This window comes from Coregonus lavaretus (genome assembly GCF_964263955.1).
Source record: "Coregonus lavaretus genome assembly, chromosome: 3".
Classification (NCBI taxonomy): domain Eukaryota; kingdom Metazoa; phylum Chordata; class Actinopteri; order Salmoniformes; family Salmonidae; genus Coregonus; species Coregonus lavaretus.
In genome coordinates, this window is record NC_139990.1 from 6,408,103 (window position 1) to 6,552,281 (window position 144,179).

Genomic DNA, 144,179 nt, shown 5'->3' on the forward strand with positions numbered 1-144,179 from the left:
TCTTTGTAGTTCTGTTTGCACTGTAAATTTGCATTAAAATTGAACTGCATTCCTCTACACTGCTGTTTGCTTTTCATCAAAAGAGTTACAACAGAAAAAATAATTGTCTTGGATTGTGTGTGGTTTGAACCACTCTGATTGATGTTAACGCTATAATAGCACTTTTATTAAAAGCTGTTGTTTAATGTAGAAGGGGCAAATTCATAGACAAGGCATGAGACTAGTATAATTATACTATACAGTCATGATTGATAGGCTACACATTACAAACTACTCTGAGACCAATAATGGCAACCTGAACATGTGGAAGAAGAATCCTAATCCTAATCCTCCTCTCCCCCACCCCCCGAGGGGCCTAAAAATGAGGGGCCTAAAAATGTGTCCCAAATGGCACCCTATTCACTTCAGTGCACTTCTTTAGACCAGGGCACATAGGGCTCTGAGCAAAAGTACTGCACTACATGGGGAATAGGGTGCCATTTGGGATGTATACAGAGTAGTTGCTTATTTCACACACCAGCTTCTCCCATTTCCACAGCAGCTGTTTAATGGCAGGCTGTACTGCTGTCTGATGACCCTCCATGTCCTCTCTCCTCGTGGATAATTACATTAAGTGTGGTTAATGAGCCATTTGATGCTGCTGAGTCATTGCTTGCCACAGATTGAACCGAGACACGAGGGCCGTGCACAGACCTTTCAGGGACTGCGCTCCACCTATCCTACAAGCGAAAAGTATTGGTCAATGCACATTGTGGTATCACGCGGAAAACGCTTGACAGGAGAGCAACTGAACTGAACCACAGAGTTCTATATCATCGTGGAGCTCTGCTCCTATTGGTTTACCCCGCTGTCTAGGCAGCAAACCGTCTGAGACAAAATTATGCACACACCTGCAGCCAATAGGAGTACAGGTGTCCCTATAAGAGGGGATGCCTCCCCTCAATCAGCCACCCTTTATCTTCAGCGACTGGACTAGACTGAAGACGGCTACGAAGAGACGAAGACTCAGAACTCAATGTCACTGTTCCGCTATGGCGGCTGCTGACCCCCACGACTTATGTTTCGTGTATCTAGGGTCACAGCACGCCAGGGACGGCGTCATAGATCCCACACTATGCGCCAGCTGCGCCCTCCTTTCATTGAAAGAGAGGAAGCAGTGTTGGGCATTTTTTAGGGAGGATATTCCTCTTGAGGATGTGCTATCAGTGTTAGCCTTAGCTTCTGAGGCATCATCTGAGGGCGCTGACTCAGGAGATGACAGGGATATTGGGGAAGAGATGGATATTCCAGTGGAATATCCATCCCTCTGACCCATGATTTTAAGACCCCATTTCCATTGGAAAGGGCGAGGTCTTTTTCATCCCTGGGCGATGACGACACGGGTTCTGAGAGATCAGTAGCCCTGTCCTACGCAGCAGCCTCTCTGACTCTGATTTTCCAGGGCTCATCGAGAGGGCTGCCGAGCACCTGCAGATTAAGCTGCACCCCATTCCCTCCAACCCGGAAGTGGATATGATGGAGGGCGGCCTCTGGCACCGACCATGCCCTCGCTTGGTAAGTATGTGGAGGGCTCATGGGAGGCACCTTTAGCGGCGCGTTCACCGGCTAAGGCGTACCTCCCATTCACCAGAGTGGAAGGCAGAAAGCAGGGCCTTTCAAGGGGAATCCCCAGGCTCGAGAGCGCCCTGGCTGCGTATCTCGTGCCGGGTTCGAGTCCCTGGCCCTTGTCCAAGAAAGACGTTCTACCCACACAGAAGGACCGACTCACAGCACAGCTGGTTGAGAAGTCCTTCGTGTTAGGAGCCCAGGCCGTAGCAGCGGCGAATAATATTGCCCTCCTAGCAGCCTCTCTGTCCCGCCTAACAACAGGTAAGTCTGAGCTCACTGGGGAGGAAGTGGAAGAGCCGTCCAGAATTTCTGGCGCTATTCTCCACTTAACGCAGGCATCAGCTGTGTGTCCATGGCCACTTCGGTGGTGGTCCATGGCCACTTCGGGGGGAGGTCCATGGCCACTTCGGTGGTGGTGGAACAACACCTTTGGCTGTCTATGACAGCCATGAAAGAGACAGACAGAGCTGCGTTACTGAACGCCCCCATCTCTGACGACGGCCTGTTTGGGGTCGCCATCAAGGATGCGACGGAGCGTTTTATGAGGCTTGATGAGGAGAGGAAGCAGCTGGCCAGACACCTGCCACTGGCAGGAAGACTCGGCCCTGCACCGAAACGACCGTCAAGTTCCACCGCCTCAAGTAGACAGGGGTCTACAGCGAGGCGTCATGCCCGGCGCCATGCAGCGACTTCCGGCAGCAGAGAAGCGGGCCCCGCGCCTCCTGCGGTGCCAGAGGTCCCAACCGTGCCGTTGACAAGAGAGGTCGTCAGAGCGTCTTCTTGGAAGCACTCGAGGGGTGGCAAGAAGAGACGGCGCCAATGACGTGGCGAGGGTGCGAGAATGGGAGACGGCGCAGTGGCTGGTCCGACTGTGCCCACTATTCCCCCCCACCCTTCTGTTGAGGGTATGGAGGGAACTGTTGTTGTTGATGTTTTGAATAAAGAGTTGGCTCCAATTGACTTTGTCACAAGAGAGCCCCTTTTCCATGATACATCCGAGAACGTTCAGACTCCTTCAGTCTCTCTCTCTCTCACCACTCTGAGTGTAGCTCAGCCCACCAAGGGTGCATAGCTGAGCACACACATGAGGCGAGTGTGATAAAGGTAACAAGGCGCCGCCTTGCTTTACCTCATAATGACCTCACATTGCAGACTCCTAGGAGTACTGCAGTGAAGGTCTCACATAGCAGACTGCAGTCACAGCCAGGTAATGGAATGATGACGCAATCGCTATTTGGGTACGGCGCTCTGTCTCAGGCTAATGCCTCAGTCAGTGCAGTTCAGACCCGTGCTGCGTTCACGGAGGGCCGGGATATCGAGGTTACGAGTTTAACCAACGTATCGGCGCCCCCGTTTCTCTCAGAACGCGCTGATGTTTCCTCTCCCTTTCTTGGGAGGCCCGCCTTGGGCTGTTCCACCACTTCAGTGCTGGGGAACAGCGGTGGCATGGGCCATAGAGGAATACAGGTCCTTCCTACTGAAAGTACCACAGCTTCGCGCTCTTCCGCTTTCTCTGCATTGCTGGGAGTGGCGGCGAAGCTGCACTCTCTCCCACTGGCTAGACCAGGTGCTGGAGAAGGGTTATGCTATCCAATTCCATCGGATCCCCCCGTTCAGTGGAGACGGTGATGAAAACGCCAGAAAAAGTGGCCGCTCTGGTTTCAGAGATTACGTAACTTTTGGCGAAGGAGCAAAGGAACAAAGGGCTATATTCGCCCTATTTCCTGGTGCCCAAAAAGACGGGGGGAATGAGGCTGATATTGGATATACGCATTCTCAACGAGAGCGTAGCCAAACGGCCCTTCCGAATGCTAATGACAAAACGTCTACTGGAATGTGTCCAGAAGGGAGACTTTTGTACGAGCATAGACCTAAAGGACGCGTACTTTCATGTGCCGGTGCAGCAGCGTCACAGAAAGTTTATGCGATTCGCCTTTCAAGGGGTGGCGTACGAGTTCACGAGGATGCCATTCGGGTACGCCCTGGCACCTCGCACGTTTTCCAAGTGTGTGGAGGCGGCATTGGAACCGTTTCGTCGTCAGGGAATAAGGCTATTAGCCTACCTAGACGACCTACTGGTTCTCGCCCCGTCAGCAGAGCTGGCGTTCACTCACACGACACAGACAGTGATTCATCTCACGCGTCTGGGGTTCGCTGTGAATTGGAAAAAGAGCGCGCCCTGGCCCAGTCATCAGATTGTCTACCTGGGGATACAGATGATGAGGGCTCGAATTTCGGACCCTCGAAGGGTAGCCCTTTTGCTAGCCCTGAGAATGTTTCGTCCGAATCACACGGTAACGGCGCTGTCAGTCATGTCACTCTTGGGTCTCATGTTGTCAGCCCATTTCGTGGTCCTGCTGGGACTCCTGCGCATGCGCAGGATGCAGCGATGGTTCGCCCAACTAAGACTAGACCCAGTGCGTCAACGTCGTCGGTTGGTGGTGGTTCCTCTCTCGCTCAGTGCAGATCTGAACTATTGGAGAGACCCGAGCGTTCTCACGCACGGAGTCCCAATAGGCAAAGTGTCCTCCTACATTCAAGTGTTTACAGATGCCTCTCTGACTGGATGGGGAGGGACATGTAAGACCCAAGCGATAGGAGGTGTGTGGCCTCTTTCGAGTCGCCACATCAACCTCTTGGAGTTGGAAACGGTTCGACTGGTTCTGACCCACTTCGCGTCTACCCTTCGGGGTCGCGATGTGTTGGTCTGGTCAGACAACCGGACCATAGTAGCCTACATAAATCGCCAGGGAGGAGTCAGGTCTCCTGCACTCCACCGGTCGGCGGAGGAATTGTGGCTGTGGGCTCACGAGCACCTTCGCTCGTTGAGAGGAGCACACATTCCGGGCTACTTGAACGTGGGAGCAGACCTCATGTCTCGAGGGGGTCCTCGAGACGACGAGGGGCGTCTGCACCCGGACATTGTTCTCCAAGTTTGGGAACAGTTCGGGAGAGCCGAGATGGATCTATTCGCGTCACGCGTGAACGCACATTGCCCTCTTTGGTTCTCTCTTCAAGCTCAGGACGAACCGCCACTGGGGAGGGACGCATTTGCGCACCGACCGTGGCCGAGAGTTCTCCTGTATGCTTTCCCACCGCTGTCCTGCATTCTCCCACTGTTAGCCAGGGTGAGATCAGGTGGGCTGTCAATCATATTGGTGGCTCCCGATCGCCCAGGGGCTCCATGGTTCGCGGAGATGATTCAGATGTTGATTGCGCCACCTTGGCCAATTCCACATCAACGGGACGCGTTGACTCAGGCGGGAGGTGCGATAGGGCAATTGCCCATAATCGGCCAACCACTGAAGGCTTGGCTCCTGAGAGGGACAGGCTAGAGCGCCGTGGGTTATCTGATGCAGTAATCAGGACCATACAGGGTTCACGTGCCAGTTCCACTTCCAGGGTGTATGCCAGTAAATGGAACGCGTTTTCACAGTGGTGTGCCACAGAGAATGTGGACCCTGTGTGCTGTCAGGTTGAGAGTGTTCTCTCGTTCCTACAGTTTTTATTTGATAAGCAACGTTCGCCCGCCACCATTAAGGTGTTTGCAGCGGCGATTTCGGCTTGTCATGAGGGGTTTGGCAGAGACACACGTCTTCAGTCACCCTCTAGTGAAACGTTTCTTATTAGGAACGCGGCGGCTTAGGCCAATGCCTAGAGCCACGCTTCCTCAATGGGATTTGGCTCTGGTACTCGAAGCGCTCTGTGAGTCGCTGTTCGAACCATTGAATCAAATTCCCCTCAAGATGTCTGTGAAGACGGCACTGTTACTCGCTTTGACTACTGCTAAGCATGTTAGTGATTTGTGTGCTCTTTCGACGAGACCCGACTGCCTTGCCATTAATGGCGATTTGAGCAGAGCGGTGTTACGCATTTATGCCAAAGGTTATTAAGAGCTCATATAGATCACAGACCGTGGAGTTGTGGGCTTTTTCTCCCCCTCCCCATGGGGAGAGGAGAGAGGAAAGGCTCCATTGCCTGTGCCCAGTGCGCGCTTTGGCGTGTTACGTTGATAGAGGAATTTGTATGTGTAGATTAATGACTAAAAGATTTCCACCCCGATACTGTATGACTGTGTAAACTGTGTTAAAGTTATAAGAAAATAAACCCGCTAACAGAGAAGGGGGTTAGAAACTGCTGAGACAGACATTCCAGGAGAAAGGAGACTTAGAAACTGTCCTATTTAAACATTCTATACTGTGGAAATGTACAGGCCGCCTAAAGGTGGGCGGAGCAAAGTCCTTTGTGTGGACGAGGGCATTGCGTTCATCCACCTCTGGCCTGCTGGCTCCCCTTCCTCTGCGGAAGCATAGTTCCCGCTCAGCCCAGTCAAAACTGTTCGCTGCTCTGGCACCCCAATGGTGGAACAAGCTCCCTCACGACGCCAGGACAGCGGAGTCACTCACCACCTTCCGGAGACATTTGAAACCCCACCTCTTTAAGGAATACCTGGGATAGGATAAAGTAATCCTTCTACCCCCCCCCAAAAAATTGTAAAGTGGTTATCCCACTGGCTATAGGGTGAATGCACCAATTTGTGAGTCGCTCTGGATAAGAGCGTCTGCTAAATGACGTAAATGTGCCCTTGAGCAAGGCACTTAACCCTAATTGCTCCTGTAAGTCGCTCTGGATAAGAGCGTCTGCTAAATGACTAAAATGTAAATGTAAATATATAAAAAGGCTGTGTGTGTTTTTGGCGCCAGAGCGCTCTCATTGAATAAAAATGCTGATCTCTTGCAGACTGGAGAATTTGTTTAATTCATTATCAAACCAGAGCCGTACACCCTCTGGGAATTATTCAGAGCTTGAGTATTAGAGATAGAAATTCTCGTGACATACGTTGAGCACACAGCAGCGATTAGGTCATCGCCTCAGCTGTTTGTGTGTCACGGTGTGGCTGCACTAGGTAGACCACTTTCGAAACAGCATCTGTCTCATTGGCTTTGCGAAGGCATTGAGACAGCTTATGAGGCAGCGGGCGACAATTGCCTCAGGGTATAAAAGCCCACTCCACTCATGGAGTAGCGGCTTCTACTGCCCTTTTCAGAGGAACAGGGGTAGAGGATATCTGTGCAGCGGCGTTGTGGTCGTCACCGTCTCCATTTATCAGTTTCTATCTCTTTCTATCAGATATGTCTTCTAATTATTTGGCTCGGTCTGTACTCAGCGTAGCTGATGGGAGGCCTTGAGCTAGGAGAAAGGAATGCAGGACTAAAAGAGGTAGGTCTCTTTCAGGTCCGCTGCTGTTAGTGGGAGACATATATGACATGACTCCTGACTGACATGTTCAGTACAGTAGAGGCCCACCAGTATTACTGGGTTGGGGCGGAATGATGAGGGAAATAGTTTTTGTAACTTTGTTACATTACTGTGGTCCTCTGTAGCTCAATTGGTAGAGCATGGCGCTTGTAACGCCAGGGTAGTGGGTTCGATCCCTGGGACCACCCATACGTAAAAATGTATGCGCACATGACTGTAAGTCGCTTTGGATAAAAGCGTCTGCTAAATGGCATATTATTATTATTATAAAATATTGACAGAATTGTGACATCATCTATCTGCTGCTTCAGATTAGTATGACTCATATTCCGGTTATCTGCCCACTAAACATTGGCAATACCATTGGACTAGGTGGGGCGGATTTGTACCGAGGACCGTATATTGTGACACAGTGTGTTACAGTACTGTGGGACTTGGTCGCAGCCATTGCTAGGCCCGACCTTTTCATTTAGGTGGGAAGTATTGGGCTCGGCAGGGAGTACATTTTGGAGCGTTGCGCTCCGCCTTAAACCAATAGGAGCAGAGCTCCCATATGGGGCGGAGCTCCACGATATAGAACGATAGTTACCGGAGTTGTAACTCCAGTTCTATGAGTGGAGCGGCGCCCCATAGGACTTAAGGCCCTGCCAACCCTCTAGTCTCACTGAAGATAATTTTCGGGAGGCCTCTTATAGGGACACCTGTACTCCTATTGGCTGCAGGTGTGTGCATCATTTTATCTCAGGCGGTTCGCTGCCTAGGCAGCGGGATAAACCTAGGAGCAGAGCTCCCCTATGGGGCTCCGCTCCACTCATAGAACTGGAGTTAAAACTCCGGTAACTATCGTTTCCAATCCCAGAGAGGCAACATCGCGAGACTTCTGAGAACGCTTGCGAAGCAGATTTAATCAGAGGTTTGAGAAAAATGATTCCTTAGTTAATTTTCTCGAAATGTAAAGGCAAAACCTAGATTCGATCCAATGTCGTCAGTATTTTAACATGTTACTACTCTAACCTAGTGAAAGTGACAAACTGACACGATTTTATTTTCGTCAAAAACGTATTTATATTGGAGTGCCTTTGAGTTGACGGCGGGCACATGCGCAGTTCGGCGCGAGACAATCCTTAGACCCGATGATGTGTTTCTGCGCATGGGCTTGCCTAGCCAACGTCGCAATGTTATCAGCTACAAGTGTGATTGGGGATTTCTATTGGAGAAGCAGTTTTAGCCTATCTTCATATTTGACTGTCTTTGTCTGAAAATCTTCTAAGATTAGTGAATTGTGTGATGATGACGTGATATGTTTATACGCTGTAACTTCATTCAAAAAGTGAGGCAAATTGTATTGACTTTATTCACCGTTTTTTTGTTTCGGTACGGTAGCAACACGCATCATACACGGAAGCACACACGCATTTGACCGTCTTCTCACGCTCTCACGGCACATTTTTTCGCATTGAAAAGTACTGCTTTTACTTTTCTAACTAGTCCATTCTTAACTTTTCAGCTTTGCTCCAAATCGTTTTGAAATCGGAGCATCTGCGCCTGCATTTTAACCTGACGAGCAGGACCTCTATTATTTGAAGCATATGATTGGTCTAGTTATGTTAGGGATCAAGGGGATTGGATGCATGTTTTAAAGAAACGCCCCTCAAGATTAGAGTGGAGCTGAATCGAGAGAGAGAGAACGTTCTCCGCTGAGTTTATAAAACTGTACAAATATTAGCACCGTATTGCTGTTTTATGTACAGTGTTGTCAACACAATTAGGTTGATTTAATCCACGCTTGCATTAGTCCCCTCGTTTGGTGATTGACATTTAGGCTGTGTCAACGAAAAGGCAGCAGACAGAGACCACCTACAGTATGTTTAAGCAGGGAAGTTTGGTAGGGTGACCTGATTTGTAACTATAAAAATGATTTTGTCCAACCGCTTGTGACCCCAAAAGTGTATGTTTAATTCTAGAGGGGGGACAATTAATAGACAAATTATATAGTTAGATTAATGTCATCAGGAGATTATTTATTTACTTTATTTAGTCTGATCAGTGGAATAATTCTCATTCTTAAAAATTGGCTAAAATATAGGGTAATTGGTGTGCTTGTCAGCAAGAACACTACTGTTATTCCCCACACTCATTTAATTATTCCACTTCTTCCCAATTTTGCCTCTGTAATCACATATTTAAAATCTGATATGCCTACTTTTGTCTTTGAAAATGTATTATTTTCATGGAAAGTTTTGAATAAGTCATACAAATAAGCACCGGATATTAAATGCTCCAGCAAACAAATATAATTATTGACATTTTAGTATTGTGTACATGCTAGGCAGAGATGGTAGGGAGACTCACAAGTCATAAACGCATCATAAACGCACATCTCCTGAGTGGCGCAGTGGTCTAAGGCACTGCATCGCAGTGCTAGCTGTGCCACTAGAGATCCTGGTTCGAATCCCGACCGGGAGACCCATGGGCGGCGCACAATTGGCCCAGCGTCGTCCAGGGTAGGGGAGGGAATGTAGCAGGGATGTAGCTCAGTTGGCGTTTGCAACGTCAAGGTTGTGGGTTCGATTCCCACGGGGGGCCAGTATGAAAAATAAAATTTTAAATAAAAATGTATGCACTCACTAACTGTAAGTCACTCTGGATAACAGCGTCTGCTAAATGACTAAAAATGTAAATATTTTATTTGGTTAGGGTGTAATTTAATGGTGTTCCGTTTGAAGTTGTAGGCACAAAGACGTATGAATGCCACCAGGGGAAAGACAGACAAACAAAAGCCAAAGAGAAATATGCTGCTGAAATGAACACAAGGAAGTAAATTCAAAGTCAGATCACTGTAATTTATACCATACATTTTTACAAGATTAATGTCATTTTAATAATGTTGAATTACTAACTAACAATGAAATGTCCTCAATAAAATTGAAGATGATGGGACTTCACTAAAGATCCCATGGAACTTATTGCAAGAGTATGTAATGATAAGTACCATTTTAGTTGTAATGTGTATATCAAACTGTATTCCTTTCATGTAATGCTATGTATAAAAGTACCATGTATGTGAAGTGTATGAATAATGTATACGTAACAAAATATCTGTAAAAAACAAACAAATGTAAAACAAAGTTACTTTTGCCCACTGAAGAGGGGGTGGATGGGCCAATAAAATAAATCAAAAGTGGGGTTATGGTGGTGATTTTCCCTTTACACTGTAAATAGCTTTGGGTGTCTAGAACAGGGTTCCCAAACTCGGTCCTGGGGCCCCCCCTGGGAGCACGTTTTGTTGTTTGCCCTAGCACTACACAACTGATTAAAAATAACCAACTCATCATCCAGCTTTGATTATTTGAATCAGCTTAGTAGCGCTAGGGCAAAAAACCAAACGTGCACACAGACCGAGTTTGGGAAACCCTGGTCTAGAAAAGTGCCATGTAAGTCGAGACAATTATTATTATTTAATGTTCTTCCATAGCTTGAAGACTATGCCTTTGTACCGAGACCGGAAACTGGTACAAATTACCAAAAAGGTGGACTGCAAGGCTATGTTAAGTTAAATAAATAAATTACTACAGTAAGTGCCTAGGTGCCAAATAAAGTAACAGGGTTGAAGTTTTCATCTTAAATCAGCCAGAAATCAGCCAATTTCTCAAATTGAAATTTCTGTGAACATTTTTGTGAAACTGTCTACGTTTTACTTGTGGATTTTGAACATAAAAATCTAAAATCAAGATGTCAGTTTGTTTGTCTATATTCCATTTTAAAAACAATGCAGATATTGGAGTAAACCCATTTTTTGTTAAGATAAGTAACTATGAAGTAAAGGCAATCATAATAAGCTTGCAAGCTGAGTTTGAATATAGGTGCCCTCATGCTTCCCATCCGAAACAGTTCGGGGGAAATAAATTGTGTGCATAAACAGATCAGCCGAAAAAACTCCTTGCCTAAGGCCAAAACATCGTCATAATATATGCACGAACTGTTCTGAACTGTTTCGGATGGGCAAACAATCATAAGTTTGCAAGCTGAGTTTGAATAAGCCATCCGAATACCTCATACAGGGCAGATTGGGAAAAAAGGCACAACCGGGCGCACTTGAGCTCCGTTCATGGGAGACCAACGGACAGGGTAAGGGGTAGGGGTAGGGGCGATCTTGACAATGACTTGGGGGCAGTGAATACAGAACAACGACCAAAACTGTATACAATTTTAAAATATATATATTTATACAGTATCTGTCAAAAGTTTGGACACACCTACTAATTCAAGGGTTTTTCTTTAATTTTACTATTTTCTACAGTGTAGAATAATAGTGAAGACATCAAAACTATGAAATAACACATATGTAGCAACCAAAAAAGTGTTAAAGAAATAAAAATATATTTTATATTTGAGATTCTTCAAAGTAGCCACCCTTTGCCTTGATGACAGCTTTGCACACTCTTAGGCTTGTTATGGCAAGTACACATTTGCTTAACAAGTCACATAATAAGTTGCATGGACTCACTCTGTGTGCAATAATAGTTTAACATAATTTTTTGAATGAATACCTCATCTCTGTACCCCACACATACTCTTTGAGCAGTGAATTTCAAACACAGATTCAACCACAAAGACCAGGGAGGTTGTCCAATGCCTCACAAAGAAGGGCACCTATTGGTAGATGGGTTTAAAAAAAAAACACTTTGGATGGTGTATCAATACATCCAGTCATTACAAAGATACAGCCATCCTTCCTAACTCAGTTGCCGGAGAGGAAGGAAACCACTCAAGGATTTCATCATGGTGACATTAAAACAGTTACAGAGTTTAATGGCTATGATAGGAGAAAACTGAGGATGGATCAACAACATTGTAGTTACTCCACAATACTAACCTAATTGACAGAGTGAAAAGAAGGAAGCCTGTACAGAATACAAATATTTCAAAACATGCATCCTGTTTGCAACAAGGCACTAAAGTAATGCTGCAAAAAATGTGGCAAAGCAATTCACTTTTTGTCCTGAATACAAAGTGTTATGTTTGGGGAAAATCCAATGCAACACATTACTAAGTACCACTCTCCATATTTTTCAAGCATAGTGGTGGCTGCATCATGTTATGGGTATGCTTATAATCGTTAAGGACTGGGGAGTTTTTCATGATAAAAAAAGAAACGGAATGGAGCTAAGCACAAGCAAAATCCTAGAGGAAAAGCTGGTTCAGTCTGCCTTCCACCAGACACTGGACGATGAATTCACCTTTCAGTAGGACAATAACCTAAAACACAAGGCCAAATCTACACTGGAGTTGCTTACCAAGAAGACAGTGAATGTTCCTGAGTGGCTGAGTTTCAGTTTTGAATTAAATCTGCTTGAGAATCTATGGAAATACCTGAAAATGGTTGTCTAGCAATGATCAACAACTAATTTGACAGAGCTTGAAGAATTTTGAAAAGAATATTGGGCAAATGTTACACAATCCAGGTGTGGAAAGCTCTTAGAGACTTACCCATAAAGACTCACAGCTGTAATCGCTGCCAAAGGGAATTCTAACACTTCGTTAGTGTTGTATTTTTTATGATTTTTTTACAAATGTTAGAATTTTTCTTCCACTTTGACATTAGAATATTTTGTGTAGATCGTTCACAAAAAAATGACAATTAAATCAATTTTTTAATCCCACTTTGTAACAGAACAAAATGTGGGAAAAGTAAAGGGTTGTGAATACTTTTTGAAGGCACTGTATATGATGGTGTGTATAGACAATATGGACAGTATATGAATAGAAAAGGTGTGTACATGTCACGATCGTTGAGAGACGGGTCAGACCAAGGTGCAGCGTGGTATGCGTACATATTTATTAATGAAGATAAGCACTTGACAAAAAAACAAAAGCAACGTAACGTGAAGTCCTATGGGCTATACTCACAACAAGCCTAACAGGAACACAAACAAGATCCCGCAACCAGGCTAATTATGTATGATCCCCAATCAGAGACAACGAGCGACAGCTGCCTCTGATTGGGAATCACACCCGGCCAAACATAGAAATGCAATGACATAGAATGTCCACATAGAAATTCCCACACATAGAATATTCACACCCTGACTCACCAACTAGCCAACTCTAAGTCAGGGCGTGACAGTACAGCAGTAGTTATATAGGATGAGCCTTGACTAGAATACAGTATATACATATTAAATGGATATAACAGTATGTAAACATTATTAAAGTTACAGATGTTCAATGACTATTGTCACGACTTCCTCCGTAGCTGCCTCCTCTGCTTGTTCGGGCAGGCTTCGGCGGTCGACGTCACCGGCCTTCTAGCCACTGCCGCTCCTCATCTCATCATTCTATTTGTTTTGTCTTGTTTATTACACATACCTGGTTCATATCCCCTCATCAGTACCTGTATAAGTGTTCCCTCTGCCCCCATGTCTTTGTGTGTGATTGTTTATTGTGAAGGATAGAGAAGCTCGGTGGAGCTCCGTGTATTTTGTATCGCAGGGATATTTTCCTGTGTGCCTTGTATTTTCCAGTGCGCAAAACACTGTGCGCACTGGAGTGTTTTTTACGCATTACTGCGTAACTTTGTATTTGCGGAATAAAGCGTGTTATTCTGTGAGTCTTTTGATTCTCTATGTCCCCTATCCTCCTGGCCGGCTCGGTCCTCCCCTCCTGCTCCGTGGCTTGACGACTCATTGTGTCACGACTTCCGCCGAGGCTGCCCCCCCTCCTGGTTCGGGCAGGCTTCGGCGTTCGTTGTCACCGGAGTACTAGCTACTGCCGATCCCATTCTCATCACTCCACTTGTCATGTCTTGTCAATCACACACACCTGGTGCTCATTGTTTGTTGTGAGAGCGTGTAGCTCGGTTGAGCTACTATTCACTGTGTTTATGCCAAGGTGGATGTTTTCCCTTGTAATAGTTTCGTTTGACGCTTTGGGCGTTTGATTTATGTAAATGGAATAAACTCTGGACTTCGGTATTTTACCTCCTGCGCCTGACTCCTTCATTCACACCTCGTCACACATTGCGAGCTCACAGAACAGGGCTCTGGGCAGCCGAGTGGAAATGGAGAAAAACTAGACTCCCTGCGGACCTGTCATCTTTTCACTCCCTCAAGCCTCTGCCTCTAACCCTAGGAAGCTCTTTGCCACCTTCTCCTCCCTGCTGAATCCTCCTCCTCCTCCCCCTCCCTCCTCCCTCTCTTTGGATGTCTTCGTCAACCATTTTGAAAAGAAGGTTGACGACATCCGATCCTCATTTATTAAGTCAAATGACACCGCTGGTCCTGCTCACACTGCCCTACCCTATGCTTTTACTTCTTTCTCCCCTCTCTCTCCAGATGAAATCTTGCGACTTCTGACGGCCGGCCGCCCAACAACTTGACCCTATCCCCTCCTCTCTTCTCCAGACCATTTCCGGAGACCTTCTCCCTTACCTCACCTTGCTCATCAACTCATTCTTGACCGCTGGCTATGTCCCTTCTGTCGTCAAGAGAGCGAGAGTTGCACCCCTCCTCAAAAAACCTACACTTGATCCCTCCGATGTCAACAACTACAGACTAGTATCCCTTCTTTATTTTCTCTCCAAAACTCTTGAGCGTGCCGTCTCTAGCCAACTCTCCTGCTATCTCTCTCAGAATGATCTTCTTGATCCAAACCAGTTGTGATGAGTGTGATAGAAGGAGTCAGGCGCAGCAGGGTAAATCACAGAATACAGAGTTTATTCCTTTCCGTCACAGTTGCGCTGGATAGCGACATACAAACATAGGCACAGGGGAAACTCTCTACCCTGGCAATCACGGTACGGAAATACTCCAAACGATATACAAGCATAGGGGAAAATAAATCTACCCCGGCAATACAATAAGAGAGTAACTGTCACGAATTCAGCCGAGGCTGCCCCTCCTCCTTGCTCAGGCAGGCTTCGGCGTTCGTCGTCACCGGAGTACTAGCTGCCACCGATCTATGTTTCTGTGTTCCACTTGTTTTGTCTTGATTGCACACACCTGATTCCCATCACGTTAATTTGTTTCCCTATTTTACCCTCTGGTTTCCTCATGGTGTTGTGCGTGATTGTTCGTTGTTTTGCTGTCTTTCTTGTGAGCTGGTATTTTTTCTTCCCTGCGTGGAAGTTATGCTCTGTTACTTTTGTTTAGTAAAGTACGTTGTTTACTAAGTTCTGTGTCCTGCGCCTGACTCCGTCCTACCGCTACACACTGACGCATGACAGAATCACGCACCCATAATGGAGTCAGCAGGCACATTCATTCCTCCAGTATCAGTGGAGGAACGCATCCAGCAGCACTCAACCATGCTACAGACTCTGGATCGAGTACTACAGTCGATGGAGCGTTGGGAGAGAGGGGGTTTGCCTACACCTCCTCCCACTACAAATCCCCCCACATCGCTGTCTACTTCTTCACCACCTAGATCCAGTGGGATTCTGCTCTCGCTCCCGAGGGCATATGATGGAACAGCTGCCGGGTGCCAGGGGTTTCTGCTCCAGGTGGAGCTTTATCGGGCAACCATCCACCCGGCTCCCTCGGGATACGAGAGCGTGTCCGCCCTCATCTCCTGTCTGTCGGGGAGAGCGCTCGAGTGGGCCAACGCTTAGTGGGGAGGTATAGACGCAGCATCGGTGTGCTATGAGGATTTCATCCGCCGCTTCTGGGCAGTTTTTGATCATCCACCGGAAGGGAGAGCGGCAGGGGAACGGTTGTTCCACCTCAGACGGGGGAGGAGGAGCGCACAGGACTTCACACTGGACTTCAGGACCTTGGCAGCCAGTGCGGGATGGAATGAGAGGGCCCTGATCGACCATTACAGATGCAGCCTACGGGAGGACGTTTGTCGAGAGCTGGCCTGCAGGGACACCACCCTCAACCTGGACCAGCTGGTGGACTTATCTATACGGCTGGATAACCTGTTGGCCACCCGCGGACGTTCAGATCAGGGTCCGTCCAGTCTATCACCCAGCACTTCCGACCCTACACCGATGGAGCTCGGAGGTGCTGATTTAAGGGTTACCGGAAGGGGGCTGTTTCCTGCACCAACTGTGGCCGCAGAGGACACACTGCTGGTCGGTGCTGGAAAGGGTCCTAAGGGAATCGAGGCAGCAGGCAGGGCACTGGAGGACCATCCCAGGGGAGTAGGCACCCGACTCACCCAGAGCTCCCTGTTGCTCACATGTGTGTTCACGTCGATGAGATTTTCAGGGACCTGCACGGACAGGGTGTAGTGGTGTATATAGATGATATTCTCCTCTACTCCGCTACACGGGCCGAACATGTGTCCCTGATGCGCAGGGTGCTTGGTCGACTGTTGGAAGATGACCTGTACGTCAAGGCTGAGAAATGTCTGTTCTTTCAACAGTCCGTCTCCTTCTTAGGATACCGCCTGTCCGTGTCAAGGGTGGAGATGGAAAATGACCGCATTTCAGCCGTGTGTAATTGGCCGACTCCAACCACGGTAAAGGAAGTGCAGCGATTCTTAGGGTTTGCCAACTACTACCGGAGGTTTATCCGGGGCTTTGGTCAGGTAGCGGCTCCCATTACCTCCTTGCTGAAGGGGGGACCGGTGCGCCTGCAGTGGTCAGCTGAGGCAGACAGGGCTTTTGGTCACCTGAAGGCTCTGTTCACCTCGGCTCCCGTGCTGGCTCATCCGGATCCTTCCTTGGCATTCATAGTCGAGGTGGACGCGTCTGAGGCTGGGATAGGAGCTGTACTGTCTCAGCGCTCGGGTACACCACCAAAGCTCCGCCCCTGTGCTTTTTTTTCGAAGAAGCTCAGCCCGGCGAAGCGAAACTATGATGTGGGGGACCGGGAGCTGTTAGCTGTTGTTAAGGCTCTGAAGGCGTGGAGACATTGGCTTGAGGGGGCAAAACACCCTTTTCTCATTTGGACTGACCACCGCAATCTGGAGAACATCTGGGCGGCGAGGAGACTGAACCCTCGCCAGGCAAGGTGGGCCTTGTTTTTCACACGTTTTGTTTTCACCCTCTCGTACAGATCAGGTTCCCAGAATGCTAAGGCAGACGCTCTGTCCCGACTTTATGACACAGAGGAGCAGTCCAGGGAGCCCACTCCCATACTTCCGGCTTCTTGTCTGGTGGTATGGGAGGTTGACACGGACATCAAGCGGGCATTACGCACGGAGCCCACTCCCCCCCAGTGTCCAGTGGGTTGTGTGTACGTTCTGTCTGATGTCCGCGATCGATTGATCTATTGGGCTCATACGTCACCCTCTTCTGATCATCCTGGCATCGGTCGGACAGTGCGCTGTCTTAGTGGGAAGTACTGGTGGCCTACTTTAGCTGAGGACGTGAGGGTTTATGTTACCCCCTGCTCGGTGTGCGCCCAGTGCAAGGCACCTAGACACCTGCCCAGAGGGAAATTACAACCTCTACCCGTTCCACAACGGCCGTGGTCACACCTATCGGTGGATTTTGTTACGGACCTCCCTCCGTCACAGGGGAATACCACGATCTTAGTCGCTGTGGATTGGTTTTCTAAGTCCTGCCGTCTCATTCCCTTGCCCGGTCTCCCTACGGCCCTACAGACTGCTGAGGCCCTGTTTACACACGTCTTCCGGCCATACGGGGTACCTGAGGATATAGTGTCTGATCGGGGTCCCCAGTTCACATCAAGGGTCTGGAGGGCGTTCATGGACCATCTGGGGTCTCGATCAGACTGACCTCAGGGTTTCTCTCCGAGAGTAATGGGCAGGTGGAGAGAGTAAACCAGGATGTGGGTAGGTTTCTGAGGTCATATTGCCAGGACCGGCCGGGGGATTGGTCGGTGTACATCCCCTGGTCAGAGATGGCCCAAAACTCCCTCCGCCACTCCTCTACTGACCTGTCTCCATTTCAGTGTGTACTAGGTTATCAGCCGGTCCTGGCACCATGGCATCAGAGCCAGATCGAGGCACCTGCGGTGGATGAATGGTTTCGGCGCTCGGAGGAGACCTGGAACGCTGTCCATGTACGCCTGCAACGGGCTATCAGGCGACAGAAGGCGAGCGCCACCGCAGTGAGGCCCCGGTGTATGCACCGGGGGACCGGGTCTGGATCTCGACCCGAAACCTGCCCCTTCGCCTTCCCTGCCGGAAGCTGGGTCGGCGGTTTGTGGGGCCATTTAAAGTCCTGAGGAGATTGAACGAGGTATGTTATAGGTTACAGCTCCCTCCTGATCCCTCCCTCCTCAGGCCGGTGGTAGCTGGTCCGCTCCAGGAGTCTGAGGTGCGGGAGGTTCCTCCACCCCCACTGGACATTGAGGGGGCACCGGCGTACTCGGTCCGGGCCATCCTGGATTCGAGGCGTCGGGTGGGGGGCCTGTAGTATCTCGTGGAGTGAGAGGGGTACGGTCCAGAGGAACGGTGCTGGGTTCCTAGGAGGGACATCCTCGATCCCTCCCGGAAATGGTCAATCAGGGCCCGCTCGTTCCAGCCGGACCCTGCTGCCAGAGTCTGAAACTCCAACGCGAAGTCCTGCGCGGTCCTCGTCACCTGCCTCAGGTGGACCAGCCGCTCACCCGCCTCTCGACGGGAAAAAAAAGGGAAAAAAAGAGGACTGAGCACGCCCCCATTCTCATCGACGGGGCTGTAGTGGAACAGGTTGAGAGCTTCAAGTTCCTTGGTGTCCACATCACCAACGAACTATCATGGTCCAAACACACCAAGACAGTCGTGAAGAGGGCACGACAAAGCCTATTCCCCCTCAGGAGACTGAAAATATTTGGCATGGGTCCTCAGATCCTCAAAAAATTATACAGCTGCACCATCGAGAGCATCCTGACTGGTTGCATCATCGCCTGGTATGGCAACTGCTTGGCCTCCGACCGCAAGGCACTACAGAGGGTAGTGTATACGGCCCAGTATATCACTGGGGCCAAGCTGCCTGCCATCCAGGACCTCTATACCAGGCGGTGTCAGAGTAAGGCCCTCAAAATTGTCAAAGACTCCAGCCACCCTAGTCATAGACTGTTCTCTCTGCTACCGCACGGCAAGCGGTACTGGAGTGCCAAGTCTAGGTCCAAATGACTTCTCAACAGCTTCTACCCCCAAGCCATAAGACTCCTGAACAGCTAATCATGGCTACCCGGACTATTTGCACTGCCCCCCACCCCCTCCCCCCACCCAATCTTTTTACACTGCTGCTACTCTGTTAATTATTTATGCATAGTCACTTTAACTCTACCCACATGTACATATTACTTCAACCACCGGTGCCCCCGCACATTGACTCTGCACCAGTACCCCCCTGTATATAGCCTCCCTACTGTTATTTTATTTGACTTATGCTCTTTTTTTCTCAACACTTTTTTGTTGTTGTTTTATTTTACTTTATTTTATAAAAAATTAATGCACTGTTGGTTAAGGGCTGTAAGTAAGCATTTCACTGTAATGTCTGCACCTGTTGTATTCGGCGCATGTGGCCAATAAAATTTGATTTGATTTGACCCTCGGGCGGGTGATCGAAGACCGCCCGAAAGAGGCGCGCGAACTCCCTGTAGTCCTCCAACGCGGCTCCTCCTTCGTTCCACACCGCGTTGGCCCATTCCAGGGCTTTCCCCGTGAGGCAGGAAACGAGGACGGACACCTTCTCCTGTTCCGATGGGGCCGGTCGGATGGTGGAGAAGTGGAGCACCAGTTGAAGGATAAATCCTTGGCAGAGCGCCGCCATCCCATCGAACTCCTGTGGTCGGGATATCTGGATCCCTCTGGGTGTTGGGGTGTAGGTGGCTGGATCTGATTGACCAGCTGGTCTCGACGGATCGGGTCCTCTCCTCTCCAGGCGTTGGATGACCTGAAGAACCCGATCCATCGCTTCTCCCAAGCTGGCCAGCATCATGGAATGTTCCTGGACCCGTGCCACGACTCCAGGCATGCTCTCTTCTCCCGCTGACTCCATAGCGGGTGGGTGATTCTGTGATGAGTGTGATAGAAGGAGTCAGGCGCAGGAGGGTAAATCACAGAATACAGAGTTTATTCCTTTCCGTCACAGTTGCGCTGGATAGCGACATACAAACATAGGCACAGGGGAAACTCTCTACCCTGGCAATCACGGTACGGAAATACTCCAAACAATATACAAGCATAGGGGAAAATAAATCTACTCTTATACAATAAGAGAGTAGCTCAACCGAGCTACTCTACTCTCACATGGAACAATCACCCACACAGACAAGGGAGCAGAGGGAACACTTATACACAGACTAATGAGGGGATGAGAACCAGGTGTGTGTGATTAACAAGACAAGACAAGTGGAGTGATGATAATGGGAGCGGCAGTGGTTAGTAAGCCGGTGACGACGAACGCCAAAGCCTGCCCGAACAAGGAGGGGAGGCAGCCTCGGTGGAAGTCGTGACACCAGTCAGGTTTCAAGACTGGTCATTCAACTGAGACTGCTCTTCTCTGTGTCACAGAGGCTCTCCGCACTGCTAAAGTTAACTCTCTCTCCTCTGCTCTTATCCTTCTAGACCTATCTGCTGCCTTTGATACTGTGAACCATCAGATCCTCCTGTCCACCCTCTCCGAGTTGGGCATCTCCGGCGCTGCTCACTCTTGGATTGCGTCCTACCTGATAGGTCGCTCCTACCAGGTGGCGTGGCGAGAATCTGTCTCCGTACCACGTGCTCTCACCACTGGTGTCCCCCAGGGCACAGTTCTAGGCCCTCTCCTATTCTCTCTATACACCAAGTCACTTGGCTCTGTCATATCCTCACATGGTCTCTCCTATCATTGCTACGCAGACGACACACAATTAATTTTCTCCTTTCCCCCTTCTGATAACCAGGTAGCGAATCGCATCTCTGCATGTCTGGCAGACATATCAGTGTGGATGTCGGATCACCACCTCAAGCTGAAACTCGGCAAGTCGGAGCTGCTCTTCCTCCCGGGGAAGGACTGCCCACTCCATGATCTCGCCATCACGGTTGACAACTCCATTGTGTCCTCCTCCCAGAGTGCAAAGAACCTTGGCGTGACCCTGGACAACACCCTGTCGTTCTCCCCTAACATCAAAGCGGTGACCCAATTCCTGCAGGTTCATGCGCTACAACATTCGCAGAGTACGACCCTACCTTACACAGAAAGTGGCACAGGTCCTAATCCAGGCACTTGTCATCTCCCGTCTGGATTACTGCAACTCGCTGTTGGCAGGGCTCCCTGCCTGTGCCATTAAACCCCTACAACTTATCCAGAACGCTGCAGCCCGTCTGGTGTTCGACCTTCCCAAGTTCTCTCATGTCACCCCGCTCCTCCGCACACTCCACTGGCTTCCAGTCGAAGCTCGCATCTACTACAAAACCATGGTGCTTGCCTACGTAGCTGTGAGGGGAACGGCACCTCCTTACCTTCAGGCTCTGATCAGACCCTACACCCAAACGAGGGCACTATGTTCATCAACCTCTGGCCTGCTAGCCCTCCTACCTCTATGGAAGCACAGTTCCCGCTCAGCCCAGTCAAAACTATTCGCTGCTCTGGCACCCCAATGGTGGAACAAGCTCCCCCACGACGCCAGGACAGCGGAGTCACTGACCACCTTCCGGAGACACTTGAAACCCTACCTCTTTAAGGAATACCTGGAATAGTATAAAAGTAATCTTTCTCCACTTGTATCACAGCAAGTGTTATTTTTCCCCCACAGCTGTTGGAATGCTACAATCAAATGTCTCTGCATGTATTTTTTATGATTGTTTTCTGTATGATCTCTTGATTTGGTCTTCTACACCCAAGTCTCTATCAAATCATGTTGCCATCCCCAATATTCAGCTTCAACTGTGACTATCTTTCCACATTGCAACATAATACCGTAAGAATCTAACACTGACCAGGACTCAGTGGTAGACATAACATAGTAAACTTAAATCTGAGACACTCCAGTTAGTATGATATGTTACGTTTTGTATGGTATGTATTAATTTGTGGATGTCCATCATCCATATCATTCTGATATGTTACAAATTAGAATTTAAATTCATACAATATGTTACGTATTGCAATTTGTACAAAATGTAACGAAATTGTAAAACATATGATATGTTACGAATTCAAATTTGTTGTGGCTAACGTTAGGTAGGTGGCTTGGTGGCTAACGCTATCATTAGCTAGGTGGCTAACGTTAGCTAGGCTAGCGGTTAGGGTTAGGGTGGGGTTAAGGTTAGGAGTTAGGTTAAAGGGGAAGGGTTAGCTAACATGTTAAGTAGTTGCAAAGTAGAAAAACATTTGTAAGTAGTTGCAAAGTTGCTAAAATGCTAATGTTGTCCGTGATGAGATTCGAACACGCAACCAACCACCACTCCGACCAACCACCCTACTTTCGTTTTTGCCTTAAAGCTGCAATATGTAACTTTTTGGGTGACCTGACCAAATTCACATAGAAATGTGAGATATATACACTGCTCAAAAAAATAAAGGGAACACTAAAATAACACATCCTAGATCTGAATGAATGAAATAATCTTATTAAATACTTTTTTCTTTACATAGTTGAATGTGCTGACAACAAAATCACACAAAAATTATCAATGGAAATCAAATTTATCAACCGATGGAGGTCTGGATTTAGAGTCACCCTCAAAATTAAAGTGGAAAACCACACTACAGGCTGATCCAACTTTGATGTAATGTCCTTAAAACAAGTCAAAATGAGGCTCAGTAGTGTGTGTGGCCTCCACGTGCCTGTATGACCTCCCTACAACGCCTGGGCATGCTCCTGATGAGGTGGCGGATGGTCTCCTGAGGGATCTCCTCCCAGACCTGGACTAAAGCATCCGCCAACTCCTGGACAGTCTGTGGTGCAACGTGGCGTTGGTGGATGGAGCGAGACATGATGTCCCAGATGTGCTCAATTGGATTCAGGTCTGGGGAACGGGCGGTCCATAGCATCAATGCCTTCCTCTTGCAGGAACTGCTGACACACTCCAGCCACATGAGGTCTAGCATTGTCTTGCATTAGGAGGAACCCAGGGCCAACCGCACCAGCATATGGTCTCACAAGGGGTCTGAGGATCTCATCTCGGTACCTAATGGCAGTCAGGCTACCTCTGGTCGAGCACATGGAGGGCTGTGCGGCCCCCCAAAGAAATGCCACCCTACACCATGACTGACCCACCGCCAAACCGGTCATGCTGGAGGATGTTGCAGGCAGCAGAACGTTCTCCACGGCGTCTCCAGACTCTGTCACGTCTGTCACATGTGCTCAGTGTGAACCTGCTTTCATCTGTGAAGAGCACAGGGCGCCAGTGGCGAATTTGCCAATCTTGGTGTTCTCTGGCAAATGCCAAACGTCCTGCACGGTGTTGGGCTGTAAGCACAACGCCCACCTGTGGACGTCGGGCCCTCATACCACCCTCATGGAGTCTGTTTCTGACCGTTTGAGCAGACACATGCACATTTGTGGCCTGCTGGAGGTCATTTTGCAGGGCTCTGGCAGTGCTCCTCCTGCTCCTCCTTGCACAAAGGCGGAGGTAGCAGTCCTGCTGCTGGGTTGTTGCCCTCCTACGGCCTCCTCCACGTCTCCTGATGTACTGGCCTGTCTCCTGGTAGCGCCTCCATGCTCTGGACACTACGCTGACAGACACAGCAAACCTTCTTGCCACAGCTCACATTGATGTGCCATCCTGGATGAGCTGCACTACCTGAGCCACTTGTGTGGGTTGTAGACTCCGTCTCATGCTACCACTAGAGTGAAAGCACCGCCAGCATTCAAAAGTGACCAAAACATCAGCCAGGAAGCATAGGAACTGAGAAGTGGTCTGTGGTCACCACCTGCAAAACCAGTCCTTTATTGGGGGTGTCTTGCTAATTGCCTATAATTTCCACCTGTTGTCTATTCCATTTGCACAACAGCATGTGAAATTTATTGTCAATCAGTGTTGCTTCCTAAGTGGACAGTTTGATTTCACAGAAGTGTGATTGACTTGGAGTTACATTGTGTTGTTTAAGTGTTCCCTTTATTTTTTTGAGCAGTGTATGTCATTCTCATTGAAAGTACATCTAAGAAGAGGTAGATCTGTTTTATGTGCGCTATTTCTATGCTTCCCGTTCTTAAGTTTAGTTTTTGCGTCTTTTACTTTTGGTTTTGTAAACCAGCTTCAAACAGCTGAAAATACAACATTTTTGGTTATTGAAAATATATTTCAGAGCGGTTTAGATCGTACATTGATTCTCTACACAATTTTTTTGTCACAAACTGAAATTATGTGAACTACTCGAATTTTTGCAACCAGGAAATGGCAAAGTGATTTCTGCCTATTGCACCTTTAAGTAACCTTCTGTCTTTTTTTATTTTAATTTAATTTTATCTTTTATAAAATATACAAAACATACACATACAAATGACAAAATCATTCAAACATCAACTACATCACACCTGCCTAGACCCACTAGCACACACCCCCATCTCAAACGCCAGCAACACTTTCCGCCACATGGCCTGAAACTGCACCATTTTGTTTCTCTCCGTAGCCCACACACTTTTAATATTTAAATAATACATCCAGAGTGGCACAGCGGTCTAAGGCACTGTATCTCAACGCTAGAGGTGTCACTACAGACCTTGGTTCGATCCCTGGCTGTATCACATCCGGCCGTGATCGGGAATCCCATAGGACGGCGCACAATTGGCCCAGAGTCCTCCAGGTTAGGGGAGGATTTGGCGGGGGTAGTCCATCATTGTAAATAAGAATTTGTTCTTAACTGACTTGCCTAGTTAAATACAAAATTAGATTTTTCCATTGTGTTAATTATGACAGATTGATTGATTCACAAGACGGATTAAAAATAAATGTATGTCTTATGTAACCATACCAAACATAACATTTCAGACTAATTAGAGTGTCCCGGAATTACGTTTACTATGAGACCAGGCTGCTAACACAGTTCATGAGAATGTAACAAGAATGCAACGTGGTATGTTTTACTAGCCAGATCCCGCCTTCATTCTAGAATGAACCAATGAAAATACAGAAACAGACGTGCGCCTAAATAAAGAGGGCAACGTGACCCTGCCTTCGTCCGTACACGCTTGCAGGGCTGCAGCTTTTTAAATACAGAAACAGACGTGCACGTAAATAAAGACGACAAAGTGACCCTGCCTCGGTCCGTACACACTTGCAGGGCTGCAGGTTTTGCACATAGCGTGCTAGCTAGCTAGGTAGATTGCTAACTTAGCTAGCTGTACGACCTAGCTAGCATCCAATATCTGTTTTCCCCCAAAAGTCGTCGACATGTCGGCATTTTCAGAGGCAGCGTTGGAGAAGAAACTATCGGAGCTTAGCAACTCCCAACAAAGTGTTCAGACACTGTCACTTTGGCTTATCCATCATAGAAAACACTCGAAGACCATCGTCAACGTTTGGTTCAACGAATTGAAAAAAGGTAATGTTAGCTAGCGCGAGTTAAAATATATTAATCAATATTAGCATTTATCTTCTATTTAGCTATGAATGACTACACAGTCATATCAAGTGTAGCTAGCTAACGTGTTAACGAAAACTTGCTACGGTTAGTTAGCAAGCTTTTTAGCTAGCTACTGTTAGCTGAACTAGCAATGTTAGCAACTTAGCTTCTTACCTAGGTAGATGGCTAACCTTTGCAAGTAAACAAACATAAAATGTCTTAATTTGACCACATCACAATCTACTAACCATGTCATTAACTTTTCTCTAATCTAAATAACGTCAGTTTGTTAGCTACTGACGGTTGGATACTTTACTAACTAGCTAACTTGTTTGTCAATTGTGTAACTAACTTACAGTAGTTAGTTAGCTAATTGATTGCAAATGCAGGCTTGCTAACAAGCTAGTTAACAAACTTAACATTAGTTCTAGCTCACTGTCTCCCCCCCTCTAGGGTGCTTGGGGATAGTCTGTTAACAATCACCCTGCTACGGTATTGCTTGTATGGACAACTAGACTGACACGAGGCCCCAGTCAAGCCAGCCAGCTGCTAGCTAGGTACCTCACAAGTCCTTAGGCCTTATAAAGTTGCAATTTAGTTAGAATGCCAAGTTAATACAGTGCCTTCAGAAAGTATTCATACCCCTTGACTTATTCCACGTTTTGTTGTGTTACGGCCTGAATTCCAAATAGATTTAAGCAAATTTATAGAAAATTGTATTCAGAAATATCTTATTTACATAAGTATTCAAAACCCCTTGTAGAAGAACCTTTGGCTGTGATTACAGCTTTGAGTCGTCTTGGGTAGGTTGATCAGCTTTGCACATCTGGATTCAAAGATTTTCTCCCATTCTTCCTTGCAGATGTACTCAAACTTTGTTAAGTTAGATGGGGAGCGGCGGTGAACGGCAATCTTCGTGTTTCCACAGTTTTTCAATGCGATTCTAGTCTGGGCTTTGGCTGGGCCACTCAAGGACTTTCACGTTCTTGTTCTGAAGCCATTGCAGCGTTGCTTTGGCTGTATGCGTGGGGTCATTGTCCTGTTGGAACGTAAATCTTTGCCCCAGTATGTTTGCACTCTGAAGCAGACTCTCATCAAGGATTTGCCTGCATTTGGCTCCATTTTATTGTTCGCTCTATCCTTACCAGTCCCTGCCGCTGAAAAGCATTCCCATAGCATGATGCTGCCATCACCATGCTTCACAGTAGGGATGTTAGACAGGTGATGAGCTTTGCCTGGTTTTCTCCAGACATGGCCAAAGAGAATCTTGTTTTCTCTGTCATTATGGGTTATTTTGTCTGTTTGTAGATGGGTGAGAATACAAATCCATATTGAATTTGGGCTGTAACACAACATTTGGAGTAAGTCAAGGGGAATGAGTACTTTCTGAATGCACTGTATGTATCTCAATAAAGTTGGGTCATTGGAGTGATTGCTCTGATAGTGTATGAGAATGCAGTAACTATTAGCTAGCTACTAATTTTAGTCCTAAAACCAGGTAGTCTTGTGACAGGTAGAGCCCCTCTCTTTGGGACCCCACTTCACTATCAGACATATCCTATTATGTTCTACTTAACATCAGGGTGAACAAGGGTCAGTATTGCTGCCCATAAAAATGTACACATGTAAGTAGCTTGTAGCTAGCCCAAGATGTTCTGTTAAGGAGTAATGGTAACGTTCGTCTCCTTAAGGTACTTATGTTACTTTCAGAGGTAGACTGGCTCTGGCAGCTAAAACAGCTGCCAGAGCCCTTCCCTTTTCCACATTTTGTTACATTACTGCCTTATTCTAAAATGTATTTAATTAATTTTTTCCTCATCAATCTACACACAATACCCCATAATGACAAATCGAAAACGTACATACCTTATTAGTATTCAGACCTTTTGCTATGAGACTCGAAATTGAGCTCCAGTGCATTCTGTTTTCATTGATCATCCTTGAGATGTTGCTACGACTTGATTGGAGTCCACCTGTGGTAAATTCAATTGATTGGACATGATTTGGAAAGGCACACATCTCTCTATATAAGGTCCCACAGTTGACAGGTAATGTCAGATCAAAAACCATGAGGTCGAAAGAGTTGTCCGTAGAGCTCCGAGACAGGATTGTGTCGAGGCACAGATCTGGGGAAGGGTACCAAAACATTTCTGCAGCATTGAATGTCTCCAAGAACACTCCATCATTCTTAAATGGAAGAACCACCAAAACTCTTCCTAGAGCTGGCCGCCCGGCCAAACTGAGCAATTGGGGGAGAAGGGCCTTGGTCAGGGAGGTGACCAAAAACCAGATGGTCACTCTGACAGAGCTCCAGAGTTCCTCTGTGGAGATGGGAGAACCTTCCAGAATAACAACCATCTCTGCAGCACTCCACCAATCAGGCCTTTATGGTAGTGGCCAGACGGAAGCCACTCCTCAGTAAAAGGCACACGACAGCCCGCTTGGAGTTTGCCAAAAGGCACCCAAAGGACTCTGACCATGAGAAACAAGATGCTCTGGTCTGATGAAACCAAGATTGAACTCTTTGGCCTGAATGCCAAGCGTCACGTCTGGCGGAAACCTGGCACCATCCCTACGGTGAAGCATGGTGATGGCAGCATCATGCTGTGGGGATCTTTTTCAGGGACTGGGAGACTAGGCAGGATCGAGGAAAAGCTGAACGGAGCAAAGTACAGAGAGATCCTTGATGAAAACCTGATCCAGAGCACTCAGGACCTCAGACTGGGGTGTAGGTACACCTTCCAACAGGACTACGACCCCACACAGCCAAGACGACGCAGGAGTGGCTTCGGGACAAGTCTCTGTCCTCGAGTGGCCCAGCCAGAGCCTGGACTTGAACCCGATCAGACATCTCTGGAGAGACCTGAAAATAGCTGTGCAGTGACACTCCCCATCCAACCTGACAGAGCTTGAGAGGATCTGCAGAGAAGAATGGGAGAAACTCCACAAATACTCCACAAATACAGGTGTGCCAAGCTTGTAGCGTCATACCCAAGAAGACTCAAGGCTATATTCACTGCCAAAGATGCTTCAACAAAGCACTGAGTAAAGGTTCTGAATACTTATGTAAATGTGATATTTCAGTTTATTTTTTATAAATTTCTACACCTGTTTTTGATTTGTCATGATGGGGTATTGTGTGTAGATTGAGGGGAAAATAAACTATTTAATCAATTTTAGAATAAGGCTGTAACGTCACAAAATGTGGGAAAGGTGAATGGGTTTGAATACTTTCTGAATGCACTGTAAATACGCCATCTAAACTTGAATCCCAGAAATGTTCCTTATCCACGAAAAGCTTATTTCCCTAATTTTGTTCACAAATGTGTTTACATCCTTGTTAGTGAGCATTTCTCATTTTCCAAGTTAATCCATCCACCTGACAGGGATATCAAGATGCTGATTAAATGGTATGATCATTACACAGGTGCACCTTGTGCTGGGACAATAAAAGGCCACTAAAATGTGCTGTTTTTTGTCGCACAACACAACGCGTGCACTTGGCATGCTGACTGCAAGAATGTCCACCAGCGCTGTTGCCAGAGAATTGAATGTTAATTTCTCTACCATAAGCTGCCTCCAACGTTGTTTTAGAGAATTTGGCAGTACGTCCAACCGGCCTCACAACTGCAGACCACGTATAACCACACCAGCCCAGGACCTCCACATCCGGCTTCTTCACCTGCGGGATCGTCTGAGACCAGCCACCCGGACGGCTAATGGAACTGTGGGTTTGCACAACTGAAGGATTTCTTTATAAACTGTCAGGAACCATCTCAGGGTAGCTCATCTCATTCTAATGGAACCTTTTTTATCGAAGGATTTCTCACACTTCACTGCCACCAGGTCTCAATGTGTGAAACATATTGTAATGAGTGCCATATTTATCTCTAGAAAGCTGTAGGGTGGCTGTTGAATAATAATACTTTAAAAACATTTTTTTTGCTGATTTGAACTCAGGTACTTTTGTTGTGTGAACTTGTGTCAGAAACCGTCTCGGGGAAGCTCATCTGCGTGCTCGTCGTCCTCACCAGGGTCTTGACCTGACTGCACTTTGGCGTCGTAACTGGCTTTAGTGGACAAATGCTCACCTTCGATAGAGAAGTGTGCTCTTCACGGCTGAATCTTGGTTTCAACAGTACATGGCAGATTGTGTCTTGTGGGCGAGCGGTTTGATGATGTCAACATTGTGAACAGAGTGCCCCATGGTGGCGGTGGGGTTATGGTAATGGAAGGCATAAGCTTACGAACAACAATTGCATTTTATCGATGGCAATTTGAATGCACCGAGAGAGATGAGATCCTGAGGCCCATTGTTGTGCCATTCATCTGCTGCCATCACCTCATGTTTCAGCATGATAATGCACAGCCCAATGTCGCAAGGATCTGTACACAATTCCAGGAAGCTGAAAATGTAATGTCTTCCATGGCCTGCATACTCACCAGAGGTCACCCATTTGAGCATGTTTGGGATGCTCTGGATTGCCGCGTATGACAGTGTTCCAGTTCCAGCCAATATCCAGCAATTTCGCACAGCCACTGAAGAGTGGGACAACATTCCACAGGCCACAATCAACAGCCTGATCAACTCTATGCGAAGGAAATGTGTTTCTCTGTGGTCCTCTGTAGCTCAGCTGGTAGAGCACAGCGCTTGTAACGCCAGGTTAGTGGGTTCGATCCCCGGGACCACCCATACACAAAAATGTATGCACGCATGACTGTAAATCGCTTTGGATAAAAGGGTCTGCCAAGTGGCATATTATTATTTGCGCTGCACGAGGCAAATGATGGTCACACCAGATACTGACTGGTTTTCTGATCCACACCCCTACTTTACATATTATTATTTTTTAAGGTGTCTGTGACCAACAGATGCATATCTGTATTCCCAGTCATGTGAAATCCATAGATTAGGGCCTAATGAATTTATTGCAATTGACTGATTTTCCTTATATGAACTGTAACTCAGTAAAATCTTTCAAATTGTTGCGTTTAGATTTTTGTTCAGTGTAAATCCCTTTTTACTTTCATCAAAATAATTGTACAAATGCAAAATATGCGTCTTAATGTTCAGACTGCGCATCGGGGCTCTTAACAAAACTCACCCGTACAGAAGACTCCTTTGTCCAATGACTTGTGTAATGGATTGGAATGAAGTAGGTTATAGCCTATGTGCTTCTTAAGAAATGTTTTCCAAAAACTTCTCTCTGCATCACGTCACTGCACATGAGTGATGGGCTATATCTGTGAAATAGGTTCACAGACCGACAATAGCCCACCTATTTGACTCATCTAGGCAGCCTACATTCCCTGCTTTGCCAATGACTGTTCACAAGAAAATCGTTACCTGGAAACACTAATGGAACCTTTTTTTGTATGGAAGGATTTCTCACTACACTGCCACAAGGTCTCAATGTGTGAATACCTGTTGTAATGACTGCAACATTCAGCTGTAGAACGCTGTAGTGTGGCTATTTCATTATTTTTGAGCTCAGATATTTTTGCTATATGAAATTGATGATCAGATGTTTCATTTTAATACTGAATGCTTAAAATGTGCCTGGGAAGAGGACAATCTGCATTGTGTATGACATTAGTCTACCAATACCTGTAGCTGTCTCTTATGTAGCCTACTGCCTAAATACAAATCTGAGCTTTTGTGCTAGTTGGAGCTAAGGAGTGGTATTTGATTCGGTCTGTGTTTTCCTTTGGGTAAAAGAGCACAATGATATCCCATTTGGGCCTCTATTTTGGGAGCTGCTGACTCTCTTCTGTGGACTGGGAATAGCATCTGATGTCTTAGCATTGGCCTGCCTGTAGCCTACTCATGGTTAGTTGTGCTCTCATTTTGTAGGTTTCTTACTTCCTATTTCTTTGTCATCACTGTCCTTGGTGTTTTGAATGAATTCACTAACCACAAGTCACAAATGGGGTTATCTCTGACTTTCTAATTTTGTGTCAGTCTGTGCCTAAAGCTTCAATGCCGCAAATTCACAGTCAGTGTTGGTAGATGAAAGCTGTAAGCCATAGCAAAGGCTACAAGTAGGTCCTCTTTCTAGTCACGAGCATTAATGCTTTAAATAGATAAGTGGTGTGCTTGCTTTGTGTAGTTTCACTCTGCTTTGACTGTTTCCCACAGTTGACTGTGATCTCTGTCTGCAGCCAAGGTATCCAGGAAGCTCACCTTCCTCTACCTCGCCAACGATGTCATCCAGAACAGCAAGAAGAAAGGACCCGAGTTCACCCAGGACTTTGCTCCTGTCATCGTTGATGCCTTCAAACACGTGTCCAGGTGAGGGGTGAAATGCAGTCAAACCTGGCTCCCGCTGTTTTCGCTATTGTCGTGATTGGAGCATGAGCCTGCTGATGGTAATTAGTTGTGTGTGCAGGGAAGGAGAGGACGGATGTAAGAAACAGCTGGGCCGGGTTCTGTCCATCTGGCAGGAGAGAGCTGTGTATGAGAACAACCTGCTGGACCAGCTCTCTCACGTCCTGCGTAAGTACCCTCCTAACCAACTTACACCTCGGGTGTGTATCAATAGTCTTAAGTGGCTTGCTTGTCCTGGTCTCCTCCATCTACTCTGATCTGAAAACATAGTATGCTTGAAAGGAGGTACGGGCATTCACTAGTCATTACTTCACATAAGTGAGTGGCCGTGTCCGACTAGCGTACTACAAACTTAAACTGTATACTATGTACTCATCGTTGCATACTATTTAGCACGTACCGTTTAGTAAAAAGTATGCAGTATGCAACTGCAGTAGGTGGGGCAAGGCCGAGTGGGGGTGGATTTTTCCAATTTCGACAGATGTGCATCGCATTAACCAGCCTGATAATAGCTCATTTCCAATTTGATTAATTTCTCTAAACTCTGAATATGAATGGAGTTATAGACCTACTCAGGCTGGTTATAGGCAGACTATTACATTCAACCTATATCATAGTAGACCATGTAGCCCATCTATCCTGTTTAAAAAGGACTGAAGACAGAAACAGATCATTTCAACATTTATTAGTGAAACCAAAGTGCTTTAACATATATAAATTAAATAGCCTAGTACATGCACCAAAACTTTTCAAATGTTCAAATCAAAAGGCAGAGAAAAAGTTAGGAACCGCTGGCTGGCAACATAATAAACTAAAGCACTGATCATTGGGAACGAGATCAGAATGACTGCTAAGGCTTGATCCATACATTCAATAATGGGTAGCCTAGCCTACAAAAATTGAACGATCCATATGTTCAAATCAAAAGGCCTGATTAACATGACATCAATAACGCAACCCCATCCCGAGTCCCCGGTGCCGATACGTTCAGAAATCAAAAGATTTAGTTACATTTCGTTTTAAAAGCTCTGACGAAGGCCAAGAGAACAAACACTTTTCAGTGAGAAAACAGAAATCTAAGACTTCTGTTTTCAAAGACGTAGCCTACGATGTAATACTCGTGATCATTTCCCAATTAAGTAGCCTAGTTGTTGTTTGGCTACTTGAAGAGAACTAGGGCCTATGACTAGGGCAGACCACCTCTTCCAATGCATTGTGGGAAAGTGTGCGTCAAATTCTACTAGATGAAGAGCTGAAATAAGTACAACATCCTGGCATTTCAAGCACTTGATAAAAAATTTTTTTGCATACTGGGAATGAGTCATGTGTTATTGCGTTGTTTCCCTGCCATTCGTTGATTTCAGTAGCACATCCCTATATCTAATTGATCAGCTGAAGTGAGTGACATTTAAAGTATACACTTTTTTTGCGTACTCAAATGTCCAATGTGTATTCGGACACGGCCAGTGTCAAAGGATGTGACGTATTCGTATCAGTGTGTTGTCACCTTCTTCCCATGAGTGCTCACCCTGTATCCATGTTCTACAGTGGGAGAGAAGAAGGCCAAGAAGAGGCCGTATGAGGAGATTCAACTGGACGACCAAGATCTGGCCTCCCAGAGCTCCCCAGCAGAGCCCCCACAGGTACAGGCCAACCCAACACCTCACGGGGGGGTGACATGGAGTGTGTGTGTTGGGGAGGGGGGCTGTGTAATGGCTTGGTTCATTCAACCGATCAGAGGTTCTTTCTGTCGTTGCATTTACCTCTTCGTATCCCACTTAACAGTTTTCGTATCCACATGACTTTAAGCGGAGTTGCTTTGTTAGTTCCTTGTCTTCTTAGAAAGTATGCCAAACATCTAACTGCAATATGGGACTCTCTCCTCTGTCGCCATCTGTCATTTCTCCCTTCTCTTTTCCCTTATTTCCTGCCTGTCCTCACTTTCCTTCACGTCTTTTTTTCCCCACCTCTCCTCACTCTCCCCCTCCCCTCTTCCCTCTTTTTCTACCTCTCCTCCCTCTCAGACGGCGGAGTTAATCCGGGCCCTGCAGGAGCTGGAGAATGCAGCCTCCGGGGACTCGGCGCTGCGCCAGCGGATCTCCTCCCTGCCTGCTGAGGTGCAGGACCCGTCACTGCTGCACAGGATCACAGGTGGGCCCTGGCATACACTTCTATCTCACACTAGCTACAGTCAGCCATGCGGAATGCTCCAGAGTGGTGCTGTTGGCAGGGGTGTGGGGGGGCACAGTGGTCAGGAGGGTGGTTGGGCTCCAGAACGAGGCTTGGCCGTTGCAGTACTGCTGTGCTGACACCTGCAGGTGCCCCAGCTGTGTGTAGCCTAGTTTTTGAAGTGACGGGGAACGTGTTAGTGCTGTCTTCTGAAAAACCACGACAGACACCATGCTACACTTTAAACATTAGTCAGTTTAACAGTTAAACATGCTGTATATTAGTTGGCCCTACAATTAAGCAAATCTTTCAATCACATAAGTCCCTTCTCAGTCAGCCACAACTGACAAAAGGCTGTTAAGTTGGGGATGTAACGATAGGCTCTTATGTCCTCACCCAATTGACCTAACAATGCTCATTACACACACACACACACACTCTGTCAGTGCTTGATATAGTTTGTCATCATTGGAGACACCCACTTGTTGAATGAGGTGTCGCAATTAACCCATTCAGCTTAAATTAATTATTTCTCTCCCCCCTGTCCTCACTGTCTCAGATAAAGAGCAGGGCGAGCGCCTGTCCAGGCTGGTCGAGGAGGCGTGCATGCTGCTGGCGGACTACAGCGGCCGTTTGGCGGCAGAGGTTGACGACCGGCGGCAGCTCACGCGCACCCTCACCCTGTTTCTACACAGCCAGAGGGACGGCCTGGCCCAGAACGAGCAGAAACTAGAAGTGCGTAAATAATCATCTATTTTATTATTTCACTACACACCCTCTTCTGTCATTCTCCATCTTCATTCTGTCTGTCTCACATGTTCTCTTTTTGTAGCATGCTTTTTCCTGTTTGTGTCCTGTATCACCTCACCCTTTCAGGTGGTATGCTTTGAATGTCTCCAATTGAATCGAATGGAGACTGCTCACATTTTGCCACGAGCAACACTTCTGAAGTATAATAATGTTCTGTCCCTTACCGAGTAAATCGTTGATGGGACAAATTTGTTTTATTTGGCCATGTCCAAACTTGAGATATGCATGCTTAACTGGAACTGTCATGCAAATTCTGCATTGTCAGTGGGAGATTTGCACAACAGTTTGAGTTAATGTTTACCTCAAGTTAGGATTCAAGTCACTATGCCTCTCTCCACTTTCCAGTGGCTTCTTCCTCCCCCAGAATGCTTTAGCAAAGATGACATCTCTCACTCCATTACTTGCAAAACCACTACAAACTATTTCCATTGGTTTGTAAAACACGGTGGAGGAAAAATGTATGTTTTTTTTCAAATTGCTGAATGCATAACTGTCCAGCCTTTACCCACAGGAAGTCAGCAAGATCAAGTCTTCTGGTCTATGTATCTGCAGTTCAACAAATCTCTCTTGTAATAAAGAAAAAAAAGAGAATAAAAAATTAAACTGAATCTGAGTGCTGTTATTTGCTGCTACTTGTGTGCATACTGGTGGTGGTGGGTTGAATGACTCCAGTCCTATTTGATTGACTTTATTTTTTAGTTTCATGGTATTAAATAATATGAATGAAACACTATCTTGTTAAACATAACACTCAACTTCCTGTTATGTTATTGCAAACACATTACATATTTTTGTAAAACTAAACCTAGTTTTCATAGTCATTCATGACCAGATACTTTACATTGGAAATAGTTATTGAGGTCATAGCTTCAACAAAATATAAAAGTAGACCAGAGAAATGGGATTAAATGCCGTTAAGAGTTGTACTCAATGCAGACAGTTATTACAGACAGGCTCACATTACATTTGTTCATTTATTTTAAATGAAGTGCATTCTGACTAGAGTTATAAACTTAACCAAACACTCTTAATAATATTATTATTCTTACTCATACGGGGTAGTGAAAATGTCTGAAGGCATTTTCAGCAGGTGTATATTATGTTCATTGTGGTCTGCAAATATGATTTTGGTTTCCTCTCAATTTGAATTGTCAAGCCCCTAAACCAGGTGCGGGACACTGGTCCTGGAGGGCTGCAGTATGTGCAGGCTTTTGTTGCAGCCCAGCACTAACACACCAAATCACTAATAATAATGGTCATCCGTAATAGACCACAATTCATCTAATCGGGTGTTAGAACAGGGCTGGAATAAAAAGCTGAACACTACAGCTCCCCAGTACTAGAGTTGCCCACCCTCTTTTTCTAAACACATGCTTCCTAGTGTCAGGATTATTGGTTATATGGCTGTTTACACAGGCAGCCCAATTCTGATATTCTTTTCCACTAATTGGTCTTTTGACCAATCACGTCAGATCTTGTCACATCAGCTCTTTTTCAGCGCTGATCTGATTGGTCAAAAGACCAATAAGTGAAAAAAATATCAGAATTGGGCTGCCTGTGTGAATAGCCCTTTTTGTGCCCTGGGTTCAGGGTGGTTTTACTCTCCTATACTGAGGATAGGGGTTACTAGTATGTACCCAGTCGTGTAGGGGAGTCATACACTTCAGTTAAGGGGTTGTTTGTCAAACTGGGCCTTGGTTACTTAGCATATCCTTGACTTGCCTATAAGGTTGAATTTCTCCACACTGTACTATTAATTTGACTGATTTAATGCACAATTTGAATAGTTAGATTAGTCATACTGGCTTAAAAATAGGAGATAAGGAAACCTCTTCGTTTTTCTGTAGCAAATACTGACTGGATCAAACACTAGTTTCTGTCACTTGAAATGTAATGAAAGGATTTCATAGCTCACAACTTTAATGACAGAATGGCTATAGTAAAGGTCTTTCAGAAATATTTCCCTTGCCATCACTGTGATCCTGATGTGAGAGGTTGTAGGGTGATGATGGTTTTCAGTTCAAGAAACAAATACTAACACACACTAGTAATATAAAACTACGGACGAAAGAATACACAGTACATTTTTCACTCTACTCTTTCATTTAAAATTTTCTGTTTGTCACTTATAAAAGTAAATAGGACTTCACAATGAAACCGAAATGATTGAATGTCATCAATTTACTCGGATGTGCCCAAGTTACTTTGTAAACCCTCCCTTTCCCTAACCATTGTGCTAAAAGGTTTACCGTGAACGCCAAGATGATGTCTAACAATTGAACAGCATATCCAACTCGAAGTATAATGTTGTACAAAACATATCACATCACTCTTCATACCTGCTCTTGTTTCAGGAGTACAAGCGCAAGCTGGCACGGGTGACCCAGGTACGGAAGGAGCTGCGTACTCGTCTCAGCAACCTACCGGACCTCTCTCTGCTCCCCAGTGTGACCGGTGGACATTTGCACCTGCCCTCATCTGGTGTCGAACTTTATGACCCCACAGCCTGACAGTTCACCTGTGCTTCTCACCCCTGACTGACCATCCACCCTCTGATTGACACATCTCTCGCCCTATTTAACATGTGGACTTCACTAAGTGGACATCAAAGTCACTTAGTAACCTTTGATTGACGCATCTCCCAACCTATCATTGACCATGTGCATCTTGCCATTGCGCCACTTACTGTTTGACTTAGGCTCTCTCCTATCTTTCCCCATGTAGTCATGTTTATCATTCCTTCCCGATTGACACTGTTCATGCCTCTCTTACCAATCATCATGTAACCCTCCTATTTGCCAATAATCCCTCTTATTCTTTTCACAATAGATCATTTGTCTGATATATATATATATATATATATAATTGATATATAAATCCTATGCTTTCACATCTATTGCTATTTAATGAAAGGCATGACCCATGTTTTCCATACATAATGAACTCTCTTTCTTCCCCTCTTCTGTTCTTCCTCTGAATACATGTACTGGTTTAGTGATTCCCTCTTGGCTTTCACCAACAGTCTTCCCATGATATTCCTCTTCTGTTTCCCCTCGACACCTAACCCCAACCTCCCCAAAATTGTCAGGAAGATATTGTTGTAATATTATTTTTGTATTTACAGGTATAGTGAATTTAGATAGCACCAGAAATTGTATAATGCAGTAGTCCCAATGAATACATCCCCTCAGTGTGGTATCAATATAATCAGCTGCAGTATTTTATTACAAATGATTATCATCTTTATGTGTTATTTTATAACTGCTCTAAAGTATTCCCATTATGCGGACACAGCTCACTGGGTTTTAGATCTTGCTCTTGGGTGCTTCACTAATAGCAGGGATTGTTACTGTTTAAGTTCTAAATTAATGGCCTTAAAACAATTAATCCTGTTCAGAGAAGTTCTCTTGCCCAGATTTAATTGTAAAATTAAATAGTTGGGAAATGTTAGGTTACTGTTAAAAGTAACAGGTTTTCACTTGTTTTGAGAAAAGCTTTTGAAAAAACAAAAACATCCATTGTTAATTGTAAACATTGTTCTTGAAGCGGTAACCTATTTATTTATTTTTACCTCATAGACAAAGTTGCCTGTAAATACTAGGAACCAATTGGTTTTATCTTGTATTGTCATTATGGGCTCCCGAAGACCTGGTAGTCATTCCAGAAAAGCCTTGAGTCTCATTGCAGATGGAGCTTTATAGATGTTTAATGTCTCCATAATAGTTGAAGCCTTTCCCATATTGGAACAAGTGAGTGGAGACATCAGTGTTGTGTGCTTGTTTACTGTATAACTTACTGCCCCTTGGTTTTAACCTCTAGTGAATGTTGTTCAGCCACCTATGATAGCTATGCTCTTTAAAGAACTTGAAGGGGCCCACTGTTTGAAAAACCATACCTTATAACTTACTTGACTGATTTGTAAGTGTTCATTGAAACACAAATTGTTGTAACGCGTTCAGTTCTCAGAACCAAATAAACAGCAAAACAGAGGATAATTTATCAAGACTTGTTGTCATGTTTGCCTGCATCAATCCAGCATTATTTATTTTGGGGTGATTATTCCTTGTAGTTTTAAAATGTGCATATACATGTGTACTACAGTATACTTACAGTGACACATGCCCTCTAAAAATACAGTACTTTCAATGTCACATTGTAAAGCAATATGAGCATCAGTCCAGCAGGTGGTGGTATAGCATTTGGACCAGCAACATGGGGAGGAAGTAAGTATGTTGGTCAACCAGTTAAAACAGGAAGTAGGTTTTTGAAAGCAGCAAGCCAGCTTTCGCTTTTATTGAAAAATAACTATCATAGTTTGCAAAAACTCACAAAATTGGGAAAGACTGTGGATCAAATCCGCCAATCTAAAAAGACAGTCCTTTTTAATTCCACTGTGGGAAATACGGTTATCTTTTAAGCTTGTTTTCGCTAAGTTAGCATTAGCTGTTTAGTCATCCATCAGCTAACGCTGGTTTACTAGCCACATAGGCTCTTCAGCTCGGTTCAGCTAGCTAGGTAAATAGCTACATTTCGAATTTCCAGGGCAACAATGGAGGGTCTCGAAACGATGTACGAGGATCCTAATGCCGTGGACTTCATTGACTGTGCTGTAAGTAACGTTGAGAGTAGCCTAGGCACAAGAAGCTACAAACAAGCTAACGACGTTACTAGGCTAGCCATCTCTCTCACCACCACATCATGAAGAATCTTCTATTTTTCAGGTCTGCACCAAATCCATAAGGGGTGATACCCTGTATAAGATTCACCTGACTACAATACAACACATCAGGGTAAGAAGCAAAGTTGCAGTCAAATATTTTAACTACTCACAATTCACAACGATATGTTACTATCTTATAGCTACTAGAGTAATAAGGTCAGTACACATGACGAGTAAAATTGCTGTTCACAAAATAAATCACAATGATACGTTTAAAAATGGTTATCAACTACAATCAGGAGGATGTGCTGAATAGGGCAATTCCATGGTGATGGAATTACTTTTTTTTCTCACTTAAAAAATGTATGCCAAACAAAAACCATGGATTTCAAAGTTTAACAAACCATACAACTCTATGTACAATGACTACTTTGAACAATTTACACAGTACCTAGTTAAATAAAAGGTGAAAATAAAAAAGTAAAACAAATTACTGGGCTAAAATAAAATTACAGTAAAATCTCAAATAAAATCTAATCTAATTTTATTGGCCACATGCGCCGAATACAACAGCGAAATTCTTACTTACAGTCCTTAACCAACAGTGCATTTATTTTTAATAAAAAAAGTAAAATAAAACAACAAAAAAGTGTTGAGAAAAAAAGAGCAGAAGTAAAATAAAATAACAGTAGGGAGGCTATACAGTGGGGAAAAAAAGTATTTAGTCAGCCACCAATTGTGCAAGTTCTCCCACTTAAAAAGATGAGAGAGGCCTGTAATTTTCATCATAGGTACACGTCAGCTATGACAGACAAAATGAGAAAAAAAAATCCAGAAAATCACATTGAAGGATTTTTAATGAATTTATTTGCAAATTATGGTGGAAAATAAGTATTTGGTCATCTACAAACAGGCAAGATTTCTGGCTCTCATAGACCTGTAAATTCTTCTTTAAGAGGCTCCTCTGTCCTCCACTCGTTACCTGTATTAATGGCACCTGTTTGAACTTGTTATCAGTATAAAAGACAACTGTCCACAACCTCAAACAGTCACACTCCAAACTCCACTATGGCCAAGACCAAAGAGCTGTCAAAGGACACCAGAAACAAAATTGTAGACCTGCACCAGGCTGGGAAGACTGAATCTGCAATAGGTAAGCAGCTTTGTTTGAAGAAATCAACTGTGGGAGCAATTATTAGGAGATGGAAGACATACAAGACCACTGATAATCTCCCTTGATCTGGGGCTCCACGCAAGATCTCACCCCGTGGGGTCAAAATGATCACAAGAATGGTGAACAAAAATCCCAGAACCACACAGGGGGACCTAGTGAATGACCTGCAGAGAGCTGGGACCAAAGTAACCAAGCCTACCATCAGTAACACACTACGCCGCCAGGAACTCAAATCCTGCAGTGCAAGACGTGTCCCCCTGCTTAAGCCAGTACATGTCCAGGCCTGTCTGAAGTTTGCTAGAGTGCATTTGGATGATCCAGAAGAGGATTGGGAGAATGTCAGATGAAACCAAAATTTAACTTTTTGGTAAAAACTCAACTCGTCGTGTTTGGAAGACAAAGAATGCTGAGTTGCATCCAAAGAACACCATACCTACTGTGAAGCATGGGGGTGGAAACATCATGCTTTGGGGCTGTTTTTCTACAAAGGGACCAGGACGACTGATCCGTGTAAAGGAAAGAATGAATGGGGCCATGTATCGTGAGATTTTGAGTGAAAACCTCCTTCCATCAGCAAGGGCATTGAAGATGAAACGTGGCTGGGTCTTTCAGCATGACAATGATCCCAAACACACCGCCCGGGCAACGAAGGAGTGGCTTCGTAAGAAGCATTTCAAGGTCCTGGAGTGGCCTAGCCAGTCTCCTGATCTCAACCCCATTGAAAATCTTTGGAGGGAGTTGAAAGTCTGTGTTGCCCAGCGACAGCCCCAAAACATCACTGCTCTAGAGGAGATCTGCATGGAGGAATGGGCCAAAATAGCAGCAACAGTGTGTGAAAACCTTGAAGACTTACAGAAAACGTTTGACCTGTGTCATTGCCAACAAAGGGTATATAACAAAGTATTGAGAAACGTTTGTTATTGACCAAATACTTATTTTCCACCATAATTTGCAAATAAATTCATTAAAAATCCTACAATGTGATTTTCTGGATATTTTTTTCTCATTTTGTCTGTCATAGTTGACGTGTACCTATGATGAAAATTACAGGCCTCTCTCATCTTTTTAAGTGGGAGAACTTGCACAATTGGTGGCTGACTAAATACTTTTTTTCCCCACTGTATATACACGGGGGTACCGGTGCAGAGTCAATGTGCGGGGGCACCGGCTAGTTGAGGTAGTTGAAGTAATATGTACATGTGGGTAGAGTTAAAGTGACTATGCATAGATAATTAACAGAGTAGCAGCAGCGTAAAAAGATGGGGTGGGGGGGCAGTGCAAATAGTCCGGGTAGCCATGATTAGTTGTTCAGGAGTCTTATGGCTTGGGGGTAGAAGCTGTTAAGAAGTATTTTGGACCTAGACTTGGCACTCCGGTACCGCTTGCAGTGCGGTAGCAGAGAGAACAGTCTATGACTAGGGTGGCTGGAATCTTTGACAATTTTTAGGGCCTTCCTCTGACACCGCCTGGTATAGAGGTCCTGGATGGCAGGAAGCTTGGCCCCAGTGATGTACTGGACCGTACGCACTACCCTCTGTAGTGCCTTGCGGTCGGAGGCCAAGCAGTTGCCATACCAGGCGGTGATGCAACCAGTCAGGATGCTCTCGATGGTGCAGCTGTAGAATTTTTTTGAGGATCTGAGGACCCATGCCGAATCTTTTCAGTCTCCTGAGGGGGAATAGGCTTTGTCGTGCCCTCTTCACGACTGTCTTGGTGTGTTTGGACCATGATAGTTCGTTGGTGATGTGGACACCAAGGAACTTGAAGCTCTCAACCTGTTCCACTACAGCCCCGTCGATGGGGGCGTGCTCCACTACAGCCCCATTGTACGATGGGGGCGTGCTCAGTCCTATTTTTTTTCCTGTAGTCCACAATCATCTCCTTTGTCTTGGTCACGTTGAGGGATAGGTTGTTATCCTGGCACCACACGGCCAGGTCTCTGACCTCCTCCCTATAGGCTGTCTCATCGTTGTCGGTGATCAGGCCTACCACTGTTGTGTCGTCGGCAAACTTAATGATGGTGTTGGAGTCGTGCCTGGCCATGCAGTCATAGGTGAACAGGGAGTACAGGAGGGGACTGAGCACGCACCCCTGAGGAGCCCCTGTGTTGAGAATCAGTGTGGCAGATGTGTTGTTACCTACCCTTACCACCTGGGGGCGGCCCGTCAGGAAGTCCAGGATCCAGTTGCAGAGGGAGGTGTTTAGTCCCAGGATCCTTAGCTTAGTGATGAGCTTTGAGGGCACTATGGTGTTGAATGCTGAGCTGTAGTCAATGAATAGCATTCTCACGTAGGTGTTCCTCTTGTCCAGGTGGGAAAGGGGCAGTGTGGAGTGCAATAGAGATTGCATCATCTGTGGATCTGTTGGAGCGGTATGGAAATTGGAGTGGGTCTAGGGTTTCTGGGATAATGGTGTTGATGTGAGCCATGACCAGCCTTTCAAAGCACTTCATGGCTACAGACGTCAGTGCTACGGGTCAGTAGTCATTTAGGCAGGTTATCTTAGTGTCCTTGGGCACGGGGACTATGGTGGTCTGCTTGAAACATGTTATTACAGACTCAGTCAGGGACATGTTGAAAATGTCAGTGAAGACACTTGCCAGTTGGTCAGCACATGCTCGGAGTACACGTCCTGGTAATCCATCTGGCCCTGCGGCCTTGTGAATGTTGACCTGCTTAAAAGTCTTACTCACATCGGCTACGGAGAGCGTGATCACATAGTCATCCGGAACAGCTGGTGCTCTCATGCATGCTTCAGTGTTGCTTGCCTCGAACGAGCATAGAAGTGGTTTAGCTCGTCTGGTAGGCTTGTGTCACTGGGAAGCTTGCGGCTGTGCTTCCCTTTGTAGTCTGTAATATTTTTCAAGCCCTGCCACATCCGAAGAGCGTCAGAGCCGGTGTAGTACGATTCAAACTTAGTCCTGTATTGACTCTTTGCCTGTTTGATGGTTCGTCGGAGGGCATAGCGGGATTTCTTATAAGCGTCCGGGTTAGAGTCCCGCTCCTTGAAAGCGGCAGCTCTACACTTTAGCTCAGTGCGGATGTTTCCTGTAATCCATGGCTTCTGGTTGGGGTATGTACGTACGTCACTGTGGGGACGACATCATTGATGCACTTATTGATGAAGCCAGTGACTGATGTGGTGTACTCCTCAATGCTATCTGAAGAATCCCGGAACATGTTCCAGTCTGTGCTAGCAAAACAGTCCTGTAGTTTAGCATCTGCGTCATCTGACCACTTTTTTATTAACCGAGTCACTGGTGCTTCCTGCTTTAGTTTTTGCTTATAAGCAGGAATCAGGAGGATAGAGTTATGGTCAGATTTGCCAAATGGAGGGCGAGGGAGAGCTTTGTATGCGTCTCTGTGTGTGGAGTAAAGGTGGTCTAGAGTTTTTTTCCCTCTGGTTGCACATTTAACATGCTGGTAGAAATTAGGTAGAACGGATTTAAGTTTCCCTGCATTAAAGTCCCCGGCCACTAGGAGCGCTGCATCTGGATGAGCGTTTTCCTGTTGATTTATGGCCTTGTACAACTCATTCAGTGCAATCTTAATGCCAGCATTGGTTTGTGGTGGTAAATAGACAGCTATGAAAAATATAGATGAAAACTCTCTTGGTAAATAGTGTGGTCTACAGCTTATCATAAGATACTCTACCTCAGGCGAGCAAAACCTTGAGACTTCCTTAGTATTTGATTTTGTGCACCAGCTGTTGTTTACAAATATACACAGACCGCCACCCCTTGTCTTACCGGAGTCAGTCGGTCTATCCTGCCGATGTAGCGTATAGCCCGCTAGCTGTATGTTATCCATGTCGTCGTTCAGCTACGACTCGGTGAAACATAAGATATTACAGTTTTTACTGTCCCGTTGGTAGGATAACCGTAATCTTAGGTCATCCAATTTATTTTCCAATGATTGAAGATTGGCTAATAGGATTGATGGGAGCGGCAGTTTACTCGCTCGCCGTCGGATCCTTACAAGACACCCCGACCTACGTCCACGATATCTCTGTCTCTTCCTCATGCGAATGACAGGGATTTGGGCCTTGTCGGGTGTCTGTAGGATATCCTTCGCGGCCGCCTCGTTGAAGAAAAATTATTTGTCCAATACGGATTGAGTAATCGCTGTCCTGATATTCAGAAGCTCTTTTTGGTTATAAGAGACGATGGCAGAAACATTATGTACAAAATAAATTACAAATAACGCGGAACAACTTGATCCCTCAGTTTTATTCCGTTAACAAATGTATCTGCACAGTTATTCCTGTAAATGTGTTTTTGTAAAATGTTCAGTGGAAATTGTTAAGTGGTCCTTGTGCATGCATAGAGTTCTATAGTTAGTTAAACTTTGAAATCAATGGTTTTTGTTTGGTATAAATTTTTCAGTGAAAGATCTGAGTCTCAGCATAATTCCTTTACCACGGAATTGCACATAGACGTCCTCTTATTAACCTCTTCTTTCCAGAACCAAGCTACTGTGTTTTGGATTTTTCAAGAGCTTCCAGAAAGCCACTATTGTTCACTTGTGCTCTCGTATGGTATTTTTCCTCTTTCCAGATGGCTTCATACTACTTGTACAAAATAACCAGCAAGGTATGGACTTAAATAAACATCACGTTCAGCTTTGCTTTCACCTTTGGTTTACCACCAGCACCTTCTGGTGCTCCCGATATATGGTACAGTATTTTCCATAAAAATATTATTTTAGTAAATATTGTTGATGAACATGGCATAACGCCAACAAGAATCAACGAACAAATCACCATGAAGAATCCAAAACCTCTGGATGTGTAACAAATCTGTGCACACTGGAACTGTATTTCAGTTTAATTCTGTTATCTCTTGATTCCTCTTGCTCCCAGTAACAACCTTAAGATGGGAGTGGGCCAACAATATACTTTTTCATGTTGCGTCATGGTTGAACAGAAACCACGAGAGACAAAATGGTGGTCATATTCTTTGTGGAAAGGTGTTGACTTTGGAACTTACCGATTCCTTCATTTTTACTCTGTGCCGTATTCATGACGCTCGGAGATGTCCCCTGTCTAGGTGCTGTAAAATGCTGATGGATATCACTGGGTTTGAATCGTCATGACAACTTGTGGGAATATTGGAATGTAGAGAGAGTTGGAAGAAGGAAAAATTGTCTAAGATTGTAATATAATATGCCATTTGGCAGACGCAAGCAACTTACAGTCATGCTTGCATACATTTTTACGAACCCACTATCCTGGCGTTGCAAGCGCCAGGCTCTACCAACTGAGCTACAGAGGACCATGTCTAGGCTTGTCTTTATAGGTTCAAATGAATCCGTTTACTTTTCCCATGCAAAGTTGAGACTACCTTTGCCATCATACTAGGTTTGGTTCTTCAATCCCCATGTTCCGTTCTTATGGAACAACTTAATCCTCTTCAACTTCACTGCTGCTCCAAAGACTGACCTTTTTGCACTCAAAAGCAGTTCATCTCCAGAAGGGACACCTATGTCTTGTCTTCCTGCTTGGGTCTGTTCGTGATTAATATTGAAAACAAAAATGTCCTTAAGTATTTCAAGATGTTTTTATAAGAAACACTGTCGGCTCCTGTTAAGTGAGACAAATGTAAACTCTGTACAAAGCTGTTCACTAGTCTCAATTGGAATAGTGTTCATTATTTTTCATTTACACCGGATCTGCATGCCCTGGTTTAGCGTACAAATTATGTCCGAAGCCCTATCCGGAGCCATCTGCATTGAACCGTTGTCGAGCGAAATATTATGATAGAGAAATATCTTGTCTTCCCTTGGTAACCTCATTCAAGTGAAGAAAATTTCTTAGGGAAAGGATTCACCCTTCTTAACTTACTTACAGGACTTTGTCACCACAGTATCATGGATCTTATTCACCTCTGAAGTATGCCGAGTGTCTTCCACTGGCATTTTTCTGACACTAGAAATTATAGTTCGAAGCAACCACATTCCGCTTGCACAGTCGCTGTATGCCACTTGGAGATATTTCATCGTTTTCAAACCACCATTTAGCATTACAATGCGCTAGTGAACATAAGAGGATGGACAAAGAGCAACGGACAAAACACAAATTCCAATAATGTACTCAATATTTTTTTAAAGCTTTCAAATCAAATGAAGACACCCAGTTGCTAAGTTTGTCTCAAACCCAAACAACGGAAGTATAGGTACTAAATGAAAAGGGGCAGGTAAGCTACAGGTCGGAGTCGAGATTGGAATAATGTATAGTCTCACTCCCAAATGGCCCATCAGTGCACCTCGAGCTTTAGGTGTGGCTTCCCATTATATGTATGTGATTCCGTCATGGATCCTAACCCCATCTTTATCTGTAGTTATGATAGCAAGGTTGCTGGTTACACCAACCAGTTACCCAATGATCCATTGCTGATTGACTTAACTGAACCTGTTTTTCTCGGTTGCGTCTCCCTTCATTCCTGACAGAAAGAGGACACCCTGGTTGCTACTGGTAAGTAATTTCATCTTCCCTTCACTCACTGATTGTCGACGATGAGCTTGGACCTCGGTAAGTGGCTTGTTGCTGCCCCTTCCTTCTGGCAGGGATAAAGGAAGTTCAGAGTTTCAAACCAGGCTCACAAGGCAAGCACTACCCTCTGTGCCAATAGTGTTAGTGCACTTTGCAGAGAGGTTGTACGGAAGGGTTGGTACAACGTCGTTTTTGTTGAGTAAAATTCTATTAAACTGAGATGCTGCGATATGAAGCTGCCACGAGGAGCACCATGCAGCACCTCAGATCAGATGAGTGTGATACAAGACCATGCACAGAGTATCACTGAGTATCTGCTCATGTGCACTTCAATAGCCACAATGTGATAGTTGCAGGACCACAGGTACATAGACTAATTCTAAGCACAACTGACATTTTACATTCGTGTCATTCAACAGCAGAGAAGTTTAGTCTCGTGCTCTTAGGGAAATGTCTAAACCATGTCCTTGGGACATCCCAACTCTGACATCACCCCGTTGAAATGTAAAAGGATTAGGGAAAGGTTTAGTAGAGCTAGGCGATATGGACAAAAATCCATATTGTAAAATAATGCCTGAATTGATGTGACAACGATAAATAGAACAAGTTAATAACGTGCACCAGTTTATTTATTTATTATCCTTTAAAGTACTACTACTAGTTTGATGGCTGTAGCAATCAATTGTCCCATTAACAATCACCCATATTAGTAAACTTTCATTTCAAACTTCACATTTCTCTAGTATCTTATCGTAATGAACGATGTCAGCAAAATGCTTGCGATAAGTGATCGGTATGGTCGATGTCGATCATCTTCGGTTTATCATCCCAGCTCTAGGGTTTAGGGTAGGGATGTTCCAAGGATCCCGGATAGCACTAACCATGCTTTTAGTTGTTGGGGAAATCGGTCCTATATTGCTGTTTACTTTGTGCATTGCTGACTCTACCTTCAATCAGCGATAAACAGTTTTGAATAGATCATTGGAGAGGGGAATATGAAGTTCAGTACTATAGCCTCACATGGTAGCAGTTTCTGTGCACATATCTGCAAAAAATGTGCTCTTCCCGTTTCGTGTGACGTCCACTCATTGGTACGAGAGAAACAGAATCTGATTATTTGTTACTGCAAAAAAATAGCTGTTTTGCCAAACCAACTCTTTCTGAAATAACAATGGATTAAGTCAATGCTCACCGGTGGATTTCAACAGGGCATTAAACCATAGTATGTCTGTAGTCCACCACCTGAAACCATTAAGACTAAAATAAATGTCTGTGTGTGGAATAAATGTCACACCAATCAATTGGATCCATATCTGTGAACTGTGATTTGAGTCTAAGTAAGTATGTGGTTCTCCTATTCTCCATGTACTGGAAGATGCTAGCTGAACAGAGGAAAATAAACATCCAAAAGGACATTGTTGTGTGTGTTGTCTATGCTTTAAGAAGGTGGACCTGGCAATGGAATTGGAAAGCCCCTCAATCACTTTCCTCAAAAGCGTCTCTATAGGGGGAACTCCTAAGTGCGAATGCAGTGAAAGATGTGGCCCACAACTGACCTGCCAGCAATCACACAGCCCTTCCTCAACCAGACGTGATTAGCAAAGTCCCTTGCTTAGTGCAAGTGGCTACTCGAGTTCTATGCGTTGTCCCATTCTCCCACCCTGTGCACTTCGGGTGATGTGTTTCCGAGTGCAAAGCACCTTGGCTGAGGCCGCAGTCATGTGGTCCCACAGCCCTCACACACTTGCTAAATAAATAAATGGGACTCTTTGCATTGTGCTCGTTCTTGTAACTATCGGTATGCACACTCAAATGTTGCCTTAAACTGTTTCAGCTGACCTTTAGAGCAGCAGTATTTTCCTTTATTTGTGAACAATGTTAAAAAGGCGAAGAAACCTAAATGCATATGTCGTATGAACTAATATTAACAGCAAGAGAGCTTAGCTGTACACATGGTCACCGCTATGATGATTTGCATCACTGTTCCTCGACTGCCCTCTATTTTCTTGCAATCCGAATGTCCTAATGGACACTTCAAGAGTTCTACGTTGCACAGACTGTAAGACACTCAAGACTTAACAGTGGATGTGTTGAGCTGTGCCTGCTATTCTCACAACTCAGTGTCCAAAAAAATAAATAATTTTGCTGAGATATTAGACAAACATTTGCACGATCCTGTCCCTGGTAAGCATGCTTCAATCTCTTTGAAGAGACTCAATTCTATCGGGCTGCAGTTAGTTCACTCCCCTTGGACCCACAGCTGCTTCTGGTTTTGCTGCAGTTGTCAGAAGTGGGATTTCCGCCCTGTGAGGTCATTGTGATTTCTGTGGCTGATTTGGGTGAAGGAACGCTGCAAGAAACACCTGAAAACACCAGTCAGCAGAAGTACCATAATCTCTTGGTAGTGACTCGCATTCTGAGTGGAATGTTTGATTCCCTCAGCAGACCAATCCATCATCTCAGTGTATATCTGTAACATATCACGCATGGACGATGATAGCCAGGTTATTCATGCATGTTAACCATTTGTGAAAACAAGCACTTGATTGCAGTTGGTTGAACTGTAGAGGGCAGTTCATAAGCGCAGACGAAGGACCTGGAAGGATTCTGTATAGAGGAATGTTCTAAGATCCCTCCCAATGTGTTCTCCAACTCGTAAAACATTTTAGAAAAAGGTTCAGTGCCATTATCCTCGCAAGGTGATGTATTGAAAACAGAAATGTCAATTTTGACCCCTACCTTTTTGATAAAATTATTACTTGTTAAACAAAATCTTTCTCTGAGCAATTGTATTAGTATAAAATAATATAATTTCCCTTTTTGTTGCATACAATATAGTAATTTTTGCTCATCTTTATCAAGGGTGCCAATAATTTAGGACCCCACTGTATGTGAATTATTGACTTTTCCAGTGCTAACTAAGATTTGTACGTTTTTACAGCCGTAGTCTGTGTTGTTCAAGCACTATTTGTCATCTAAAGACCATATCATTGATTGTGGCATTGATCTCTAACTGATGTTGTGGGTCTCACAGGACAAGCTACCAGGGATCATGAGGTACCACATTTCACGGATATCAAACACTACTTGCGATACCTGAAGCTTGATGAGCCCATCATCGGTAACTACTGTATTTTAAAACCATGTCTAATTCAACACAAAATTCTAACTTTAAGTTGGTGCCCAAAGAGCACATACTTGTAGAAGAGAACTGGATCAAAAATAGTTAAGAGACTAATGATAGTTATGTTTAAAGTGTCTCTTTCTGACCAGTACGTCTTATTTCTTCATGTCAGGTTTGAGTGTTCTGGACGAGGTGGATCCGGTCTCCCGTGACGGTCAGCCTGGCCCCAGATACATCTGCAGAATGTGCGATCTGGATGCAACCTTACCCAACATGGTCAATCATATAATTGGTCGCAAACATCGACAGAAATACCTGGTAAGGAGGTGATTTACTGGCTGTTGTAGTCAATGGTTTATCCGTGTAAGAACCCCCAAAAATAATTTGACATCATAACCTTGACAGAAGCTGGATGTGTCTCATGCATGATCTCCTCTTTCTTGCTGGACATTTTTATTAAAGCCAAGCAAGGATCATGATGGTCAGGAGCTTAAATATAGTGATGATTGATGTACTTTCCTTCTTCTAGGAGGTGAAAAGGAAAGACTTGGTGACATGGGACAGTACCAGTATCCTGGCTCAATCAGGGAAGGCTATACGGGCCAAGGCGGAGATTGTGGAAAGACAGGATGGGCAAGGAAGTCCAAAGGTAAGTCATGATGACTATATGATTCCCCTGGTAAGGTACCTGCTTATTGACAACAGAGTTTACATTTATATTTGTTATTTAGCAGACGCTCTTATCCAGAGCAACTTACAGGAGCAATTAGGGTTAAGTGCACGTCAACAGATTTTTCAAACTTAGTCAGCTTCGGGACTCCTTTCGGTTACTGGCCTAACGATCTTAACCACTAGGCTACCTGCCACTGTAGGTCTACATACTATGTCTATGTGCCTCTGATAAAGAATCAAGTAATTGTTTAGTTTATTTGCAAGTGTTAATAGTGTTCTATTTGAAATCTTGTGATCCTAATCTTTGGTTTTTATTTTAGCCTTTGAGGAAAAAACGAAATGTGGGCAAGTTGAACATTTCAAGAGGTAAGATCTTTTACTTCAGATAATTTTTTTTGACACGTCTTCTAGTCAAATCAGAAATAAATACAAAAAAAATCTACACTAAACATTTTCCAACCATGAGTCATTGAACTAGCTGTGTTTATTCTCAACTTGTCCAGGATCACAAACAGAAAACATTGACAATGTTATTTTCCCTTTTTCAGCACCCCCGAAAGAAAGAGGGGCTCAGAATCAGCCAAAACCAACACTTGCTCGTCCATCAGACATGAGGCGGGAAGGGCGCCTGCATCCAGGGAGGATGGATTTGCCTTGCGGGGAGTACCACCACAGAGAAGGCCATGCTGAAGATGATCTATATAGATCTCCCTTCCATGAAGACGATCCTTACTTATTGGCCGGTGCAGCGCGAGAGGCCTACTTGAGGGGAGGAGACCTCAGTCTGCGTGGTTTTGAGGAAGACGGGCTTCGTAGAGCAAGTGATCATGAAGATGACCTTCGTAGACGGGAGTTTATGGAGGATGAGCTTCGTAGAAGGGACCACTACCTTGAAGAACAAATCCATGGTCAGGATTATTTGGAGGACATGCGTAGACGAGAGTTCTTGGAGGAGGGTGATACAAGGCCAGGCCACCCAGAGGAAATCCCTCATCGCCAAGCATACCCTGAAGAACCTCCACGCAGGAGCGTCTACCTGGAGAATGATCCTCTCAAGCAGTTCTATTCTGAGGAGGTTCTCCGTAGAACAGCTCATGCTGCTGAAGCTTCTAAGGAGCGGGCCTTTCGGGAAGATGAATCACCACATGGGAGGCGCTATCCTCATGGTCCGGCCTATCTGGAGGAAGTTCCTCCCGAACGAGCATATCTGGAGGAAGTGCCTTCCGAACGAGCCTATCCTGACAAAGCTCCTCTTTGCTTTGAACACGCCCATGGAAGGGCAGCCCACGGACCATCTGTTCATGAAGACGCTTACTCAGAGGATCACCGTAGAAGCGGATATCTTGAGGAGGAGGAGGTGCAACGCAGGGCGTACCCAGAGGAGGAACCGCGTGGGCCAGGCTATCCAGAAGGCAACCCTCATAGGCGATCTCTCGACAGGGATCCAAACGGCCGTGGCTACCTCAAGGGGCCAGATAGGCAAGGAGCTGCTGACCAAGATTTGAGGTTCACAGATCAAATGGCGGAACCAATGGAGACAGGGGGTCAAAGCAGCAGGGAGCATTTGTTTGACCTTGTCAAGGCCATTCGTCAGGAGGGGAGGGGTCCGCATCATCCAGAGGCAGAGCGAGGGATGGGACCACCAGGCATGAGGGGGCCTCCTCAGAGGCCAGCAGAGGGCGGCAGAGTGAGAACAGAGATCCCCGAACCTTTCCGGCGCTTCCTGGAAGGAGCCACAGATGACCACAAGAGCCCCGGGAAACGGAAGAGAAAGAGCAGGTTCTCCGATGCCACAGAACAGGAGCGGGACGTGGTGAAGAAAATGTAAGTGTGAATAAATGCACAGGTGAAAGGTGTTTTGGTTACTATTACGCTAAAGGTGTTCTATAATGATTCTTACAAAATCTTCTTCCCTCCAGGCAAGTTGATGACAATAGAAGAAGGATTGAACCTTTTGCCAAGCCACAGGTACATAGACTAATTCTAAGCACAACTGACATTATAATTTTTTGTCATTCAGCAGATTTACAGGTGCAATTAGGGTTAAGCGCCTTGCTCAAGGGCACATCAACAGACTTTTCGCGTAGTCTGCTCGGGATTCGAACCAGCAACCTTTCGGTTACTGGCCCAACGCTCTTAACCACGAGGCTACCTGCTGCAACTGACAATTGCTAAGGTTTGTTAATGGTCTGTAATGTCTTATTGTGATATTGAGTACCTTATTCTAATTGTTTAGGGTGGCTATCAGGGAGGAGCAGGCTCCAGACCGATGGCAGAGGCAACTCCAGACACTGGGAATGTTTTGGATGAACTGGTAAGATCCTAATAAGAGAGGAGTAACACCAATCAAAATGCAATACCCTTTGCACAAAGGCAACTGTCATAGCCTTTAGTTGACTAGTGCACATTGACGACTTTTGGGAAGAGAAACTGTATTATTTAACTGACCATGTTCTTTAATGTACTTGTTTTCTTTCTAGAATAACATACAGGTTGAGAATGTGGAAGAGGCCAACTTCCTGAAGGACAAGCTGTGTAACCTTCTGAAAGAGTTCCAAGCCAAAAAATCTGAGAAGACAGCGGTAGTGCCTGCGGTAGGTATTGTGTTGCACAGCATGTGTTGCGCAGTTGCTTTACGGACGTCAGTTGATGATGAATGGATATAGGCTGATGTGAGAATGCAAACATTTCATCTTCTCTGAAACTTTTAAAAAGTTGGTTTATGTAAGATGGTCCTTTTCCTCATTTCAACTGTAGTACAAAAGCCCAGGTCCAACAGTAATTTCCAAAGACTACAATCACATGAGCAAGGATCACCTGGAAAGTCCCAGAGACAACTATGAAAGAAACTACAGAGAGGTGCAAGAGGAGAGACATTACGAAGGCCATCCTCCCAGACGCTCACAGGAACGCTACACTCCAGAGACCCTACAGGACCCTTACAGAGGGAAACACAGAGACATAGACCAGAGAATGGAGAGGAGAGCCCAATATGAAGGTAAACTATATATGCATGTTTATCTCGCAACCAAATTGCAGAAGGTCATTACTGTCATTTGTTTCTGTTTGTGGGGCTTTATTACAATAATTCCACAACTACATTATCTTCCTTCTTTCAGAGGTCTTTGGGCATGTTGACATGTACTCACAATCTCATGATCGTCCAGAGGAGCCAATGGCATACCCCCACGAGAGGTGGCAGGGGCCGATGTACCCTCGTGATTACCCACCTGCAGAGGATCTTTACAATCCCTTCAATCCTGCACCCCCAACACACTGGGAGCGGGGGTATAGGACGGGCGGCCCTCAGTCCACCAGCCTAGACAAAATCACCTCCACCCTCCTGGAACTTGTGGCAAGGAAAAAGTGATTTTACAGTAGAACCACCATGTGCAAAAATATTTGTATTGATCTGAGCTCAATTGTATTTCTGTTGTATTTTGCTTTTGAAATGTTTCTTCACTTCTATTTGCTTTGTAATTGTTCATGCTGAAGGCTAGTTTTAAGATAACGTTTAAAAAAAAAAAAAGGTTTTGTAGCAATTGTTTGACATTAGTAATCAGAAAACTTGCTTTGAACTGTGTAGACATGTTGTTGAAAACTAATTTCTTTAGAATAAAAAAACACAGCATTGTAACTGACAATAAAACATTTGTGACCACAAATTAGTTCTGATTCGAAATAAAAGAAAAATAAATGTTCCATATGCACAAAATTTGTATTTCTCTCCAATTGTTTACATCCCTGTTAGTGAGCATTTCTCCTTTGCCAAGATAATCCATCCACCTGACAGGTGTGGCATATCAATAAGCTTATTAAACAGCATGGTCATTACACAGGTGCTCCTTGTGCTGGCGACAATAAAAGGTAACTCTAAAATGTACAGTTTTGTCACAACACAATGCCATATACAGTGGGGAGAACAAGTATTTGATACACTACCGATTTTATAGGTTTTCCTACTTACAAAGCATGTAAAGGTCTGTAATTTTTATCATAGGTACACTTCAACTGTGAGAGACGGAATCTAAAACAAAAATCCAGAAAATCACATTGTATGATTTTTAAGTAATTTATTTGCTTTTTATTGCATGACATAAGTATTTGATACATCCGAAAAGCAGAACTTAATATTTGGTACAGAAACTTTTGTTTGCAATTACAGAGATCATACGTTTCCTGTAGGTCTTGACCAGGTTTGCACACACTGCAGCAGGGATTTTGGCCCACTCCTCCATACAGACCTTCTCCAGATCCTTCAGGTTTCGGGGCTGTCGCTGGGCAATACGGACTTTCAGCTCCCTCCAAAGATGTTCTATTGGGTTCAGGTCTGGAGACTGGCTAGGCCACTCCAGGACCTTGAGATGCTTCTTACGGAGCCACTCCTTAGTTGCCCTGGCTTTGTGTTTCGGGTCGCTGTCATGCTGGAAGACCCAGCCACGACCCATCTTCAATGCTCTTACTGAGGGAAGGAGGTTGTTGGCCAAGATCTCGCGATACATGGCCCCATCCATCCTCCCCTCAATAAGGTGCAGTCGTCCTGTCCCCTTTGCAGAAAAGCATCCCCAAAGAATGCTTCACGGTTGGGATGGTGTTCTTGGGGTTGTACTCATCCTTCTTCTTCCTCCAAACACGGCGAGTGGAGTTTAGACCAAAAAGCTATCTTTGTCTCATCAGACCACATGACCTTCTCCCATTCCTCCTCTGGATCATCCAGATGGTCATTGGCAAACTTCAGACGGGCCTGGACATGCGCTGGCTTGAGCAGGGGGACCTTGCGTGCGCTGCAGGATTTTAATCCATGACGGCGTAGTGTGTTACTAATGGTTTTCTTTGAGACTGTGGTCCCAGCTCTCTTCAGGTCATTGACCAGGTCCTGCCGTGTAGTTCTGGGCTGATCCCTCACCTTCCTCATGATCATTGATGCCCCACGAGGTGAGATCTTGCATGGAGCCCCAGACCGAGGGTGATTGACCGTCATCTTGAACTTCTTCAATTTTCTAATAATTGCGCCAACAGTTGTTGCCTTCTCACCAAGCTGCTTGCCTATTGTCCTGTAGCCCATCCCAGCCTTGTGCAGGTCTACACTTTTATCCCTGATGTCCTTACACAGCTCTCTGGTCTTGGCCATTGTGGAGAGGTTGGAATCTGTTTGATTGAGTGTGTGGACGTGTCTTTTATACAGGTAACGAGTTCAAACAGGTGCAGTTAATACAAGTAATGAGTGGAGAACAGGAGGGCTTCTTAAAGAAAAACGAACAGGTCTGTGAGAGCCGGAATTGTTACTGGTTGGTAGGTGATCAAATACTTATGTCATGCAATAAAATGCAAATTAATTACTTAAAAATCATACAAATGTGATTTTTGTTTTAGATTCCGTCTCTCACAGTTGAAGTGTACCTATGATAAAAATTACAGACCTCTACATGCTTTGTAAGTAGGAAAACCTGAAAAATCGGCAGTGTATCAAATACTTGTTCTCCCCACTGTATGTCTCAAGTTTTGAGGGAGCATGCAATTGGCATGCTGACTGCTGGAATGTCCACCAGAGCTGTTGCCGGAGAATTTAATGTTAATTTCTCTACCATACACTGCCTCCAACATCGTTTTAGAGAATTTGGCAGAACGTCCAACCGGCCCCACAGACCACGTGTAACCACGCCAGCCCAGGACCTTCACATCCGGCTTCTTCACCTGCGTGATCGTCTGAGACCAGCCACCTGGACAGCTAATGAAACTGGGTTTGCACAACCGAAGAATTTCTGCTCAAACTGTCTCAGGGAAGCTTATTTGCGTGTTCGTTGTCCTCACAAGGGTTTTGACCGGACTGCAGTTCGTCGTCGTAACCGACATCAGTGGGCAAATGCTCACCTTCGATGGCCACTGGCACACTGGAGAAGTGTGCTCTTCACGGATGAATACCGGGTTTCAACTGTACATGGCAGACAGCATGTATGGCGTTGTGTGGGCGAGCAGTTTGCTGATGTCAACGTTATGAATAGAGTGCCCCATGGTGGCTGTGTGGTTATGGTATGGGCAGGCATAAGCTACGGACAATGAACACAATTGCATTTTATCAAAGGCAATTTGAATGCACAGAGATACCGTGACGAGATCCTGAGGCCCATTGTCGTGCCATTCATCTGCTGCCATCACCTCATGTTTCAGCATGATAATGCACAGCCCCATGTCGCAAGGATCTGTACACAATTCCTGGAAGCTGAAAATGTCAGATTCTTCCATGGCCTACATACTCACCAGACATGTCACAATGAGCATGTTTGGGATGCTCTGGATCGACGTGTACGACTGCATGTTCCAGTTCCCGCAAATATCCAGCAACTTCGTACAGCCATTGAAGAGGAGTGGGACAACATTCCAAGGCCAGAATCAACAGCCTGATCAACTCTATGTGAAGGAGATGTGTAGCGCTACATGAGGCAGATAATGACTGATTTTCTGATCCACACCCCTACTTTTTTTTTTAAGGTATCTGTGACCAACAGATGCATATCTGTATTCCCAGTCATGTGAAATCCATAGATTTAGGTTGAATTAATTTATTTCAATTGACTGATTTCCTTATATGACCTGTAACTAAGTAAAAGCTTTGAAATTGTTGCGCTTTATATTTTTGTTCAGTGTAGTTTTCCATACAAGGATTAGAAAAATCTGGACATTAGGATTGAATGGGAATACAGAGTATTTCATTTTCAAATTTAGGCTACTTATCCTTTAAGTGATATGTGGTAGAGTAATCCGTTTTACCTGTTCTTTCTGTGGCAGATAAACATTCTGCTGCATGTTTGATGCAGAGAATCACTTCTGAAAAGGGGGTGGAACAGCGCCATAGATTTATGGATAGCACCCAGCAGGTTCCTAAATTATTCACACACCCTTTGAGTTCATGGGTTTGTAAGATAATTATGTGAAACATTTTGTAGTTTGAGTTCGATTCTGAAAAATCTTACTTCACAGGCTCAGAATTTGAAGTTCCTGACGTCAGCGCACCAACGTAGCACAGTTTCCGGTTCGAGCAGAAGTACGTGGCAGCCATCTTGTTTCCCGTTGCTACTGAAAAATAATAATAATACGCTGAGCTGAACTTCACTTGTGCAAACCCGTAAAACAAAGTGAGTAAAAATCAGATTTTATACATGGTTAATGTCTATGTGAAAGCATACTGTGTCGCTATGGAAGTGGGGCTATGACTTTGCGAATTTTCAATTGCTGTTCTTGTCCAATAGACGATTGTTTTGGAAGATGAACATAGGCGCCATTTCCCTCCCCGCTCTCTGAGCCGCTTATTGGTGGCCAGCTGAAAGGAACCGAGGCGGTCAAGAAACTGCCGCACTTAGTCCGCCATGTTGGCTCTTGTCTAAATTCTGCCTCGTACGACTGGCTATTTTTGCTAGATCCCGAATGGCGTCAGTTTCACAACTAACTGAACCCGTAGAAACCTTGATTGGTGGAATCTAGTCCGAGGTTTGATTGGTCTGAAAGACAGATCCAAACGTAGTCTTTATTGGTTAGAGAGCCTTTCCCCAGTTTTGCAAACGTTCCTTTGATCATCACTACCTGTTGTTCAGTGGCGAATTAGCACTAACACACGGGCCATTGTAGCGCGTTTCATCGTCTTCCATTGACCGGGTTGCGTTCATCATCGAACACACAAAAGTAAACTAAGCAGGTTTTCGCTCCAACCCTAATCTAACGCACCTGATTCTAATAATTATTTGGTTGATAAATTGAATAAGGTTAGTTACAACTGGTTGGGTTGAAACCCTACAGGAGTGTAGTTCTCCAGGAACAGGGTTGGAGTGGCCGGAACTATCGATATGTCTACATTTGGCTAGCTAACAATAAATAATCACACCGTATTAAGAACTAGCTATGTGAGCTACCGAAGCTAAACGGTCGCTGATTAGGCTCGTTTTTTCATTCAGGTAGCTGTAACCATAGAATTAGGAATTAGAATGGACATTAACCTTATGACGGGATAAAGGTCAGCCATTTTGGTCAGGGAGTTGGTAAACCATGGTTTGCCAATGCTGTTATAAGATATTGTGTAAAATAATGAATTTGAAGAATGTATCTGCACTGTATGTTTGTTAGCCAGACAGTTTGAGGAATAATTCCATTAATTGTATTTACAAGTTAACTGCCAATATGCCAACATTTCATTAAAACAATGCAGTCAATACACAGCCACAAACTGGCAGAATTCAGTTGATAATAGGACTTAAACAAGTTGTAAAATGCAACAAGTACTGATATTGTATCATATAATAGCACTCACAGCTTTCCAATAAACATTTGGACATGTATGATCTGTTTAAAGTTAAGAGGCTATTTATACAGACAACTTGTATAAAACCTGTATGAACTGTGTTTATAATTGTATGACACTATTTTAGGGTGACAATTCTATTACACATTTTCTGATATCACATGCCTTTTATTTTCCTGCATAAGTAAAATCAGGATTATGCCTCTACTGCAGGGCACTCCAAGTTCCTGGAGAGCTACCGTCCTGTAGTTTTTCACTCCAATCCTAATCTAGCACACCTGATTCTAATAATTAGCTGGTTGATAGAATGAATCAGGTTAGATACAACTGGGGTTGGAGCGAAAACCTACATGAGTGTAGCACTCCAGGAACAGGGTTGGAGAGCCATGCTCTACTGCCATTCATTCCAATTAAACTGGTTTGGATTTCTTATTGACCAATATGGCTGCCATTTTCATCCCTTTCTGGAATTTTGAGGGTTTATGACACGTGTCAAACTCATTCCACAGAGGGTGGAGTGTCTGCTGGTTTTTGCTCCTCCCTTGTACTTGATTGATTAATTAAGGTCACTGATTAGTAAGGAACTCCCCTCATCTGGTTGTCTAGGTATGAATTGAAAGTAAAAACCAACAGACATTAGGCACTCCATGGAATAATTTTGACACCCCTGGTTTATGACATATAGTCCAAGGGCCACCCACCCAAAATGTTGTTCCGTGACCCAGGAAATAAAAATGCAAAATGTCAACAACATTATGTAGCCTAGATAAGTTATGAGTATGAACCATGTGGTTCAAAACTTAAAAAGTTGCACATTAATTTTGGTATAGAAGTTCAGATTTTTAGCATCAATCACATCTTGGGTAATTTTCCTAAAAACGTTCTGACGTTGCTATGTTTCACCTTGGTTACTTTTGTTCCACACTGGCACACAGAGCTATTTGTGCGTTTGTCCTTGCATAAACTCAAGCAGCACATGTTACCGGTCCTTTACTGATACAGATAAACCCAGAAGATAGGAAATATGTTTTAACCATGTACAGTGGTTTCTCAGTTAATATAAGACGTTTTTTGGCAGCTGGATTTAGCCTACAAGGGCCATCATTGCTTTTGTCTGCTAGCCAAACTAAAGACAGAACCATGTTTGCTAGCTAACTTAGTGTTCAAAACATTCAAGGTCCCAACAGTTACATAAAGCGCTGTTCTGGCATCTGAGAAAAATCTATTTTGGGATTCCTCCGGTCCGGTACATAAGTTGCTTTCTGCAAGCATGGACAATGGAAGGTGTGTAACAATTGTAACCAAGGTGTAACAAGGCAACCTCATGTTGCTAGGTGAAATTACCCAAAAGCGTGTGATTACGAAATTGTACCTGTTTTGATTTATAATATTTAATGAATGTGCAACTTTTACAAGTTTTGAACCACAGTGTTCATATTCATAACATTATCTATGTTTAAGTTTTGCAGTTTTGTGTCCTGGGTCACTCAGTTCCTTTTCTGAAGCCTTTTTGGTGGGTGGCTCTTGGACTAATAGCCCCTCTAGTAATTTAATAGGATCTCTATGGCTGTAACATCTGCGTAAGAATATGTAGTTGTCTGTTAGCTAGCTAGATAGCAACATTTTTTTATCTTCAGTGTTGCATGTTGTTGGATTGAAAAAATTAAAACTACTAACTTGTTAGCTACAGGCTGTTACACCAGATAATGTGATATAACCAACGTTTTTTGGTATCCATTACTGGGAGTTACAGGATAGGTACTGTTTGGTGTAGCACAGAGAATTTTTAACCAACCTTAACTTGGCGATACTATCTTCGTTCTCGATTTGGCCAAATCTATCTTCTAAAATGTCCGTGTCCAGTTGTAGGTGGTTCATTTGAATTTAGAAAAAGGCTTTTTTTTTTTGCTCCATTAAGTAATCCAACAATGTGTACACCGCCATTTTGTATTTTTCAAATCTTCTCTCATTGATCGAGACAGGTGAGTGTCATTGTGACATGCTGCACTTTGGGGTGGACCCACCTGTCTCATCAATAAGAGAAGATTTGGCTGAAGCAGAAGTGTAATTTGAAGTTGAAAGCAAGTCGAGTACAGTTAGCGAGATGAGTGGACTGTATTTTAGTCAATGCTATTCCGGCATTGCTCGTCCTAATATTTATATATTTCTTAATACCATTCTTTTACTTTAGATTTGTGTGTATTGTTGTTAATTGTTAGATACTACTGCACTGTTGGAGATAGGAACACAAGCATTTCGCTACACCCGCAATAACATCTGCTAAATATATGTATGTGACCAATACAATTTTATTTTATTTGACAACAGTGAAGTCCAAGAATGAAACAAAAAGGGCTAAAATTGTTGTGGAAAATGAGTCTGATGAATCGTTGCTTGTTGGAATACGTTTTTTGGATGAGGTTGTTTATTTGGGAAACCCGTTTGAAGTCACGAGGATGGTGAAGAAAGCGTTGGGAAAAGTGGATGCAGTCAAAGTAACCAGGAGTGGTGTGGTGTTGGTATCATAGTAACCAGGAGTGGTATGGTGTTGGTATCATAGTAACCAGGAGTGGTATGGTGTTGGTATCATAGTAACCAGGAGTGGTATGGTGTTAGTATCATAGTAACCAGGAGTGGTATGGTGTTGATATCGTGTGTATCTAAAGAACAAAAGGAGCGTGCATTGTGGCTCGCAAAATTATCAACGCATGAAGTAGACAGCTCTGATTTTCGGAGCGGGGCACCAGTAAAAGGTGTTATCTCTGGCGTCCGGTTGGACATTGATATTCAATATCTTAGGCAAAAAATTCCAGGAGTAGTTAATGCACGTCGCTTGACCCATATAGGGAAAAAGGAGCACACTTTATCTGTATTATTGATGTTTGATGAGTATTTCCCACCCTATGTAAAGTTGCGATATATAAGAAATACAGTAAGCGCGTTCGTGCAAAACCCGATGCAATGCAAGAAGTGTAAAAAGTTTGGCAATATGCCAAGTGTTTGCAGACGGAAGGAATATGTTATTGAAGAGTCTGTGAATGTAAAATGTTGCAACTGTGGTGGGGATATTATTTCCGAATTCCCTGAGTGCCTTGTTAGGGTGAAAGAGGTTGAGGTGTCAAGGATCGTGGCTGTACAGCAAATCTCCTATGTGGAGGCGGTGAAGAGAGTCGAAGGGGCAAGAGGCCACAGTTCTGATGAAGATATGGCGGTGGATGCACCACAACCAGTTGCAAATGTTATGTAATTCAAGTGATCTGGATAAACTTATTGTGAAGAAGGTGGATTTTGTAGCATTCATAGCCACAGTTATTAATTGTACTGCACAAGTTTCCAAGAAGCTGGACATCATATCTGCAGCCGAGAAGTTTTTGGGCCTCCAAGACTTAACGGCAGAAGCACTGCAAGGACTACTGTCGCCAGGAAATGTTCCGCCATCACAGGATCCTTCTGAGCCTGTGTAGGGACCAGATTAAAACAGAAAAGCAGGCTGATTTAGTTTAACATTTCGCTATTTTGTTGCATTACAACCTGTAATTTAAATGGATTTTTATTTGGATTTCATGTAATGGACATGCACAAAATAGTCCAAATTAGTGAAGTGAAATGAAAAAAATTACTTGTTTCAAAAAATTATACAAAATAAATAACGGAAAAGTGGTGCGTGCATATGTATGCTATGACGCCCCTAAATAAGATCTGGTGCAACCAATTACCTTCAGAAGTCACATAATTAGTTAGATTGCACACAGGTGGACTTTTTTTAAGTGTCACATGATCTCAGTATATATACACCTGTTCTGAAAGGCCCCAGAGTCTGCAACACCACTAAGCAAGCGGCACCATGAAGACCAAGGCGCTCTCCAAACAGGTCAGGGACAAAGTTGTGGAGAAGTACAGGTCAGGGTTGGGTTGTAAAAAAATATCCGAAACTTTGAACATCCCACGGAGCACCATTAAATCCATTATTAAAAAATTGAAAGAATATGGCACCACAACAAACCTGCCAAGAGAGGGCCGCCCATCAAAACTCACGGACCAGGCAAGGAGGGCATTAATCAGAGAGGCAACAAAGAGACCAAAGATAACCCTGAAGGAGCTGCAAAGCTCCAGAGCAGAGATTGGAGTATCTGTACATAGGACCACTTTAAGCCGTACACTCCACAGAGCAGGGCTTTACGGAAGAGTGGCCAGAAAAAAGCCATTGCTTGAAGAAAAAAATAGGCAAACATGTTTGGTGTTCGCCAAAAGGCATGTGGGAGACTCCCCACACATATGGAAGAAGGTACTCTGGTCAGATGAGACAAAAATTGAGCTTTTTGGCCATCAAGGAAAACGCTATGTCTGGTGCAAACCCAACACCTCTCATCACCCCGAGAAAACCATCCCCACAATGAAGCATGGTGGTGGCAGCATCATGCTGTGGGGATGTTTTTCATCGGCAGGTACTGGGAAACTGGTCAGAATTGAAGGAATGATGGATGGCGCTAAATACAGGGAAATTCTTGAGGGAAACCGGTTTCAGTCTTCCAGAGATTTGAGACTTGGACGGAGGTTAACCTTCCAGCAGGACAATGACCCTAAGCATTCTGCTAAAGCAACATTTGAGTGGTTTAAGGGGAAACATTTAAATGTCTTGGAATGGCCTAGTCAAAGCCCAGACCTCAATCCAATTGAGACTCTGTGGTATGACTTAAAGATTGCTGTACACCAGCGGAACCCATCCAACTGGAGCAGTTTTGCCTTGAAAATCCCAGTGGCTAGATGTGCCAAGCTTATAGAGACATACCCGAAGAGACTTGCAGCTGTAATTGCTGCAAAAGGTGGCTCCACAAAGTATTGACTTTGGGGGGGTGAATAGTTATGCACGCTCAAGTTTTCTGTTTTATTGTCTTATTTCTTGTTTCTTTCACAATAAAAAATATTTTGCATCTTCAAAGTGGTAGGCATGTTGTTTAAATCAAATGATACAACCCCCCCCAAAAAAAATCAATTTAAATTCTAGGTTGTAAGGCAACAAAATAGGAAAAAAGGGGGTGAATACTTTCGCAAGCCTCTGTATGTATCATATTCATTGTTTACATTTCCGTGTGCCGACTGACAGTTATTGTGAACCACTTTTTTGTCTGCAATGACTCTTATCAAAGACTTCAGGTCTTGAACAGGTCTGTGCTTTGTCCCTTGAGCAGTATGATAAACAGCATTCTCTGTTGTATTGACAATTTATAATTGGTTTTAACTATTTATTGATTCAAAGAAAATCATTACATGCAATACCTGTTTCAAAATGCATTTTGTAGCAGCTTATGTACAATACAAAACTAACTAGAAAGGAAGTCCCTGGTTGTCTATTAAGGGTACAATATTTGTTGGCCTATTTTACATGATTAGTTAATGTTCTCACCATCCATCAACAAGCTGAAATTCTCAATCTAGTGCAGGGGGTATCTAAGTAATTTCATGACTATCACACAGAGTATAGCTCTATACAGAAAGGATATGTTCTCTACATGCACACAGGAACATACAGTACATTAGGGTGGTGCCTGAAACGGGTCTAAGAAAAGCATACAGTATTTTAGTCACTGACGGTACAGTTCTGCCCAGCTCTTTCCTGTGTTACTGTAGGTAGGCCCCCAAGTAACACAGCAGCTGTTAACTTGCTAACTTTCAACCTTTATTTCCAGTCTAAATGCACCATTACAATGTTATCATCAAATTAACAGTTGCAGTTGTATTGTTATTTTATTCCCCATTGCTAAATTATCAACATCTAGAATCCGTTTTTCATATTGAGCGCAGGCAGGATTGAAGCCAGTGAGACTGTTTTATGATCCACATCTAGCATGGACAATTGTGTGTGCATGTTTTTGTGTGGGTAAGCCTATTTTATACAGGTGTGCATGGCTTAGTCTGGCAGCCCTGAGGGCTCTCTTCTGCTGTGTGTTTATAAAACTGATAGCCCGGCTCATTGTAAAAACGGATTTGTAAAACTGATAGCCTGGCTTGTTTATCTCTAAACAGTGTCAGTAAGCAAACATGTCCCAGGCAGCAGGCACCAGCCGCACAAGTCATGGGAAGGCCTCTGCTGCAGAGTGACCTTGTCAGGTGTCATCATGGAGGTTTTGGTTTAGCCAAGCCTGCCTGCACCGCCATAGAGGCAAATTGTGCGGTCTAGAGCTGCTCTATAATCATTAACTAGCCTGGTACCTGCTCTACTCTGTTCCCCTGCTCTCCCTGTACCAAAACAGAAAAGGGAACGTTTAACTTTGTCTCTCTCGCTCTCATATTTACCACTTTAGTTGCAGGTATACCCCTTGTATACATATCAGTGGGTAACTGTGGGCGGCAGGTAGCTTAGTGGTTAAGAGCGTTGTGCCAGTAACCGAAAGGTTGCTGGTTCTAATCCCCGAGCCGACTAGGTGAAAAATCTGTCGATGTGCCCTTGAGCAAGGCACTTAACCCTAATTGCTCCTGTAAGTCGCTCTGGATAAGAGCGTCTGCTAAATGACCAATCATTATTATTATTATTATTATTAACTGGCAAATTGTGAGGGGTGTTAAACCATGGGGGCTGTTTGTAGTTCAAATTAGGGAGGTGTTAATGAATTTACCTGCAAAAATCTGAGAACCATTCACACACAATCTATACCTGTATTTTGGTTGCAGGATCTTTGAAAATGCAGAACTCATGACTAGGGCCCTATCCCCACTACAAAAGATTGAGAGTCTGAGGAGCGGAATGCCGAAAGAGATTTCTGCTTTTCTATTCACATTACATCATTGCCTACCTTTTCGTTGTCTGGCAACGTGACATTCTTGGTTTCTTCAAGTGCAGTCGCAAAAACCATCAAGCGCTATGATGAAACTGGCTGTCATGAGGACCGCCACAGGAATGGAAGACCCAGAGTTACCTCTGCTGCAGAGAATAAGTTCATTAGAGTTACCAGCCTCAGAAATTGCAGCCCAAATAAATACTTCACAGAGTTCAAGTAACAGATCCATCTCAACATGAACTGTTCAGAGGAGACTGTGTGAATCAGGCCTTCATGGTCAATTGCTGCAAAGAAACCACTACTGAAGGACACCAATAAGAAGAAGAGACTTGCTTGGGCCAACAAACACGAGCAATGGACATTTAGACCGGTGGAAAGTTGTCCTTTGGTCTGGAGTCCAAATTTGAGATTTTTGGTTCCAACCGCCGTGTCTTTGTGAGACGTGGTGTGGCTGAACGGATTATATCTGCATGTGTATTTCCCACCGTAAAGCATGGAGGAGGAGGAGGAGGTGTTATGGTATGGGGGTGCTTTGCTGGTGACACTGTCTGTGATTTATTTAGAATTCAAGGCACACTTAACCAGCATGGCTACCACATTATTCTGCAGCGATACGCCATCCCATCTGGTTTGAGCTTAGTGGGACTATCATTTGTTTTTCAACAGGACAATGACCCAACACACCTCCAGGCTGTGTAAGGGCTATTTTACCAAGAAGGAGAGTGATGGAGTGCTTCATCAGATGAGCTGGCCTCCACAATCCCCTGACCTCAACCCAATTGAGATGGTTTGGGATGAGTTGGACCGCAGAGTGAAGGAAAAGCAGCCAACAAGTGCTCAGCATATGTGGGAACTCCTTCAAGACTGTTGGAGAAGCATTCCAGGTGAAGCTGGTTGAGAGAATGCCAAGAGTGCGCAAGCTGTCATCAAGGCAAAGGGTGGCTATTTGAAGAATCTCAAATTATAAAATATATTTTGATTTGTTTAACACTTTTTTGGTTACTACATGATTTCATATGTGTTATTTCATAGTGTTGATGTCTTCACTATTATTCTACAATGTAGAAAATGCTAAAAATAATGAAAAACCCTTGAATGAGTAGGTGTGTTCAAACTTTTGACTGGTACTGTATATGTATGTATATGTGTGTGTGAGTCTCTCTCCAGAATAGCTCCGCTGTCTCCTGCCAATTCTTGCGCATTCATTGTTTCATTGTGTGAATTGTTTGCCCTTTGAATATTTGTTTAATAAATTCCCCATTACATATGTCACCAGTCGTAAATGTACCGTTAATTCCAGTCATTCATATCTGTTAATGCATGTATTAAGTACAGTCATTTACCGTTCTCATTCTTGGAATGGAGTTCACAACCTGCTATACTTGTGAGAAACAAGTTTATTTATTTTTCTTAACCATCATTTACAAGATTTGGCAATTTTTTAAATAGTCTTTTGTTTGGAGTGCTCCGCATGTGTCTGGTTTCTCTGTCCTGATAATGTTGAGGGAGCGAGCGCGCCTGAGCAAGCATAGAAGTACACTATATATACAGAAGTCTGTGGACACCCCTTCAAATCAGTGGATCTGGCTATTTCTGCCACACCGACGTGTATAAAATCGAGCACACAGCCATGCAATCTCCATAAACAAACATTGGCCGTAGAATGACCTTACTGAAGAGCTCAGTGACTTTCAACGTGGAACTGTCATAGGATGCCACCTTTCCAACAAGTCAGTTCATCAAATTTCTGCCCTGCTAGAGCTGCCCCGGTCAACTGTATGTGCTGTTATTGTGAAGTGGAAACGTCTGGAAGCAACGTCAGCACCAGAACTGTTCGTCGGCAGCTTCATGAAATGGGTTTCCATGGCCGAGCAGCCGCACACAAGCCTAAGATCACCATGCGCAATGCCAAGCGTTTGCTAGAGTAGTGTAAAGCTCGCTGCCATTAGACTTAGGAGCAGTGGAAATGCGTTCTCCGGAGTGATGAATCACGCCTCACCATCTGGCAGTACGACGGACGAATCTGGGTTGGGCGGATGCCAGGAGAGCACAACCTGCCCAAATGCATAGTGCCAACTGTAGTTTGGTGGAGGAGGAATAATGTTCTGGGGCTGTTTTTCATGGTTCGGGCTAGGCCCCTTAGTTCCAGTGAAGGGAAATCTTAACACTACAGCATACAATTCTGTGCTTCCAACTTTGTGGCAACAGTTTGGGGAAGGCCCTTTCCTGTTTCAGCATGACAATGCCCCTGTGCCTAAAGCAAGGTCTATACAGCAATGGTTTGTTGAGATCGGTGTGGAAGAACTTGACTGGCCTGCACAGAGCCCTGACCTCAACCCCATCAAACACCTTTGGGATAAATTGTAACGCCAACTGCGAGCCAGGCCTAATCGCCCAACATCAGTGCCCGACCTCACTAATGCTCTTGTGGCTGAATGGAAGCAAGTCCCCGCAGCAATGTTCCAACATCTAGTGGAAAGCATTCCCAGAAGAGTGGAGGCTGTTATAGCAGCAAAGGGGGGACCAACTCCATATTAATGCCCATGATTTTGGAATGAGATGTTCGACGAACAGGTGTCCACATACTTTTGGTCATGTAGTGTACCTGGCTTGTGCGGAAATGTAGGAAAGTAAAATTTTTTTTACATCCATTGCGAATGATAATATATTAAAACTATTGTTCCTCACAGTAAGCTATTTGAAAAATCTTTACAACATTCTCCCCCTCAATAATCACCAATCCTTGGTGTGAAAGAGCAATGGAAGTTATAGGCCTATTGCTGCATTGGCCTACAGGCTATGTCTATGAGTTCCATGCGCTCATTTCTTTAGCTGCCAATGGATCACGGTGTATCTATCAATGTGTCCATATGGCAGAGGCTGGTGATCTCGCATTAGTTTACTTAGGAAAAAAAAAAAATTATCATTTGAATTCAGATTTTTCTGATGAACCATGTGAGAATAATTTTGAGAAACTAAAACCTTTATTATTGAATTGAAACTGTTCCACGAAAATGTGCATAAAAAATCATAACTGGCACGCAGAATGGTAGAAATTGTAGGATAAATTGCAAGCTTCCCCAAACTTGAAACTCACGTGCCGCCTATGAAGTATTTTTATAAAATAATTGCCTCCACGTTTCCATGGTCAGATTTTGCCTATAGGCTACTTTGAAGCAAGGTAAGATATGCCTCCATAATATGAAATACAACATTCAGGTTTCAAGCAATTAAGTACTGTATGTTTTTAAAATGCATACTGCCTTCAGCTCACATTGTAAAGTGGTGGGTGACTTGCTGATAGCCTGCACTTGAATTGCGAATGGGAGGCGCGCTTCAATTACCAGTTGAGAAATAAAAATAGTAGCTCTTTTTAATTGTGCATCAAAATAGTTTTTAACACAATTGCATTTAAAATTGCTGTGCAATAAAGGGGCTTATAAGTCGCTCTGGATAAGAGCGTCTGCTAAATGACTCAAATGTAATGTAAATGTTATAAAAGCACGTTTTACTCCAGCAGCAACCGCTGTGTGCGTGTTAAAATTCTAATTCCACCAAATTATTCAAATGAACCTATAGACTGATAAGCATGACGGTCAAATGTATTTCCATCAATAAATAAAAAGCATTATTTTGCAATGGGTGATTTTTATTTATCTGCTTTTTTTTCTTTTTTTTTGCCAAAAAAAGCCAGCAATTGCCGGCTAACGAAAACCCTGGGCTACACAGCTAGGTAACTTTAGCTAGCAAGCTAGCTAACTAGCTAAACAAAATAACTTATTTCTCACATCAACGTGCTGGCTGGTAGCTGAATGCTGACATTTAGCTGAACCATTGCAACATAGGAGCACTTAGGCTTACACTAGCATATTCAAGTTGCCTTAGAACAAACCAGGCTTAATTTTATAAATATCATGGAAGTCATTAAGCCTATATGAGGTAAAAGCAAATTGCACCTGAAAACGATGATCATTCCCTGGGGAGTTGCTTCTTGCCTGGACATGGCTCAGTGCAGTCAAGAAAAACAAAAAATACCACAGTTGAGATTTAAAGCTACAGTGAAAATTATCGAATGTATCAGGCTGTTACTACAATTTCAGGGAAAAACTAAATAAAAAATAGTCTCAAAAAAAAGAAATGTATGTACATTTCAGCAGTTTCAAAAACATTGCTCTGCTATTACAATTTTTGCTGTGAGAGTGTTGGCGCAACCTGACAATTCTGTTTACATTGATTGCACTGCTTACATTGCAACTGTCGGGCGAGTGTCGTGCGTTACTTCGGGAGGTAGCAGTCGAGAGGTGACATTGCAGTAATTTGTGTAGCCGAGGGTATCTTTGGCGAAAAGTCTAAGTGTGAAGACCCTCTAGGTCAGGGATCATCAACTAGATTCAGCCGCGGGCCAATTTTTTTTCTGGAGTGGATGGTCGGGGGGCCGGAATATAAATACAAATAATTTGTAGACTGCAGATTGTCCGCAAGAAGCCCAAACAGATGTAATGTTTGACAAAAACATAATCATTTGAAACCTTGCTTACATTTGTATATACGATCACGTGTCTCTCTATTATGCGTGGGAATACTTGGGAACAGATTTTTAAAATTAAAATCACTTGGAGCTGATTTCCTTGTGTTTTTATAGCCTTTTATATCCAACAATGAATTGTTAAAAAATAATTCTCCGAACTTGGGGGGCCAAATAAAACCACCTGCGGGACGCCAGTTTAGGACCCTGCTCTTGGTCTTTAGGTGATTCTTTTTAAATGTTATTTTTAATCCCCTACCCCTTTCTGATATACGAAAAAAGTTGGGATATGAAAGGGATCCCCCCATCCTGTAACAGCACTCTCCTCTCTGTCCTTCCTTCTCCATCCTTCCTCCTCTCCCCTTCCCTTCCCATGGCTTGTTCATTAATGGAGAAGGTTGACTCTCTCCCTCTCTCCCCCTCCCCCACACCCATCCTGTAACAGCACTCTCCTCTCTGTCCTTCTCCATTCTTCCGGCTCCCCCTCCCCCTGGTTTGTTCATTAATGGGGCAGGTTTGTTCTCTCTCACTGGCTTGTTTCTCGGTACAGTGGGGGATTTGCAGCAGTAATATGCAGGATAAGCCTCAGGTCACTTGTAAAGTGGTTATCCCACTGGCTATAAGGTGAATGCACCAATTTGTAAGTCGCTCTGGTTAAGAGCGTCTACTAAATGAGGTAAATGTAAATGTCATTCCACCATCATCTGTGCAGACTGCCAGCTAAAAGCAACTCTTTCGGCAAATTGTTTTGCCCCTCCCCTCTCAGCTAAATCTCTCACTTCAGTACACTTCATTGCCAGGACATTTTCTTAATCTGTTGCTAGCCAGATGTTTAGCAATACAGTGCTCCAAACACCATTCTTGCATCCCAAATGGCACACTTCCTATAGTGCATTACTAATGTAGAGGTTATTGTGTAGAACAGCATGGCTGACTGTCTGTTTAACCCCTGGCGAGATAACAAAATGGCATTTATATACCCCCAGCCACTACTCGTTCTACAATCTTTAAAAAATGTATTAGTAGTCTAGATCTAGGTATTCAGTATTTCATGAATCTATTGCTGAATCTGGATCTCACTATCAGTTAGCATGACTGTGTAGCCTATTTAATTCGCATGAAGTTAATTGTGTACTAAGTAGTTATTCTAGTACATTTTTGTGAATGAACGGATGCATACCCTTCAATTACGTTTTTGTGTTATCACTTAAACAGACTAATATGTAGTAGACAGCCTGGATGTTGTAGTTCTGTGACAGCGGAAGGACAAGCGCGTGTGTGTGTGCGCCTGTGGACGTGCACATATGCCTGTGCACACGTATGGGACGCTGTGTCTGCTCAATATGCCGTTGCTCTTTAAATCATGTGGCTGCAACATGCGGCATCCATTCTGACACTCTCGTTGGTCAATCAGGGGCGGCAGGGCTGATTACATCACTGGCCCGTCAGCCAATCTGGGCCGTGGGGAGGCGGGACTCAGGGAGACGTTTAGTTTGACATTGTAAATAAGCAGGGAACAGTTGTCAGAGAGCAGCCAGTGGTTCCTTTCTTCTCCGTCCAGCCATGAGAAACGCAAGATCAGCCGGAGGACACAGAATGCAGAGGCAAGCTACCGCCACAACTTCCTCACTCACTCGCTAACGCGCTTTTAAAAATAACTTTATTTCTCTTTTTGCTCGTTCTTCTTTCTCTCTCGTCCTCTTTTTGTCCCCTGACCCCTATCCTTCAGCTCAAGGTAACTTAAAACAGGAAGTTGGCTGTCGGTGAAATGGGGGTTGGGTGGAGGAAGGGGGAGGAGCGGGGATAGTGTTAGAGCCTACGAGCGGGTGGCTTGGCCAATAGAACACAAGGGCTTTCACCTCTCATTGGGGGATCGGCTGAGAGCGGGGTAGGAGCCCGGCCAGGGGCGGGGTCTGAGTATCACGTAGCAGACTAGATTGATTACTTTTGAATATTAACGGGAAAGGAGGCAGGAGGAGATTTTTAACTGTTCTGCCGTCGCTCCTTCAGCGCTCTTGTTTTCTTTTCTTTTTGCCCTCCTGTGTGCTGAGTCAGGGGTCAACTGAATGACAAACGCAAGGGTCGCTGTCCTGGAGAGTGAGAGGAAACGAGTGAGGAAAAAGAGGGAGACTCTCAGCTGTGGGGCATTGGAGGGAACTTGGTTAGAGGAGAAACAGGAGAGAGGGGTGTGTGTTTAGGAAAGGAGGGCGGGGGGGGGGGGGGGGGGACTGAGTTGAGGAGAGAGGGGGAGGGATAGAAAGGGGTGGTGGTGAACGCTCTTCTCTCTCTCTCTCTCTGTCGGGCAGGCTGTAAGCTTTTTAAAGGCGGCGAACAGGCAGACCGCGTTCTGTCTCCCTGGGACCGGGGCCTGAAGAAGTTAAGGGCTACAGAGATTTAGTGTCAGCCAGCCCCCCCTCTCTCTTCTACAGTGCAGAGTAGAGTACAGCCTTTCTCTCTCCTGCTCTCCCACAGCGTACTACACAGCATGAAGGGCACGGGGTAAGTGTGACCACACACACACACGCTAGTAACCACAGACCTGGGAACACAGCAGGACTCCTCCACTACCCATGTGTACTTTGTCTCCTCTCTCTCTCTCTCTCTCTCTCTCTCTCTCTCTCTCTCTCTCTCTCTCTCTCTCTCTCTCTCTCTCTCTCTCTCTCTCTCTCTCTCTCTCTCTCTCTCTCTCTCTCTCTCTCTCTCTCTCTCTCTCTCTCTGCAGAGATGGGATGCTCTCTCTGTCTTCCTCCTCCTCTTCTGTCGTCCTCTACTTTTCTCATTGAGAGAAATCCGAGTGTGGTTTTTTTCTGCATCGGACAACAGTCTGCCTGGTCACCCTCATGTCCTTCAACTGTCACTCCAGTACAGGATCGGTGTTGTTGTTGACATCTTTAGTTAGCATTTAGTAGAATTGAAAGTGGTGCAAATGTATATTTTTTTTTACAGTTGATTTGAGTCATGTTAATGTTTTCCTATGAATACTACAATGTAGGTTACTAATATTGAAGACAAGTTCTATTGAATAAGGCTGGTTGTTCTGTGGAACGGCCGTAGCTGGTGTTTATTTGAGACCCTGCTGCGGCTGTGTTTTGACTTTGGACTTTCAAGCAGGACGTTAGCAGCTATTAGTCTCTCTCTCTGGGCTGTGTTGGTTATTGACTCTCTGTAGGCAGACAGACTTCAAAGTCATCTAGGATGGTTGCGGTGCTGTGACTGCGGTTGCTGTCCAGGGCCCGTCCCAAGGCCCGGTCCTCAGAGCGTTGTTTACACTCACCTGATAGTGATGCAGAGGAGAGGGCAAGATGGTCGCTGGGCTGACTGCTGGATGTTTAGGGGACAATCTGAGACCTCGTAGTTGTGGGGTCCTGGAAGGGGGGTGGGGGGGGAGGACCAGAGGTTTTTGATGTGTGATTGTGAGATCTCTTTAGATGGGGATCTTTATACCATCTCTAGCTCTGTTCTGACTCCGCTCCTCCTCCCTAATTGAACGTTTATTTTGGTGCCTTTCTCTCTGACAAAATGAAGTCCCGTTGGGGAGAGGGAGGCCAAAAAAGAGCTGAAGCCCTGGCTGCCAAATCCCAGCGCCCGTCGCTGTTTGCATGAGATTTGAATATCATTTGCGGGTGGCCCGTACTGCATCATACGCAAAATGGGTGGGAAAGTCAATGAAAACAAAAACACACACACACTCGACCATACACACATACAAGCACCCTCTCCAGCTAAAGTGACCACACACAGCTCTTGTGTGCCTGCAGGCAGCCCTGTTTTGAGTGTGTATGTAATGCTGTGTGTTGTCAACACATGAGCCAAGCTGCCAGGTAAAGTTTGCTGGTGGCGTTATGTTATTGAGGCTGATATGCAGGAAGCGGCGTTGGGCCTGCCTACCTTGATGATGCCAGAGCTGCTTGGGCCTAGTGTTGGATGAAGGTCACAAGAATGTGAGACTGACTCCCGCACTCTTTCTGTCAGTGGAGGAAGGGATGAAAGGACAGTGAGGGATGAGGGACCCGAGGAATAAGGGACTTTGCGGACAGAGATATCTTTCTTTGCGCTCAAAGGAAGACCCCCTCAGAAAGAAGTGACGAAAATGGGGTCGCGCATGCAAGTGCTGCAGTTGAAAGTTGAAAAACCTGTCCTCTCTTTCCCCGTCTCATTCTCTCTATTGTTCGTTCTCACCCCCCTCCCTCTTTCCCCCTCCCGCTCTCTCGCTCCCTCTCTGGTTTCTCTCTCTCCTCTGTTGAATGACCTTGGAAGATCAGAGCCGAGCGAGTTCTTCCTGGAGTTGGTTTGAAGCAGAACCAAGGGCAAAGTTTGCAGGGCCAGAGCACAGCACAGGGCCAGGGGGACGGGGGACTTTGGCACGGGTCAGGGCTTGCTGTCAGATATTATTACAGGCCGCAGCTCTCTTCAAGCACAGAATCCACCGCGAACTGATCACAACGTGCACATACAGGTCTGGCTACGTGTTCTTGGTTAGTCTGTAATTCACTGACTGGCTGAGAACGAGAACCTGGCTCCTTGTTTTTTTGTTCTTGAGTAGATAATTTACCCGGCACTCTGCAACACTGCCAATTTCTGTTCTCTTATTTGTGTGTGTGTGGGGGGGGGGGGTTTGGATTTGACCTCTGCCCCGAATGAATATAGATGGATTTGGTTTGATATGCCGCTGCCGCTTTGCCCTTAATAGGGCCCCTAGGATTCAACAATGATTGATTCTTCTGGGGGAGTTTTTCTTTTCAGTTTGTCTTCCCTCAGTTATGTTTTCCAATGCTTTATTTAGAAATGTTCATGTTCACACTTGTCCTTCACAGTTTTACCCCCACTGATGTCATTTGAATAGAACTGGATACAGCAGTTTGGTTGAGCTTCCAATGTCAATCCATAACGTGAGAAGAAAAATAATGAAATGGTGTTTTATTTGCGATCAATTCCACCCCCCAAAATATAATTTAATTCCCAAAAGGCTGATTCTGTGATTGGTACAGTGGTTTTCTGCTAAACAAAATCCTAGAGGGCTTGTTTTTAGGGACTTTTTAGTTGACCGAAGGCATTCATGCTTCTAGAATGTGACCTCCGCTATTGACGTTGCATGCAGCTTGTGCAATGTGTACCCTCTTACTGTTTGCACTGTAGGCTTATCATACATCATTTACTGATAGCCTAGCTAGCTTATATAGCCTAGCCATAGCCTTTGGTTGAATAACTTCAGTTTTGTGTTCTTGCACCTGACATTTTGCAGTAGGTCACCTTAATGATCATTATAAGGATATAGCATTATTCCGACAATACAAAAAGTTTATTCAATTCAGAGGCTAATCAGATCAGGTTAGGCCAAACACTCCCATCCTGTCCTGTTGCGGTCATTTTAGGTAATTCTCTCTTTCTTTCTCTCTCACTTTCTCTCTTTCTCCCTTCCTCTCTTTCTCTCTATTTTGCCTTCTTTCTCTGATTGGGGGATCTGATTAGTGACCTCTATTACTCTGATGGGGGGGATCTGATTAGTGACCTCTATTACTCTGATGGGGGGATCTGATTAGTGACCTCTATTACTCTGATGGGGGGATCTGATTAGTGACCTTTATTACTCTGATGGGGGGATCTGATTAGTGACCTTTATTACTCTGATGGGGGGGATCTGATTAGTGACCTCTATTACTCTGATGGGGGGGATCTGATTAGTGACCTCTATTACTCTGATGGGGGGATCTGATTAGTGACCTCTATTACTCTGATGGGGGGGATCTGATTAGTGACCTCTATTACTCTGATGGGGGATCTGATTAGTGACCTCTATTACTCTGATGGTGGGGATCTGATTAGTGACCTCTATTACTCTGATGGGGGGGGATCTGATTAGTGACCTCTATTACTCTGATGGGGGGATCTGATTAGTGACCTCTATTACTCTGATGGGGGGGATCTGATTAGTGACCTTTATTACTCTGATGGGGGGATCTGATTAGTGACCTCTATTACTCTGATGGGGGGGATCTGATTAGTGACCTCTATTACTCTGATGGGGGGATCTGATTAGTGACCTCTATTACTCTGATGGGGGGATCTGATTAGTGACCTTTATTACTCTGATGGGGGGATCTGATTAGTGACCTCTATTACTCTGATGGGGGGGATCTGATTAGTGACCTCTATTACTCTGATGGGGGGATCTGATTAGTGACCTCTATTACTCTGATGGTGGGATCTGATTAGTGACCTCTATTACTCTGGATTTGCCCTCATCACTTTGCTATTTTCACAACAATTAAGGAGGGGAGAATGGAGAGTGGGGTGGATGGAGGAGGGGTGGATGGAGGTGGGGTGGATGGAGAGTGGGTGGATGGAGGGTGGGTGGATGGAGGTGGGGTGGATGGAGGAGGGGTGGATGGAGAGTGGGTGGATGGAGGAGGGGTGGATGGAGGTGGGGTGGATGGAGAGTGGGTGGATGGAGGTGGGGTGGATGGAGAGTGGGGTGGATGGAGGTGGGGTGGATGGAGAGTGGGGTGGATGGAGGTGGGGTGGATGGAGAGTGGGTGGATGGAGGTGGGGTGGATGGAGAGTGGGGTGGATGGAGAGTGGGGTGGATGGAGGTGGGGTGGATGGAGAGTGGGGTGGATGGAGGTGGCAAGTGGGATTGACACGAGATGTCTCTTTTGAGCACCTGTCAACATATTACAAATCTGTGAATACTTAATAATTTGGTTACCAAAGGATGATTTTTCCTGTACAAGTTCCAGTCTGGTAAACAGTGAACTACACATTTTGTTTTTGGGATGGATTTTTTTGTTGTTGGCCAAAAGCGAAGTGGTAGGCTACATTCCTCTGTTTAGAAAGGTCATTCGAGTGAGAGGTTGACTAAATAATCCAGGAGTAACATTAAGTCAAATCATGTTAGTGTTAAAACAACACAATGCCCGTAGCCAAATAAACCCTCACATGAAGCATGTAGTTGACCATTGAATTTATTCTTGTTTTTCTTCAACATTTCAGAGTTAGTCAGTGCAGGCTGTCGTGGGGGAGTTTCACAAGTCTGGATTAATGAGTTAGCCAGAACTACTTCTGTCAACATTTTGAAACCAGTCAGGAGGAGTCATGGTACCATGACTGCAACATTTTTATCCTTTAACCTGCTCCATGCTAGCCTAATTTGAAACAATACTGACTACTGCATAGCATGCAAGACCATTATTGATATCCTACTGGTATTATTGGAATACATTAGAAAGGGCCTTTTTGAATGTTGTTCTCACTCAGGCCAATGTTTGGCTATAGGCTAGGCTACACTAATTGTCCATTAGTCAATAAATCTATTCCCTTTGTGAAGTTCCCCTGTGTTTGCATTACGTTGTGAGTCTCTGCACTGAAGCTTTAGGTTTGAAATAGGACAAACTAGGGTTGTGATGGTCATGGAGTTGTGGATGACAGTAATTGGCTCCATTCAAATCCACCAGCCAGGCCATTAAGGAAGCTATTAACTCAGTGTTCATCATTAGTGTTTTACTCATTCATTTTCTTTCCGTCAGCCATGCATTTACCTGAGTAGTGACCACCTCCCTATGCAGAGTGCATTTCTGTTAGCTAAAAGCTACCTGCAGTGCATCACTCCAATCGGAACACTCACTCCTTTCTTGCACCTCGGATTCCCCCCTTGCAGAATCTAAAAGGACAGGACCAGTACAGGCAATATGATAATGTCGTCTCTAGTCAAGATCTGAGAGGACTAGATGAAGTGTTTCCACCATTTTCCCTGCACCTATCCAGTTCTTTCTGATGTTCTAGGGCGAGTGTAGTCCCAGAAGGGCCCAGGTAAGGAAGTGTCATTGTCAGTTTGGACCTGAGCCCTGAAGCTGATGATGCTGCTGCTGTGAGTGTGTCCGTGGCCGACCTGCCAGGGCAGAGCAGCAGAGAGGCTGGGGTTGGCAGGACAACAATGCTGCTGATTCAGCAGATCCTGCTGCCTACTGCTGCTGAACACCGTTGACTTTCTCAGAGGAGAGAGACAGAGAGGGATGCAGGAGGAGGAGTGGCGGCGGATCGTCTGTGTTGCCGACCAAGCACAGGCACACGGCGCAGGTCAGGAGAAACTGTACACCGCCATCTCTCTCTCTCTCTTTCTCCTCTCTTCTCTCTGACCACTGAAGGGCAATGGAACCGCAGAGGAGAGGAAAGCAGCACAGTGCAGCATAGAACCGCCAGCATAGTGGAACACAGCACAGTAAAGAAAAGGGCAGTGGAACTGCAGAAGAACACATCATATCAAAGACCAGCACAGTGCAGCACATTACAGTACAGCACATTACATCATGTCACAGTGCTATGTGGACATAGGGTCCAAGTAGAGAGACACACCAGTGCAGCCAAGTGTAACCCGTCAACATCACCAGCGGTGTAGTGGAGAGAGAACACAGTTTACGTACCTTTAAGTTTGCGCGAGCACCTATCGTAGAAAAATAAAATTCAAAATGACTCACTGAACGGCGATCAGTGTAGCCATCTATTTTGTTCTTGACCTCTACATCACACTGAACACCACAGCCTGACGCTCCTAATGGACATGTGTTGGTCACTGCCTCTTCAAGGACATCAGTCCCCATTTGGAGAGGCTCACTCGTAGGTGAGCTTGACCATTTATACTATTCAATCAGGTTTATGTTTAGCTAGGACTGCAGAAGGAGAGACACTGTTTTATTGCCTACAGTGCTTATATGCATAGTGTCTATTGAAGTGAGAACTGGTCTGTGGCGGGCGTTGTGGGTATATTGAAGGTCGTAGGGTCACACAGTATCACATGCTCTATCCGAGCGCAAAGCCCCGCTCCGGAGGTATTTAGTTCAGTCAGCTGAGGTTTGGTGTGTGTGTGTGTGTGTGTGTGTGTATGAGCGGAGACAGCTGTGGTGGTTAGGTCCTACTTATTTATTTATTTATTAATTAATTAATCTCTTTTCATTAATTGAAGTTTTTGCTCTTTTAATTCTCGCTCCCGCTCTCCATTTCCTCCCTGGGCCACCGCAGAAATCCCACTGTTGCCATGGTAATTAGCCAGATAGTCCTCTGTCATGGTGTTAAGTGAATCGTCTAATTATAATTTCTTATCTGGCTACCAGTTGGAGAGATTACACACACACACACACGGATGTCCTCTCCTGCTGCATCCATCACAAGATCAATTCCTGACGCCGTTCTTAATACGCTGGGCTGCCTTGGAGCTGTAAAAAGTAGACCAATAAAACAGTGTTCCTGGAAGGAGGCGTGTCATTATACTGTTCTTTATTGTTTGCTTTGTCATTCTCCCACTCAGACCAGAACAGGTAAAATAAACAAGACACAATGGCATTCAGTTCATCATTGTAGGCTTAGCCTGACTCCACCATAAGACTACAAATCCCATCATCGTTACCTTCATCTGTGCCCTCAGGAATGGTGGGATTGTTTTGTAGGCTAAGGGGAAGCTGGTTAGTGATTTGCGACAGGACTTCAATCAACCTTGAAATGAAACTGGACACTGGGCAGTCCAACTCATCACCCGCCATTACATCTGGTCTGATTGATTTATCGACCCCTCCACCCCCCCCAACTCCATTCTGATTGATTTACTTTCTATTTGAAAATAACAGAAAGAATGCTCATGGTTCAGAACTGATTTATTGTCATACTGTCTGTGTTTAGAACTACTGGAGGACATGAGCTCAGCTGTGGCCAATGGCTGAGCGTTAGGACTAAGCTGTGGCCAATGGCTGAGCGTTAGGACTAAGCTGTGGCCAATGGCTGAGAGGCAGGACTAGAGCGTCTTTGTGTGGTCATGCTTTTATGCCTCTCTCTCTCTCTCTTACCATCATCATCATGTTTGACCCACATAGCTGGTTTGCATAGCCGTCTGACTGCTACGGCCCTCCCTCCCTCCCTGCCTGTCTCTTACCTCCCCCTGTTCCAGCCTCTGGCACTTTGTCTCAGCGTTGGGTTAATGCTGCTCCGCTGTACACACCACTGACTGGACACACACACCACACCCAGCTATTATAGTGTTTCCCTTTCCTCTTGCCGCCTGCCCATTCTTCCTAGGAAAGAAGAGAGGGAGAGGTGAGGTTGCACTGTAGACTGGCTCGGACAGGCAGGCTAATATTCACAGCAGAATTCCTGGCATGCCATAGTAACCTGGCATGTTCCCTTTCTGGGAGCCAGACTCTGGCCTCACGTTACAGAGGTATGTGGATTTGGAGGTGTGTGTGTTTTGGTGCTTGAGTGCGGTGGTGAGTTGTTACTCTCTAGGGAGTGGAATACTCTGAGCTAGGCTTGGGGCGGTATACCGGGGTATTTTGAATTAGCTACGGTATGATTTTTGTCGAAAGCAAATGTGTGGGCTTCCTAAAGCTTATAAATATAAGTTAACTATCTAAGATGTGCCAAATACATTATGTTCAGCTATGCATGTGGTTTGCTAACTTGCTAGCTAAGTAGCTAGATGGCAGGATCAAGATCCCTGCTGCCTAAAAAATGGGGCACTCAGGCCTGTCCTCAGACTTGGGGTCACAAATACACCACACAATGACATGACAGACTAGAGTCTCCAGTTTGATGTAGCTGTAGGCTACTAATGTGGTTGCTCCATGCAGCGAGTTGTCATTAGGCATGTCAAGGATTGATGGGCGGCAACAGAAATAGAAACGGCCAGGGCTATATTTAAAATTCAATGTATTCTAATTGTAGGTTCTCCTATGGAGTTCCTAGAGCTCTGGCCAGTGGGGCCTTTGGCTGCCAATGTCGGTCAGTTCTGGTGTACTGTTATGGTAGATTGATTCACTCATCCACCTTTCATCACTCGCTGCTCAAGATCATAGTTCATTCATACAGTAGATCATAGTTTATTCATACAGTAGATCATAGTATATTTTTTAAAATCTCTCTCTTCCTCTCTCTCTGTCTCTTCCACTCTCCTCCCTCCTTCTCTCTCCCTCCTTCCCCCTGCAGTGAGCATGTCTGCAGATTCGTTTGGCGCCGGGGGCAGCGATGCCCAGCAGAGCCTACAGTCCTTCTGGCCCCGCGTCATGGAAGAGATCAGGAACCTCACGGTGGTACGTCACGCCCTCCCTCCCTCCGTCACGCACACACACACACCCCTCATTGTGGTACACATACGCACCTAACAAGTGGTCTTCCACATGACCTGCCTCTAACACCCCTTGGCTCTGTTTCAGAAGGATTTCCGCGTGCAGGAGTTGCCTCTCGCCCGAATCAAGAAAATCATGAAGCTGGATGAAGATGTGAAGGTAGGAGGCGGGGCTTACACAGCACAGGTCACCGCCCTCTGGGATCACTCTATGAAGTTTTCATCAACACCCTATTCAGATTACAAAACATGGCGATGTGTAGCTGAGGTGTGGCTCCACAGCTGGCTGAAATGAACAGGGTATTCACAGGACCCACTAGCTCATTTAGTAGAAAATGCTTCGAGGAGGCATGTTATTTGCAATCGTACCTCATCCTATGTTAAGTGAGTCCCACATCACATGTTATGCTATATGTTATAGTCCTTGTATATCCACTTCATTAGGTCATCCTATGGTCACTTTCCAATAGATCAGCTATTCAGCTTATCACTCAGCAGGGCTATTCCTGCTCATGGGGAGGACACTGAGGGTGGAGTGTGTCACTGTCAGGATGCTAGTATGTGTGTGACGCCGCGGTGTGTTTGTGTGTGTCCAGGCAGGGCTCCTCCTGAGATAGCGGCGTGTCCCGAGATAGCGGCGTGTCCAGAGATAGCGGCGTGTCCCGAGATAGATAAGCAGTAGCAGCTTAAGTAGGTGGAGGAAGGAGCTGAACTTAAAGCTGCAGTTACACGACGCAACTTGCACGCAATTTTAGTTGCTTGCAACTGAGTTGCTTCGTGAAACACCCCTCTGGAACTTATCTGCAACTTGGTTGCACCCAGTTGAAACTTTGTGGAACTAGTTGCAAGCAACAGCCAATCAAAACAGACACTTTTGTCACATGATCCACTCGGCGGGTCTGACTTAGAATATGTGGCCAACTACAAATACCTAGGTGTCTGGTTAGACCGTAAACTCTCCTTCCAGACTCACATTAAGCATCTCCAATCCAAAGGTAAATCTAGAATCTGCTTCCTATTTCGCAACAAAGCCTCCTTCACTCATGCTGCCAAACATCCCCTCGTAAAACTGACTATCCTACCGATCCTTGACTTCGGCGATGTCATTTACAAAATAGTCTCCAACACTCTACTCAGCAAATTGGATGTGGTCTATCACAGTGTTATCCGTTTTGTCACCAAAGCCCCATACACTACCCACCATTGTGACCTGTACGTTCTCGTTGGCTGGCCCTCACTACATATTCGTCGCCAAACCCACTGGCTCCAGGTCATCTATAAATCACTGCTAGGCAAATCCCCGCCTTATCTTAGCTCATTGGTCACCATAGCAACACCCACCCGTAGTATGCGCTCCAGCAGGTATATCTCCCTGGTCATCCCCAAAGCCAACACCTCCTTTGGCCGCCATTCCTTCCAGTTCTCTTCTGCCAATGACTGGAACGAACTGCAAAAATCTCTGAAGCTGGAGACTCTTATCTCCCTCACTAACTTTAAGCATCAGTTGTCAGAGCAGCTTACCGATCACTGCACCTGTACACATCCCATCTGTAATTAGCCCACCCAACTACCTCATCCCCATATTGTTATTTTGCTCATTTGCACCCCAGTATCTCTATTTGCACATCATCTTATGCACATTTATCACTCCAGTGTTAATACTAAATTGTAATTATTTTGCACTATGGCCTATTTATTGCCTTACCTCCATAACTTACTACATTTGCACACACTGTATATAGATTTTCTATTGTGTTTTTGACTGTACGTTTTGTTTATCCCATGTGTAACTCTGTGTTGTTGTTTTTATCACACTGCTTTGCTTTATCTTGGCCAGGTCGCAGTTGTAAATGAGAACTTGTTCTCAACTGGCTTACCTGGTTAAATAAAGGTGAAATAAAATACAAATAAAAAAGGTTTGGAATTCCGACCCAGTTGTCATGTCAACAGAGCTGTCAGTGCTTCACAGCACAACCTGCAATCAGGGTTGACAGAGCAGAGACTAAAACGGCAGGAGATATATACAAATTATAGTACATGGTTTAGTAGTCAATAAATGTAATTTCGAAGTGAACCCAAACTTCTGCCTGACCAGTTTCAACTGAAATGGTCCACCATTTGATATTGCGGTGTGAGGGGTTGAGAGGGCCTGCCTCGCAGTGGACTCTTTCCTGACTACTGCCGAGGTGTGGTGGTCTTTCTGGCGCTTATAGCTGGTGGGTGCTACACTTCAGTAGTGGACTATCCAGCCTACCTACAGAGGAAGAGGAGACAACGAACGAGGTGCCTGATGAAGAGCTCTGAGTCTGGGCCTGTCTAAGTAACTGGTGCTGCTCCTTCTCTGTGCCATCAAAGCTCCCTCCACTTAAGCTACTGCCCAGCCTTTCTGAACTGCCTGTCTGAACAACACCTTATCATCTGAATCTGTGGAAGACCATCGCCCAAGACCTGCCAGATCTCTACATTTCTTTGATATATTTTTTTACAGCGTCTTTGAGATTCTCTTTGTAATGAAAAGAGCTATAAAAAAATACATCTATTATAGTTCGTTGCTAGCTTGTTTAGCTCGTAGGTAGCTAGCTGTGTTGGCGTTTGCAATGTCATTTTGGCTAACTAGCTAAATTGTACAGGCTACATTTCTTCTATATCCTTGCTGTTACAATAACCAAATGGTTGGATAAACAAATAATTTGTGAAATCACAATGTAATGCAGCAGATGACATGTGGTGAGTTTAGAATTCTCAAAAAAGCTAATGTCACTCAGTGGAAAGGTTTTCAAAAGGTTAGGTTAGGTCTCTCCCTTTGGTAGCAAAGGCTACAGTCGGCCTATCTATACGACCCTATCTAGCTGTGTACGTTTGTGTGTTCTGTGTGTGTGTTCCCTGTTTTCCCCTAGTTCTAACATGTCATCGCTGTGTCTCCATAGATGATCAGTGCGGAGGCTCCGGTGCTGTTTGCCAAGGCAGCTCAGATCTTCATCACAGAGCTCACGCTGAGGGCCTGGATCCACACTGAAGACAACAAGAGACGCACCCTACAGGTCAGTCACACCCTCCCTAGTGTGTAAAGAGGTCACACGCGCACTCTCCCTAATGTGTAAAGAGGTCACGCGTACACACGCTCACGCAGATGCACATGCAGTCTGCTGAAACAATTTTACATTTAACGACAACACATACACACATATGCAGTTGTACTGGTCTCAGTGTTTGTGTAGAGGCCCCACACCGCCATCCACTGAGGACCGGCTCTGTTAAATTCCTTCCTCTCTCTGTCCACTCTGAAAGCAAAGCTTGGCTCCCGTGACCCACTTTCACTCCCAATGTCATTTTGCTCTCTTATCCCAGAGCCAGGAGAATTACATTGATCCTGAAGTGACGCTAGAGAATGGGGAAGACAAAGTGAAAGAGAGAGAGAGAGAGAGAGTGTGTGTGTGTGAGAGAAGACAACGGGAGAGCAAGAGTGAGAAAAGCGAGTGAGATAAGCAAGAGAGGAAGGGAGAGCGAGAAAAGATGGAGGAGAGAGGAGAGAGAGAGAGAGAGAGAGAGAGAGGAGAGAGAGAGAGAGAGAGAGAGAGAGAGAGGAGAGAGAGAGAGAGAGAGAGAGAGAGAGAGAGAGAGAGAGAGAGAGAGAGAAGAGAGAGAGAGAGAGAGAGAGAGAGAGAGAGAGAGAGAGAGAGAGAGAGAGAGAGAGAGAGAGAGAGAGAGAGAGAGGAGAGAGAGAGAGAGAGAGAGAGAGAGAGAGAGAGAGAAAGAGAGAGAGAGAGAGAGAGAGAGAGGAGAGAGAGAGAGAGAGAGAGAGAGAAAGATGGAGTAGAGAGAGAGAGAGAAAGATGGAGTAGCGAGAGAGAGAGAAAAGATGGAGTAGAGAGAGAGAGAGAGAAAAAAGATGGAGTAGAGAGAGAGGAGAAAGATGGAGTAGAGAGAGAGAGAGAGAGAAAAGATGGAGTAGAGAGAGAGAGAGAGAAAAGATGGGTAGGAGAGAGAGAGAGAGAGAGAAAAAGATGGAGTAGAGAGAGAGAGAGAGAGAGAGAAAGAGGGAGAGAGAGAGAGAGAAAAGATGGAGTAGAGAGAGAGAGAGAAAAGATGGAGTAGGGAGAGAGAGAGAGAGGAGAGAGAGAGAGAGAGAGAAAAGATGAGTAGAGAGAGAGAGAGAAGAGAGAGAAGGAGGAGAAAGAACAGAGAGAGAAAGAGAGAGAGAGAGAACAGACAAGATGGAGTAGAGAGGAGAGAGAGACAGAAAAGATGGAGTAGAGAGGGAGAGAGAGAAAAGAGAGCGAGAGAAAATATGGAGTAGAGAGAGAGAGAGAAAAGAGAGAGAGCGAGAGAAAAGAGAGGAGCGAGAGAGAGAAAAGATGGAGTAAAGAGAGAGAGAGAGAGAAAAGAGCGCGTTGATCAGAGGGGTTTGGAAAGCCAGGGCTAGTCACACCTGTGTGTTAGAGGGTAGACCAGCCAGTCAGCCACACACTGAAACATTAAAGCAGAGTGCCCCAGTTGTCTCTCTTCTTCATCCATGCACATACAGTGCCTTCAGAAAGTATTCACACCCCTTGACTTTTTCCACATTTTGTTGTTACGAAGTGGGATTAAAATTGATTGAATTTTTTGTCAACGATATACACAAAATACTCTTAATGTCAAAGTGGAAGAACAATTCTAACATTTGTAAAAAATTAAAAATACTATTTTTAAACCCCATGAGTCAATACATGTTAGAATCACAGCGATTACAGCTGTGAGTCTTTCTGGGTAAGTCTCTAAGAGCTTTGCACACCTACATTGGACAATATTTGCACATTCTTTTTAAAATTCTTCAAGCTGTGTCAAGTTGGTTGTTGATCATTGCTAGACAGCCATTTTCAAGTCTTGCCATAGATATTCGAGCCAATTTAAGTCAAAACTGTAACTAGGCCACTCAGAAACATTCAATGTCGTCTTGGTAAGTAACTCCAGTGTATATTTGGCCTTGTGTTTTAGGTTATTGTCCTGCTGAAAGGTGAATTGGTCTCCCAGTGTCTGTTAGAAAGCAGACTGAACCAGGTTTTCCTTTAGGACATTGTCTGTGCTTAGCTCTATTACGTTTATTTTTATCCTAAAAAACTCCCTAGTCCTTAACGATTACAAGCCTACCCATAACATGATGCAGCCACCACCATGCTTGAAAATATGAAGAGTGGTACTCAGTGATGTGTTTTGTTGGATTTGCCCCCAAACATTGCATGCACTCACTAAACTGTAAGTCGCTCTGGATAAGAGGGGTATAGGTAGCATAAACATAACCACATGTAACATATGGATTTGCATTAGTATATGCATCAAAAGTATTGTTACAGATATGCATGCAAGGTTGCTAGCAGACTAGCCTGCTAACGTTATGTTAGCACAGCGCATGAGTCAGCCAGTTGCTATCAACACCTAGCTTACAGCTGCATTAAAGTAAACCATCTAACCAGTTATCAAATAATGTTAACTGCATATACTGGTATCTTAGCCATCTAGCTAAAATTAGCTGGCTAAGCTAGCTAGCAGGCTAAAATAACTAAGTAACCTAGCCAACCACCACCGTCAACATAGCTAAGTAGTAAGCCAGAGAACAACTAGTCTAGCACAGGCAGGAACCCACAGAACACACACAAAAAAAGCCAGCAGTTATAAAGTAGAGAGAGCGGAGACTTACCGATTTGACGGCTGGGTCATTCTCACGGAACATTTGAGCCAGAGAACAACTAGTCTAGCACAGGCAGGAACCCACAGAACACACACAAAAAAATCCAGCAGTTATAAAGTAAAGAGAGCGGAGACTTACCGATTTGACGGCTGGGTCATTCTCACGGAACATTTGACCAAACAATTCTCAAGTGTTCTTTTTCATGAAATTTCCTTTTGGTTCACTGAGATTAGGAAATGTACTTATTTATTTTATAATTATTCTTTTTTTTTTTTTTTTATCAGATAAGATGCATTTTACCACAATTTCCACAACTACCAGCGCAAAAAAAGTAATTACTGCAACTGTTTATCCAAGGTCTTTACAGGTAATATTGGTTTATTAAGATGTGGATATTTGTGGTTGGAAGGTATTTTAGATGTATTTCTGGATTGAATGGGATCCTATGGGCAAACAGTATAACACAATATGCCTATAAAGTATTTAAATACGTGACGTATGGACCAAAAACTGTCTTGGGATATCAAACAACCGTATAGGTAAGTGTAAAAACAGGTACACATGTCAAAATGGAGTATATCCTCCTTTGAGTCGTGGGGTTGCTCTTTGCTAAAACATAAACTGCCGATTGTGGCTTAAAGTAAGTTAAATGGGATTTATACACCCCATATTTCTTGACAAACCCTACTTAATCAATTAACTGTTGTTTTACAAAAAATCTATACAATAGGTTTAAGAAGTGGTCCTAGTAAATAAAGTTACCAGAACAGCACACCCATTGACTATATACATTAGAATGAGCTTATTATCACTACCGAAATAAGGTTCTCATTACCGAAACTGACCTACAAATGACGTGGTAATGAGAAATGTGTGTTTCGTAATGGGAGGCCTTTAGCTCAATCTGCAAATAATAGGAGACAGCCATTATGAGTCAGTAAACAATTGACCACATCACTAAAGCCCATTCATGCTTCCATGTTGGTTAGGTAATGGTTCTCTTACTTTTCCCCAATTTGAGCTTTTTAGTCGTTTCGTTAACGAGAAGGCCAAGTTGGGTAAAGGGGGTGTTTTGATGATAATAACCTGATTCTGAAGGCAGATAAGTGAATAAATTAACTTAACTAAAACTTTATTTAAAAACTGATTGGAGTGTTACGGTAATGAGACCACACACACACACAGTTTTTACGTAATAAATATTCTAGTTTAATGTTAACTTCAACTAGTATATAATTTTTATGATTTATGGACAAATTACAGCAACATATTTTGTTTTATTCATATAAGTTAGGTTTTTCTAAAGTAAAATTGTCTAAAATTACCAGAGTTGAAATCCGGACACATTTCAGTAATGAGAATTTGGGGTGGAAATGTAAAAAATGTGGGCAAAATGTTGACATCTATTTAAAATAACACTTTTTAACACTAAAATAAAACATCTTAGTCTTCAGAATGCAGGTGCATCATGGTTTTGTAACACGTTTAAAAATGGTTTCATGAGAATCACCCAGGTGAGTTGGCTAACAAAGAAGAACCAAGGAGAGAGGTGCTTCAGAGGGAGAGGCCGTTTCACCAGCCGAGGGAGAGTCTGCTAATCCTATAGTGAGGTAAATCCAAAGTAGATAGATTCCAGAGGCAATAATCCAGAGGCGGTATTGGTCACAGGAGACGAGGAGAAGAGTCAACAATAAGACGGCGATCGTAGGAAGGCTCCAGGCAGATTGAAATTATCACAACATTACAGTCAGTCAGCTACTGTAGCTCGCTAGTACTAAGCCAAGGTTGAAAAACTCTGGTAGCCTACTTTGGAGATCATACGGCCCCCACATGTGGGGAATCTGATTGGTTGTTTACTTCACACCTCCTCGTGTTTGGTGGATTGTAGCTCACCACGGACAACACTCGGTCTGCATGGCTAGTGGCTATCGTTAGCCAGCTCGAGCTAGCTAACGCAGAGTAGATAATCCATATGATGTTGAGAAATAGTGCATTGTGGGTAGTTTAGAAGATATCCCCAGACAGAAGTTAATAAATATGTAAATAAACCAAAGCATACAGTGGGGGAAAAAAAGTATTTAGTCAGCCACCAATTGTGCAAGTTCTCCCACTTAAAAAGATGAGAGAGGCCTGTAATTTTCATCATAGGTACACGTCAACTATGACAGACAAAATGAGAAAAAAAATCCAGAAAATCACATTGTAGGATTTTTTATGAATTTATTTGCAAATTATGGTGGAAAATAAGTATTTGGTCAATAACAAAAGTTTCTCAATACTTTGTTATATACCCTTTGTTGGCAGTGACACAGGTCAAACGTTTTCTGTAAGTCTTCACAAGGTTTTCACACACTGTTGCTGGTATTTTGGCCCATTCCACCATGCAGATCTCCTCTAGAGCAGTGATGTTTTGGGGCTGTCGCTGGGCAACACGGACTTTCAACTCCCTCCAAAGATTTTCTATGGGGTTGAGATCTGGAGACTGGCTAGGCCACTCCAGGACCTTGAAATGCTTCTTACGAAGCCACTCCTTCGTTGCCCGGGCGGTGTGTTTGGGATCATTGTCATGCTGAAAGACCCAGCCACGTTTAATCTTCAATGCCCTTGCTGATGGAAGGAGGTTTTCACTCAAAATCTCACGATACATGGCCCCATTCATTCTTTCCTTTACACGGATCAGTCGTCCTGGTCCCTTTGCAGAAAAACAGCCCCAAAGCATGATGTTTCCACCCCCATGCTTCACAGTAGGTATGGTGTTCTTTGGATGCAACTCAGCATTCTTTGTCCTCCAAACACGACGAGTTGAGTTTTTACCAAAAAGTTCGATGTTGGTTTCATCTGACCATATGACATTCTCTCAATCCTCTTCTGGATCATCCAAATGCACTATAGCAAACTTCAGACGGGCCTGGACATGTACTGGCTTAAGCAGGGGGACACGTCTGGAACTGCAGGATTTGAGTCCCTGGCGGCGTAGTGTGTTATTGATGGTAGGCTTTGTTACTTTGGTCCCAGCTCTCTGCAGGTCATTCACTAGGTCCCCCCGTGTGGTTCTGGGATTTTTGCTCACCGTTCTTGTGATCATTTTGACCCCACGGGGTGAGATCTTGCGTGGAGCCCCAGATCGAGGGAGATTATCAGTGGTCTTGTATGTCTTCCGTTTCCTAATAATTGCGCCCACAGTTGATTTCTTCAAACCAAGCTGCCTACCTATTGCAGATTCAGTCTTCCCAGCCTGGTGCAGGTCTACAATTTTGTTTCTGGTGTCCTTTGACAGCTCTTTGGTCTTGGCCATAGTGGAGTTTGGAGTGTGACTGTTTTGAGGTTGTGGACAGGTGTCTTTTATACTGATAACAAGTTCAAACAGGTGCCATTAATACAGGTAACGAGTGGAGGACAGAGGAGCCTCTTAAAGAAGAAGTTACAGGTCTGTGAGAGCCAGAAATCTTGCTTGTTTGTAGGTGACCAAATACTTATTTTCCACCATAATTTGCAAATAAATTCATTAAAAATCCTACAATGTGATTTTCTGGATTTCTTTTTCTCAATTTGTCTGTCATAGTTGACGTGTACCTATGATGAAAATGACAGGCCTCTCTCATCTTTTTAAGTGGGAGAACTTGCACAATTGGTGGCTGACTAAATACTTTTTTCCCCCACTGTAAGTATGTTTGTAGTTACAGTGGGGAAAAAAAGTATTTAGTCAGCCACCAATTGTGCAAGTTCTCCCACTTAAAAAGATGAGAGAGGCCTGTAATTTTCATCATAGGTACACGTCAACTATGACAGACAAATTGAGAAAAAAAATCCAGAAAATCACATTGTAGGATTTTTAATGAATTTATTTGCAAATTATGGTGGAAAATAAGTATTTGGTCACCTACAAACAAGCAAGATTTCTGGCTCTCACAGACCTGTAACTTCTTCTTTAAGAGGCTCCTCTGTCCTCCACTCGTTACCTGTATTAATGGCACCTGTTTGAACTTGTTATCAGTATAAAATACACCTGTCCACAACCTCAAACAGTCACACTCCAAACTCCACTATGGCCAAGACCAAAGAGCTGTCAAAGGACACCAGAAACAAAATTGTAGACCTGCACCAGGCTGGGAAGACTGAATCTGCAATAGGTAAGCAGCTTGGTTTGAAGAAATCAACTGTGGGAGCAATTATTAGGAAATGGAAGACATACAAGACCACTGATAATCTCCCTCGATCTGGGGCTCCACGCAAGATCTCACCCCGTGGGGTCAAAATGATCACAAGAATGGTGAGCAAAAATCCCAGAACCACACAGGGGGACCTAGTGAATGACCTGCAGAGAGCTGGGACCAAAGTAACAAAGCCTACCATCAGTAACACACTACGCCGCCAGGGACTCAAATCCTGCAGTGCAAGACGTGTCCCCCTGCTTAAGCCAGTACATGTCCAGGCCCGTCTGAAGTTTGCTAGAGTGCATTTGGATGATCCAGAAGAGGATTGGGAGAATGTCAGATGAAACCAAAATATAACTTTTTGGTAAAAACTCAACTCGTCGTGTTTGGAGGACAAAGAATGCTGAGTTGCATCCAAAGAACACCATACCTACTGTGAAGCATGGGGGTGGAAACATCATGCTTTGGGGCTGTTTTTCTGCAAAGGGACCAGGACGACTGATCCGTGTAAAGGAAAGAATGAATGGGGCCATGTATCGTGAGATTTTGAGTGAAAACCTCCTTCCATCAGCAAGGGCATTGAAGATGAAACGTGGCTGGGTCTTTCAGCATGACAATGATCCCAAACACACCGCCCGGGCAACGAAGGAGTGGCTTCGTAAGAAGCATTTCAAGGTCCTGTAGTGGCCTAGCCAGTCTCCAGATCTCAACCCCATAGAAAATCTTTGGAGGGAGTTGAAAGTCTGTGTTGCCCAGCGACAGCCCCAAAACATCACTGCTCTAGAGGAGATCTGCATGGAGGAATGGGCCAAAATACCAGCAACAGTGTGTGAAAACCTTGTGAAGACTTACAGAAAACGTTTGACCTGTGTCATTGCCAACAAAGGGTATATAACAAAGTATTGAGAAACGTTTGTTATTGACCAAATACTTATTTCCCACCATAATTTGCAAATAAATTCATTAAAAATCCTACAATGTGATTTTCTGGGGGAAAAAATCTCATTTTGTCTGTCATAGTTGACGTGTACCTATGATGAAAATTACAGGCCTCTCTAATCTTTTTAAGTGGGAGAACTTGCACAATTGGTGGCTGACTAAATATTTTTTTGCCCCACTGTATAAGTAACCATATCGTGACTACAACTAAGTTACTAAGTCTTTGACCACACTGTGTTGTTACTTATGTGAGTAAAAACAAATGCTTCCTACCCTTTAACAACCTCGAAATAGAATGCCAATTTGGTTTCAAGATCCTCACGTTAATTGCATTTTTACACCACAGGTGGTGTTACATGTGTTTTATTAATAAGACAGCTCTGCTTGCAATCACACTAATTTTATCTCTCCATTTCACACACACACACCGGCTCTCGTCGGTGCTAGGGTTCCATTGTGCCAGTGGCACGCCGATCAGGGTCGCCATGGCGACGCTCATCAATATATCAACTGTGGATGTGATCCGATGTTACCCGATATATTAATCTCACAGCGCTATAAATACACAGATGTAGGGGGCCTCAATGTGGGGACTTAGATGCCAATATCCTGTGGAAAATGACACACGCGCTAGAGGAGTGGGCCTCGGGAGGACAGTGATGCTAAGAATACATCACACAACTCCCGATGTCCTTAATCTGGTGCTGCTCATAGTGGTCCTATGGCTCTATGGTTAATTCTGCTGTTTTTACATGGTACAGTGGTGGAAAAAAGTATTTAGTCAGCCACCAATTGTGCATGTTCTCCCACTTAAAAAGATGAGAGAGGCCTGTAATTTTCATCATAGGTACACGTCAACTATGACAGACAAAATCAGAAAACAAATTCCAGAAAATCACATTGTAGGATTCTTTATGAATTTATTTGCAAATTATGGTGGAAAATAAGTATTTGGTCAATAACAAAAGTTTCTCAATACTTTGTTATATACCCTTTGTTGGCAGTGACACAGGTCAAACGTTTTCTGTAAGTCTTCACAAGGTTTTCCCACACTGTTGCTGGTATTTTGGCCCATTCCTCCATGCAGATCTCCTCTAGAGCAGTGATGTTTTGGGGCTGTCGCTGGGAAAAATGGACTTTCAACTCCCTCCAAAGATTTTCTATGGGGTTGAGATCTGGAGACTGGCTAGGCCACTACAGGACCTTGAAATGCTTCTTACGAAGCCACTCCTTCGTTGCCCGGGCGGTGTGTTTGGGATCATTGTCATGCTGAAAGACCCAGCCACGTTTCATCTTCAATGCCCTTGCTGATGGAACGAGGTTTTCACTCAAAATCTCACGATACATGGCCCCATTCATTCTTTCCTTTACACAGATCAGTCGTCCTGGTCCCTTTACAGAAAAACAGCCCCAAAGCATGATGTTTCCACCCCCATGCTTCACAGTAGGTATGGTGTTCTTTGGATGCAACTCAGCATTCTTTGTCCTCCAAACACGACGAGTTGAGTTTTTACCAAAAAGTTCGATTTTGGTTTCATCTGACCATATGACATTCTCCCAATCCTCTTCTGGATCATCCAAATGCACTCTAGCAAACTTCAGACGGGCCTGGACATGTACTGGCTTAAGCAGGGGGACACGTCTGGCACTGCAGGATTTGAGTCCCTGGCGGCGTAGTGTGTTACTGATGGTAGGCTTTGTTACTTTGGTCCCAGCTCTCTGCAGGTCATTCACTAGGTCCCCCCGTGTGGTTCTGGGATTTTTGCTCACCGTTTTTGTAATCATTTTGACCCCACGGGGTGAGATCTTGCGTGGAGCCCAAGATCGAGGGAGATTATCAGTGGTCTTGTATGTCTTCCATTTCCTAATAATTGCTCCCACAGTTGATTTCTTCAAACCAAGCTGCTTACCTATTGCAGATTCAGTCTTCCCAGCCTGGTGCAGGTCTACAATTTTGTTTCTGGTGTCCTTTGACAGCTCTTTGGTCTTGGCCATAGTGGAGTTTGGAGTGTGACTGTTTGAGGTTGTGGACAGGTGTCTTTTATACTGATAACAAGTTCAAACAGGTGCCATTAATACAGGTAACGAGTGGAGGACAGAGGAGCCTCTTAAAGAAGAAGTTACAGGTCTGTGAGAGCCAGAAATCTTGCTTGTTTGTAGGTGACCAAATACTTATTTTCCACCATAATTTGCAAATAAATTCATTAAAAATCCTACAATGTGATTTTCTGGAGAAAAAAAATCTCAATTTGTCTGTCATAGTTGACGTGTACCTATGATGAAAATGACAGGCCTTTCTCATCCTTTTAAGTGGGAGAACTTGCACAATTGGTGGCTGACTAAATACTTTTTTTCCCCACTGTATGTGTTGTGTGTGATTGAAGTAGGCAAAGCCTTTTATAGTTCCACTGAGAGCGACCTCCTTTTAGTATTGTTTACAAAACTGCAGAATGTTCAAGTTTGACCTAGAAGTTTTTATAAACTGTATTTTCTTCAAACGCTTCCAAAAAGGCTATATTTGGAGAGAGCAGCAGAAGTACAAAGCCGGTTTTATATTTAGCCTAGTTTTTTCACATACTGAATGAGGAGCCTAACGTTCACCCTCAACTCTTACTTCCTGTGTTACAGAGGAACGACATTGCCATGGCGATAACGAAGTTCGACCAGTTTGACTTCCTCATCGACATCGTGCCCCGGGACGAGCTCAAGCCCCCCAAACGACAGGTAGTGTGTGTGTGTGTGTGTGTGTGTGTATGGGTCTATCTGCATTTAATTTCAGGACCCAGGCAGGATGGAGTACCACTCCTGGCAGCCTGGAGGCGCTGTAAACATCCTTGACTGGAAGCTGGTGTTTGGGCAACAAGGGCTTTCAGTCGGATGTTTGCAGCGTCTGGCTGCCCCTTACTTCCTACAACCCCCAACAGTGCCACCATAGCCTCTAATCTCCAACAGAACCACCACCAGTACACCACCATAGCCTCTAATCTCCAACAGAACCACCACCAGTACACCACCATAGCCTCTAATCTCCAACAGAACCACCACCAGTACACCACCATAGCCTCTAATCTCCAACAGAACCACCAGCAGTACACCACCATAGCCTCTAATCTCCAACAGAACCACCAATACCCCATAGCTTGTAATCACTATCAACATAATCACCACCGTGTTAACTGATGCCCCCTCTACCACATTACAGTCCTGACTCAGATTGATGGTGTTTTAGGCTGGGCAGTGGCTCCTAAGCATTTAAAGTTGTGACCAACCTAAATAGACCGATTCACCAAGTCTGTGGCCAGGGGTGTAAACATCCTACACTCTCAGCTGTGACATCATCGAGCTGGGAGAGGGGTGTTTACGCTTCTGGTGACGGGGAAACTGCTAGCTCCTACACTGTTACCCTGTACTTCTGACGACGATGAGGCCTTGAGTGTACTTCTCAGAGCACAAAGAAATGTGGAAGCTTGTAGTGATGTGGCATTGCTCTAACTGGCAGGGACTTAGACCATATTATACTATACACAAAGAGCCTTCATGCTTGTTAATGGCTGACGTAATGTCCAATGTGTCACTGCATGAGCTTTCCATTCACAGTTTATGATTAAAACATTCTCAATAGTGTGCCAAGGTCTTGTTTTCATGAATGGAAACGATCCCTTTCTGTCTGTTGAAGTGTTCTTGTGTTCTGAAAAGTGTTGTTGGGTTGTGAAAATCCATTGTCTTGACGAAGACCCATAAGGCCTTGAGCCTGAGTGTTGTCCACTGGGCTCATCAAGGTCCTCCAGTGCTAATGGATCCTCCAGCTGCGTTCCAAATGGCACCCTATTCCCCATAGTGCACTACTTTTGACCAAGGCCTATAGGGCTGACCCATGGGGCCCTGATCAAAAGTAGTGCACTACATAGGGAATAGGGTGCCATTTGGGACGTATCCTCTATTCAGAATCACATTACTCATCCATCCAGGCCCTATCAGTTATTTATCTGGGCCTCTTACCTATTGTATTACACTGGCAAAATAATTAATGGATTTGTAATGGACTGATAGTTCTCTCTCTTCTCTCTCCTCTCTCTCTCTCTCTCTGTGTGTGTGTGTGTGTGTGTGTGTGTGTGTGTACAGGAGGAGGTGCGTCAGTCGGTGGCCCCAGCAGAGCCGGTCCAGTACTACTTCACCCTGGCTCAGCAGCCAGGCCAGGTCCAGGGCCAACAGCAGGCCACAGCACAACAGGCTACCACCATCCAGCCTGGACAGATCATCATCGCACAGCCACAGCAAGGACAGGTACACTTAAGAATAGACCTGCACCACAAACACATATATACACACACACCACATAGACACACACACACGTGCACTGACACAGACAGAGAGACCATGTGTGCAGACACACACACACATACACACACCACATAGACACACACATGTGCACTGACACAGAGAGAAAGACCACGTGTGCAGACACACACATATATACACACACGCACCACACTGAACACACTACGGCACAAACAACCAGTAAGCTACCAACATTCAGCCAGGCAAAGGTATAGTGTAACACACACACACACACACACACACACCATGACACAGCCTGGCAGATCACCAGCTCTCCTAACACTCTCCCAGTCAACATCCCTCTCCAACCCTGTCCACTATAAAACAGTGTTAATGGGGTAATAACAGTGGGTTTTATTGACTTTATCCTTGGCAAGCACAGCCGATCCACACTCTGGCCTCAACACTTTCCCACCAGCAGGGATGAATGAACCTACACACCCAGCTATAAAAGCAATGATACAGGGCCATTTGATCTGCCCACTTCAGTCACTCCTCTCTCCACTGGAGGTCCAGAACAACACAGTACAGTAACACTAGGGCTGCGTCTCTAATGGCACCCTATACCCTATTCAGTGCACTACTTTTGACCAGGGCCAAAAGTCCAAATCCAATTTTATTTGCCACATGCGCCAAATACAACAGGTGTAGACCTTACAGTGAAATGCTTACTTACAAGCCCTTAACCAACAATGCAGTTTTAAGAAAAAAAGTTACGTAAAAATATAAATAAAAAATAATTAAAGAGCAGCAGTAAAATAAAATAACAGTAGGGATGCTATATACAGGGGGTACCAGTACAGAGTCAATGTGCGGGGGCACCGGTTAGTCGAGGTAATATGTAAATGTTGGTAGAGTTATTATTATTATTAGTTAAAGTGACTATGCATGGATAATAAACAGAGTAGCAGCAGTGTAAAATAGGGTGTGGGGTGGGGTGGGGGGGACAGTGCAAATAGTCCGGGTAGCCATAATTAGCTGTTCAGGAGTCTTATGGCTTGGGGGTAGAAGCTGCTAAGAAGCCTTTTGGACCTAGACTTGGCACTCCGGTGCGGTAGCAGAGAGAACAGTCTATGACTAGGGTGGCTGGAATCTTTGACAATTTTTAGGGCCTTCCTCTGACACCGCCTGGTATAGAGGTGCTGGATAGCAGGAAGCTTGGCCCCAGTGATGTACTGGGCCGTACGCACTACCCTCTGTAGTGCCTTGCAGTCGGAGGCCAGGCAGTGATGCAACCAGTCAGGATGCTCTCGATGGTGCAGCTGTAGAACTTTTTGAGGATTTGAGGACCCATGCCAAATCTTTTCAGTCTCCTGAGGGGGAATAGGCTTTGTCGTGCCCTCTTCACGACTGTCTTGGTGTGTTTGGACCATGATAGTTTGTTGGTGATGTGGACACCAAGGAACTTGAAGCTCTCAACCTGTTCCACAACAGCCCCGTCGATGAGAATGGGGGCGTGCTCAGTCCTCTTTTTTTTCCTGTAGTCCACAATCATCTCCTTTGTCTTGATCACGTTGAGGGAGAGGTTGTTATGCTGGCACCACACGGCCAGGTCTCTGACCTCCTCCCTATAGGCTGTCTCATCGTTGTCGGTGATCAGGCCTACCACTGTTGTGTCGTCAGCAAACTTAATGATGGTGTTGGAGTCGTGCCTGGCCACGCAGCCATGGGTGAACAGGGAGTACAGGAGGGGACTGAGCACGCACCCCTGAGGGGCCCCTGTGTTGAGGATCAGCATGGCAGATGTGTTGTTACCTTCCCTTACCACCTGGGGGCGGCTCGTCATGAAGTCCAGGATCCAGTTGCAGAGGGAGGTGTTTTGTTCCAGGGTCCTTAGCTTAGTGATGAGCTTTGAGGGTACTATGGTGTTGAACGCTGAACTGTAGTCAATGAATAGCATTCTCATGTAGGTGTTCCTCTTGTCCAGGTGGGAAAGGGCAGTGTGGAGTGCAATAGAGATTGCATCATCTGTGGATCTGTTGGGGTGGTATGCAAATTGGAGTGGGTCTAGGGTTTCTGGGATAATGGTGTTGATGTGAGCCATGACCAGCCTTTCAAAGCACTTCATGGCTGCAGACGTGAGTGCTACAGGTTGGGAGTCATTTAGGCAGGTTACCTTAGTGTTCTTGGGCACAGGGACTATGGTGGTCTTCTTGAAACATGTTGGTATTACAGACTCAGTCAGGGAATGTTGACCTGCTTAAAAGTCTTACTCACATCGGCTACGGAGAGCGTGATCACATAGTCATCCTGAACAGCTGATGCTCTCATGCATGGAAGTGATTTAGCTCGTCTGGTAGGTTTGTGTCATTGGCAGCTCGCGGCTGTGCTTCCCTTTTGTAGTCTGTAATAGTTTGCAAGCCCTGCCACATCCGACGAGCGTCGAAGCCGGTGTAGTACGATTCAATCTTAGTCCTGTAATGACTCTTTGCCTGTTTGATGGTTCGTCGGAGGGCATAGCGGGATTTCTTATAAGCGTCTGGGTTAGAGTCCCGCTCCTTGAAAGCAGCAGCTCTACCCTTTAGCTCAGTGCGGATGTTGCCTGTAATCCATGGCTTCTGGTTGGGGTATGTACAGTTGAAGTCGGAAGTTTACATACACTTAGGTTGGAGTCATTAAAACTATTTTTTCAACCACTCCACAAATTTCTTGTTAACAAACTATATTTTTGGCAAGTCGGTTAGGACATCTACTTAGTGCATGACACAAATAATTTTTCCAACAATTGTTTACAGACAGATTATGTCACTATCAGAAACTTCTGATAGGCTAATTGACATAATTTGAGTCAATTGGAGGTCTACCTGTGGATGTATTTCAAGGCCTACCTTCAAACTCAGTGCCTCTTTGCTTGACATCATAGGAAAATCAAAAGAAATCAGCCAAGACCTCAGAAAATAATGTGTAGACCTCCACAAGTCTGGTTCATCCTTGGGAGCAATTTCCAAACGCCTGAAGGTACCACGTTCATCTGTACAAAAAATTGTATGCAAGTATAAACACCATGGGTCCACGCAGCTATCATACCGCTCAGGAAGGAGACGCGTTCTGTCTCCTAGAGATGAACGTACTTTGGTGAGAAAAGTCCAAATCAATCCCAGAACAACAGCAAAGGACCTTGTGAAGATGCTGGAGGAAACAGGTACAAAAGTATCTATATCCACAGTAAAAACGAGTCCTATATCGACACAACCTGAAAGGCCGCTCAGCAAGGAAGAAGCAACTGCTCCAAAACCGCCATAAAAAAGCCAGACTATGGTTTGCAACTGCACATGGGGACAAAGATCGTACTTTTTGGAGAATTGTCCTTAGGTCTGATGAAACAAAAATAGAACTGTTTGGCCATAATGACCATCGTTATGTTTGGAGGAAAAAGGGGTCCACTTGCAAGCCGAAGAACACCATCCCAACCGTGAAGCACGGGGTGGCAGCATCATGCTGTGGGGGTGCTTTGCTGCAGGAGGGACTGGTGCACTTCACAAAATAGATGGCATCACGAGGAAGGAAAATTATGTGGATATATTGAAGCAACATCTCAAGACATCAGTCAGGAAGTTAAAGCTTGGTTGCAAATGGGTCTTCCAAATGGACAATGACCCCAAGCATACTTCCAAAGTTGTAGCAAAATCGCTTCAGGACAACAAAGTCAAGATTTTGGAGTGGCCATCACAAAGCCCTGACCTCAATCCTATAGAAAATATGTGGGCAGAACTGAAAAAGCGTGTGCGAGCAAGGAGGCCTACAAACTTCACTCTGTTACACCAGCTCTGTCAGCAGGAATGGGCCAAAATTCACCCAAGTTATTGTGGGAAGCTTGTGGAAGGCTACCCGAAACGTTTGACCCAAGTTAAACAATTTAAAGGCAATGCTACCAAATACTAATTGAGTGTATGTAAACTTCTGACCCACTGGGAATGTGATGAAAGAAAGAAAAGCAGAAATAAATCATTCTCTCTACTATTATTGTGACATTTCACATTCTTAAAATAAAGTGGTGATCCTAACTGACCTAACACAGCAAATTTTTACTAGGATTAAATGTCAGGAATTGTGAAAAACTGAGTTTAAATGTATTTGGCTAAGGTGTATGTAAACTTCTGACTTCAACTGTACGTACGGTCACTGTGGGGACGACGTCATCGATGCCCTTATTGATGAAGCCAGTGACTGATGTGGTGTACTCCTCAAAGCCATCGGAAGAATCCCGTAACATATTCCATCTGTGCTAGCAAAACAATCCTGTAGCTTAGCATCTGCGTCATCTGACCACTTCCTTATTAACCGAGTCACTGGTTCTTCCTGCTTTAGTTTTTGCTTATAAGCAGGAATCAGGAGGATAGAGTTATGGTCAGATTTGCCAAATGGAGGGCGAGGGAGAGCTTTGTACGCGTCTCTGTGTGTGGAGTAAAGGTAGTCTGGAGTTTTTTTCCTCTTGTTGCACATTTAACATGCTGGTAGAAATTAGGTAGAACGGATTTAAGTTTCCCTGCATTAAAGTCCCCGGCCACTAGGAGCGCCGCCTCTGGATGAGTGTTTTCCTGTTTGCACTCAATGAGCTGTATAAGGCCATCAGCAAACTTAGTTCCAGCATCGGTTTGTGGTGGTAAATAGACAGCTATGAAAAATATAGAAGAAAACTCTCTTGGTAAATAGTGTGGTCTACAGCTTATCATGAGATACTCTACCTCAGGCGAGCAAAACCTTGAGACTTCCTTAGTATTAGATTTTATGCACCAGCTGTTGTTTACAAATATACACAGACCGCCACCCCTTGTCTTACCGGAGTCAGCCGTTATATCCCGCCGATGTAGCGTATATCCCACCAGCTGTATGTTATCCATGTCGTTGTTCAGCCGTAAAACATAAGATATTACAGTTTTTAATGTCCCGTTGGTAGGATATCCTTGATCTTAGGTCGTCCATTTTGTTTTCAAATGATTGTACGTTGGCTAATAGGATTGATGGAAGAGGCAGATTACTCGCTCGCCGTCGGATCCTTACAAGGCACCCCGACCTACGTCCACGATATCTCCATCTCTTTCTCATGGGAATGACTGGGATTCGGGTCTTGTCGGGTGTCTGTAGAATATCCTTCATCGCTGTCCTGATATCTAGAAGCTCTTCTTGGTCATAAGAGACGGTGGCAGAAACATTATGTACAGAATAAATTACAAATAACGTGAAAAAACACACATAATAGCACAATTGGTTAGAGGGCCATAAAACGGCAGCCATCTCCTCCGGCACCATCTAATAGGGTGCCATTTGGGATGCAGCCTACACTCCCTGTGAGACTGCTCTCTGCCACTCCACTGTTCTTCTCTCTGAAGAGGAGGAACATATGAATAAGCAGATGGGTGGGTTGCCCCCTCATCCCTAGTCTTTTTTTCTTTCTCTGATTGTGGTTCCCCAGGCACCCATCTGTCTCGCTCTCTTTTGTTTTCTCTCTTGTTCCATTATTTTCCCTCCTGTACTATCTTTCTAGTGTGTTCTCTCTCCTGGCTGATCAGTGCTGCTTCAGCAGGCTGCCTTAGTTTGGCTGCGCTGTCACAGTTCCACAGCCAGAGTCAGGCTAGAGCTGCTGCTGCTGCTGCCGCAGTCCCCCCACAGTCACCGAGCAGAGCAGGGGAGGTCACTACATGCCGCAGTCCCCCCACAGTCACCGAGCAGAGCAGGGGAGGTCACTACATGCCGCAGTCCCCCCACAGTCACCGAGCAGAGCAGGGGAGGTCACTACATGCCGCAGTCCCCCCACAGTCACCGAGCAGAGCAGGGGAGGTCACTACATGATTGGCACCTTAGAATAGATGACTAGTGTAGACTACTGGGTTACAGTTAAGAGGCCAGGGAGGAAGAGGGATGGAAGAGGGGAAAGGATCTTAAAAACAGATGGATAAAGTGTGATTTTTGAAAGCGAAAGATATCTGGAGATTGAGAGTGAGGGAGGAGGGTGAAGAGGTCCTAATTCATTGCTCAATTCCTGTGTGTGTGTTTGCGTCTTCGGCAGACTTGCCTGCAAAGAGCTTTCAGTGTCACTAGTTGTCACTGTTGTACCAGTTCTGTCAAATTCCCTCTCTGGTCACAAAGTCCCTAATGGACTGATCCGTTACGAAACCAAACCTCAATTTCTATTGCACATCTGCATTGTATTAATGGAACTGCCATGTCCTACTGTAGGATACATCTTTATGTTCATTAACTTCACCTGGATTTCACAGCTGTTATTTCTCCATTCATTCTGCATCCCTTCTGCTCTATGCGTTTCTTCCACGCATAATTAAGTTGTGCTCACATGCTCATTGTTTGTTGCGTGTGATCTGATGACAGGTGTCTGACTGAATGTGTGATCTGATGACAGGTGTCTGCCTGTGTGTTTGATCTGATGACAGGTGTCTGCCTGTGTGTTTGATCTGATGACAGGTGTCTGCCTGTGTGTTTGATCTGATGACAGGTGTCTGCCTGTATGTGTGATCTGATGACAGGTGTCTGACTGTATGTGTGATCTGATGACAGGTGTCTGCCTGTGTGTGTGTGCTACTTCCTGTGTGCTCTGCATGTGCTTGTAGTCATGTTTGTAAAGCTCCCTCTTTCTCTTCCTCTTTCTCTCTCCTCTCTCCTCCCTCCCCACTTCAGGTGCTGCAGGGGACCACAATGCAACAGTTACAGCAGGTGCAGGTAGCCCAGTCACAGGGCACACCTATCACGGTAAAAACCCCTCCTCAGCCCCCCCTGTCAACATCTGAATCACCCCTCCCATCCCAGCACCCCTCGGTGTAGGGTGAAGTTGCCCCTAGATGCTGATCTTGGATCAGTTTTGCATTTATCCCACTTAATGGTTAAGGTTAAGATTGGGGGAGGGGATGCTGATCCTAGATCTGTACCTAGGGGAAATGTCATCCTGGAGCGCACCCCTCCACATTTAATCAGGAAGGTTAGTTCACCCCTGAGGGCCTTCCTATCTCTCCAGTCCTTCTCATCTCCAGGCCTGCAGCTTAGCTTGTGACTCAGCAGCAGCAGTCTCATTAGAGACATTAGTCAGATCAGCTGGCTCATTAGGGACGTTGATCAGATCAGCTGGTTCATTAGGGACGTTGATCAGATCAGGTCAGCTGGTTCATTAGGGACGTTGATCAGATCAGGTCAGCTGGTTCATTAGGGACGTTGATCAGATCAGCTGGCTCATTAGGGACGTTGGTCAGATCAGATCAGCTGGCTCATTAGGGACGTTGATCAGATCAGCTGGTTCATTAGGGACGTTGATCAGATCAGCTGGTTCATTAGGGACGTTGATCAGATCAGCTGGTTCATTAGGGACGTTGATCAGATCAGGTGGTTCATTAGGGACGTTGATCAGATCAGCTGGTTCATTAGGGACGTTGATCAGATCAGCTGGTTCATTAGGGACGTTGGTCAGGTCAGCTGGTTCATTAGGGACGTTGATCAGATCAGGTCAGCTGGTTCATTAGGGACGTTGATCAGATCAGGTGGTTCATTAGGGACGTTGATCAGATCAGCTGGTTCATTAGGGACGTTGATCAGATCAGCTGGTTCATTAGGGACGTTGATCAGATCAGCTGGTTCATTAGGGACGTTGATCAGATCAGGTGGTTCATTAGGGACGTTGATCAGATCAGCTGGTTCATTAGGGACGTTGATCAGATCAGCTGGTTCATTAGGGACGTTGATCAGATCAGCTGGTTCATTAGGGACGTTGATCAGATCAGCTGGTTCATTAGGGACGTTGGTCAGATCAGGTCAGCTGGTTCATTAGGGACGTTGGTCAGATCAGGTGGTTCATTAGGGACGTTGGTCAGATCAGGTCAGCTGGTTCATTAGGGACGTTGGCCAGATCAGGTCAGCTGGTTCATTAGGGACGTTGGTCAGGTCAGCTGGTTCATTAGGGACGTTGGTCAGATCAGGTCAGCTGGTTCATTAGGGACGTTGGTCAGATCAGGTGGTTCATTAGGGACGTTGGCCAGATCAGGTCAGCTGGTTCATTAGGGACGTTGGTCAGATCAGGTGGTTCATTAGGGACGTTGATCAGATCAGCTGGTTCATTAGGGACGTTGATCAGATCAGCTGGTTCATTAGGGACGTTGATCAGATCAGCTGGTTCATTAGGGACGTTGGCCAGATCAGGTCAGCTGGTTCATTAGGGACGTTGGTCAGATCAGGTGGTTCATTAGGGACGTTGATCAGATCAGCTGGTTCATTAGGGACGTTGGTCAGATCAGCTGGTTCATTAGGGACGTTGGTCAGATCAGGTGGTTCATTAGGGACGTTGGCCAGATCAGGTCAGCTGGTTCATTAGGGACGTTGGTCAGATCAGATCAGCTGGTTCATTAGGGACGTTGGTCAGATCAGGTGGTTCATTAGGGACGTTGGCCAGATCAGGTCAGCTGGTTCATTAGGGACGTTGGCCAGATCAGGTCAGCTGGTTCATTAGGGACGTTGGTCAGATCAGGTGGTTCATTAGGGACGTTGGTCAGATCAGGTCAGGTAAGCCGTTCCTGGAGAGACTGGGTTGCCTGACACTATATCACTTTCACATCATCGTCTCTCCGCTTGCAGGATGAGAGGGTGCTTTAAACCCTGCTGTGTTCTCTCTTTCTCTCTCTCTCTCGTTCTTGAAGGGGTTTTGGGTTCTCTCTGTGGGACAATCATTACATGTCTCCGTCACCAGACTCTCACCAGTCGTTCAACAATGAACTGTCCCTCTCCCTCTCCCTTCAGGGTGCTCCGATGACCATGCAGGTGGGGGACCAGCAGGTCCAGATAGTACAGGCGTCGTCGCAGGGCCAGACCCAGACGGTACAGTCAGGACAGACCATGCAGGTCATGCAGCAGATAATCACCAACACCGCAGAGATCCAGCAGATACCAGTAAGAAAGGGAGAGAGGGAGGAAACATTATAATTGTAAAGCTCAATTTTCTAATGATATTATATACAAAATGTTCTTCAGTTAGAAATTGGAGATAAATCTCCTTACACTGTAGAGCTGGAGAACCTTATACTTTCCTCCATTTTGACTCTAACTAGCTCAGTGATCATGATAACCTCTGCATTGTGTATCGATGACCTTCCCAGCCTAAAGTGTGTTTGTCTCCCCCGTGTGGTGGCTGTGTGTAGGTGCAGCTGAACACTGGTCAGTTGCAGTACATCCGGCTGGCACAGCCTGTCTCTGGCACACAGGTGGTTCAGGGACAGATCCAGACGCTGGGTAACACTCAGCAGGTACAGGTACTGAACAAGAACCTTTTAGATCTATAGTATTGCATCAGATGTATGTAGACACTTCACCTCTGTAATGTAGTCTCTGGTCTGGTATCACTATTAGTATAAGGTGAATGCACCAATTTGTAAGTCGCTCTGGATAAGAGCGTCTGCTAAATAACGTAAATGTATATAAAATAACATTAATGTTAATGTAGTAACATATGATACGATTATTAATCTTTAAAATGTGTGTTTTCTATATTGTTTCGTAAATCGTTTTCTATATTGTCCATTGCCTTCAGTTGCATTTGACTAGAGGTGTAGGTTTGAATAGTGGCTGTGTGAAGCACTGTGACTGACTCCTCTCTCTCTGGTTTGTTCTCAGATTACACAGACAGAGCAAGGCCAGCAGCAATTCAACCAGTTTACTGACGGACAGGTAAGAGGAACATCTCAGTGACCTCCTGTCGCTCGCTCGCTCGCTCGCTCACATCCTTTTCTCTCTCTCTCTCGCCTAACAGCAGTTGTATCAGATTCAGCAGGTGACGATGCCGGCGGGACAGGACCTGAGCCAGCCCATGTTCATCCAGTCCACCAATCAGACGGCCGATGGACAGGTCACCACACAGGTCAGCGCAGACTGAGGCTCCGGAAACATCCGCCTGACCCCCAGACCACCCAACCATTGACCACACCACCTGCTACCATCCATAAGGACAACACTGGCTCAAACCTCCAAGGGACCTCCTAGGATGCGTCCAAAATGGCACCCTATTCCCTGGTGAAAAGTAGAGCACAATATAGGGTGCCATTTGGGATCTACGCTCATTCAATACACTGGTCTATGACATGATACTTAAAAGGGACTCTCTGACAACATTCAGTACACTGGGTCAGATACCAAAGGGACTGCCCTACAACTCCCTCTCATCCCCATGTCATATCATCTCTCTCTGCCTCTGTTCGTTTCTCCAGGCCTCACTTAGTGCCCATTCATGAGAGCCACACACAGGGTATCCAAACGCTGAATCCTCCAGGTCCCAACTCTCCTCCTTTTTAGTGACCAACTGTTCTTCCTCAGTGTCTGTAAACCCTTTATGTACAAACCTCATCTATATATTCTCTGTCTCTCTGTGAAGTACACCGTATGGGTGGCTTTTGTGTTCTCTATTTTTGTGTCCCAAATGCACCCTATTTCCTATACAATGCACTCCTTTTGACCACAGTCCATAGGGTTTTGGTCAAAAGTAGTGCACTATATAGGGAATAGAGTGCCATTGGGACACATCCTATGGAAGGCTTGGCCCTTGTTTTGTCTACAAGCCAAGAGAACATAAATCATGACCTTTCGATGTAATGTTTTTATGTGTAGACGTTTAAAAGAAAGAAACTATAAAGCCATACTCTTACCTAACCCATTCAATTCACAATAAATCATTGTCAATTGTATGAGACCAGCCATGATAGGTCAATTAAGTTATGTTAGTTTCTCGCAGGTTTTTCACATTGACGAGACATTGCCATCGATGAAAGGGCTTCTAACTGTATGATTGAGTTTGTATTTTGTATGTATGACCTCCATGTGTGTGTGTGTCATTCAATATTGGGCAGTTACTGCAGTATACCTTCCCCATTGCCCAGTGATCCTACTCACCTCTTCAGTTCCCCCTCTTCTCTTCCCTCTTCAGTTCCCCCTCTTCAGTTCCCCCTCTTCTCTTCCCTCTTCAGTTCCCCCTCTTCTCTTCCCTCTTCAGTTCCCCCTCTTCTCTTCCCTCTTCAGTTCCCCCTCTTCTCTTCCCTCTTCAGTTCCCCCTCTTCTCTTCCCTCTTCAGTTCCCCCTCTTCTCTTCCCTCTTCAGTTCCCCCTCTTCTCTTCCCTCTTCAGTTCCCCCTCTTCTCTTCCCTCTTCAGTTCCCCCTCTTCTCTTCCCTCTTCAGTTCCCCCTCTTCTCTTCCCTCTTCAGTGCCCCCTCTTCTCTTCCCTCTTCAGTTCCCCCTCTTCTCTTCTCTCTTCAGTGCCCCCTCTATCGCTCCATTCATTTCCACTGATCACTCTTATCATTGTTAGAGCAGGGAGGGGTTAGGCCTTTGTCTCTATGCAGTCTCTCCTTCTGTCTCTCTCTCTCTCTCTCTCTCTGTCTCTGTCTCTCGCTCTGTCTCTGTCTCTCGCTCTGTCTCGGTCTCTGTCTGTCTCTCTCTCTCTCTCTCTCTCTCTCTCTCGCTCTGTCTCTCTCGCTCTGTCTCTCTCTCTCTCTGTCTCTCTCTCTCTGTCTCGGTCTCTGTCTGTCTCTTTCTCGCTCTCTTTCTCGCTCTCTTTCTCGCTCTCTTTCTCTCCCTTTACATTTGTCTCTATCCAGAGAGGTTGGTGATTCTCCTGCCCTGCTCTTAGAGGAAGCCTCATGTATAAAAACGACTCCACTGGAGGGAAGGCCCCTTTTTATAAACTCTTTTTTTTTATACCAGTTGTAACATGTCAAGGTTTATTTATTTCAAATGACCACCCTTCTCCCTCCCCTTTCTTATTTAGTATCATTATTATCATAGTTGTTCTTATTATTGTCGATTTGCATGTAGTTTAAACTGCCAGCATGATATGCAATAGATGGGTACACATTTTATTTTTGTCGTTCTTTTTTGTAAGCAAACTTTGGGTTTGTGATAAAAAAATAAAAATACATGCTATCTTTTTTTTTTGTGTTGAAATGTGTGCATAAAAAAGATTGTAAGAGGTGATAAAAATGTATTACCACAGGCACAGTTCTTTAGCAAAGCAATTTCGCACACTGTATAGCCATTTTGGGTACTTCAGATTAGGTGTCTGTAATTATCTCCGGACTTCTGTGTGGCCTTATCACGTAAAATATATCAAATAATGAAATAAGATCATTTTAAAATAAAAAATTGAATAACAAATCTTTCAAATATTATCCTAGATATAAACCATCAATTTAGAGCAGTGGAGGCTGCTGAGGGGAGGACGACTCATAATAATGGCTAGAATGGAGCGAATGGAATTGCATCAAACACATGGAAACTGTTTGATGTATCTGATACCATTTCACTCATGCCGCTCCAGCCATTACACATTTATTTGACTAAAGTCAATAGTTGTAAGAGTTGCAGAGTTAATTGAAAATGCCATTGTTGATTAGATTATTTTTTCATTCATTAGGGTATTTTCTCCTGAAACATATGGTATATCCACTAGAAACTCATCGGCAATATGGACACCGGTATAAAAAATGAGTACTATATGAATATATATATTTTTATAGTTATTCAAGTATAAATTACTAAAATTGCCATAGATTGCCTGTTAATTACCAAAATTACAGAAGATTCCGGTAATGTTTGGTGAATTACCAGTAGCTTTGCAACCCTAAATGTATCTAAGAAAGTTAGTACTCTATGGTCACAAGGTGGCGACTGAATCACCTACAGTGGGTATTATAAGTATTCACCCACTTGAATTTCTTCACATTATATTGTTACAAATTAAAATGGATTTGTCATTTTCTGTCAACTATCTACAAAAAATACACTAATGTCAAAGTGAAAGATATATATATATATATATGTTTTTCTTTATTAATGAAAAATAAAACACAAATAAATACCTTGATTAGATAACTATTCACCTCAGAGTCAATACATGTTAGAAACACCTTTTGGCAGTGATTACAGCTGTGTCTTCTTGGGTACGTCTCTATTAGTTGCGCATTATTCTTTTTAACATTCTTCAAGCTCTGTTAAGGTGTTGGGGATGATGGCTAGACGACCGTTTTCAAATCTTGCCATAATGTTTCAAGCAGATTTAAGTCAAAATGGTAACTTGGCCACTCACAAACATTCCCTGTCTTCTTAGTTAATAGCTCCAGTGTAGATTTGGCCTTGTGTTGTAGGTTACTGTCCTGCTTAAAGGTGAATTCCTCTCCCAGTGTCTGGTGTAAAGGAGGCTGAATCAGTTTTTCCTCTAGGATTTTGCCTGTGCTTGCTTAGCTCTGTCCCATTTATTTTAACCCTGAAAAACTCCCAAGTCTTTGCCGATGTCAAGCATACCCATACCGTGATGCAGCCACCACCATGCTTGAAAATAAGGAGGCAGTTCCTCAGTGTTGTGTTAGATTTGCCCCAAACATAAGGCTTTGCATTTAGGCCAGAAAGTGTATTCCTTTAGCATGTTTTTTTGGTAGTATTACTTTAGTGCCTTGTTGGTCCTCTGTAGCTCAGCTGGTAGAGCACGGCGCTTGTAACGCCAGGGTAGTGGGTTCGATCCCCGGGACCACCCATACACAAAAATGTATGCACGCATGACTGTAAGTCGCTTTGGATAAAAGCGTCTGCTAAATGGCATTATATTATTGCATACAGGATGCATGTTTTGGAATACTTTTATTCTGTATATATTTTTATTCTTCTTTTCACTCATTTAGGTCATTATTGTGGAGTCACTACAGTGTTGTTGATCCATCCTCAGTTTACTCCCATCACAGCCATTGACCTCTGTAGCTGTTTTAAAATCACCAATGGCCTCATGGTAATATCCCTGAGCAGTTTAATTCCTGTCCTGCAGCTCTGTTCAGAAGGATGACTGTGTCTTTGAAGTATCTGGGTGGTTTAATATTAACTTTACCAATTAACTTGACCATGCTTAAAGACATATTCAGTGTCTGATTTGTTATTGTTACCCATCTACCAATCACTGCCCTTCTTTGTGAGGCTTTCGAAAAGCTCCCTGTTCTTTGTAGTTGAATCTGCTTGAAATGCAATACTTGACTGAGTGATCTTACAAATGTTGTATGTATTGGGGACAGAGTAAGGGTTAGTCATTCAAAAAGCATGTCAACCCCAATTATATCGCATAGAGTCCATGTAAGCTATGTGATTTGTTAAGCCAAATTCTACTCCTGAACAAATTTAGACTTGCCTAAAAAAGGGGGTGAATACTTATGAAACCACTATATTTTAGTTATTTAATTAGTGTTCATTTATATATATATTTTTAAATAGGACCTTTTCACTTTGACATTATGAAGTATTTTGTGTAGATCAATGACAAAAAAAACTAATCTATTTCAATCCCACTTTGTTACTTATATAAAAAATGTATAGATTACAACACCTTCATTTATTGCCCCACATGGGTATATAACACATTTACACTGAACAAAAATATAAATGCAACATGCAACAATTTCAAAGATTTTTACTGAGTTACAGGAAATCAGTCAATTGAAATAGATAAATTAGGCCCTAATCTATTGTTTTCACATGACTTGGAATACAGATACAGTGGGGAAAAAAAGTTTTTAGTCAGCCACCAATTGTGCAAGTTCTCCCACTTAAAAAGATGAGAGAGGCCTGTAATTTTCATCATAGGTACATGTCAACTATGACAGACAAATTGAGGGAAAAAAATCCAGAAAATCACATTGTAGGATTTTTAATGAATTTATTTGCAAATTATGGTGGAAAATAAGTATTTGGTCACCTACAAACAAGCAAGATTTCTGGCTCTCACAGACCTGTAACAACTTATTTAAGAGGCTCCTCTGTCCTCCACTCGTTACCTTTATTAATGGCACCTGTTTGAACTTATCAGTATAAAAGACACCTGTCCACAACCTCAAACAGTCACACTCCAAACTCCACTATGGCCAAGACCAAAGAGCTGTCAAAGGACACCAGAAACAAAATTGTAGACCTGCACCAGGCTGGGAAGACTGAATCTGCAATAGGTAAGCAGCTTGGTTTGAAGAAATCAACTGTGGGAGCAATTATTAGGAAATGGAAGACATACAAGACCACTGATAATCTCCCTCGATCTGGGGCTCCACGCAAGATCTCACCCCGTGGGGTCAAAAGGATCACAAGAACGGTGAGCAAAAATCCCAGAACCACACGGGGGGACCTAGTGAATGACCTGCAGAGAGCTGGGACCAAAGTAATAAAGCCTACCATCAGTAACACACTACGCCGCCAGGTACTCAAATCCTGCAGTGCCAGATGTGTCCCCCTGCTTAAGCCAGTACATGTCCAGGCCCGTCTGAAGTTTGCTAGAGTGCATTTGGATGATCCAGAAGAGGATTGGGAGAATGTCATATGGTCAGATGAAACCAAAATAGAACTTTTGTCTGTCATAGTTGACGTGTACCTATGATGAAAATTACAGGCCTCTCTCATCTTTTTAAGTGGGAGAACTTGCACAATTGGTGGCTGACTAAATACTTTTTTTCCCCACTGTATGTATCTGTTGATCACAGCAAAAAAAATGGGGTGACCACAATTTGCCTCATGCAGCGCGACACATCTCCTTCGCATAGAGTTAATCAGGCTGTTGATTGTGGACTGTGGAATATTGTCCCACTCCTCTTCAATGGCTGTGCGAAGTTGCTGTATATTGGCGGGAACTGGAACATGCAGAGCATCCCAAACATGCTTCATGGGTGACGTCTGTTGAGTATGCAGGCCATTGGAGGAATTGGGACATTTTCAGCTTCCTGGAGTTGTGTACAGATCCTTGCGACATGGGGCTGTGTATTATCTTGCTGAAACATGAGGTGATGGCGGCAGATGAATGCCACGACAATGGGCCTCAGGATCTCGTCATGGCATCTCTGTGCATTCAAATTGCCATCGATAAAATGCAATTGTGTTCGTTGTCTGTATCTTATTCCTGCCCATACCATAACCCCTCCGCCACCATGGGGCAATCTGTCCACAACGTTGACATCAGCAAACCGCTCGCCCACACAATGCCATCTGCCATGTACAGCTGAAACCGGGATTCATCCGTGAAAAGCACACTTCTCCAGCATGCCAGTGGCCATCGAAGGCGAGCATTTGCCCACTGAATTTGGGTACGACGCCGAACTGCAGTCAGGTCAAGTGTCATGCCCTGGCTCTGGGACTCCGTTATGTTGAGCCAGGGTGTGTAGTTTCTATGTGTTTTGTGGTCTAGGTCGTTTATCTAGCTGATGTGTTTTCTATGTTGGCCGGTGTGGTTCTCAATCAGAGGCAACGTGAATCAGCTGTTGATTGTTGTCTCTGATTGGGAACCATACTTAGGCAGCCTGTTTTCCACAGTGTGTTGTGGGATCTTGTTCCGTGTATGGTTTGTGTCTGTTACCTAGGACTTCACGTATCATTTTGTTGTTTTGTTTCGTGTGGTGAATCAAAATAAAGTATGTTCACTCATCACGCTGCGCATTGGTCCACTTCTATCGACGATCGTGACATCAAGACCCTGGTAAGGATGACGAACACGCAGATGAGCTAGCCTGTGACGGTTTCTGACAGTTTATACAGAAATCCTTCAGTTGTGCAAACCCACAGTTTCATCAGCTGTCGGGTGGCTGGTCTCAGACGATCTAGCAGTTGAAGAAGCCAAATGTGGAAGACCTGGGCTGGCGTGGTTACACGTGGTCTGTGGTTGTGGGGCTGGTTGGACGTTCTGCCAAATTTTCTAAAGCGAATTGCTCACTAACATGGATGTAAACAAATTTGTGCACAACATTTGTGTTAAATAAGCTTTTTGAGCGTCTGAATAATTTCTGTGATCTTTTATTTCAGCTCGTGAAACATGGGACCAACACTTCACATGTTGTGTTTATATTTCTGTTCAGTGTAGATCTACACTTTCATAACAAATACATTTTTGCAGTGCACTGCAGTAGTATTTTATGGCAAAAGTCCATTTATCCAAGTTCAACCCCTAGAGGCCCAAACTTCAAGAGCAGAAGAATGTAGTTCCTACAGTTTCTTCTCACTTCTCTACTTCTGGAATGGGCTGTTCGTTGTGAAAGGGCAAGCGGGTAACAATGGAATCACGAGTTCGTTAGTTAGTTGGCTGGAGACAGCTCAGCCCTTTAGAGATCAGACAGCATTCCTTATCCGACCTAAATCTTAAAAGGAAAAGAGGTAATTACGCTGGGACAGAAAATTAGGGAGAAACATACTTCCCTCATTTACCTCAAAGAATTGGTTTTGTCACATAGGCCTAAACCGCAATTTGTCAACAAAAAAGGTTATATTATATTACTGATATTTCCCTATAAGAATGGCATACGGGCCGAACCAGGCCCTATCTATATAATGTATGAGTAGGGCCAGGAGTTATTCCTGTCTGCATGACTGACCATGAAAAACTCCTGGTTCTACTTATTACTAACCTCTTCTCCAGGTGGGCCGGTGAGTCTAACTTATAGCCAATGAGAAGATTTACCCAGCCCTATTTTTGGGGCTGGGTATTTAAAATATGTCTTGTCCAATAACATTTACATTTACATTTTAGTCATTTAGCAGACGCTCTTATCCAGAGCGACTTACAGTTAGTGAGGGCATACATTTTCATTTGGTTGGGTCAGTGAGAGTGTGAAGGGGCTAGGTCTTCATTGGTTGGGTCAGTGAGAGTGTGAAGGGGCTAGGTCTTAATTGGTTGGGTCAGTGAGAGTGTGAAGGGGCTAGGTCTTCATTGGTTGGGTCAGTGAGAGTGTGAAGGGGCTAGGTCTTCATTGGTTGGGTCAGTGAGAGTGTGAAGGGGCTAGGTCTTCATTGGTTGGGTTAGTGAGAGTGTGAAGGGGCTAGGTCTTCATTGGTTGGGTTAGTGAGAGTATGAAGGGGCTAGGTCTTCATTGGTTGGGTTAGTGAGAGTGTGAAGGGGCTAGGTCTTCATTGGTTGGGTCAGTGAGAGTGTGAAGGGGCTAGGTCTTCATTGGTTGGGTCAGTGAGAGTGTGAAGAGGCTGGGTCTTCATTGGTTGGGTTAGTGAGAGTATGAAGGGGCTAGGTCTTCATTGGTTGGGTCAGTGAGAGTATGAAGGGGCTAGGTCTTCATTGGTTGGGTCAGTGAGAGTGTGAAGTGGCTAGGTCTTCATTGGTTGGGTCAGTGAGAGTGTGAAGGAGCTAGGTCTTCATTGGTTGGGTCAGTGAGAGTGTGAAGAGGCTAGGTCTTCATTGGTTGGGTCAGTGAGGGTTTTAACACTGGACACTGTTTAGGTTATGAGACAGGTAAACAGTGACTCTACTCCAGTCTGTAAGCCTACTGGTGGATTGAGACGCGTTCCCGCACTAATCGACTTAATTGCTGAACAATAACTGCATTAATGAGTACAGACTCATGCTCACCTCTGTCTAATAAGGGGCAATGAGAATTGCGAGAAATGTTTGAGCTTAAGTCGAGCGTGAATAGGATTGTCCAGCGGTATTTTTCTTTGCTGCCCCGTCCGCTTGGATCAAGGGAACCTCAGAGAGATTAATTAGGGCTGACTGCTCTTGCTCCACATTGGGGCTGAGTCCCAAATGGCACCCTATTCCCTATTTAGTGCACTACTTTTGACCAGGGCACATAGGGCTCTGGTCAAAAGTAGTGTCCTATATAGGGAAGAGGGTGCCATTTGGAACGTACACTGGAACTTGTGATGTGGCCGCCACACCAGCTCCTCTCACCAAGTTAACCACACAGACCTTATTAAGACCAGTTGACTTTAAGTTAGATGGATTCTGGTCCATAATGTGTTTGATGGTCTTTATCTTCCTTGAGGTGTGGGAGATCTGTGAGGTGATAGAGCTCATTCTGTGGTTACCCAGGGCTCAGGCATCACAGTTACAAGGCAGAAGGTCAGGGGTCAATCCATGATTAACCAACCAGTGGGATTCAGTATGTAGCAGTCTAGTATGGACAAATACTTGATGTACATAAATTGAGGGGGATAATCTGATTATAGTTAGATTAAGATTATACTTTAGGGCTTTAACTGTTTCTTAGCAGTTTCTTATGAAGACTACTTGGCCTGTTAGTAACTGGACAAAGCTGTGGGTCTCTGGCCAAATCAGGAGCAAAAAGACTAGACATGATGCAAGTAACTATCTTTAATCTCTTTACGATTAATAAAAAGAAAGATAGTATTAAACTGATATAGTCTAGTAAAATAAGGTCTGGGGGTGTCACTCTCAACAGACGCAATTGTTTGGAGTCTAGAGTTTAAGTTGGAGCTGTATCACACACCCCTAGCTTGTGTTCTCGGGTTCGGCCTGACTTCTTATAGTGCAGGGCCATCTGGGGACCGGGGCAGATATGCTAGGGGAGCGGAGGCAGTGACGCAAGATTTGTTTTGGAACAACCAACCTTCCTCTCCTCCTCTTTTCCTGGTATGGTGCAGGAAAAGGAAAGCAGGCTACTTCACACTGCCACAGCTGAGCCCTGCTTACTCATAGTTTATAAGAGGTAAGGGGGGGGTGGCAGGCATGGTACAATAGCTATTTTCACGAGTAATGAATGTGCTGGTAGTTAGCGAGGCCTCCACCCATCCGACTGTGTCCTCCCGGTGCTGACAGACAGACAGTTAAGTTAGTGTGTTCTTGTTTAAAACCATATAATAGCATTAATATAAATGTTACAACAGTGTATCACTGATAAAATCTTGAGGTTCACTCCTGTCTGACATTTTCCATCTCTATGTGAATCTTAGAGTGGATTTAGCTTGTTAAGACATAGGTTAAATGACAGCAGCATCTCTCCAAAGACTACTACCAAGTCTATCACAACAATAAGCAACAAACACAACAACACACTGTATCAACAAATACATCTGTGTTACCCCTCCTAGTTTTTTCTCTGATGTTTTCCATTAAGTGGAATCCGGGGTAAAAATGAAACGCATGCAGATTAAGGGAAGGAGAAAAAATGAGGGGGGGGACACAGAGGTATTTCTTGAAACAGTGTGTTGTTGTGTTTGTGAAATAAAACCAAGCAATAGTGTGGTCTGGGAAAGCCATTAAGTGGCGTAAGTAAAGCTCCAAGTTGCTTAGCCGATATAAAAGGTTGGTGAGGTCCGTCGGAGCGAGAGCGGGCAGAGTTCTGCACTGTGTACTGCCGATGTGGGGGTATTTTTAAGTTCTCATAGATTCCCAGTACGGCTGTCGACTCCTGGAGTTCAGCTAGGCTCTGTGGGGCGTGAGTGAATGCCGGTCTGAGAGCAGAGCGGTATGGAATGGAGGAGAGGAGAGCACAACCATACCAGCCCAACGCCTGTCCCCTTCGATACCTTACATTACATGGTGTCACCTGTCCCCTTCGATCCCTTACATTACATGGTGTCACCTGTCTCCTTTGACCCCTTACATTACATGGTGTCACCTGTCTCCTTTGACCCCTTACATTACATGATGTCACCTGTCCCCTTCGATCCCTTACATTACATGGTGTCACCTGTCTCCTTTGACCCCTTAAATTACATGGTGTCACCTGTCCCCTTCGATCCCTTACATTACATGGTGTCACCTGTCTCCTTTGACCCCTTACATTACATGGTGTCACCTGTCCCCTTCGATCCCTTACATTACATGGTGTCACCTGTCCCCTTCGACCCCTTAAATTACATGATGTCACCTGTCTCCTTTGACCCCTTACATTACATGGTGTCACCTGTCCCCTTCGATCCCTTACATTACATGGTGTCACCTGTCTCCTTTGACCCCTTAAATTACATGATGTCTCCTTTGACCCCTTACATTACATGGTGTCACCTGTCCCCTTCGATCCCTTACATTACATGGTGTCACCTGTCCCCTTCGATCCCTTACATTACATGGTGTCACCTGTCCCCTTCGACCCCTTACATTACATGGTGTCACCTGTCCCCTTCGATCCCTTACATTACATGGTGTCACCTGTCCCCTTCGACCCCTTACATTACATGGTGTCACCTGTCTCCTTTGACCCCTTAAATTACATGATGTCACCTGTCTCCTTTGACCCATTACATTACATGGTGTCACTTGTCCACTTTGACCCCTTAAATTACATGGTGTCACCTGTGCCCTCTGACCCCTCACGTTACATGGTGTCACCTGTGCCCTTTGACCCCTCACGTTACATGGTGTCACCTGTGCCCTCTGACCCCTCACGTTACATGGTGTCACCTTTGTCTTTTGACCCCTTACGTTACATGGTGTCACCTGTGCCCTCTGACCCCTTACATTACATGGTGTCTCACAAAAGAACTCCATTCTGATAAAGAAGTCAAGAGGACAAGGAGTGTTTCTGATTGTGTGAGTGTGGGCTTGTAATACCAAAGTGGATAGTTGTGGAATGTGTGTGTGTGTGTGTGTGTGTGTGTGTGTGTGTGTGTGTGGGTGTGTGTGGGTGTGTGTGTGTGGCCTCTGTGTGTATTTGTGTTGGCTTCCCAACTGTACAGTACTGGAGTGTGAGAGAGAGTCAGTGTCTGTTTGTGTGTGTATGAAGTGTGTAAGTGTGTTCTTTAGTGCCACTGTGTGTGTTTGCGTGTGCGTGCGAGCGAGCGTGTATGCGTGCACGTGCATGTCTGTGTGTTAGAGGGGAAGTCTTTGTGCCTGCTTTTTAACTGTGACCTTGCCTAGCTGTTGTGTCTTGTCAGAAGCCCATGCAGTCACACTACAGCGGCCTAGGAGCCAGCCCTGGTGGTGCTTGGCCCCGCCCAAGGAGGGTGGTGGCTGAAAGATGGAGAGGGAAGGTGTGTAGATTGGTCCGTTTATGTTTTGCTGATGCCCTCTCCACTATGACTAAGGGGTATGAGGGTATCCCCACTTGTTGAATGTTCTGGATCCTCCTCCAGAGAGCCTCTGCACACTCAGGGTCCATTTGCATGTCTGATTTTATTGTGGCTAAGCTTTCGGTCAAAGCGACCTTCTTCACCGGGGCAATATTTCCCTAGGGTCAGGATGGATGGAGTCTAGTGTCAAGCAAAGCCAATGATGACATCCAATGATGATTTAGTCTACTAGGGTATAGTTTAGCTTAATATTCAGAAAATAAGTATCCAAGAAACACACTGTTTATAACTGGCCTGCATCCCAAATGGCACCCTATTCCTTATATAGTGCACTACTTTTGACCAGAGCCTGATGAGGGCCCTGGTCAAAAGTAGTGCACTACATAGGGAATAGGGTGCCATTTGGGACACCTCGGTACAGGGTGATATTTGGGACACCCATGTATGTAAAGCTCGTTGTATGCATTCTGAAGCTGTGTTAAGAGTTAATGCTGAGTGATGTAAAGTTATGTAAGCAAAGGGCCCTGGGAATAATGTGGAGATTTGTGACTCCAGCACAGCAGTGGCCCCACCATGCATTCCCCTGCTAATTCCTCAACCCTGCATGTTCCATAAACTAATGTAAAGAATCCGACACAGACCAGGAGTGTATATTGTGCACCACAGTACATTAAGCTACATACCAAAACGGTGACAATGAATGCTTGTATTGTAGGTTACTTAGGCTAAACATTCCTTGTTTTCCAGTCACAGAAGGTCATAAGTTACCTATCTCTTATATCAATTTAATTTAGTTTGTGTACGTTTTGGGGTTCCTGTCTTGGATTTTATGCTTTAGACCAGTAGTTCTTAACTGATTTTGTCTTGGGACCCAAATTTCACCAAGTTGCCTCAGTCACGACCCAATATTGTAATCGTGGGTGGGAAAAATCCTACAAAATGCAATGTGGAGAAACTATTTATAATGTTGTATTGATAATAAATGTGGCAATTATGACAAGGGATAAACATTCCCTCCTAACCTATATTGATGATTAATACATTTTCGTTGTCAATAATTCCATATTGCTCATTTCTTGATGAAGAATGTTGAAAAGCTCATTGTTTTGAAACCACAAAATCAACCAATTAGAGTTGCTAATAGTGCTATATTGAAACGACTGTCATCATATAAAATACATGTTTTACTCAAACCTCCCACCCGCTATCATCCAGAAGGCGAGGTCAGTACAGGTACATCAAAGCCGGGACCGAGAGACTGAAAAACAGCTTCTATCTCAAGGCCAGTTAAACAGCCATCACTAGCACAGAGAGGCTGCTGCCTACATACAGACTTAAAAATCACTGGCCTCTTTAATAAATGGAACAGTAGTCACTTTAATAATGCCACTTTAATTATGTTTACATATCTTGCATTACCCAGCTCATATGTACAGTGGGGGAAAAAAGTATTTAGTCAGCCACCAATTGTGCAAGTTCTCCCACTTCAAAAGATGAGAGAGGCCTGTAATTGTCATCATAGGTACACGTCAACTATGACAGACAAAATGAGAAGAAACAAAATCCTGAAAATCACACTGTAGGATTTTTAATGAATTTATTTGCAAATTATGGTGGAAAATAAGTATTTGGTCAATAACAAAAGTTTCTCAATACTTTGTTATATACCCTTTGTTGGCAATGACACAGGTCAAATGTTTTCTGTAAGTCTTCACAAGGTTTTCACACACTGTTGCTGGTATTTTGGCCCATTCCTCCATGCAGATCTCCTCTAGAGCAGTGATGTTTTGGGGCTGTCGCTGGGCAACACGGACTTTCAACTCCCTCCAAAGATTTTCTATGGGGTTGAGATCTGGAGACTGGCTAGGCCACTCCAGGACCTTGAAATGCTTCTTACGAAGCCACTCCTTCGTTGCCCGGGCGGTGTGTTTGGGATCATTGTCATGCTGAAAGACCCAGCCACGTTTCATCTTCAATGCCCTTGCTGATGGAGGGAGGTTTTCACTCAAAATCTCACGATACGTGGCCCCATTCATTCTTTCCTTTACACGGATCAGTCGTCCTGGTCCCTTTGCAGAAAAACATCCCCAAAGCATGAGGTTTCCACCCCCATGCTTCACAGTAGGTATGGTGTTCTTTGGATGCAACTCAGCATTCTTTGTCCTCCAAACACGACGAGTTGAGTTTTTACCAAAAAGTTATATTTTGGTTTCATCTGACCATATGACATTCTCCCAATCCTCTTCTTGATCATCCAAATGCACTCTAGCAAACTTCAGACGGGCCTGGACATGTACTGGCTTAAGCAGGGGGACACGTCTGGCACTGCAGGATTTGAGTCCCTGGCGGCGTAGTGTGTTACTGATGGTAGGCTTTGTTACTTTGGTCCCAGCTCTCTGCAGGTCATTCACTAGGTCCCCCCGTGTGGTTCTGGGATTTTTGCTCACCGTTCTTGTGATCATTTTGACCCCACGGGGTGAGATCTTGCGTGGAGCCCCAGATCGAGGGAGATTATCAGTGGTCTTGTATGTCTTCCATTTCCTAATAATTGCTCCCACAGTTGATTTCTTCAAACCAAGCTGCCTACCTATTGCAGATTCAGTCTTCCCAGCCTGGTGCAGGTCTACAATTTTGTTTCTGGTGTCCTTTGACAGCTCTTTGGTCTTGGCCATAGTGGAGTTTGGAGTGTGACTGTTTGAGGTTGTGGACAGGTGTCTTTTATACTGATAACAAGTTCAAACAGGTGCCATTAATACAGGTAACGAGTGGAGGACAGAGGAGCCTCTTAAAGAAGAAGTTACAGGTCTGTGAGAGCCAGAAATCTTGCTTGTTTGTAGGTGACCAAATACTTATTTTCCACCATAATTTGCAAATAAATTCATTAAAAATCCTACAATGTGATTTTCTGGAGAAAAAAAATCTCAATTTGTCTGTCATAGTTGACATGTACCTATGATGAAATTACAGGCCTCTCTCATCTTTTTAAGTGGGAGAACTTGCACAATTGGTGGCTGACTAAATACTTTTTTCCCCCACTGTATATACTGTATTCTTTACTATCTTAATAATGTTTACATTTCTTGCATTACCCATCTCATATGTATATATTGTATTCTATACTATCTATTGCATCTTAGCCTATGCCACTCTGATAATGACATTGCTCTTCCATATATTTATATATTCTTATTCCATTCCTTTACTTAGATTTGTGTGTATTAGGTTTTTGTTGTGGAACTGTTAGATATTACTTGCTAAATATTGCTGCACTGTCGGAACTAGATGCACAAGCATTACGCTACACTCGCAATAACATCTGCTAACCATGTGTATGTGACCAATACATTTGATTTGATTTGATTTGGAATTTTCCGTGCTTGGTTTACAGGTTGGCCTGATCAGCTCTCTCTCTCTCTCTCTCTCTCTCTCTCTGTGTAACACTGTTTTCTCAATCTCTCTAAGTGTACCACTGCAGTAGAGATCAGGGTTGTATTCACAAGGCACCAAACGGAAGAAAACTGACTGAAACAGGGAGGGACTACTTAAACTTGTCCAATAAGAAAAGGTTTTCCGTTGCAAAAAGTTTAACTATGATGTGCACTAATAAATATAAGCCAGGACTGGCTTGCCATCTGTTGATGCCATTCGTGTGATCCGTGATGATGTGGCAGGACATGGAACCTCTGTCACACAGGCATTCTAGAGCGGTCCCCTGACCGCTGTCACCGCTCTACAGGGCACTGTGTGTCATAACCAGAACCACAGAACCCCTAGCTCCGTGTCAGGATCATAAAAAAAAAACTGATTTGTCAAGCTCCAAATACTAGGATATAGGCTTACCTTTACCCTATAATTGTGAGGTTTGCATCCTTATTTCTAGTTGTCAGCCTCATCAACTATATCAATCCTAAACTCTGATATAGTACAACTGTCTCGTACCACTGAGCTAGCTACACACATCCGAATACCACCGTGCGCAATTCCACTCTCTCCGTCACTTTATTGCGTCCATCCCATTCAACCCGTGTGTTCAAGCTATCCGGATGCTTTTGGTTTGCGCGTGCGAACTTCGAAGTCGTTGGTAGGGCTGTACCGCTCGTTTCTCTCTGGACCATCTGACAAGTCTACTGCGTGTGACCCAGGAGTCCTCGCTGATATAAATGAAGTTTAGAGTTGACTCTGATTTTAGCTATCCCAAGGACGGTCTTCGCCGCTCCTTACCACGAGCGCGCTGGACCAGCGAGACTCACAGGAAAGAGGCTGGAGTGACAGTCAGTTCAGTATGCATTTTGTGCAGCCGCGAACCTCAGATATACGATTAAGAAAATATTAACGCCAACAGAAAACTTGAGGAAAGAGCAGAGCTGTCATGTTGAATCGACAGTTCTTTACCTAATTTAATGTAAGCCTATAATAAATACGCTTGTCTACTTTAAACTTTTGATGTTTTCAATTGCTTTAAATGTTTTCTAAATAATTTCGAGCAAAAAGCAAATTTATGATGACTACGATACAAATTAGCGATAGTATAGGATAGGTTACCAAGTTACTGTTACCGCTGTCAAATGATCTTGTAATCCTATTATTCGATGGCACCCCACGTTAGTGGTTTAACGGTCATTGGGATTATCATGTTACCAATTTAACGTTTTCTTCAACCTGCATTTGACATACCGCACTTGTCAAAATGCCATGAGCAATTTATTTTGTGGTCGTGACTTGATTTATAGATAACGTATTTAACAAACTAAATTCAGAGTAGACCCTGACATTGGAGGAATGAAATTGTGACCTACTCGCTGGAATTAGTCTTTAGTCCAAGTAGGCTAATTAACATATCCAACGCGGACAACGAAATTACTTCGATTTCAGTTGGCTAAATCACCAACGTAGATATGGGCTCACTGTTAAATAGGTGATTTAAACTGTATTCCGTTGTATTTAATAGGCCAACTTCTATCAGTAGGCCTATATAGGCTAACCATGTTAGGAAGCCCATCAAATAACGGTGGCATTAGAATGTTGGTGCCCCCCGCATCCAACGACGATAGGCGGGTTGAATTTGTGGCTCTTACCGCCGTTCATATGGAGAGGAGCGAACCATCTACCCCGGAGCGCGCGCACCCCTCTCACCGCACCGGGCTCCTCGGTACCCCGCTGCCTGGGCGTCCTGGACCCCGGGCGACCACCTCAGCCTCCAGCAAGCGCTACAGAAAGTTTCAGAACTTCTTGTACAACGTACTGGAGAGACCACGAGGATGGGCATTCATCTACCATGCATTCATGTAAGTAATTGTTTTTCAATACAATGAAGGCTACTAGTGTCATCGCATTTCTGCACGTGGACTTTCAGCTGCTGAAAGTGTATCTTTACGTTGGTTTATTTTTATTTACACACATTTTTAGTTATTTTTTACATCATCGTTAACTTCTTTGCATTGAAACAATTCATATTGTATCTTGAATAACGCACCAGCCAAGCTTTCCTCTGAGTAATTTTCTAATTAGCCAGGTGGAGTCAGTGAAGTTGCTTATTTGGCAGTTAACTCACACATTCGCCATACATCATCCCAACATGGGGCCTCACACTCAATTTTCCCTGTCATCACTTGATTAAATCACAGTAGATCTTTGCTTTCAAATTGAATTTATCCAAAACCAATTGGAAATTATCAGACATTTTTCAAAGTCTCTCACTAAACATCCTCGGTAACTACAGAGGCATTTGTCATTGATGTTATGGACGTCAAAATCATATGAACATGATCAACCATTCAAATTTAATGAGGTTCTCATGCGCAAAATGCATATCAGCCAATTAAAATCGTGGATTTACTTGCACGTGACAGAATGTTAAATTGTAGCTGACCCCATCAGATAACATGGCACACGTTAGCCCTATGCTAACCTCACCAGGTGGCAGGGTTGGTTAAAGGTGTCCACATGCTTCCCAGCCGAAACAGTTCGGTAGAGTTCGGGCATTTTGTGACGTTTTTGTTAGTTTTGAACTTCAATGTTAAAAAAATTTCGACTGTTCAGGCACACATTTTTTCTGGAGGCAAGCCGAGGTTCGGAGCTGAAGTCTACGCCCCTTCGTCAGTGTTTGATCAACAGTAGGGATTTTTCAATAAAGTCTTGGTTGTCATTCAACGAGAAGGAAAAATTACATTTTGTTGAAAAATACTGCACCAAACCTCTTAGTTACAGTATATGTAAAATTGCGCGACTAAAATCTAATCTGCAAAAACGCCAAAATTAATGACAGATTTCTTGACTAATCTTAGATTAATTCGGACTATTTTGGCTACGTCTCAAAATGGACAAACAGTATAATTGCAGTACTATTGCGACTTTTTTCTATTTTTTCAAGAAAATTATTTTAAGAGAGTATGTGAGCACACTCGTTCAGTTCGGCTAGCTGAGTTCTGCTAGGCGCCAGCCGAATTGAAGCATGCTGACGCCTTAACTCTTGAGGTCCTTCTGCTATTTAGGGAGCGAGCAAGATCTATTTCTAAAAAATGAAGCCCACTTTAAATATTAGCTTTTTAACTAGCTCATTCCATATGTTTTTTAAACATTACATCTTTGTCAATCCAAATGCCCAGATATGAATAGGCCGGAACCAGATCGATGGGAGAACCATCCAATTAATAAATATCTAGTCCATCTGAAACATTTTTGCAAGAATTAGAGAACATGCATTTAGTCTTTTAGCACTTTTTGTTGACTGTCAGTTGACCAAAACAATTATTTACAATTAAGTGGTGGATGGGTATGTGGATTATGGCCGGTGCGCATGGTGGGCAAAAGACAGCGTCCCGAGTTGTCATGTGTGTTAGAGAGGCCATTGGAGGGCCAACTGTGTAAAGAAAACGTTTTCTCTGAACAAATGTAATTTACAGCAGCGTTTTGGTGACAGTCGAGGTAAATGATACAAAACAGAATGGAATTACCTAAATGTATGGTACTTATGGATGACCACAATATTCCACAGTATTCCGATGTTACCATAATAAACTTCTGCTAACTGTGAGTTCCGACTTCATTGCTCATTGCTTCGGGGTCCCTTTGCACATATGCCCCTAAGTGTATACAATATATTGGCTACATAGCCCTATCCAATAATTTATCTCCTATTAACACTGGGAATGATGAGGTCATCCCCAGCACTGAATCCATCAGAACCCTGGCTTTCCCCCATTAAAGATCATTCCTCACTGGTGCTCAGCCTGTACTGGTGCTATTCCTATGATATTTCTGGAGCCTATCTCAGATCTGTGAGAGAGACAGAGGGAGAGAGAGAGAGAGAGGGAGGGGGAGAGAGAGAGAGAGGGAGGGAGAGAGAGAGAGGGAGAGAGAGAGAGAGGGAGGGAGAGAGAGAGAGAGAGAGGGAGGGAGAGAGAGAGAGGGAGAGAGAGAGAAAGAGAGAGAGAGAGAGGATGTTGGCAGTTCTATTGTTTTTATTTCTCCTTCAGAGTGGTGGGCAGACATGCCGGGCAGGGTGGTAAGTTGCTGGGCTCATGTTTCAGATGCCAGGCCGTCTGAGTCTCTCACGGACTGTTCTTATGGACAGGAGAGAGGGGGTTGTCCGTCTCTCTCTCTCTCTCTCTCTCGTTCTTTCTCTCCCTCTCTGCCCAGCACTAAGACTAAAGTCATCACACCGCTTGCCCAACTCCTGTGTTTCTAGCACACACACACAAACACACACGCGCGCATGCACATATGCATTAACCTGTTAGCCAAGGCTGATGTGCTCTCCTCTACAACAGCACGCTTTATGACACGCATCACTACAATTGCCTACATGTTTGTGTGTGTGTGTGTGTGTGTGTGTGCACTTTGGGTTGGATGAAGTCTACGTCTTTTTCAAATGAATGCCATTAGCCACACTTGTGCCTACCTGAGCACATTTCCACCTCTATATTATTATACCCCAGCTATGCATTTCTTGTGATTAATTACAATAGTCACATAGCATGAGAATAACTACAGTATTGCTCTGTACAGGATTGGTGCTTTATTAGCGAGCCTCATTAAGACAGGGTTCATCTATCTATCATAATTGAATTGAGCCACACAGTGCTGCTTGGGGACATAGAGTACACATAGAGTGCTAATATCCCTAGATCGTTTAATTAGGCCTGGGCTGCGAATGCAGAAAGGCAGCTGGTGCAGATGTGTCATTCCTAGAGAGGAGGGTTACATGGTAGGGTTACATGGTAGGGTTACATGGGTGGGTCACATGGCAGGGTTACATGACAGAGTTACATGGCAGGGTCACATGGCAGGGTTACATGGCAGGGTCACATGGCAGGGTTACATGACAGAGTTACATGGTAGGGTCACATGGTAGGGTTACATGGCAGGGTCACATGGCAGGGTTACATGACAGAGTTACATGGCAGGGTCACATGGCAGGGTCACATGTATAGGAAAAGGAAGTCAAATGGAGGCTCACCATTCAGTAGGGTGAGGTCCCTAGAGACTGATTGAAGGTCAGCTTTACTTTCTTCTCATAGTTGAGATTAGAATTTGGGGGCGGGTAAGCTGATCCTAGATCTGTGCCTATGGGCAATTTCTATCCAAACCATTCGCCTTGGACACCATCTTCGGCACCTCTCTCAAGCTTCTGTCAAGCAACCGCTGAACCAGAGATACAGAGACACACAGCACCATTCACAGGGGTTCCTCTGGTTTCAGCACCTGGTCATACACACACGCATGTACACACACATACACACACACACTCTTGATTCCAGACTGGTGATGTTTTGACTAGAGAACTGGCAGAGTCATGGGTGACGACTGAGGAGGAGGCTGAACTAAAAGCTTTGTGTCCTGTGAGAACCTGGGAGAATACGAAGGGTCGTTAAATTAGAGCCTGAACCTGCGTCCATATGGGCCCTGGTAAAAAGTAGTGCGCTACATAGGGAATAGGGTGCCATTTGGGACGCAGGCTGAGTCCGGGAAGTGCTGCTGCTCTTCCCGACAACATTGTCCTAACAAATTCCTGTGCTTACCAACCTAAACCGTTGCTAAGACACACGGTCGATTCTTACGTCCGACAAGCTTTTCGTTTAAATGTCGCGGAGACCGTTAAAGCGTTAAGTACCACATTTTAAAACGGGGGGGGGGAGGGATTGTAAGAAGAGAGTGTTTGTGCATGTGATGTTTGTTAGGAGCACAGGGACCTTGGTAAACTGTGTGTGTCCATGTGTATGTGCTCCCAGTGCAGGGCCTTGGGTAAACAGTGTTTGTGGTGTCAACCCGTCAGATGCCTGGCATTCAGCTGGATCAGGTTCGCCCAGCGACGTTCCACCTGACCTTTGACCCCTCGCCCATTCCCACCCGCCACCCGTGCCACATATAGTTGTTTCACATGGTCTCGTCCCTGTAGCTCAGCCCTCCTACAGGGGAACCAGCAGGGTCAGGGAACTCTGTTCGTGTCCCAAAAGGCACCCTATTCCCTATATAGGGCACTGCTTTTGACCAGAACCCAAAAATAAGTGCCCTAAATAGGGATGAGGGTGGCGTTTGTGACGCAGTCACAGTCTAAAAGCGGGTGGCTCTGTTGTTGGTGGTCGGACTGGATTGTATGTACCAGTCGGTGCCAAGGGGATGCCAGTCCGAGGCCCATACCGGAGCTGTTAGGCAACAATGTCTTGATCTTTTTAGCTAGGAGCTCAGAGAGGCCAATGAGCACAATGTTCCCGTCCGGTGTGGGGGGGAAAAGCAGGCGAGACAGAGAGAGGACTGACCAGAGGGAGTGATTGATTAACTCTGTGGAGGGTGAAAATACACCAGTCATCTATTATTGATGCCTTTGTGCTAAAGGAACAGAACAGAAGTAGAGAGTAGAGATGGCCCATGAGCAACAGAACAGACGGGAGGGTAGAGATGGCCCAGGAGCAACAGAACAGACGGGAGGGTAGAGATGGCCCAGGAGCAACAGAACAGACGGGAGGGTAGAGATGGCCCAGGAGTAACAGAACAGACGGGAGGGTAGAGATGGCCCAGGAGTAACAGAACAGAAGGGAGAGTAGAGATGGCCCAGGAGTAACAGATTAGACGGGAGGGTAGAGATGGCCCAGGAGCAACAGAACAGAAGGGAGGGTAGAGATGGCCCAGGAGTAACAGAACAGAAGGGAGGGTAGAGATGGCCCAGGAGTAACAGAACAGAAGGGAGAGTAGAGATGGCCCAGGAGCAACAGAACAGAAGGAAGAGTAGAGATGGCCCAGGAGCAACAGAGTGTAGATCAACCATCCTACTTTGAGAAGCTTTGTGAATACGGGCCCAGGACTCTCAAACCTCTAACTAAGACTGAAGAACCCTTTTAGGGTGTAGGATCCTAAGAGTGTAGGATCAGGTCTCCCCTGTTTATAAAATTATATTAATTATGTTCTGAAATGCAAAACTGATTCTAGATCAGCCGTCCTCTAAGACGCTTTACGAATACAGGCCCAGAGATGGTGAGTGAAGGGCTACAACAGGTTTTTTGAGGTAACCAATGACATGAGCCAGCTGAGGACAAGGCTAACTGAGGGCTTACCGTCATGGTTCTTCCGTCATGGTAGTGTGTTCGTTGTCTCTCCCTCGGAGTAGCTTCACTTCTGTTGATTTGTACAAATGTTATCTCAAATTAACCATACAGAAAACAACTATAGTCATACACATCTAGTCATCGAGTGTTTTGTGAATTGCCAGGGATACACACCAGTGGAGGCTCCTCAGAGGAGGAAGGGGAGGGCCATCCTCAGTGAATTTCATAAAAATAAAATTAAAACATTAAAAAAGTTATCCTTTTTAGAAAAAACTAGACAAAATATATTCACGTCACCAAATAATTTATTACATTTACATTTACATTTTAGTCATTTAGCAGACGCTCTTATCCAGAGCGACTTACAGGAGCAATTAGGGTTAAGTGCCTTGCTCAAGGGCACATTTACGTCATTTAGCAGACGCTCTTATCCAGAGCGACTTACAAATTGGTGCATTCACCCTATAGCCAGTGGGATAACCACTTTACAAATAGTTTTTTTTTTTTTTTTTTTTTTTTTGGGGGGGGGGGGGGGGGGGTGGGGGGGTAGAAGGATTACTTTATCCTATCCCAGGTATTCCTTAAAGAGGTGGGGTTTCAAATGTCTCCGGAAGGTGGTGAGTGACTCCGCTGTCCTGGCGTCGTGAGGGAGCTTGTTCCACCATTGGGGTGCCAGAGCAGCGAACAGTTTTGACTGGGCTGAGCGGGAACTATGCTTCCGCCGAGGAAGGGGAGCCAGCAGGCCAGAGGTGGATGAACGCAATGCCCTCGTTTGGGTGTAGGGACTGATCAGAGGCTGAAGGTACGGAGGTGCCGTTCCCCTCACTGCTCCATAGGCAAGCACCATGGTCTTGTAACGGATGCGAGCTTCAACTGGAAGCCAGTGGAGTGTGCGGAGGAGGGGGGTGACGTGAGAGAACTTGGGAAGGTTGAACACCAGACGGGCTGCGGCATTCTGGATGAGTTGTAGGGGTTTAATGGCACAGGCAGGGAGGCCAGCCAACAGCGAGTTGCAGTAATCCAGACGGGAGATGACAAGTGCCTGGATTAGGACCTGTGCCGCTTCCTGTGTAAGGCAGGGTCGTACTCTCCGAATGTTGTAGAGCATGAACCTGCAGGCTCGGGTCACCGCCTTGATGTTAGCGGAGAACGACAGGGTGTTGTCCAGGGTCACGCCAAGGCTCTTCGCACTCTGGGAGGAGGACACAACGGAGTTGTCAACCGTGATGGCGAGATCATGGAACGGGCAGTCCTTCCCCGGGAGGAAGAGCAGCTCCGTCTTGCCAGGGTTCAGCTTGAGGTGGTGATCCGTCATCCATACTGATATGTCTGCCAGACATGCAGTGATGCGATTCGTCACCTGGTTATCAGAAGGGGGAAAGGAGAAGATTAGTTGTGTATCGTCAGCGTAGCAATGATAGGAGAGGCCATGTGAGGATATGACAGAGCCAAGTGACTTGGTGTATAGGGAGAATAGGAGAGGGCCTAGAACTGAGCCCTGGGGGACACCAGTGGTGAGAGCACGTGGTGCGGAGACAGCTTCTCGCCACGCCACTTGGTAGGAGCGACCGGTCAGGTAGGACGCAATCCAGGAGTGAGCCGCGCCGGAGATGCCCAGCTCGGAGAGGGTGGAGAGGAGGATCTGATGGTTCACAGTATCAAAGGCAGCAGACAGGTCTAGGAGGACAAGAGCAGAGGAGAGAGAGTTAGCTTTAGCAGTGCGGAGAGCCTCCGTGACACAGAGAAGAGCAGTCTCAGTTGAATGACCAGTCCTGAAACCTGACTGGTTTGGATCAAGAAGGTCATTCTGAGAGAGATAGCAAGAGAGTTGGCTAAAGACGGCACGCTCAATAGTTTTGGAAAGAAAAGAAAGAAGGGATACTGGTCTGTAGTTGTTGACATCAGTGGGATCGAGTGTTGGTTTTTTGAGAAGGGGTGCAACTCTCGCTCTCTTGAAGACGGAAGGGACATAGCCAGCGGTCAAGGATGAGTTGATCAGCGAGGTGAGGTAGGGGAGAAGGTCACCGGAGATAGTCTGGAGAAGAGAGGAGGGGATGGGGTCAAGCGGGCAGGTTGTTGGGCGGCCTGCAGTCACAAGTCGCAGGATTTTATCTGGAGAGAGAGGGGAGAAAGAAGTCAAAGCATAGGGTAGGGCAGTGTGAGTAGGACCAGCAGTGTCATTAGACTTAACAAACGAGGATCGGATGTCGTCAACCTTCTTTTCAAAGTGGTTGACGAAGTCATCCACAGGGAGGGGGGAGGGGGGGATTCAGCAGGGAGGAGAATGTGGCAAAGAGCTTCCTAGGGTTAGAGGCAGATGCTTGGAATTTAGAGTGGTAGAAAGTGGCCTTAGCAGCAGAAACAGATGAAGAAAATGTAGAGAGGAGGGAGTGAAAAGATGCCAGGTCGGCAGGGAGTTTAGTTTTCTTCCATTTCCGCTCCGCTGCCCGGAGCTCTGTTCTGTGAGCTCGCAATGAGTCATCAAGCCACGGAGCTGGAGGGGAGGACCGAGCCGGCCGGGAGGATAGGGGACACAGAGAGTCAAAGGATGCAGAAAGGGAGGAGAGGAGGGTTGAGGAGGCAGAATCAGGAGATTGGAGGGAGAAGGATTGAGCAGAGGGAAGAGATGATAGGATGGAAGAGGAGAGAGTAGTGGGAGAGAGAGAGCGAAGGTTGCGGCGGCGCATTACCATCTGTGTAGGGGCAGAGTGAGTAGTGTTGGAGGAGAGCGAGAGAGAAAAGGAAACAAAGTAGTGGTCGGAGACATGGAGGGGAGTTGCAGTGAGATTAGTAGAAGAGCAGCATCTAGTAAAGATGAGGTCAAGCATATTGCCTGCCTTGTGAGTAGGGGGGGACAGTGAGAGGGTGAGGTCAAAAGAGGAGAGGAGTGGAAAGAAGGAGGCAGAGAGAAATGAGTCAAATGTAGACGTAGGGAGGTTGAAATCCCCCAAAACTGTGAGGGGTGAGCCATCCTCAGGAAAGGAACTTATCAAGGCGTCAAGCTCATTGATGAACTCTCCAAGGGAACCTGGAGGGTGATAGATGACAAGGATATTAAGCTTAAATGGGCTAGTGACTGTGACAGCATGGAATTCAAATGAGGAGATAGACAGATGGGTTAGGGGAAAAATTGAGAATGTCCACTTGGGAGAGATGAGGATTCCTGTGCCACCACCCCTCTGACCAGATGCTCTCGGGGTGTGCGAGAACACATGGTCAGACGAGGAGAGAGCAGTAGGAGTAGCAGTGTTTTCAGTGGTAATCCATGTTTCCGTCAGCGCCAGGAAGTCGAGGGACTGGAGGTTAGCATAGGCTGGGATGAAGTCAGCTTTGTTGGCAGCAGAACGGCAGTTCCAGAGGCTGCCTGAGACCTGGAACTCCAGGTGTGGGGTGCGTGCAGGGACCACCAGGTTAGAGAGGCAGCAGCCACGCGGTGTGAGGCGTTTGTGTAGCCTGTGCGGAGAGGAGAGAACAGGGATAGGCAGAGGCATAGTTGACAGGCTGTAGCAAATGGCTACAATAATGCAGAGGAGATCGGAATGAAATGAACTAAACATCTGGGAAAGGAGAGAGTAGGGCCTCCCTCACCAAAACTTCCACCTCAGAAACTATAATTGTTTCACTGAACCACCCGAACAAAAACTCTCCCAACTTCCACTTTTAGAAATTAGAATTGTTGTGAACTATAGCGGTTCAATGTTTCAAGGAATAGACTCAACTTACTTTATTCAGCTAGCTAACTATGACACCATAGCTAACTAGCATGCTAGCATCCAATAACACACAGTTTAGCACCAATACTTGGTTACAACAAACTACCAATAGTGTGTTAACACACTAAACAGATAATTCGTGTCCGTGTCTAGTTCCTTTCATAACGCAGCAATAATTAAACGTTGGCTAGCTAGCACAAATATATTGTATTTAGCTGCTACAGTACAGTTAGCTGGTCGTGTTGGCTAGCTAGCAATGGCTACTGTGTTGACTTTGTTTGAAAAACGGCTAGCTAGCTAGCTTCGTGCTACACCCGGCACCGCCGAAAACAATGCTAACCTACAATAACTACCCACAACAGCCCACGATGCCTAACTATGACACCATAGCTAACTAGCATGCTAGCATCCAATAACACACAGTTTAGCACCAATACTTGGTTACAACAAACTACCAATAGTGTGTTAACACACTAAACAAATAATTCGTGTCCGTGTCTAGTTCCTTTCATAACGCAGCAAAAATTAAACGTTGGCTAGCTAGCACAAATATATTGTATTTAGCTACTACAGTACAGTTAGCTGGTCGTGTTGGCTAGCTAGCAATGGCTACTGTGTTGACTTTGTTTGAAAAACGGCTAGCTAGCTAGCTTCGTGCTGCGGGCCTACCTACAATACCTAACTACAATCTAAATACATAATTAAGCCTTACTCGACAAAGCCCAAGCTATGTATAGAGCCAAACTTACCCGACGCCAGCTGACATTTGTCTTCTGCAATCAGTAGGTGTAATTAAGTACAGCAGCTACTAACTACCTAACGTTGATGGCTCAGATAATGAGGTTAGAAAAACGGCTGAATGGTAGGTAGCTAGCTGGCTTAATTACAGGTACTCTTAAGCGTGAAATAACATTGGAAACAACTCTCCACCGTTGCTAAACGTTACCAGTAGCTACCCGCTAGCTAGCTAGCCTCGTGCTTCGCCGGGCTCCGCCGTAAACAATACTTACCTACAATAATTACCTACAGAAACCTACAATAACTACCTAAATAACTACCTAAATAAACTACCTACAATACCTAACTACAACTACCTACCTACAATCTAAATACATGGTTTAAGCTTTACTCAACACCATATAAGAAGCCAAGCTTACCTCCTGCTAGAGAAAACACAACCTCTCCCGACCACAGCCAGATCACAGCTGTTTTGCAATGAAGTTCTACAGTAGCCTCAACAGCACTCTGTAGGGTAGCACCATGGTGTAGCCGGAGGACAGCTAGTTTCCGTCCTCCTCTGGGTACATTGACTTCAATACAAAACCTAGGAGGCTCATGGTTCTCACCCCCTTCCATAGACTTACACAGTAATTATGACAACTTCCGGAGGACGTGCCCCAACCTATCAATGCTCTTGCAGCATGAACTGACATGTTGTCCACCCAATCAAAGGATCAGAGAATGAATATAGTACTGAAAGCATAAGCTACAGCTAGCTAGCATTGCAGTGCATAACATGTGGTGAGTAGTTGACTTAAAGAGAGAGAAAGACAATAGTTTTGAACAAATTGATTTCTTCACAAATTAAGGAGAAGCAAGAGAGAAAAAAGAAATCCATCATTTTTTTTCACTTTCAGTTTCACTTACTTAGCTAGCAAATGCAGCTAGCTAGTTTAGCCTACTCAAACACCCTGCTCAAATAGAGGGATGTTAGCTAGCTGGCTATGACTATCCAACACAATACTGGAACTCTTCCAAGTCAAGGTAAGCTTTTGGTTTTACTAATTTATTGCCGCCGGTGTAACTGCTAAACTGCTAACTGACTATACACTAAAGTTACTGCATGATTGTAGCAGGTTTACTAACGCCTTAGCTTTATTAGCTATGTTGACTATGACGTTACTTTAGCTAATATGGTGACAATGATGTAGGCTGTGTGTAGCAGTTATGGTATGGTATGGTTTGGCTTGGAAAGGTTTTTTCGCCTGGTCACATACAGCTGATTTGTTGTGCATTGAAGTCCACAAACAAAAGGAAAAGGTGAGAGGTAGAGAGCACATAGATGCGAGAAGGAATACAACGTGGCTGCTATGAATGTGAACTGTGTTTACGCGTAACCAGGGGTGTATTCATTCCGTCAATTCTGTTGAAAAACGTTTCTTAAACGGAAGCAAACAGAATGAAATGGGGATAAAACTACCTGAATGTGTCCAATAGAAACTCTCGTTTGCAACTGTTGGACTAATGATTACACCCTAGATCAGGTGTCCGTGTGTCACTCTGTCACCTCAACATTTTCTCTCGACCTGTGTGCGCCTACATTGTAATCTTTAATTCATAGGCTAGGTTAGAGTATCATGTAGTAGCCTAAACCTATCGATGTTACATTCAACTGGATTAATGGAATATGAATGACAGTCATCCAATATGCTGTAATAGAAATAAGGCCATGCCCCCCCCCCCCCCCCCAAAACAAGGGTCCTCGTTCATCTTAAACGGCACTGACCGCCACTGATACACATGCACACACAGGATTTGCGTGTATAAGAGAATACTTTAGTGCTTGCTGTGCTGTTGCTGCCTTTTAATAATGCATTGTTTGTGCTTTTAAAGAAATTATGCCACGATCATGATTCCCATGGGAATATGGACCTTTTCTCTCTGTATCTCTCTCTGTGTGTCTGTCTCTCTCTGTCTCTCTCTCTGTCTCTCTCTCTCTGTCTCTCTGTCTGTCTCTGTATCTCTCTCTGTCTCTCTCTCTCTCTTGCTCTCTCTCTCTCTCTGTCTCTCTGTCTGTCTCTGTTTCTCTCTCTGTCTCTCTGTCTCTCTGTCTGTCTCTGTATCTTTCTCTCTCTGTCTCTCTTTCTGTCTATCTCTCTCTGTCTCTGTCTCTCTCTCTCTCTCTCGCTCTTTCTCTCTCTCTCTGTGTGAGAAGTCTTCGATTTCTCCATGATGGGACTGCCCCGTCCATTAGCTCTTGACTCTGAAGTGGAGCTAAGGATGAGCACAGGGCCTCTCTGTCACTTCTCAATAGCCTATCATGACTGCTACTAGAAAAAGTATTTTACCAAAACGTCCAAATAAAATATTAGATAACATATCTTCTCGCAGGTTCGGATACATGTGAAAGTCAACATAGTGTCTCAATTACAGTTGTGAATTGAGGTGACCTGCCCATCTATAAATAAGCAATGCTTGACTTGGGCCTGAACACACCAGTACCGGCACCTCAAATTTTCTTCGGGATGTTTTATAGAGTTCCGGCACCTAGGTATAAACATTACTGGCATTCAAAATAAATTTTGGCACCTATTTCAGTCCACTTCAAGCATTGTAAATAAGCCAAGTGCTCTTAACCCACACAACCATGCTGATCTTGGGGCTTTCTCCCTCTCCATCTCCCCACTTGTCTGGGCTTGGTTTGGTTGGACGGTCTGAGTGTCTAACTCACTGGCCACCTACCTGTTCGTTAAGTGTGTCAGCAGCAGTTTGGTAACAACAACTAACGCTGCCCGTTTTTTTACCACACGGCAGAAAACCCACTAAAACTCCCCTTCAAAAAATCACAGCGTGACGTCTGTGGCTGTGTTTTCATTATTAATACGACTAAATGATGTCAGCAAGGAGCTTTTTTTGTTTCGATGTTTGCTTGCCGCCCCAGTCAGCATATGAATGTGTTTATTGATGACTAAGGAGGCGGCGTCCCAAATGGAACCCTATTCCCTACGTAGTGCATTACTTTTGACCAGAGCCACATGGGCCCTGGTCAAAAGTAGTGCACTATATTGTGAATAGGGTTCCATTTGGGAGGTTGCCCATAAAGCGGTGGAAGGAGAAGGGAGAAACGCCACACAGCACTTTGTGAGGGTTTTAACCTGCTCCTGACTGCTCCTGACTGCAGATTAGCTGCTTGTTGTTCATTACTCTGCTTTTATCAGTTCACCTCAGTCGGCGGTGTAAATTCTGCTCCATTAAGGATCCTCTATGGATGTGTTTTTTTTCTCTTCCTCTGCCATCCTCCCTCGGTCCCTCTCACCCTCGGTCCCTCTCACCCTCGGTCCCTCTCACCCTCGGTCCCTCCCACCCTCTGTCACTCTCTCCCTTGGACCCTCCCACCCTCTGTCCCTCCCTCCCTCGGTCCCTCCCACCCTCTGTCCCTCCTATGTGGGAATATCATCTCTCATTCACTCAATCACTTTGTTTAATTGAACCCCCCCCCTCTCTCTCTCTCTCCCCCTCTCTCTCCCTCTCATCTCCCCCTCTCTCTCCCTCTCATCTCCCTCCTCTCTCTCTCTCTCTCCACCAGCATGTTTTGATTTGCTTGTTATTCCTTCTCCCTTTTCTCCCAGTGTGTCTGTCAGAGAGGTGAATTGAGGAAAGAGGGCATTAACAATGAAAGGATGTTTTGACCCTAAAAGGAGAAGTACTACAAGACATACAGTAGTAATGAACCACACACGCATACACACACACACACACACACACACACACAACCCCCAAAAGAGACACACTGATCCAAGGTCACAGTACCTCAGATAAAGACTCATCTTGTATTTTTAAACCTCTCTCTCCGAGAAGAACAAACCAAAGTCCTAGTTACTCCTGTGTTGTTATGGTATCTGAGTTCTTCTGTAATTGTCAGCGGAGCTTGAACTTTCAGACCTAAAACAGAGAGAGAGCGAGGGAGGCCAGAAAGTTTAGTCTGGTTCAGATGGGAAAGGTTCTTAGGGCAGGCTAGGTTGAAGGGTTGAAGTTCCTGAAACTGGCAGCTAGCTTAAATGGTAAATGAGGTGTGAGGACAACACAGCCAAGTCTCCCTTATTCTCTCTCTCTCTCTCTCTCTCTCTCTCTCTCTAAACCCCTGAGTGTCTTCCTTAGGCCCTGCTGTGCAGATTGGGTCAGGAATGTGTCCCAAATGGCACCCTATTCCCTAAGTAATGCACTATTACATAGGGAATAGGGTGCCATTTGGGAAGTAGTCTGGGAGACAGCAGCAGTTACAGCAGCTCTGCACACTACCCCTTTGATAAAGGAGCACATCTTGTTATTTTTACACACCACTCATGTGAAGGAAACACTAACTATGTAATTGAGTGGCTAACGAGATTAGGGTGAGTGTAACTGGATTGAATCCGAACTGGTAGCAGGTGATGTGATTCTTTGGGATCAGGTCTGGTTTGTCGGGGTGGAGGGGGGGGTGTAAGGTTCTGAGGGACTGGGAAGGGTTCTGTGGGCTTGACTTCTGGGCTTCTGGTTTCTCTCTCGCTCTCTCTCCCAAAGTGTATCACTTTTCGCTCTGAAAAAGTTTCGCCCTCTCTCTGCTCTACCCTCTACCCCCTCTTCCCCTTCGTCCTCCTCTCCCTGCCTGCACCTGGCCTGTGTCTGTCCAGCCATGGGTCTCTGTCATGTGCGTGACGCCTCTTTCGATGGCTGGTCTCATTCTGCAGCAACTGTCAAAGCCCCTTGTCGGTACGGCATGCACAACCAGTCTGCTGCTACATTTATTGTAGAGAACCAGCCGCTACCTGCTAGCATGGGGATTTGACGGGGAGGGAGAAGACAGGGAGACAGAGACTGAGAGAGATAATTATGTGTTAAGAAATGGGAGGCTGTGTGTGAGAGTTAGAGATGATGCCCCGTCCTGAAGACCTTTCAGTGGTTGACTTTGAAACCAAAATGGAGAGTGAAAGAAAGAGATAGGACTGATATGGACAAAGAGGGAGAGAGAGGGAGGACAGAGAGAGGGGGGAGGTAGGGAGGAGGTAGAGAGAGGGAGGAGAGAGAGAGAGAGGGAGGAGGTAGAAAGGTAATAGTAATGGGAGGATGGTAGAGAGGGACTGATTGGTTGACAGTTTCAAGTTTGAATGTCACGTGTACAGTGAAATGCCTTTCTTGCAAGCTCTTGCGAAAATAGAGGGTGAAGGAAAGATGAGGAATTATTGTGAGAATGTGAGATAGTGGGAGAGAGAAGGATAGTTAGAAAAAGTTGTAGGGAGAGAATGTGAGACTAAAGGTGGAGACGAAGAGGGAGCGACGGAGAGGGAGATGATGTGAGACGGAGAGGGAGAGAATGTGAGACGGAGAGGGAGAGAATGTGAGACGGAGAGGGAGAGAATGTGAGACGGAGAGGGAGAGAATGTGAGACGTAGAGGGAGATAATGTGAGACGAAGAGGGAGCAACGGAGAGAGAGAGAATGTGAGACGTAGAGGGAGAGAATGTGAGACGGAGAGGGAGAGAATGTGAGACGGAGAGGGAGAGAATGTGAGACGGAGAGGGAGAGAATGTGAGACGGAGAGGGAGAGAATGTGAGACGGAGAGGGAGAGATGGAGAGAGAGAGAATGTGAGATGGAGAGAATGTGAGAGGGAGAGGGAGAGAATGTGAGAGGGAGAGGGAGAGAATGTGAGACGGAGAGGGAGCGATGGAGAGAGAGAGAATGTGAGATGGAGAGAATGTGAGACGGAGAGGGAGAGAATGTGAGACGGAGAGGGAGCGATGGAGAGAGAGAGAATGTGAGATGGAGAGAATGTGAGACGGAGAGGGAGCGATGGAGAGAGAGAGAATGTGAGATGGAGAGAATGTGAGACGGAGAGGGAGAGAATGTGAGAGGGAGAGGGAGCGATGGAGAGAGAGAGAATGTGAGATGGAGAGAATGTGAGACGGAGAGAGAGAGAATGTGAGAGGGAGAGGGAGTGACGGATTATAAATAATTGCAAAAAGAGAAAAGTGAGACCGGTATAGCGAGAAAGGGAGATAGAGGCAGGATTCTGACCCGTCCCAGTAATGACAGATTCATCTACAGCTTCAGAGCTCACTTTCATACACATGATAAGACACGCACTCTACACACATGTACACATGGATTTTATATTGTAGATATGTGGTAGTAGAGTAGTGGCCTGAGGGAACACACTTAATGTGTTGTGAAAAGTGTTATGAAATGTAATGTCATGTAATATTTTTAATTGTATATAACTGCCTTAATGTTGCTGGACCCCAGGAAGAGTAGCTGCGGCCTTGGCAGGAACTAATGGGGATCCTTAATAAATACAAATACAAAAACAGCAGGCTAAACCAGACCAGGCCCAGGAGGCCAGTAGTTTGTGTTTGTGGTTGAGAGAGGTTTGTTGTTTACCTCATCTCCGCTGGTCATGGGTCAAGGCTGCAGCTTTATTTAGCCTGACTCGATGACAATCATGTTGTTGTTCTTTATCATACAAATGATTAAAGCAGCAATATCAGTATCAATATCTGCCCCTCAATCTCACCATCTCAACGTTAACTTCCTCTCTAAATAGCATGTCTGGGAAACTCTTTTAGCTGTGAAAACACTAATATATAACACATAATACATGCATATCACATTTGACTATCACATTAGAGCCCTAACCCTGGGCTAGACCAGAAACCAGAGAATCAACATCCCGGGCCCCGTTGCATTGTGGTCCGGCAGTGTAACGTGATCGGTCTGGATGTTGACACCCCATAATCGCTGGTAATCTGTGTGTATGGAATGTTATTCTAGCCAGCCAGGCCAGGAATACTGCAGGGTTTGGGTGTGAAGGCCATGCCAGCGCCAGAGGTTTATTTTGGGTGTATTAAGCCATTCGATCACACGAGCTGGAGCTGCTTTCACAGCCAGGACAAACAAGGCCAATGACAGAGGGGTCTGCGATACAGAAAGAAAAGCCAGGACAGGACAGGACAGGACAGGCCAATGACAGAGGGGTCTGGGATAGAGAAAGGAAAAGCCAGAACAGGACAAGACAGGCCCGTCCGTGACAAGGGCCGACGAGTTGTGCCTACCGAGATGCCATTCTGCACACGACTGTTGTACTGCGCCGTTATTTGCCTGTTAGCTTGCACGAGTCTTGCCATTCTCCTTCGACCTCTCATCAACAAGCTGTTTTCGCCCACAGGACTGTCGCTGACTGGATGTTTTTTGTTTGTCGCACCATTCTCGGTAAACCCTAGACACTGTCGTGCGTGAAAAGCCCAGGATCCGGGCCGTTTCTGAGGTACTGGAACCGGCGCCTGGCATCAACGATCATACCACACTCAAAGTCGCTTAGGTCACTTGTTTTGCCTATTCTAATGTTCAATCGAACAGTAACTGAATGTCTGGATGCCTGTCTGCCTGCTTTATATAGCAAGCCATGGCCACATGAGTCACTGTCTGTAAGAGCGAACCATATTTGTGAACGGGGTGGTGAGTATACAAAACTCAATATAAGAAAAGGTGTTCCTAATGTTTGGGATACTCAGTGTATACACACACACACAGCCATGTCTTACTATACTTGTGAGGACTTTTTGGCAATTGATTCCCATTCAAAATCCTATTTTCCCTAACCCCTAACCCTAAACCTAACCCTAAACCTAACCTTAACCCTAACCCCTAAACCTAATCCCAACTCGTAAATCTAATCCTAAACCTAACCAATAACCCCTAACCCTAAACCTAACCCCTAAGCCTAAAATAGCCTTTTTACAAGTGAGGACCGGCAAAATGTCCTCACTTCTCTTGAGTTTTAGTTGGTTTACTATTCTTGTGAGGACTTCTGGTACTCACAAGTATAGTAAAACATGTACACACACACACGCACACACACACACACACACACACACACACACAGGGAGAGAAAAAGCCCCCGCTTAGTGCAGGCAGGCCTTATAAATACTGGCCTGTATTATGAATTTGTTTTAGTCCCGTCTCCATGGTGAGGTTTCCCCACATGTTTATAGAAGCTGCTGTTATAAATTTAAATGGTCTTAACAACATTTAAGCAGTTGGGCCTTCCACCATGCTGCTGGATGGGTACAACCAGAGAGAGGGAGAGGGACAATGGGAGAGATGGAGAGAGGGTTCTTGGACCTCGGACTTCCCAGGAACGAGAACATGGGGTTCCCTGGGTCCGTAGAGGGAGTGTGTCACTATATTAGGGTAGGTTAGTCTAGCACTACAGTGAGGGGAAAAAGTATTTGATCCCCTGCTGATTTTGTACGTTTGCCCACTGACAAAGACATGATCAGTCTATAATTTTAATGGTAGGATTATTTGAACAGTGAGAGACAGAATAACAACAAAAAAATCCAGAAAAACATATGTCAAAAATGTTATAAATTGATTTGCATTTTAATGAGGGAAATAAATATTTCACCCCTCTGCAAAACATGACTTAGTACTTGGTGGCAAAACCCTTGTTGGCAATCACAGAGGTCAGACGTTTCTTGTAGTTGGCTACCAGGTTTGCACACATTTCAGGAGGGATTTTGTCCCACTCCTCTTTGCAGATCTTCTCCAAGTCATTAAGGTTTCGAGCCTGACGTTTGGCAACTCGAACCTTCAGCTCCCTCCACAGATTTTCTATGGGATTAAGGTCTGGAGACTGGCTAGGCCACTCCAGGACCTTAATGTGCTTCTTCTTGAGCCACTCCTTTGTTGCCTTGGCCATGTGTTTTGGGTCATTGTCATGCTGGAATACCCATCCACGACCCATTTTCAATGCCCTGGCTGAGGGAAGGCCCCGTCCATCATCCCTTTGATGCGGAGAAGTTGTCCTGTCCCCTTAGCAGAAAAACACCCCCAAAGCATAATGTTTCCACCTCCATGTTTGACGGTGGGGATGGTGTTCTTGGGGTCATAGGCAACATTCCTCCTCCTCCAAACACGGCGAGTTGAGTTGATGCCAAAGAGCTCCATTTTGGTCTCATCTGACCACAACACTTTCACCCAGTTCTCCTCTGAATCATTCAGATGTTCATTGGCAAACTTCAGACGGGCCTGTATATGTGCTTTCTTGAGCAGGGGGACCTTGCGGGCGCTGCAGGATTTCAGTCCTTCACGGCGTAGTGTGTTACCAATTGTTTTCTTGGTGACTATGGTCCCAGCTGCCTTGAGATCATTGACAAGATCCTCCCGTGTAGTTCTGGGCTGATTCCTCACCGTTCTCATGATCATTGCAACTCCACGAGGTGAGATCTTGCATGGAGCCCCAGGCCAAGGGAGATTGACAGTTATTTTGTGTTTCTTTCATTTGCTAATAATCGCACCAACTGTTGTCACCTTCTCACCAAGCTGCTTGGCGATGGTCTTGTAGCCCATTCCAGCCTTGTGTAGGTCTACAATCTTGTCCCTGACATCCTTGGAGAGCTCTTTGGTCTTGGCCATGGTGGAGAGTTTGGAATCTGATTGATTGATTGCTTCTGTGGACAGGTGTCTTTTATACAGGTAACAAACTGAGATTAGGAGCACTCCCTTTAAGAGTGTGCTCCTAATCTCAGCTCGTTACCTCTATAAAAGACACCTGGGAGCCAGAAATATTTCTGATTGAGAGGGGGTCAAATACTTATTTCCCTCATTAAAATGCAAATCAATTTATAACATTTTTGACATGCCTTTTTCTGGATTTATTTTATTTTATTCTGTCTCTCACTGTTCAAACGAGTGCAGTGGTGGTTGACGTGAGGGCAACAGGGAGACCAAAGCAAGTTGAGCGGGAGAGGAAACACCTGTGCAGTGTGTGTGTGTGTGTGTGTGTGTGTGTGTGCATGCACGTGGTGTGTGTGTGTGTGTGTGTGTGCATGCGCGCGTATGGTGTGTGTGTGCGTGTGTGCACGTGCGTGTGGTGTGTGTGTGTGTGTGTGCGCGTGTTCACTTGTTCTTTTGCACACCACCATCTACAGTGTCCGCATCCTTGAAAACACACACACACACACACACGCCTGGGGCATAGGAATTCAACCACGTAACGTGCAGAACATAATCTATGACTTGGAGCACCCTGAAATATCCACACAGCAGGTCAGGTCAAAGGCTGACATCAAAACATGGTGACAGGGGTTTAGCAGCAATCAATGAAACTGACAGATGACCCTAGGTACAGTGCATTCAGAAAGTATTCAGACTCCTTCCCTTTTTCCACATTATGTTACGTTACAGCCTTATTCTAAAATTGATTAAATACATGTTTTCCCTCATCAATCTACACACAATACCCCTTAATGACAAAGCGAAAACAGGTTTTGAGAAATGTTTACAAATAAAAAACTGAAATACCTTATTTACATAAGTATTCAGACCCTTTGCTATGAGACTCGAAATTGAGGTCAGGTGCATCCTGTTTCCATTGATCATCCTTGAGATGTTTCTACAACTTGATTGGAGTCCACCTGTGGTAAATTCAATTGATTGGACATGACTTGGGAAGGCACACACCTGTCTATGCAAGGTCCCACAGTTGACAGTGCATGTCAGAGCAAAAACCAAGCCATGAGGTCGAAGAATTGTCCATAGAGCTCCGAGACAGGATTGTGTAGATGCACAGATCGGGGGAAGGGTACCAAAATATGTCTGCAGCATTGAAGGTCCCCAAGAATACAGTGGCCTCCATCATTCTTAAATGGAAGAAGTTTGGTACCACCAAGAATCTTCCTAGAGCTGGCCGCCCAGCCAAACTGAGCAATCGAGGGAGAAGGGCCTTGGTCAGGGAGGTGACCAAGAACCCGATCGTCACTCTGACAGAGCTCCAGAGTTCCTCTGTGGAGATGGGAGAACCTTCCAGAAGAACAACCATCTCTGCAGCACTCCACCAATCAGGCCTTTATGGTAGAGTGGCCAGATGGAAGCCACTCCTCATTAAAAGGCACGTGCAGCTTGGAGTTTGCCAAAAGACACCTAAAGGACTCTCAGACCATGAG

The 144,179-nt window shown here is 44.9% G+C and overlaps 5 protein-coding genes across 13 annotated transcripts in view; all 5 read left to right on the forward strand.

The window, feature by feature from the left end:
• LOC311112498 (protein lifeguard 1-like) overlaps positions 1 to 57 on the forward strand; it is a 23,082-nt gene extending 23,025 nt beyond the window's left edge. Inside the window, exon 7 of the mRNA XM_084155632.1 lies at positions 1 to 57. This exon is cut by the window's left edge and continues 2,283 nt beyond it. The gene's annotated coding sequence lies outside the window, so the exon portion shown is untranslated.
• Positions 58 to 24,897: 24,840 nt separating this feature from the next.
• On the forward strand, positions 24,898 to 38,550 carry LOC311111724 (regulation of nuclear pre-mRNA domain-containing protein 1A-like). Its single transcript, XM_084154534.1, has 7 exons — positions 24,898 to 25,240; positions 31,424 to 31,553; positions 31,651 to 31,757; positions 33,138 to 33,232; positions 33,614 to 33,740; positions 34,318 to 34,493; positions 36,923 to 38,550. The coding sequence occupies exons 1-7, from the start codon at positions 25,090 to 25,092 to the stop codon at positions 37,076 to 37,078; spliced, it is 942 nt and encodes a 313-aa protein (XP_084010660.1). The 5' UTR covers positions 24,898 to 25,089; the 3' UTR covers positions 37,079 to 38,550.
• A 243-nt stretch (positions 38,551 to 38,793) lies between these two features.
• On the forward strand, positions 38,794 to 54,398 carry LOC311126091 (uncharacterized protein). Of its 2 annotated transcripts, XM_084158475.1 has the most exons (13): positions 38,811 to 39,177; positions 39,290 to 39,358; positions 46,849 to 46,873; positions 49,926 to 50,012; positions 50,188 to 50,333; positions 50,545 to 50,664; positions 51,008 to 51,053; positions 51,236 to 52,511; positions 52,607 to 52,655; positions 52,924 to 53,001; positions 53,168 to 53,281; positions 53,445 to 53,685; positions 53,807 to 54,398. In XM_084158475.1, exons 1-13 carry the CDS (start codon positions 39,118 to 39,120, stop codon positions 54,055 to 54,057), a joined length of 2,562 nt encoding a protein of 853 aa, XP_084014601.1. In that variant the 5' UTR covers positions 38,811 to 39,117; the 3' UTR covers positions 54,058 to 54,398. The 2 variants fall into 2 exon arrangements, with proteins under 2 accessions (XP_084014602.1, XP_084014601.1); XM_084158476.1 differs by lacking the exon at positions 46,849 to 46,873 and having other exon boundaries at positions 38,794 to 39,177.
• A 3,346-nt stretch (positions 54,399 to 57,744) lies between these two features.
• On the forward strand, positions 57,745 to 108,384 carry LOC311119299 (nuclear transcription factor Y subunit gamma-like). 8 transcript variants are annotated; one of them, XM_084157726.1, is made up of 11 exons: positions 57,745 to 57,820; positions 81,244 to 81,347; positions 81,471 to 81,542; positions 84,310 to 84,423; positions 94,772 to 94,867; positions 96,266 to 96,427; positions 103,115 to 103,186; positions 105,215 to 105,364; positions 105,613 to 105,723; positions 106,085 to 106,138; positions 106,221 to 108,384. In XM_084157726.1, coding segments are annotated over exons 1-11 (1,059 nt in total). In that variant the 5' UTR covers positions 57,745 to 57,819; the 3' UTR covers positions 106,344 to 108,384. The 8 variants fall into 8 exon arrangements, with proteins under 8 accessions (XP_084013852.1, XP_084013856.1, XP_084013853.1 ...); XM_084157730.1 differs by having other exon boundaries at positions 105,613 to 105,717; XM_084157727.1 differs by having other exon boundaries at positions 81,474 to 81,542.
• Positions 108,385 to 123,208: 14,824 nt separating this feature from the next.
• kcnq4 (potassium voltage-gated channel subfamily Q member 4) overlaps positions 123,209 to 144,179 on the forward strand; it is a gene marked incomplete at both ends in the record, with an annotated part of 104,402 nt that continues 83,431 nt past the window's right edge. Inside the window, one exon of the mRNA XM_084154524.1 lies at positions 123,209 to 123,510. Within this exon, the coding sequence (XP_084010650.1) occupies positions 123,209 to 123,510 (302 nt within the window). The remainder of the gene's footprint in view (positions 123,511 to 144,179) is intronic.

Coding starts and splice junctions, on each gene's coding strand:
- LOC311111724 (XM_084154534.1), top strand. CDS start 25,090: ATGTCGGCATTTTCAGAGGCAGCGTTGGAGAAGAAACTATCGGAGCTT. Junction 25,241..31,423: donor GTTCAACGAATTGAAAAAAG/GTAATGTTAGCT, acceptor CTCTGTCTGCAG/CCAAGGTATCCAGGAAGCTC. Junction 31,758..33,137: donor CCAGCTCTCTCACGTCCTGC/GTAAGTACCCTC, acceptor CATGTTCTACAG/TGGGAGAGAAGAAGGCCAAG.
- LOC311126091 (XM_084158475.1), top strand. CDS start 39,118: ATGGAGGGTCTCGAAACGATGTACGAGGATCCTAATGCCGTGGACTTC. Junction 39,359..46,848: donor CTACAATACAACACATCAGG/GTAAGAAGCAAA, acceptor CATTCCTGACAG/AAAGAGGACACCCTGGTTGC. Junction 52,512..52,606: donor CGGGACGTGGTGAAGAAAAT/GTAAGTGTGAAT, acceptor TCTTCCCTCCAG/GCAAGTTGATGACAATAGAA.
- LOC311119299 (XM_084157726.1), top strand. Junction 96,428..103,114: donor CACAGCCACAGCAAGGACAG/GTACACTTAAGA, acceptor TCCCCACTTCAG/GTGCTGCAGGGGACCACAAT. Junction 105,365..105,612: donor CAGAGATCCAGCAGATACCA/GTAAGAAAGGGA, acceptor GGCTGTGTGTAG/GTGCAGCTGAACACTGGTCA.